General features: G+C 54.3%; 12 protein-coding genes, 1 long non-coding RNA gene, 1 other non-coding gene and 1 pseudogene across 28 annotated transcripts; 6 read left to right on the top strand and 9 right to left on the bottom strand.

Moving 5' to 3' along the window:
• Positions 1-8,030: 8,030 nt before the first annotated feature.
• On the bottom strand, positions 8,031-8,138 carry LOC116880625. The gene has a single exon (XR_004385224.1). It is a non-coding gene; the product is annotated as a U6 spliceosomal RNA (small nuclear RNA).
• Positions 8,139-15,176: 7,038 nt separating this feature from the next.
• On the bottom strand, positions 15,177-30,504 carry SART1 (spliceosome associated factor 1, recruiter of U4/U6.U5 tri-snRNP). The gene is made up of 20 exons (XM_032879507.1): positions 30,127-30,504; positions 28,262-28,319; positions 27,815-27,870; positions 27,093-27,219; positions 26,869-26,974; positions 26,530-26,607; positions 26,310-26,409; positions 26,077-26,219; positions 25,787-25,993; positions 24,731-24,855; positions 24,517-24,650; positions 24,285-24,418; positions 17,630-17,803; positions 17,305-17,415; positions 16,936-17,023; positions 16,531-16,621; positions 16,280-16,415; positions 15,594-15,683; positions 15,365-15,486; positions 15,177-15,261 (listed from the first exon to the last, which is right to left on the bottom strand). The coding sequence occupies exons 1-20, from the start codon at positions 30,437-30,439 to the stop codon at positions 15,243-15,245; spliced, it is 2,412 nt and encodes an 803-aa protein (XP_032735398.1). The 5' UTR covers positions 30,440-30,504; the 3' UTR covers positions 15,177-15,242.
• Positions 30,505-31,651: 1,147 nt separating this feature from the next.
• Positions 31,652-39,959, bottom strand: TSGA10IP (testis specific 10 interacting protein). 2 transcript variants are annotated; one of them, XM_032879508.1, is made up of 8 exons: positions 39,786-39,959; positions 38,905-39,038; positions 38,085-38,806; positions 37,777-37,924; positions 35,680-35,850; positions 32,822-32,921; positions 32,487-32,611; positions 31,652-31,796 (listed from the first exon to the last, which is right to left on the bottom strand). In XM_032879508.1, the coding sequence occupies exons 1-8, from the start codon at positions 39,912-39,914 to the stop codon at positions 31,673-31,675; spliced, it is 1,653 nt and encodes a 550-aa protein (XP_032735399.1). In that variant the 5' UTR covers positions 39,915-39,959; the 3' UTR covers positions 31,652-31,672. The 2 variants fall into 2 exon arrangements, with proteins under 2 accessions (XP_032735399.1, XP_032735401.1); XM_032879510.1 differs by lacking the exon at positions 35,680-35,850.
• An 18,619-nt stretch (positions 39,960-58,578) lies between these two features.
• On the bottom strand, positions 58,579-60,939 carry LOC116880205. The gene is made up of 2 exons (XR_004385184.1): positions 60,257-60,939; positions 58,579-58,981 (listed from the first exon to the last, which is right to left on the bottom strand). It is a non-coding gene; the product is annotated as an uncharacterized LOC116880205 (long non-coding RNA).
• A 1,580-nt stretch (positions 60,940-62,519) lies between these two features.
• Positions 62,520-64,856, bottom strand: DRAP1 (DR1 associated protein 1). Of its 3 annotated transcripts, none has more exons than XM_032879503.1 (7): positions 64,545-64,856; positions 64,225-64,297; positions 64,020-64,113; positions 63,610-63,729; positions 63,396-63,510; positions 63,069-63,157; positions 62,520-62,738 (listed from the first exon to the last, which is right to left on the bottom strand). In XM_032879503.1, the coding sequence occupies exons 1-7, from the start codon at positions 64,584-64,586 to the stop codon at positions 62,633-62,635; spliced, it is 639 nt and encodes a 212-aa protein (XP_032735394.1). In that variant the 5' UTR covers positions 64,587-64,856; the 3' UTR covers positions 62,520-62,632. The 3 variants fall into 3 exon arrangements, with proteins under 3 accessions (XP_032735394.1, XP_032735395.1, XP_032735396.1); XM_032879504.1 differs by having other exon boundaries at positions 63,396-63,489; positions 64,545-64,853; XM_032879505.1 differs by lacking the exon at positions 62,520-62,738 and adding an exon at positions 62,868-62,992.
• A 133-nt stretch (positions 64,857-64,989) lies between these two features.
• Positions 64,990-67,272, top strand: CUNH11orf68 (chromosome unknown C11orf68 homolog). Of its 3 annotated transcripts, none has more exons than XM_032879499.1 (2): positions 64,990-65,156; positions 65,851-67,272. In XM_032879499.1, exons 1-2 carry the CDS (start codon positions 65,005-65,007, stop codon positions 66,605-66,607), a joined length of 909 nt encoding a protein of 302 aa, XP_032735390.1. In that variant the 5' UTR covers positions 64,990-65,004; the 3' UTR covers positions 66,608-67,272. The 3 variants fall into 3 exon arrangements, with proteins under 3 accessions (XP_032735390.1, XP_032735389.1, XP_032735391.1); XM_032879498.1 differs by having other exon boundaries at positions 65,848-67,272; XM_032879500.1 differs by lacking the exon at positions 64,990-65,156 and adding an exon at positions 65,217-65,564 and having other exon boundaries at positions 65,848-67,272.
• Positions 67,273-76,546: 9,274 nt separating this feature from the next.
• On the top strand, positions 76,547-77,138 carry LOC116880425 (annotated as a pseudogene).
• Positions 77,139-80,053: 2,915 nt separating this feature from the next.
• FOSL1 (FOS like 1, AP-1 transcription factor subunit) lies at positions 80,054-86,046 on the top strand. Its single transcript, XM_032879502.1, has 4 exons — positions 80,054-80,554; positions 82,527-82,724; positions 84,453-84,560; positions 84,975-86,046. The coding sequence occupies exons 1-4, from the start codon at positions 80,465-80,467 to the stop codon at positions 85,392-85,394; spliced, it is 816 nt and encodes a 271-aa protein (XP_032735393.1). The 5' UTR covers positions 80,054-80,464; the 3' UTR covers positions 85,395-86,046.
• A 606-nt stretch (positions 86,047-86,652) lies between these two features.
• On the bottom strand, positions 86,653-87,669 carry CCDC85B (coiled-coil domain containing 85B). The gene has a single exon (XM_032879506.1). It carries the CDS (start codon positions 87,502-87,504, stop codon positions 86,896-86,898), a length of 609 nt encoding a protein of 202 aa, XP_032735397.1. The 5' UTR covers positions 87,505-87,669; the 3' UTR covers positions 86,653-86,895.
• A 2,111-nt stretch (positions 87,670-89,780) lies between these two features.
• On the top strand, positions 89,781-94,020 carry FIBP (FGF1 intracellular binding protein). The gene is made up of 10 exons (XM_032879497.1): positions 89,781-89,950; positions 90,140-90,338; positions 90,535-90,661; positions 91,748-91,848; positions 92,316-92,449; positions 92,778-92,886; positions 92,963-93,026; positions 93,291-93,377; positions 93,466-93,563; positions 93,895-94,020. The coding sequence occupies exons 1-10, from the start codon at positions 89,866-89,868 to the stop codon at positions 93,962-93,964; spliced, it is 1,074 nt and encodes a 357-aa protein (XP_032735388.1). The 5' UTR covers positions 89,781-89,865; the 3' UTR covers positions 93,965-94,020.
• Positions 94,021-94,194: 174 nt separating this feature from the next.
• CTSW (cathepsin W) lies at positions 94,195-97,702 on the bottom strand. The gene is made up of 10 exons (XM_032879496.1): positions 97,552-97,702; positions 97,170-97,254; positions 96,191-96,304; positions 95,643-95,800; positions 95,436-95,532; positions 95,275-95,355; positions 95,050-95,175; positions 94,787-94,851; positions 94,510-94,713; positions 94,195-94,429 (listed from the first exon to the last, which is right to left on the bottom strand). The coding sequence occupies exons 1-10, from the start codon at positions 97,648-97,650 to the stop codon at positions 94,319-94,321; spliced, it is 1,140 nt and encodes a 379-aa protein (XP_032735387.1). The 5' UTR covers positions 97,651-97,702; the 3' UTR covers positions 94,195-94,318.
• Positions 97,703-101,302: 3,600 nt separating this feature from the next.
• On the top strand, positions 101,303-107,449 carry EFEMP2 (EGF containing fibulin extracellular matrix protein 2). The gene is made up of 11 exons (XM_032879493.1): positions 101,303-101,456; positions 101,788-101,905; positions 102,135-102,183; positions 102,789-102,995; positions 103,463-103,585; positions 103,799-103,915; positions 104,068-104,187; positions 105,455-105,574; positions 105,663-105,789; positions 106,043-106,238; positions 107,145-107,449. The coding sequence occupies exons 2-11, from the start codon at positions 101,795-101,797 to the stop codon at positions 107,304-107,306; spliced, it is 1,332 nt and encodes a 443-aa protein (XP_032735384.1). The 5' UTR covers positions 101,303-101,456; positions 101,788-101,794; the 3' UTR covers positions 107,307-107,449.
• On the bottom strand, positions 105,506-113,670 carry MUS81 (MUS81 structure-specific endonuclease subunit). Of its 4 annotated transcripts, XM_032879485.1 has the most exons (16): positions 113,261-113,664; positions 113,033-113,162; positions 112,721-112,803; positions 112,073-112,171; positions 111,887-111,955; positions 111,637-111,722; positions 110,974-111,114; positions 110,685-110,780; positions 110,465-110,586; positions 110,266-110,363; positions 109,646-109,762; positions 109,452-109,547; positions 109,139-109,267; positions 108,961-109,064; positions 108,395-108,478; positions 108,125-108,307 (listed from the first exon to the last, which is right to left on the bottom strand). In XM_032879485.1, exons 1-16 carry the CDS (start codon positions 113,393-113,395, stop codon positions 108,241-108,243), a joined length of 1,656 nt encoding a protein of 551 aa, XP_032735376.1. In that variant the 5' UTR covers positions 113,396-113,664; the 3' UTR covers positions 108,125-108,240. The 4 variants fall into 4 exon arrangements, 2 of the variants coding, with proteins under 2 accessions (XP_032735376.1, XP_032735377.1); XR_004385201.1 differs by lacking the exons at positions 108,125-108,307; positions 108,395-108,478 and adding an exon at positions 105,506-105,586 and having other exon boundaries at positions 109,139-109,155; positions 113,261-113,670; XM_032879486.1 differs by lacking the exon at positions 110,685-110,780.
• Positions 113,671-113,968: 298 nt separating this feature from the next.
• CFL1 (cofilin 1) lies at positions 113,969-119,619 on the top strand. Of its 2 annotated transcripts, none has more exons than XM_032879495.1 (5): positions 113,969-113,997; positions 115,785-115,995; positions 118,136-118,443; positions 118,669-118,745; positions 118,962-119,619. In XM_032879495.1, exons 1-5 carry the CDS (start codon positions 113,984-113,986, stop codon positions 119,072-119,074), a joined length of 723 nt encoding a protein of 240 aa, XP_032735386.1. In that variant the 5' UTR covers positions 113,969-113,983; the 3' UTR covers positions 119,075-119,619. The 2 variants fall into 2 exon arrangements, with proteins under 2 accessions (XP_032735386.1, XP_032735385.1); XM_032879494.1 differs by lacking the exon at positions 113,969-113,997 and adding an exon at positions 115,531-115,574.
• A 235-nt stretch (positions 119,620-119,854) lies between these two features.
• Positions 119,855-132,948, bottom strand: SNX32 (sorting nexin 32). 6 transcript variants are annotated; one of them, XM_032879487.1, is made up of 13 exons: positions 132,782-132,948; positions 124,810-124,917; positions 124,303-124,413; positions 124,036-124,157; positions 123,736-123,859; positions 123,468-123,572; positions 123,169-123,274; positions 122,920-122,995; positions 122,634-122,673; positions 121,764-121,850; positions 121,486-121,645; positions 121,320-121,405; positions 119,855-120,091 (listed from the first exon to the last, which is right to left on the bottom strand). In XM_032879487.1, exons 1-13 carry the CDS (start codon positions 132,815-132,817, stop codon positions 119,876-119,878), a joined length of 1,377 nt encoding a protein of 458 aa, XP_032735378.1. In that variant the 5' UTR covers positions 132,818-132,948; the 3' UTR covers positions 119,855-119,875. The 6 variants fall into 6 exon arrangements, 5 of the variants coding, with proteins under 5 accessions (XP_032735378.1, XP_032735379.1, XP_032735383.1 ...); XM_032879488.1 differs by having other exon boundaries at positions 119,856-120,091; positions 124,810-124,914; XM_032879490.1 differs by lacking the exon at positions 119,855-120,091 and adding an exon at positions 120,856-121,002 and having other exon boundaries at positions 132,782-132,946.
• Positions 132,949-133,492: the final 544 nt, after the last annotated feature.

Here is a 133,492-nt window from a genome sequence, read left to right as displayed (position 1 = left end):
TGTGGGACTGTATCCCAGTTTATCCACTTGCTCTTCTGCTGATGGCTCTTGAGTTCCCCCCACCGCCCCCCCTTGTAAACATTCTTGTAGATGTGTCTGTTCAGGTGTGAAAGTCCTCCTGGGACAGTTCTTAGGCACGGAATGTCTCAGTTGGAATTTAGGCGATGCCGCCAAATGTTTTCCAAAGTGGCTACGTATATTGACATTTGCCAGCGGTGGATCCCTGGGTGGATTTAATGATTTCTTCCTGTAGCCTCTTGAGTTTTGCTTAATGTATTTTGAGTTAATGTTATCAAGTACAACATATTTAAAGTTGCTGTTTTTGTGACTCAAACCCTCCCTTACGGAGTGACGCTTTCCATCCCTACAGATCCTATCTTGGGTTATCTGATGGTAGCACAGCTCCCCTAGATTTCTTCTGCTTAGTATTTTTATTTCTGCCTGAGAAGTTATCTTCCATCCTGTTACTTTCCATCTATACACATCCCCAGGCTTTACCAGTCTCTAGGACATGTATCTGGATCCTTAAAACCTGAGTCACTCTTCTTCTTTCAACTGCTACATTCAGCTCATTTAACTTATTACAATTGGTATATGGGGCCCATCTGTCATATTTGAATGACAATTTGGATGGCTATAAATTTCTAGGTTCTAAATTCTTTTCCTTCAATACTTTGAAAATATTACTTCGTTGTCTTCTTTATTCTCGTTGACTCGCATGTCATATGCTCTTTCCTCTCTCCGTAATCTCTGAGAGTCTTAAAATTCGAGATGGTGTATGTAGATGTGAGTTATTTCTTTTCTTTTCTTTCTTTCTTTCTTTCTTTCTTTCTTTCTTTCTTTCTTTCTTCTTGAGCATGTGTGCGTGTGTGTGAGTGTGTGCATGTGTGTGCGTGTGTGTGTGTGTGTGTGTTTTAAAGGCAGACGGCCACGTGCAGCACCTTGTTTGGCCGTGTCTGGAGTCTTAGAAGCCTGGCTACCCCATACTCTCCTACATATGGGTCTTGAGAGCTCGTCTGGAGGTTCTACCAAGGACCATTCATTTACCCTTGACCGAAGACCAGTCCTTCTCGATCAGGGAAGCTTGTTCTCTTCAACCAAGCGTGCAGCTTTGGGAAGGACGCACACGGAGGGAGCAGTGAGGGAGGAAGGGGACACGTACCTAGCCATTCAGATCAGCCAACTCAACCATGGTGACTAATGGGGTGACAGATGTCACAGCCAGATCGACCTCACACCCTCCTTTTTCTCCTTTAGGCACTCTTTGGGCTTTATTTTGTATGACTCCAGGAGATTTATCTCCATTATTTCTTCAAGTATTTTCTCCCTCCATGTTTATGTTCCTCTCTAGAATCCCTGTTATTCAGATTTTAGCACCTTTACTTCTACTTTCCATATCGCCTTGCTTTTCTTGTGTGATTTTTCTTTAGTCTTTCCTCTTAGAAAATTGTTTTCAGTCTGGTCTTCTGATTTCCCTGTTTTGTTTTGTTTTTTAAAGAAAATTTTATTTACTTATTTATTTGAGAAAGAGCAAACAAGGGAGAGCATGAGTGAGGGGAGGGAGAGGGAGAAACAGATGCCCCTGCAGAGTTCGATCCCAGCACCCTGGGATCAGGACCTGGGCTGAGGGCAGACCCTTAACTGGCTGAGCCACCCAGGTGCCCCATGATTTCCCTGTTTCATACCTAAGACATATCCCTTCTGTTTGCTATCCCATCCGTTGTGTTCATTACTTCAACTCAGGCTGACTTCTCCAGAAGGCTGAAAGTGCAGCTGACTGTACCAGAAACTTCCTTCTTAGAGGACTCTGGGAAGCCAGTGGCTAACACTTCAGCAATAGCCCCCAAGGCCATGGCAGCGAGGGTATTTTCCCACCAGTGCACAGTGTCATTGTTGGAGGAGGCCGCTCCTGGGGGCGTTAGCTCCCCACCTGCCTGTGTGAGTGGGTAGAGCAGGCTTCGGTGGCCAGGGAAGTCCTCTGGCAGAGAATCGCAGGTGGTGGCCACTGAAATCTTGCCAGCATGCACGGATCTGTGGTGAGCCGAGGGGATATGTGTGGAGTTTGCAGAGTGCACGTCTCGGCAACAGGAAGAAGACCGTGAATGCAAAGCCCTAAGTGCGGGTGGAAGATACTTTCCGAAGCTGAGGCTAATTCCATGGGATCTGAAGGAGAGACAGCTCAGTGGGCACATTTGGTTCACAGCTTCCCGATCTCCCAAAGCCCCTCATTGCACAGGCCCCTCAGGCATGGCCTTTTGTCTGCTGGCCCCTTTACTAAAAGGCTTTAGTAAAATTTTTAAATATGACCTCTGCTGCCTTCAATATACGAAGAAGCTGAGCTGGCATCGGGCTTCTTACTTTGTAGTTGGAGGCATCAGGCCAGCAACTGACCCTTAGTCGTTGCCCAGATGTCCCCCAGGGAAGTGACCTGGCTTGCAGGACTCTGGATTTTCCCTTCACTCAAAGCCCAACCACCTCCCCTGCCCTGTATTTGAAGAACATGCGAGGGAAGGTGGACATTGGCTCGGTGGGAGCCAGGGTCCATATCCGCGATGTAACGGCAAGTCAGGCCAGTGGCCGTTCGAGCCATGGTGGACACACTGCCAGAGTCCACCGTCCCCACGGAAGGAGCAAATTCGCTGTCCCAGGCTGTCCCTTGAGGGCCAGGAGTGGCAGCAGCTTTTTTTCAGTTATTGCTGTGATGGAGTCTGCTGCTGCTAAAATGTGTCTGGTCTGCAACCCTGGCTGGCTCCCAGTGAGGGGCCAAGCATCAGCAACCTTTTCCTTACCAGTCCCGGGTGTTCAGCATGGACGTAGTCCCAGCTCTCACTCTGCTCTCATTAATTCTTGCGTGAGAACAGCGCTCCCTTTCCTCCTACGGGGGATGCACTGTGGTTCCATCTGCAACCTGGGCCCGGAGCCCACAGGAGGTGGCTGACTCCATATTCCGTCGACATTTCTAGAAGCTACCAGCAGAGGTCACAATCAGCACGTTCACCCGGCAAGTCAGCGCCTACCCCTGTCCTGCAGCACCCAAGCCATCCGCTCCAACTATGACCCACCAAGGGCAACAGCAGTGCAAGTCCCCCACCCAGCAGGGAGTCACCTACCAAGGCATTATCCGTCCCCTCCCCTCCAGCACATACAAAATGGAGGATATGCTTGGAGAAAGTGGGGAGCTGCCCTCGTCTTTGAGTTTTCAAGTACCCTATCAGGGTGCTGGGCGACTCGGAGCAGTATCTGTCCCCCCAGGAACCCTATTTTAGAAAATGGCATGGGATTCAGGAGGCTACGGGACCACGTGGAACAGGTGGAGGGGCGACACCTCAGAACTCTAAAGGCGTATTCTCCCCAGAGGCCTCCTCTGCCTGCTCTTTCAAATGTTTCCCTGCTAGATATTGCTGCAGCTTTCAGACTCTTACTTCCCTTGCCTCCCGCCCTTGGCTTGTCTCCAAAGCTTCCGAGTGCTTTCCTCTCCCATAATTAAGCATTTTGGTAATCAAGGTCTGCCTTATCAAACCATTTGTGGCCACACGTAGCTTTGTGAGAGGGCCTGTGCAGAGAGGTCCTCTGCTTTCTTGGTTCTCTGTGTTCCAGACACTTTTTGGGAACCTCCCGCCCTACCCCCAGCTGTCTCCTCCCCAATCTCCAAAGCAGAGCATGTGTTGGCTTGGAAGCAATTTTACTTTTCCTAGTGTCTTCCAGAGCAGAAGCACAGAGAAGGGAAAGGCCAGTGGTCTGAGGAAAGGGAGGTAATGCGGTGTGTCCATGCTGGGCAGGGACACATTAAATCTAGAAGGTACAGGGCTTGGGATGCCAGGCTAAAGGATTTTGACAAGACTCTCTCTCTTTCTTCAAGATTTATTTTATTTATTTGAGAAAGAGAGAGAGTACGAGTGGGAGGGGCAGAGGGACAGGGAGAAAGAATCTCAAACAAACTACATGTTGAATACGGAGCCCCACGCAGGGCTCAATCCCAGGACCCTGAGATCATGACCCAAGCCAAAGGCAGACGCTTAACCAATGGAGCCATCCAGGCTCCCCCAAAGGGAATCTCTTGAGATGGCAGAATCTGGTAATTCAGGTCTGAGATGGGGAGACAGGTGTTGCAGGAAGGGTTGGGACCCAGCTTAGCCTGCGGACAGGCCCTTAGCAAGGCTGACTGTCTTTCCAGGGTGTTGCAACTTCAGAGAAACGGCCATTGAGGAAGGACTTGGACTCACCCCAACCCGGTGAGTGAGGACGGCCATCCCATCCTATGCCAGGGCAAGGACATGTAGACCAAAAGAATATGAGTTTATCACCAACAGAAAGAAGGAATTTCCAGATGAATGTCAGGAAGAATGAAAGTGACTCCAGAAAAGAGAACTACAAGGCAAGAAGGAATAGTGGTGATGTGAGACTTAGGGAGAGGGGGTTGCGGAGGCTCTTAGAAAGTTAGAGTACTGGAGAACAGGACCCTTAAGAACAGAGAGGGGTAGTAATACGGTGTTCTAAAGGCTCTGTATAGTTTGAGGGGAGACAGATCCTCAAGTAAGCTTTGACTTTGTTAATGCACTTGTTGAAGTGTTAAGGGTAATCTCCAAAAAAGTAGAAAATGCGTGTGTAACTCCCAAGCCAGGAGAAAGAAAAGGCATTAAAAGGCCAATCATGAAAAAGGAAAGCAAGGAAGGAGGGAAACAATAGGAAGCAGGACAAATAGAAGGTATTAGCTGTAGAGAATAGAAACTGCTCTGTTTTTTTTTTTTTTTTTTTTTTTTTTTTTTAAGGAGAAAAGGAATTTTGTAGACCATTTTAGGCGGCACATTTGGATGTTAATTGTATGTGTCAGCTTGACCGGGCTAAGGGATGCACAGAGAGGTTTTATTTCTGGGTGAGTCTTTTTCTGGAAGAGATTAGCATGTAGATCTGCAGCCTGAGTAAAGAAGTTCCCCCTGCCTGAAGATATTTGCCAATGTCTTATCAGATCAAGGGCTAGGATCCAAAATCTATAAAGAACTTACCAAACTAACATTCAAAAAACAAAAAATCCGGTCAAGAAATGGGCAGAAGACATGAACAGACACTTCTCCAAAGAAGACATACAAATGGCCATTAGACACATGAAAAAATGCTCCACATCAATGGGCATCAGGGAGACTCAAATCAAAACCATGGTGAGATTCCAGCTCACACCATTCAGAATGGCTAAAATGAACAAGTCAGGAAATGACAGGTGCTGGCGAGGATGGGGAAGAAGGGGAGCCTCCTGCACTGTTGGCGGGAATGTGGCTGGTGCAGCCACTCTGGAAAACAGCATGGAGGTTCCTCAAAAAGTTGAAAATAGAGCTGCCGTATGACCCAGCAATCACACTACTGGGTATTTACCCCAAAGACACAAATGGAGTGATCCAAAGGGGCATGTGCACCCCAGTGTTTATAGCAGCGATGGCCACAATAGCCAAACTATGGAAAGAGCCCAGAAGTCCATCAGCAGACTAATGGATAAAGAAGATGTGGTATATACATACAATGGAATATTACTCAGCTGTCAAAAAGAATGAAATCTTGCCATTTGCAGCAATGTGGGTGGAACTAGAGGGTATTATGCTGAGCAAAGTAAGTCTGTCAGAGAAAGACAGATATCACATGATTTCACTCATTTGTGGAATTTAAGAAACAAAATCAATGAACACAGGAAAGGGGAAGGAAAAATAAGATGAAAATTGGAAGGAGGCAAACTGTAAGAGATGCTGAGCTCTGGGAAACAAACTGAAGGTTTCTGGAGGGCCAGAGGGTGGGAGAAGGGATAACTGGGGGATGGGCATTAAGGAGGGCACGTGAGGTAATGTGCACTACGAGTGACATGCAACTGATAAATCACTAAATTCTACCGATGAAATTAATTTTAAAAATTAAAAATTCAAAAAAAACTTTTTTAATTAAAAAAAGGAGGTTCCCCTCCCCAGCCAATCTGTTGAGGACCTGAAGAGAGAAGAAGGTGGAGGAAGGGTGAATTTGCTCTCTGAGCTGGGACATCCATCTTCTCCTGCCTTGGACATCGGCTCTCCTCAGGCCTTCAGACCTGGATTGGGACTTACACTGTCAGTTCCCCGGTTCTTGGGCTTCAGACTTCGACCGAGTCACACCATGGACTCTGCGGGGTCTCCAGCTCGCAGATGGTAGACTGGGGAACTTTTCAGCCTCCATAATCGTGTACACCAGTTCCTATAACAAAACTCCTCTTACCTGTGTGTAGATGCTGTTGGTTCTGTTTCCCCGAAGAAGCCTGACTAATACGCTCATGGAATGGCAGGAGGGTCAGAGAATCAGTCTCCCAGGTGCCACAGCCAGGAGAAGTACCAGCTTGAAGCTTCCAAGTGGGCTCCGTTGGGGAAGCACTGCTCCTGGGGGTGTCTTGCAGGGCTGGCCCAAGACCTCAGGATCCACACCCGACCTCTCTCTCTTCTGGAAGGTCACCAAATGTTAGCACTTGCACTCGACATCATTGCTTCTAGTTTCCTTAGAGCTTTTGTTTTCCTTTGAAATAGATGATCCATTTTTATCAGATGTAATCGGTGTGATTACACGGTTTTCTTCGTTGTGTGTGTGATGAATTATGTCAATAGGCTCTCCGCCTGTATTATTCTTTTGATATGCTACCAGATTTGATTTGATTTGTTTGTTTGTATTTTAAGTCATCTCCATGCCCAGCATGGAGCCCAACGTGGGGCTTGAACTCATGACGATGAGATCAAGACCTGAGCTGAGATCACAAGTCAGATGCTTAAACTGACTGAGCCCCCCAAGCACCCTGATTTGGCACTTTATTTAGAGGGTCTGCAATTATATTATTTATAGCCAAGATTTATTTTTGCAGCATCTTTATCGGATTTGGTCATTACCATTTTATTAACATCGTAGAACAAGTCGGAGTGCTTACATCTTTCCCTCTGATCTGGAAGAGTGTAAACAGCGTTTGAATGATCTGCTATTTAAAGGTGAGTTAGAACCATCCGGGTCTGGTGCCTTTTTTGATGGTTCAAAGAATAACCACAACAAAGATTTATATTGTGTTTATTTTTGTTAGAGATTTTATTTATTTATTTATTTATTTATTTTGGTGGGAGAGAACGTGAGAAAGAGAGAGCACGAGAGGGGGAGAGGAACAGAGGGAGAGGGAGAAGCAGACAACCCCCTGAGCAGGGAGCCCAACATGGGGCTCAGTCCCAGGACATTGGGATCATGACCAGAGCAGAAGGCAGACGCTTAACTGACTGAGCCACCCGGGCGCCCCTACACTGTTTAGATTCGGAAAACTAATAGTAGCTCTTCGAAGCAACTCTAAGAGGAAGACAGCAGGTTCCTGGCCTGGGAAACGGCAGACCCTTCAAGAAAAGAGAAGAAAGTGAGCTTTTTACTAGTTCCTCAAGCGAGTGAAAGAGTTTCTAGACTTGCCTCAGTTCTCATGCTGGACATTTTGGTTACTTGTGTAATCATTGTACCCAATGTTTGACCTATCTTAACATGAACTTAGTGTGTATTTCATAAGAGAAGAAGATAAACTTCCTGGGATACAAGAACCAGCTTATAGGATAACACGGTGAGCAACAGGAATTTGTTTTAGTTTTAACAAGTTTAGTTAGTGAAGCAATTTACAATCTTATAAATGGAGCCAAAATTTCTTTGACTTTTTTTTTTTTTTTGCTCCTTCATAACGAGGGACCTTCTATTATTTTTTTTTTTTTTTGCCTTCACCATCTTTGATCATCTTTTCAATCTCTTATTTGGTTGTTAATCTATTCACGAACTCAAATTGTTTCAAGGTCAATCTTGGTATTTCACACTATCCTAGGAAGCTATTAATTTCCTCTGAATTTTTCAGCTGGTTGTCCTAATTTTTCTGAAAACAGTCTCTAGTGATTACTTTGATTTCTTCTGGATCTGTGATAATGTACCTGTACCCATCCTCTTTCTCAAGCCTATTTATCTTTAAGGGGTTTTGTTTTTGTTTTTTACTGTGAATGTTTTACTTAATCATTTTTGTTTACAAAAATATGGAACACTTCACCAATTTGCTGTGTCATCCTTGCGTGGGAGCCACGCTAATCTTCTCTGTATCCTTCCAGTTTTAGTATATGCGTTGCTGAAGAGAACACTTTAACTTTTTTTTTTTTTAAGATTTATTTGTTTATTTTGGGGGGGTAGGGCAGAGAGAGAGGGAGAGAGAGAATTTTTTTTTTAAGATTTTATTTATTTATTTGACAGAGAGAGAGAGAAAGAGCAAGCACAAGCAGGCAGAGCAGCAGGTAGAGGGAGAGGGAGAAGCAGGCTCTCTGCCGAGCAGGGAGCCGGATGCTGGGCTTGATCCCAGGGACCTGAGCCCAACGCAGCCCATTGCCCATTTACCCGACTGAGCCACCAAGGTGCCCTAGAGAGAGAGAATCTTAAGCAGACTCTGCGCCAAGTGCAGAGCCCAACGTGAGGCTTGATCTCACGACCCTGAGATCACCGCCCAAGCTAAAACCAAGAGCCCGCGCTCAGCCAGCTGTCCCACCGAGGTGCCCTGCGCTTTAAGTTTCTTACTGAAGACGATTCATATGATGGAGCACACAAGTAGTAGGTACACAGCTCAATATATTTTCACAATGTGAGCAAACACTCCTGTATCCAGCACCCAGATGAAGAAATAAAACATTCCCAGCCAAGCTCCCCTCATTGCCCCGCCTTGATCCTTTTCAGTCTCTACCTCCAGAAACACGTTGATTTTGGATGGCATAAATTACTTAAAAAAAAAATTTCATTTATTTATCTGACAAAGAGAGAAAGAGTGAGAGATCACAAGTAGGCAGAGGCAGGCAGAGAGAGGGGGGGAAGCAGGCTCCCCGCTGAGCAGAGGGCCTGAGGCGGGGCTCGATCCCAGGACCCTGAGATCATGACCTGAGCCAAAGGCAGAGGCTTAACCCACTGAGCCACCCAGGGGACCCGGGCATAAATTACTTTTGCCTGTTTTTGTAGTAAAGGAAGCAATGTGTGCGGTTTTATGTGTGACTTCTGTGCTGGGCCTCCAGGAGTCATCTGTGGTTTTCACTCCCTCCTGTGAATATCCACCACTTACCCGTTCGGCTGTTGATGGACATTTGGACTAGTCCCGGTTTGGGGCGGCTATAAATATTGCTGCTCTGAACATTCTTGTTCATGGTTTTGGCTGAACATACGTACATTTTTCTGTTGCTAAGCTGACATATTTTTGCTCTCTCTTTTTAAACAAAATTTTATAATAGGCATTTTCAAACATCCTCAAGAGTAGAGGGCATAGGGAGCTCCCTAAAACCCATCCCCCAACTTCGATAACCATCGTGTTGGGAGCCCTGCCTTGTAAGTCCCCACTCCCCACAGTTTTCTTTTCTCCTCTTTCTTTTTTTTTTTTTTTAAGATTTTATTTATTTATTTGACAGAGAGAGAGAGCACAAGCAGAGGGAGCAGAGGCAAAGGGAGAGGGAGAAGCAGACTCTTTGCTGAGCAGGGAGCAGGACACAGGGCTCGGTCCCAGGACCCTGGGATCGTGACCTGAGCAGAAGGCAGATGCTTAACTGACTGAGCCCCCACCAGGTGCTCCTTTCCTTTCTTTATTTTTCAGTGTTGGAGGAACTTAAACCAAATCCCAGATCTCATCCCATCTTCCCAATTGTACCCACCAGAATGCATACACCCTGTGCATAATGTATGTACGTGCATACTGCATGTTTCTCTAGCAGATAAGGGTATTTTTTTTCTTAATGTAACCATCATGCCCGTATCATTGTGTCTTGATTTTCTCATCCAATAGTCTGTGTTCAGATTGCTCTGATGCTCTTGTGTATGTTTTTCTAATCCTGCTCGCATGAGGGTCCGAACAGGGTTTACACTGGTTCCTGTGAACGTCTCTGTGTCTCTTTCATCCACCACAGCCCCTTCTCACCTCTTCGTGTGCCTTTTATTTTTGGCCAACGCAGCTGGCCCGCCTGCGGACCGCCCACCCCGGATCTAGCTGATTTCGCCCTCGCCGCGAGGTCTAAGGTGGGCTGCGGCCACCGGTTTCTCACGGAGGCTGCTAGGGACAGGCAGAAACTATCATTTTGGAAAGAACACCTCGCAGGTGATGCTTCGGCTTCACATCACGGGGCGGTTCTGTGTTTCATGATGTGAAAACTGACCCGTGGGTTCAGGAGTTGTTGGCAAGGTGCATGGGGGTAAGGTCCCCTACCAAGCTTCACGGGATGGTTTTAGCGCTGTTTGTGGATGGTGTCGCCTACATCCTTCATGAATGAGGCATTGCACCATGATGGTTTTTCAAATGAGATCATTCGTTCTGTATTCTTAGCTGGAATTTCTCTAAAATGAAAAGCTTTTCATTATCTGCTATTTGAGTACCTGAAATATAAGTACAGGAGTGGCAAGAAAAATCTTTTTTTTTCTTTTCTTTTCTCTTCTTCTTTCTTCTTCTTCCTCCTCCTCCTCTTCTTCTTCTCCTTCTCTTTCTTCTTCTTCTTCTTTTTGCACCGATTTCGGCATAAATATTTGGTGCCCGTGCCAGCCAGGTCCCTGTCAGGAGAGGGAAACAGTCCCAGCTACTTTAACAGGGAGAATATCATCTGAAGAAACGTTAAGCAAGGTCTGTAAGCATCGAGGAGGCAAAAAAGTGACCACTGAGCTATCACCGGGCAGCCGGGGAAGGGGCTGGCTCCCCTATAGCTCAGGAAACTAGGGGAAGAGGCTGAGATGATTAGACTTCAGAAGCAGGTGGGAGGGGCCCCCAGGAGCGCTGCCCTGCTGAGCCCCAAGTTTGGGGGAAACCCACCAGCAGCCTCTCAAGGCAGAGACTAGAGGCTGGGATCCCGACCCTGCATTGCCAGCACCGGGTCCAAGCAACTTACTCTGACGTGATCAATTTTTAAAAGTATTATTATGGACTCATGATTTTTTTAAAATGCATTTGAACCCATGGATATTTGTGATGCTAAAATCCGTCCTGTCTCTGGCTGGTGGCAGTCCCTTAAAGGTGGCTCCTCTGCCAATCTGACAAGACCCCACCGTGTTTCAGTCCCTGCTACCGAGTCTGACAAGAGATTTCAGGCTTATTTTGCATATTTCCTGTCCCAGACCCAGAGTTAGCCTTTCTCCAAAGAGCCCTGGTTCCTTTTAGCAGTGAGTGTCATCTTAAGACTGTAGTCTGAGTGTCGCTCATTTCTATTGGGTTGTCTCTGCTTCGAGGTCTTTGCAGTGGACAGAACTAAGAAGAATGTATTTCTTTCGAAATAAAAAATGGATTATGGGGGCGCCTGGCTGGCAAGCCTGTAGAGGGTGCCACTCTTGATCTTGGAGTCATGAGTTCAAGCCCCACATAGGGCGAAGAGCCTACTGAAACAAATACTCAAAATTATGACTTCATACTGATATTTGTAATTCAAAAGTAAGATTACAGGATTGTACATAATTTTAAGATTTATATCTGTTGTGCAAAAAAATTTTGGCTTCAGATAACATTAACATAATTACTTATTAGCAACGTAAACATATATGTTAAAATAGCTACACCACTCTCAGTGCTAACGATAAGACTATTGAATGTATTTAAGATTTCTTAAATTTAGTTAATTTCTTTTTTTTTTCCTAAGATTTCATCTATCTATTAGAGAGAGAGACAAAGCAGGGGGAGCAGCAGGCAGAAGGAGAGGGGAAAACAGGCTGCCTGTCGTGCAGGGAGCCCGATATGGGGCTCGATCCCAGGACCCCAGGATCATGACCTGAGCCAAAGGAAGATGATTAACCGACTGAGCCACCCAGATTTAATTAATTTCTTGATGGTTATTTTTATTCTCAGTAAATACTCCAGTAGGAGTGCAAGGTAAAATGATGTATTGATGAATGAGTCTAGATAGGAACGGGAGCGGCTCGTTTCCTAGCTCCGAGAGGGCTGGAGAGCAGGGACACCCCTGTAGCAGTGAGCACACAGCACCCGGAGTTCGGGTTTTAATACTGCCTTCGCCCAAAGGAGCCGTTGCTTTGGGGAAATGACTGATCCCAGGACTAGGGCAGAGCACATGCGGCCGGGCCTGGAGGACTTGCTGTACCAGAGAGTAAGGACAGGCTTAAAGAAGGATGGACACGTCAAAAGGACACCAAAACCAGCTTCCAGGGGCTCCTGCTGGCAAAACCTGGGAAATCTGAGGTGGGAGCTTTTCTCCCCAGCTGGGAGCTGGGGAGGTGGGCTTGGTGGGGGGTTTGGGAACACGCCCAGGAGCTGTAGACGATGAGCTGGGGGAGACCTGGCCCAGTGACGCAGGAGAGAAAGGGAATTTGAATGTTCCTCCTGCTGCCACACACCCCACCCTCCTCTGGGAAACAGTCCCCTCTGGGCCCTTGACTCTGATACCCCAGAGGCTTGACAGCTCAGAGCCAGCCCCTCTCCCTGCTCTGTCAGCTCCTTCTGCCTCCAGAGCCGAGCCCTTCCTGAGGATGCCCGCTGGGACAGGTGGGAGCCTAGATTCTTGGCACAGTGGTGGGCTTGGCGCTGAGGGGCACCAGGATGGTATCTCGGGGGCAGACAGGTGAGAACTCTGCCCTCCCGGCTGCGCTCGGAGGGCAGTCCGGAGGGGCACGTTTTCCCATTGCGCTGTGATCCCTGGTTAGCAAGGACCTGCCTGAGCCCCCAGGATATGAAGTGCGGTGAAGGTTTCTGAGTTCAGCAAGCCCCCTTCCGAAGCGGGCAGGTCCTGGTCCTGTGGGCTTGGCAGACGTTCCCGCAAAATTGGGGAAACACAGAAACAGGCCATTAACTGCCAGGGGTAGCCACAGGCTGGGTATGGCTGCTGGGACTTCACAGGGTTGGGAGGACCTGGGAAGAGTGTGGGCCCAACCCAGAGTGAGACCACTAGAGCAAGGAGGGGAGCCAGCCTGCCCCGGCCAGCGCCCAGCTCAAGCCTGCTTTGGCACCATGACCAGAAGGGCCACCCCAAGAGCTGAGCTGGGCAGGGAGTGGAGAAGGGGTCCTGGGCAGCCCCTGGGGCTTCTTAGTGAGGGTGCCGTGTGCACCAGTGGCAGGGAGATGCTGGCAAGGGGCTGAACGGGCTTCTGTGAATGAAGGCTGGGGTCTCTGGAGCCCTTGAGGGGCCAGGCACCACGTGGACGGGCACTGGCTAGTCCCCCCTCCCCAGTCCTGCTCATGTCGGGTGTTGCCCTAGCTACAAGGCTGCACAACCCATCAGATGCCCAAGGGCCCAGGCCAGCTGTCTGCTCTGTTCCTTATCCTCGGGCCCGCCACCAGCTGATGCTCAGGAAATTCGTGTCGAAGTAACAGAAGGGTGAATGTCAAGTGTGCTTTACACCAGTCCTGGAAGCCTGAGATCATGTCCCGTTTTGCAAGGAACGCGGAGACTCCGTGGGAAGTTGCCGAAGGTCAGACAGTTCGTCAGTGGAAAAGCAGCCCTGATGGTTCCTGCCCAGCTGGCTGGCTCCCCGGCCTGGCTAAGAGCTCACCGACCCTCACCCCGGCTGGCGAGGGTCTGGGCAAGTATTGCTGGTGGGGCCCCATGATGAGCCGTAGAGCCGGGATGCGCCCTTTCCTGGGTTCTGCCCACCTCCGGGCTCAGGCCTTAAAGGACTCGGTGGTCCCCAGCCTCTACCTCCTGGGGGCCAAGCTGACTCCTTGCTGCCTTCCGGCCCCAGCCAGGTGGGCGGACAGCCTGGGAGGGGGCTGGCGAACATCAGGCCTGGGAAGGCGCCAGGAGCTGGGACGAGGAGGGGAGGCAGACAGCACCAACCTGGGGGGCTTCCTAGAGGGGCCCCAGGGTGCCACTGGAAGTCTTTCCCATTCCCTGGTTCACCACATACTAAGTCAGTTACTGGGGTCAGAGTTAGAAGACATTGTGGGCTAAACCTGATCAGTGTGACCCCGGTCCACTGTGCTCCACTCAAAGCCTCGTTTCTGGGTCTGACAGTGGCGATGACCTCCCCAGGGACGTCTGCCCGCAGAGGGTGAGGCTTAGCTCTGACACAGTCCAGCCGGGGCTGGAGCCGCACCAGCCAGACCACACACCCCACCAGACGGGCCTCATAGGCTTCTGGGAGGATGGCAGGGCAGGGCAGGTGGGAGGGGTCCGGAATGCTGCTCCCTGCGTGGTGCTCCAAGCCTGTGGGCACCTCCGAGGGACCAGAGAAGCAGCCAAGCTGAAGGTTAAATCAGAGTGAGACCTCATGAGGGAGACGACGAGCTCAAGGAAGCATGGTGTGACCACTTGTTGGCTTGTCCTGAAACTGTCACCAATAGCCTTCTGCTAAGGCAACTGTTGGCCTTTTCCAAGACGACTTAAACTATCCTTCTCTTCTACTTAGTGTTTGCTTTCGTTAAACACAAACCCACGAACCACCCGTGAGCCTGGCGTGCACCTGGGCCTCAGTGGGGGCAGGACACCGGGTCTGACTCCATGGGAGCCACCGGTCGCCCTGCCCTCAATTCGGGACTCCAGCACATCCCGGCATCCTTGGGAGCTCACCTCCCTGGGAAACGGTACATGGGACAAGTCTCCATGCAGACCGAGCGCAGGGCGGCACCCCCACGCAGTCCTGGGCCCAGGGCGGTCATGTGTGTAGCAACGGAGGCTGGGAGAGACCAGGGTGACTGAGGCGCTAACAACACCTCCACTTCTCACCTGAAAGCCAGCCATGCAGGAGACAACGTATGACCGACCTCTCACAACCCGCCAGGACCCGTATGACAAAGCCAGGGGTGGTGAGGAGAGGGGGCAGGGAAAATAAACCGACTGGCTTCTTTGGCTGGCTGGGGCTCAGGGCGGGTGGAGGGCTGTCCTAGAGGATCTGGAGGGTTCTCTCCCTCTTTTAGTTATCCGTGTCCTCTGATGGCCGGGTCGTACTGAGCAGATGCCAGACTCGAAGCCACCTCGAGGGGTCCGGCTCGCCTCTGAATGACAGGAGGATGAACGAATGAACGAACTCATTTAATCTTCACGGGACTTTCTATGAAACAGACGTATTTTGACTGTACGAACACAGAATTAAGGCTCAGAGAGGTTCGGTGACTTGCTTGAGGTCACACAGCAAGCAGGGCCCACCTGAGGGCAGTGTGTAGGTGCTCCTCCCAGCACCGCCTGCCCCTCCCTCCTGGGTCTAACCCTGGAATCTGCACCAGGACGAAGGAGGAAAAAATAAGGAGGGAACTTTATTTAATATTAAAGTCAGGGAGGGGATCAGAAGGAAGATCGGCTTCACTTGGTGATGGTGTTCCTGCAGAGAGAAGAGGGGCATGAGGCTGGAAACCGTGCAGGCCTTCCCACCCGTCAGGCCCTGTGCTGTCCCCTGTCCCTGCCCGCTGCGCCTCGCCACTCACGCATTCATGCTCTTGCCGCTGCCACTGAGCACGATATACGGCGTCTTCTGGGCCTTCTGCTTCTCCTGGAGCAAAGCCACCGTGCCCAGGGGGGTGTCGCTGGAGCTCATCTTCTTCAGGAGCTGCAGGAGGAGGGCCGGTCAGCACAGGGCAGGAGCAGGCCCCAGGCCACCAGCCACTCCAATGTCAGCAGGTGTGGAAGCCACCCCCCGTGTCCCTGGGCACCCACCGCCTCCTCGTCCAGCTTCTTCATCCGCCGCTCTGTCTTCATCTTGCCCGAGCCTTTCCCATGGAAGCGGTGGGACAGCTGCCGGAAAGCCTAGGGACATGGGCGGGACCTATGTTAGAGCCACCTGTGTCCAGGGGGCAGGGAAGGGGAAGGGACTCACCCAACCCGTGCTGGGCTGAGGGGTGGTGGGAAGGCTCTGGGAGAAGGCCCATGACCTTGGCACCTTCTAGGGGCTCCCCAGAGTCAGGGAGACAGGTTCTGAGGCTGGATGTGCTGTGACAGGGGCGCTTGGGATCCTGAGTGGGACCTGCACATGGACACTAAGGCAGCCAGTGGGCTGGGGTGGGGGGGGGAGCACACCCAGCTGGGGACAGTGCCAGAAGCACGTGGGGCAGGGATGCGGGACAGCGAGCATGACTCAGCCCATGGCCTGGACGTCACCCCCAGAAAGGCGGCCCCAAGGGTAGGTCAGGCCATAGGGGGGCAAGTGGGCAAAGGAACCGGGCCTGTGACGGGGCCCACTGAGCCCACCAGAGATGGAAACCGGGGCACCGAGGTGCTGACACCTTGCCAGTCCCCCAGCGCCAGCGGTGGGTGGAACCAAGGACCCACGGCGCAGCTCTGAGTCACCTGGGAAGGCTGGGGCCCCGTGTCTCTGTGACTCGGTCACCCCCAGCCCCGCTCACCTCCTTGGGTGTGAGCTTCCGGCCTGTCTCGTCCACGTACTCGATCTTCACGTCGGGCTTGTAGCCGTCCTTCTCCTTGAAGTCCTGGGTGAAGCCGCGGTACTCCTCCCGCCGGCTATACTTGTCGTCGATGGCCCTGGGCCAAGAGATGGGGCGCTCAGGGCCGGCAGCTGCCCATGCTGCCCCCGGGGGCTCCCCCAGCAGCCCCTCCCGCCGCCCGCAGCCTCCCCCGCCCACCCCGCCACACTCACATCTTGTCCTCGATGCAGTACACGGCCGACGGCAGGGACTTGTTGGGTGCCTTTACCCGGGCCACCTTCTGCACCGTGGTCTCCAGCAGCCCTGGGGACAGGCGGCAGTCAGACTCCGGCCGCCACCCTCAGCGGGGGCTCTCGCCAGCCTCACTTCCAGCCACAGCCCCTGCCGCTTCCATGACCCAGTTCCCACCCCCCTACCCCCCCCCCGACCCGGCCACACCGCGACCTGAAGAGCAAAGCCGTCACCAACGGGGTGACACGGAGCACAAAGGTCAGATGCGGCTAGGACCACCCCAGGGCTGGGTGCAGAGCTCAGCTCCTGGCCCCCGGGGCAGCAGGTTCTGGGGGAGCGGCGGGAGCTGCCTAGCCCCTGCCGCGCCGACGCCCGCAGCCCCTCACCTTTGTTCTGACACAGCAGCAGGGCGGCGGCCAGCCCTCTGTTCACGATGGGCTCCTCGTCCAGGATGGTGGTGGACGAGGCAGAGAACTGGGGTGCAGCACACAGGGAGGAAGGTGGTCAGCGGCCCCGCATGGGCTCATCTCACCCCCTCCGCCCCCTCGTCCCCAGCACACACAGCCCCAGTCCTTCCCAGGACCGGGCGCTGGGCTAGACTCGTCGCCGCCACACCGAGTTCTGCAGACCCCAGCCCAGCGTGGGCCAGCCAGCCCCGCGGTCACGGTCCCCCGGCAAGGAAGGGGCAGGGCTGGGCGGGAGCGCGGTGGGCAGCCGAGCGGTCCTGCTCTCCCCCCCGCCGCCGCGCCCCTCACATCCTGCTGCTGCTTCTCCTCGTCTAGGTTGACGGTGCTCCAGCCGATGTTCTCCTCCCCGTCCGACTCCGAGCCCCCGTTGGCGGAGCGCTCCTCGTCCCGTTCAAAGTCCTGGGGGTCAGAGACCAGGGTCAGCCCAGGGAGCCTCAGCGCCCCCCGCAGCCAGCCTAACCCGCCGGAGCACCGAGGCTTGTGACCAGTTATGGAGAAGCTGGCCTGGAGCTGACGGGCAGGGGGGACCCCAAGCAAGACCAGAGGGGAGCTGGAGAGGAGGGGAAGGTGGGGAGGGGCGGGGCGGGGAGAGGCAGGCTGTCCGAGGACCCACCATGAGCTCCTCCTGCTCCTCCCGGTTGCCCGCCAGCCCGTAGGTGGGGATCTCGCCCAAGGTGCGGCAGAACTCCGACGTGGCATTGAACACGATGGCCCCCTTCCGCTCCGGGTCCTCGTCCTCCTCCCAGCCCCGCTGGCGGGACTCCAGCTTCTTCACAATCTCCACCACCTGGGGGAGGGAGCAGCTGTGGGCAAACCCAGAAGTTTCTGGGGAGGTGCCACCGAGACCCAGAAACCCCAAGTCCTCCCCCGACGGCAGGAAGACAAGCCCTCCGGACCACGGTCCACAGAGCTCCTCCGACGGCTCCCCGCTTCCCAGCTGCTCTCACTCTGCACCTACACCCGCTGCAGTCCTCGGCTCCAAAGCCGTCCATGGCTTCCTGCCGCCCTTTAAATTAATCTCCAAATTCCACCTGGCCCTTCTCCAAAGCCCCAAAGCCTCACGTCTTCCTCCGGGACCGAAGCACACTGGGGCCTCTTGTCGCCCAGAGGCCACCCTCCCTTCACCCCCACAAACACCTGTTTCAGGACTCAAGGTAAGCTGCTTCCAGAACCCTGCCCTGAGGCCACAGGGCGGGAAGAATCTGCCTGTGCAGCTCCCACAGGCTTCCAGCACCCGCCACACCTCTGCCTTGCTCCTCCTGTGGGCCACCCTCCTGCCTGGCAGCGTGGCTCCACACGACTGTCCCCGCTGTCCCCTCGACTGCACCCTTCCCAGAAGCGCGCAGGACTGCCCAGGCTCTCCGCTCCCTCCGCCCCGCTGTCTCACTGCCGTCTGGACAGCAAGCTCCTCAGAGAAGTTTCCAGTCACCACAGCCGCTCAGCGCCCCTTCCTTCCATGTTATTACATTATGTGCATGTATTTAGCGAGCGGCATCATAAACATAAAACGGTTCTACGTAGCGCACGTGTGTTATTAAAGACGGTGACAGCCACACACACCCAGGCACCCATCGCCCAGTCCGAGGAACGTGGTCCATACTCGTTCAAGCCTCACAATCTCCTCGCCCCTTATCTGTGGTCATGATTCACTGGCTTCTCTTCTGTTTTTTCCACGTAAAGTCCTATTATTTTGTGCATTTTAAAAACATTATATATCTGAACCTGAATCCCCTACAATGTGATGTAAATATAAATAAATATATACGTATATGCATATATATAAAACACACACACACACACACACACACGTGTGGCTGGGTGGCTCGGTTGGTTAAGCGTCTGCCTTCAGCTCAGGTCACGATCCCCGGGTCCCAGGGTCGAGTCCCATACGGTTGGTGGGGGGGGGAGGGTCCCTGCTCAGCAGGGAGCCTGCTTCTCCCTCTGCCTCTCCCCCCTGCTCATGCTCTCTCTCTAGCTGGCTTGCTCCCTCAAATAAATTAAATCTTTCAAAAAAAGAGAAAAATCTATTTTCTAAAATCCACCTCGACCCTTGGCCGCACTTCTCAGCTTTTCACTACGGAACCACATTCCACGACAGGAACGTGTCCTCATCAAGTTCCCCTGCACGCCGCGGACAAGCCTTCCCGCCATCACAGCCAAGGCGAACACAAGCCATCGGATGCCTGTCTCCCCCAGCACGCGGGCGGGTGTGTGTCCGCAGTACCCACGCGGGAGTGGGCGTGCTGGGCCGGAGGGCACGCGCACTTGCCGCTCCAAGAATACTTCCAACGCTTCCCGAGCTTGTCGGAGTCCTCCGTGCTGCAAAGTGCACGTAAGAATTCTGGCCGCTCCGAATCCTGACACTTGTTATCGCCAGACTTTGATGTTCTTGTCCAGTGACGCGGGTATGACCTGGTCCGTCACTGACCTGGCTGGCTCTTCCTTGACCATTCACGAAGCCGGGCCTCACTGGGTGGTGGTCTGTTCTGTTTTGTTGTTTGTTTTAAAGATTTTATTTATTTATTTGACAGAGATCACAAGCAGGCAGAGAGGCAGGCAGAGAGAGGTGGGGAAGCAGGCTCTCCACTGAGCAGAGAACCCGATGCGGAGCTTGATCCCAGGACCCTGAGACCATGACCTGAGCGAAAGCAGAGGCTCAACCCACTGAGCCACCCAGGCGCCCCTGTTTTGCTTTTTAAAGAGTGCGTGTGCATGAGAGGGCCTGTGGCGGGTGGGGGAGGGTAAAGCAGAGGGAGAGAGGATCTCGAGCAGATTCCACGCCCAGCATGGAGCCAGACTCAGGGCTCCTTCTCACAGCACTGAAATCACGACCTGAGCTGAAATCAAGAGTCAGACACAACCACTGAGCCACCCCGGCACCCCCTCACGGGGTATTTTATCGACCATCTACCCTGCCACTTCTGTGAACGGCCCATCGAGGTCTACTGCCCCTTTTTCTGTTTTGCCAATTTTGGTTGTTTGGATATTCTTGGTACCAACCCATTGATAATTATATACACATAGGCAAATGTCTTCTTATGGTGACTTTTTAAAAAAACTTAAGTTCTTAATTTCTCAGTAGTTATTGGTTTTCTTCCTCATGGTTTATGCTTTACTTTCAGAATTTAAAAAGTTTTCACTTGAAATAATCCAGTCACAAAAAAACCTTCTGTGATTGCCCTTATAGGCTGTCCCTAGAGGGGACTTCCTGTCCCAGGGACAGAAGTAGGACAGTGGTGGCCAGGGGCAGGGGGGATGGGAGCCAGTGTTTAACGGGGACGGAGTTTCAGCAATTTCAGCTTTTCGAGATGAGGAGAGCTCTGGGGGTGGCTGTGGGGATGGGTGCACAGCACCAGGGGCGCATTTAACCCTTCAGGGGAATCAGACGTCTAAAAATGGTGAAGATGGTCAATTCTTTGTTCTGTGTATTGTAATGAAATTTGCAAAGAGAAAAAAATCTTTCTCTGCCACAAAATCACAAACATCATTTCCTTAACTTTGTTCTGGAACATTAATTTGTGACTTTTCAGTTCTTAATCTATCTGTAAGTACATCTTGTGTGAAGTACAAACCCAATTTCACTTTTTTCCAAATGGCTAAGTGACTGTCCAGAAAGCACTTGCTGAACCGAGTGCCCATTCCCACCAGCGCAGCAACTCTCCTACTCAGGAGTCCGTGCCTGGGCCTTCTACTCGGTCTCGGCCCTGTCAGTCCACCCTTAGGCCACTATTTTATCACCTCAATTACCACAACGACCTAAAGTGAGATCTGTCAGAGCAAAGCCCACCACTTTGTTATTGAAAGCATCTTGGATTTTTTTGGCTCTTTGGTCTTCCAAATAAATTCAAGAATTAGCTTTTCAGGTTCCATAAAAATCTTTTTGGGAATTTTCATTGGAATTGCATATAATCTCTTTATGGAGTCCTAGCCACAGACACGGCCATTATGGACTGAGCTGTGTCCTCCCAAAATCTGTATGTTGAAACGCTGCCTCCAGTGTGACTGTATTTGGAGACGAGCCTTTAAGAAGATGATGAAGATCAAAGGCGGTCATAAGGGCAGGCCCTAATCCAGCAGGTTGGTGTCCTCATAAGAGAAAGGGACACTGAAGGCTGCAGGCACCCAAGGGAAAGGCCGAAGAGAGAACAGAGCAAGAAGACGGCCCCCCGCAAGCCTCAGGAGAAACCAAACCTACCGACGCCTTGATCTTGAACTTCCAGACTCCAGAACTTTGAGAACTAAACTTCTGTTGCTTAAGCCACCCAGTCTGTGCCATTGTGTCACGGCGGCCCTAGCCACCCAGTCTGTTTCTTTATGTCTTCTTCGCGGTCTTTGAAAGATGGACTGCAATTCTCCCCATACGGATCTCGCACGTCACATACTCCTTTTAATTTTGCTGCAATCCTTAGTTTAATCCTTTAACTTTGTAGCAAGCTTATCTCCATCCTGTTTTGCTTTGATAGCTTTACCCATAAGACTTCCCCATCCCTACTGCTTTCGTGAAAGTGATCTTTTTCAAAATTATACTTTCTACCTCTTCCTGGTGTATGGAACCACCACCGGTTCCTGCCTGGTAATCCTGTCCCCAGTGGCCCTGCTAGAGCCGGCGTGGTCTGATCGTCACTTCCCACCACGCTCCAGAGGCCACTTCAGACGAGGGCATTAGTGACCGCCATGCTGCCCGATCCAAATTCTCCGCGACACGTGTCACAAATGCTTACTTGCTTCCTCGAAAGAGCTTCTTGTCATGGGACTCCCAGGGTGACATCCTGTCCTCTGCTGTCCTCACACGCTCTCCTTCTCCAGCTCTTTTCCTCTGTCCATACTCACTGTCCCAGTGACTCCAGCCCATCCCGTGGCTTTAACTCCCGTCTACGCGCTTACTGACGTCCGCCAGTACCTCCAATCTCAGCCTCTCCTTTAAAGTTCAAACTCACACATCCAACTGCCTGTTCCGTATCATCACCGCTATTAAAAAAGCACCTTAAGGGGCGCCTGGGTGGCTCAGTGGGTTAAAGCCTCTGCCTTTGGCTCAGGTCATGATCCCAGGGTCCTGGGATCGAGCCCCGCATCAGGCTCTCTGCTCAGCAGGGAGCCTGCTTCCCTTCCTCTCTCTCTGCCTGCTTCTCTACTTGTGATCTCTTGCAAATAAATAAAATCTTAAAAAAAAAAAAAAAAAAGGCACCTTGAACTTAATCAAAACCGAATGCTTGGTTAGCTCCCCCAACCTGCTCCTCCCCGAGCTCATCCCATCTCAGGAGCGGCCTTGCCTGTTCCTCATCTCAGCAAACAGACCGCTATTCAAGTCGGAACTTTCGGGAGTCATCCTGAACGTCTGGTACCCACGCACGACCTCACATGTGACCCACTGACAAACACTGTTGGTTCTACGCTCAAAATGCATTCCAGACACGGCCACTTCCCTGTCTCCACGCCTATCACCGCAATCGACCGTCACTCCAACTGGAGGACGACAACAGCCTTCCCTGGCCTTCCTCAGAGACCAAACTCCACCTGCCAAGTCCACTGCAACAGCAAGCGTCTGCCCGACGTGGCCTATGACCGGCTCCTTCCCTGTCACTCTCCCCACAGCTCCTGCCACGTCAGCCATGCAGGCCTCTGCCAACTTCCTGAGCCAGCGCGGTGGCTCCCGCCTTGGGGCCTCGGGGGCCGGCGCTCCCTCATCTCGGAACTGGGCCCTTAACGTGGCTCTGAGGCTCACTTCATCTGATCTCAACTGTCACCTCTTCGGGGAGGCCCACCCTGACCGGCTGACTTAAAACGAGCGCGCTCCTTCGCTCTTCCTCTCCCCACTACCCTCTTCCTGTTTCTGCTCCCAGTGGTTCTCCCACCGGACTTTGTCTTTGTCTTTCACATTCCCTCAGTAGAACGAAAGTTCCATGAGGAAGGACTTCTGCGCTCTCGACTACGGCCACCCGACTCTGACCCGCTTTACAGCAGGGGCAGATGGTGGGTCGCCCGGCACCAGCTCTTCTGATTCCCGCTGTCCTGGCTCACAGCCGGGCCCGCTCACCGAGTGACCCCACTGCTGCTGCTGCTGCTGCTGCGACGGTAGAGCGGCCGAGACCCGGGGGGGGCCGACTCCGACGCCCTGGCTGTCTGCCCGCGCCCGCCCCGAGGGACCATCCCAAGTGGCTGCCCCAGTGTCCTCATGGCCTCGGTCTTGCGGACTCCACCGTGCCAAATCGGACCCGCCTCTCAGGAGCTCGAGGACTCCCTACCCCCCTCCTTACAAGCCCTTCTCGGCTTCTGTGCCGCCTTGACCTTGGGGACTGCTGCTTCTCCGCCACCTCTGTACAAGCCCCCACCACTCGACCCCACGGGCTGCCCCTGCTCCCACCTCTCGCTCTCCCAGTGTTGCGGGGTGGGATGACAAGCATGGACCATGGGGTCAGGCTGTTCAATCCCCAGCTCTGCCCCTTACCAGCCACATAACCCTGGTCCCACTTGCCTAAGGCCTCTGTGCCTCAGTTTCCTCGTCTGTAAAACGGAGAGAGCAGAACCTTCCTCACAGGTGCTGCTCTGAGCATGAACGAGGTGGCCCACAGGCACGCAGGCAGGGCCCGGCTCCGGCTGGCACCCGCCGCAAGAATCATGACCACAAGGCCCCAGCGGCCTGTGTTCACCTCACACCACCAGGCCACCCCTCCCAGGACACCTGCTGTCTCCACTGCCCAAGTGCCTGGGCTGCCTGTCCACCTGCACCCCGAATCTCTGCAAGGTCAGCTCCTCGGTGTTATTTAAGTCTCAGCTCAAAGGTCGTCTGCCACAAGGTCTCCCCGGGATGGCGGACGCAGGCCAGCCCTCCAGCCACCTGCTCAGCCTTCCCACGGCCGGGCTTCAGGCTCCAGGCGCCATCGGGAGTGTGGTGTGTGCACGTGTGCACCTGTCACCCACTGTCCAGCTGTCCTGCCCTCTGGCCGCAGCTAGAGAGGAGCACAGGGCGCCTCGCCGGCCGGCTCATCACGGACTCCCCTGGCCGTGGGACAGCGCACTCTCACAGCAGGCGTGCCACACCCAGCCACGGAAAAAAAGAAGACAGCGAAGGCTCCAACCCTGAAATATCTTAGAGCAAAAATACTGCCTGAACTTAAACGGATCCACTAACAGCACGACGTTAAACAAAAAAGATGATCCAGACTAGAAAGCGGGCGCCACGCTCGGGGGACAGGTCACCAGACACGCGCCTGTCCCGAAGGCCCCGGGGAGGCCCGCACGCACCCGGCCCGGCCCGCCGCGGCCCTCACCTTCTCACCGCTGTCTCGCAGCTGCTGCAGCTGCCGCAGGCGGCGCCCCTTCTCTAGCTGCTTCTGCAGCTCCAGCTCCGCCTCATCCTCCTCCAGTACCTCCGGGGACCCAGACTGCGGCGCTCCAGCCTCCTCTGGAGGAAACACAGGAGACCCCTGCTCGGATCACCTCCTCGCCCTGGGGCACTCGGCCCTGCCCCTGCCGCCCACCCGCGGCTGCCCGGGCCCCCACCGTCATCACTGATGTCCATGTTCTCCACGCGGGTGTCATCGGACTGCGGGGGCTGAGGGGCCGGCTCCTTCTCCTCTTCCTCGGGGGCCTCCTCGTCTGCCTCGGGCACTCGGCGCCGGCCTCGGCCCCGCAGTCTGTGGAAAGGGGCCTCTCCCATGAGCGCGGGCCCCTAGGCCAGTCCATCCCCGCACCGCAACCCTGTTTCCAAGCCCACCTGGAACCGAAGTCCCCATCCTGAGTCTGGTCTCCCAGAGGCAGCAAGTCATCGGCCCGCACGACCACCTCCTTCTCTTTCTTGCGGATCTTCTTCACTCTCCGTTTGGTCTTTTTAAAGGTCACCTGAGGGGAGGAGAGGAGAGATGAGACTTGAACCGGGGAAGTAGGCCCCCATGAGCCCCCAAGAATGAAGCTTAAAAAAAATTTTTTTTCACTAGAGGTGGGGGAGGGAGGGACGGATGGAGGAGTGGGGGAGAGGAAGAGGGAGAGAGAGTCTCTTAGGCAGGCTCCACGCCCAGCACGGAGCCCCATGCAGGTCTCCATCCCACAGCCTTGAAATCAAGACCTGAGCCGAAATTAAGAGCTGGACGCTTAATCAACTGAGCCACCCGGGGACACCAAGAACAAACGCTTCTCTAGCATTCCTCCAGGCCAGCCTCCAGCCACTTCGCACACATACACAATGTGCGCAACCCGCGTGATCTCATCCCACTTGCAAGATGAGAAAAACCCTGGCACAGAGAGACCAAGTTCCTTGCCTGAGGTCACCAGCTCCTAAATGGGAGAACCAGGATTGTGAACCTTCTCCTCGGGCTCCAGAGTCCTGCTCTTAATCACAATGCCCAGCAATCTAGCCATGGGTCTACCTCTGTGTTCATAATCATCCCAAATACGAAATCCACACCCAGCCGTAACATTACCAGCCAGCCACACTGTCACTAGTCCTCGCACCGGCCCTCAAGAGATGGCTCCTGCCACCCCCATTCCAAATCAGGTGCCTCAGGCTCACAGGTAAGGGACTCCCCGGGGCGCAAGCTGGCGATGTTGCAGAGCTCAACTCGAGCTCAGAACCATCCGTCCCCGCAGTCCCTGTTCAGCGTATGGTCACTGTCCCCCCACAGCACCTCCCCACAGCTGCCATACACCACTGACCACGAGGACCAAGCCCCCACACTCGCCCTTCCTCCGTAGCGCCCCCGAGCTGCACATGACCCCAGAGAGGGAGGAATCCCCACCCCAATTACGAGGTGCGGGTGCAGGCCACGGGTCTCACCATCTCCTCAGGTGTGAGGTACTCGGAGGCCAGCCGGGGCCCCACGGTGCTCAGGGACTGGGCCTGCAGCCGCAACTTGGCCCGGATCTCCTCTAGCTCGCGCTCCCGCAGGCCATCAGCAGTGCCGCCCTGCTCCAAGCGGAAGGAGTGTGGCCGCTCGCCCTCGAGCTCCTCGTCATACTTGGACAGGATAGAGCGGGGTTTTTGCTGCAAAACAAGAGGTACTGGTTGGGACCCAGCCTGGCTCCTGAAAAGCCATAACAGAGCCCCCATCTCACGGCCCTGCCTGCCTGTGCCAAGTCATCCACGCTCTCGTCCTCCGCGTAGGGCAGGTAGTCGGGCTTCTTCTTCCGCAGCTCCACGTTCTTCTCTGCCCGCTCTTTGTCTAAGAGGTTCACGTTCACCAGCACATCCTCCTCCTCCTGCAGCACACCTGCGGACAGGGCAGGAGCGGCAGCCCTTCAAGCTTGCCCTTGACGCAGCAGCGCCCACGCCCCCCACGGGAGCCTGGAGCTCAACCCACCTTTGTCCTTGAGGGTGAGGATCAGAGTCTCCCCTTCTCGGAAGGAATCAATAGCATGTTCCACGGTGAGGCCCTGTAGGTCCCGGGCACTGTACAGGTCCTACAAGGGAGGGGAACCGTCCAGCCAAGTCAGGAGCCCTGACCCGCCCAGCCCTGGGATCCCAGCACCCAGGACAGCAGCGCTCCCGTCCCCCGCCCCGAGCTGCCGCAGGAGCCTCACCTGCCGCCTCTGCCCAAACTCCTCCTCCACCAGGGTGCTGACACCGAACTCCTGGTCCATCTCCTCCAGCAGTTTGGCCTGTGGGATGGGAAGGGGGTGACCTATGACCTCAGGCCATTCAGCATCACTGGAAGACACATGGGGCTTTACCAAGTGGGAGTGCAAAAAAGGGAAGGAAGGCCCTATGCGCCAGCTGCTAAGAATCCAGAGCAGACGCCAATGACCACGGACCTCCGACCTCTCTGAGCCCGGTCCCCTCCCAAGGACAGGTCTCCAGCCCCACCAGCCAGCCAGGTTAAGAGGCACTAAGCGACCACCCCCAGGTGCCCAGGCGCTCACCCTCTTCTCTGCCAAGTCCTTCTCCTTCTGCAGCTGCCGGCTCCGCTCGATCCAGGCTGCGGTGTCATCCAGCCAGGGGTCGTCCTCCCCCAGTGTCTTTATCTTTCTGAAGAGAGGAGAAAGCTGTCTTCTGGGAGCCCCACTCCTGTTCCCTGCACCCGACTCCAGAGCTCCTGGGCGGCTTCCTCGGGGCCTTCCCTTGCCCACCCTGCCGACCCCCTTACCCCAGCTTTTGGTTCAGGAGACGCTTTTCTTTGGCGGCCGCCAGCTTCTCCCGTAGCTCTTCTCGCTGTCTCAAGGCCATGGGGTTGATGACATCGGCTGCCACGGGCTCCTCCTTGGTGCCCGCCTCTGGAAGGGGGGCCCAGACGTGAGGCTATGCCTGCCCATGGCTGGTGGGGAGAGGAGGGAGCCACTCACTCTGCCCCTTTCCAGCTCAGGGGGGCAAGAGGGGGCGGGGGGGGGGGGGGGGCATTGGGTGGAGCGAATCCTTCACATCCCTCCTCCCACTTCAGCCCACATTTCCATGTCACCCCACAGAGCATGATGGGATCCTCCACCGCTTACAAGCCTCACCCCCCCGCCACAATCATGCTTTAAGAAACAAACATACCCAACACCTACACAGCCCAGATCGGTCTGCGGCACCTGTGCACATGTCTCGGCCTGGCTAACTCGGAGCAAGCACACGGCACCAGCCACCTGAACTTAAGAGAATCCCTATTCCCAGACCCCCATCACGACTGCAAGGAAAGGCCTCTGCCTACCAGCAAGTACGTACGTATGTACGTACATACGTACGTGTACACACACACACACACGCACACAACGACTAAATGGTGCTAAACCTGAGCCATAACCCCACCCTCCTCAAAGATCCCTTCAGATGGTCTTTTGCCTCCACCCAAAGGCCCTCCCTCAGCCCCATCCACCGCCCCACACTCACCCTTCTTGACGGCATTGACCTCCAAGGGTTTCAGCCCCAACTTTGCCCGGAGTTTACTGAGGACAAGAAATAAGAGTGTTAAGAGCTGTCAACAAAATAGGGACATCAAAGGCATTTCTGGACAGACAGGGGGTGAAACCAGGATGGAACTGAGAGGTCCTAAGGGTCCCCAAAGCAGGGACTGACCCAGGCAGCCTAGGACGTTGGGATAGATACTGGCCTCCAAATCAGGGAACATGGGTGCCAACCCGGCCCGCCCCTCACCAGCAGAAGGCCAGCTTTCCGCTTGGCTCTTGGCGTCCTCTTCTGTAACTCAAATGGTAATGCTCCAATTCCAATGAGAATACTTTGGTGGGTGAAAGACACCCACCCCGCCCCCCGGAAAGCTGCCCCAGAAGCCCTCTGTCTTAGAATATAAAGGCAGAACATGAGCGAGACCCAACTTACTTGGTCTCCTCGATGCTGAGTGACGAGGCATCTCCCGAGCTAGGTTTGGAGCTGGCGGCTGGAACAAGAAGCAGGACTCAGGAGCCGCACTGAGGGCCAGCGGGCCGCATCTCTGGCTCCGGCTGCAGGCGCCCCCTCACCAGCTCCTGGGCCTTACTAGGACACCTGAACACAGCAGTCCTCCCCCACCCAAGCAGCTCCTCCTACCTCAGGCCTAGTCTCTTGAGACCCCGACTCTCTACGTAACCTTCCTCTCCTGAGCCAAAAGGTCCAACCTCGCTGCATCCTTCACCTCGGCCTCCGCTCCACTTCCGTACACTCCATTTTCAGCCTGCACTGCCCTCCTTGGCCTAGCTCTGATCGACAAGATCCTGTCCGAACGCAGAGACCAAATGCCACCTCCTTCTTGAACTCCCGCACAATTACCGGTCAGAATGAATGGCTCTCCCCTGAGTGCCACAGCCCCATCACTCCCTTCCGGGTCTGCTCCCCCCACAGGTCGGCGACCATGTTAGGAGCATGACTGTGTCCTCTGTGCAGTTCATCCAGTCAAGAAATACGTTTACTGGTCCCTGATTTGTGATGGATGTTGAGGATGCTGAGATAAAGAAGCATTCCACACCTCCGCTACCCACATCATGATCAGCAAATATTTCACGAAATGCCACAGAGGCAGAACACCATCAGCTGGGGCTCCCCGACCCAGCTGCCACCACAGGTTCATCCTTCCTGCTTCCCCGCCCCACAACCCACCTCCTCCCCTAGAGCTCATGTGGACGCTGTATCCCAGCCTCTCCAGGCTCTCTCCAAGGTCACCAGCCTTACTTCTAAATCCAGTGGATTCTTTTCTGTCTGATTTTCCTTCATTTTCTGTCGCGCGTGACACCATGAATTACTCCTTCTTTATCTCTGTTCCCATAGACCCCATGATACAAGATTCTGCGATTCCCTGCCTTTCTGGGTACTGAACCACCAAGCATTTTTGTAGCATCGTGCTCCAACTACTACTAAAATGTTGGCATTTCTTAGGTTCTACTGGCCACTCCTCACTCTCTCGGTGGGCTTCATTTGCCACCTAAATGCCCACGACTTCCACACGGCTCTATCCAGCCCCAACCCTGTACATCAAACGCAACATTCTCCAAAACTGAATTCTTTCCCCTCAAAAGTCTGCTTCTTTCCCAAAGTCCTCAAGGCCAACAGACAACACAACCACCCACCCAGTTGCTCAACCCAAAATTCAAGGAGTCCTCCTCATTTCCTTCTTCCCACCCTTATCCAAGTGTTAAGCTCTCTTAATTCCCCCTTCAAAACAGTTCAGTCTGTTTAGGTCTCCCCACCCTACTGCTACTGCCGGGCTGCAAGCCACTATCAGCCCTCATGCGACCTCGAGTCTTGACTCCTCTTGAGCCGGTTCTCAATACAGTGATTTTTGCACAATACAATCGACTCATTCCTTAGTTCAAATCTATGGCTCCCGGCTACCCTCGAGACAAAATTCCAATTTCTATAGGGTCCTTTGTGGTCGGAACTGTTTCATAACTCTCCTACGAACCCTACACGATCTGCCCAATACCAGGTTCCTTTTTGGTTCTGCACATGCTAGTACAACTTCATTCATTCATTCATTCACTCAATATTGAGGGCCCGCGATGTGCCAATTTTGAGAAAACAGAAAATCTCTGCCCTCGCAAAGTTTAGTAGACGAAGACAACCTTTAATCCCAAATAACCGCAGAAACACTCTTTAATAAGGGCTGACTTTAATAAGGGTGTCTCGGCGGGCTGAACACCCAGGCCAGCCCGCCCCCTCTGGGACCCCCTCCCCACCGCAGCCCGTCCCGCCCCCCAGGCCCCGCCCCTCACCGGCCTCGTAGCCGTCATCGCGCTTCTCTCTCTTCACGCGCCGCTCAGAAGGTTCTGCTTGGCTGCGCTCCCGCCCGTGCGCGCCGCTGCGGGCCTCAACTTCGGCCCCGCGCCGCCCGCCCCCGCGCTCGCCCCCACGCTCCCGGCTCCGCTTTCGACGTTCGCCGCCGCTGCTGCCGCCGCCGCCGCTCCGGTGCTTGTGTTTTTTGTGCTCCCGGTGCCGCGGCGGCTGCTCGGTGGCGCCTCCAGTGCTGGCCGCCGCCGTCGTCCCGGACGCCTCCTTCTCCCCGCGGTGCTTCTTTGACGACCCCATGGTGGTACGTCCGCCCCGAGCCCGGCCGCCGCCGAGCCCCGACGACGCAAAATGAGAACACTTCCGGGTCGCCCGGCAGCGGCTGTCGTGTTGCCGGAAACCAAGAGTGGCTGCTTCCGTCGTTCGCCTCGGAGCCTGCCCCAAAGGTTCATGGGAAAGCCGGGATGGGGCCCAACTGCGCAGTTGCGGCCGTCTTGGTCTGGGCGGCGGTCTTTAAGCGGGTAGCATGACTGCGCATGCGTCCCTGGGGGTGTGGACGCCGTCTCAGAGCTGCAGGTCACTCAATTATAAGCCTTTAAAGCCAGCAACCTGGAAGCTGGAAGCACTTCCTGGCGGCGGGATGCTCCGTACTCATGGTTTTGCCGTAGACGGCACCTGCCGCTCTCGTAGGCGTCCTCCTAGTGGTCTCCCCCGGGTCGTGGCTCCATCGGGTGTGCGGCGACACTTATGTTTTGAGACCCTCCCCCCAGACTGCCGCTCTGCAGGCCAGCCTCCGAGCCCCTACAACCAGTACTGTCAGCAAATGCTGCCCTCCCTCCTTTATTGGATTTTTTTTTGGGGGGGGGGCTATTTATTTGAGAGAGTGCACAAGCCGGAGGGGCAGGGAGAGGGAGAGAAGCCCGGAGCTGGACCCTGACATCATGACCGGAGCCAAAACCAAGAGTGGGAGTTTTAACTGACTGCCACACCCAGGCACCCCCCGCCCTGCATTAGGTTTTTTAATCTGTACTCTGCATGTCCTGAAACTGAGTAGAAAATTCAGCATATCTGTGTATGTGAGCTGCCTACCTCCCTGGGGGGGGGGGTCCAACTTGAAGTTACTTGAAAGTTAAAATCCCAATTCACATAATCCCTCCTCATACCCCCACCCCACAGTTGCTAGGTCTGGAGGCCCCTGTGCAACCCATCTGTTACAGTGTGAGGTATGCACCCCTTTAAAGGTCCAAACTCCACCACCCACCCGCCCCAGTTCTCAAAGACAGAGGCCATTAGGTCCTGTGTTCACTCTCCAATTCCTAGGACCCAGCCTATATGTGGGAAAAGGGGGTAGAGGAGTTGTGGCTGTTGCTGTGTGAGATGACCCCTCAGGAGCAGCTCCGGAACCTCGCTCCTGGGTGATGGGACAAGCTAAGCCCGCTGCCCACCTGCTACCTCCCCCTCCCAACATGCAGCCTCTCCCAGCAGCACCAGAAATTACACGTGGTATTTTCCATAAAGCATTTAATTGTTTTCTTAGGGGCTGGACTCTTGGTTTGGGCCTGGAGTGGAGTGCCTGTCAGGCTGGCTTCCAGTGTGCTCTGTCTTTGGGGGACTCTCAGAAGAGTGCTCCATTCTCGCCCCCGTTGACCTTTGGCTCCTTAAAGACGGAGACACAGATAGAGACCATGAGCTCTAGCTCCCCACGCCCATGCCCAAGGACACTAGGCTTTGGGAGAGGAAAGGCCATTATTGCCCATGTGGGCTCAAATTTGCCTGCTATGCTGTGTGGACTCTGAGCAAGTGATTTCCCCTCCTCAAGCCTCAGTGTCCTTACGAATGAGCCTCAAAATCACTGCTGTGCACCAGGTTGTCCTAAAGCATAAGGGACACTATTTGCGGGGTGATTAGTGTGCCACTCATAACTGAGCCTTGGTGTGTGGTCACTCCGCTGGCCACTCTGTGGCTTACTTGCTCCTGTGTCTTCCAGGAAGCCCCTGCCCCTCGGGTCCTTAGTTTTTTTGTTGGGATCTGGAGAACATACCCTGATCCTGCCTTCCTGGGGGGACATGAAGGACAGGGCCTGGGGAAGGACTTGCTGGCTGCTAGAGCTAGGCAGAGTCCTTCAGGCCGAGTGGGGCAGACCAGGCCAGGACTGAGGCTTACATTTAAGGCGGATCAGTGTGGTTGCCCACGAGCTTTCTCAGCATTTTCCTGGGTGTCCAGCCCAGGCTGGAGGTAGGTAGGGAGACAGCTCGGGGAGACCCTATAGGGCCCAGGGTACTGGCAGTGGCATCCCTTCCCCTTGTAGTGGGCACAGCTGGCTCTTTGGCTAGCTAGGTGGCCTCACCTGGGTTTCCTGGAGGTGCCCTCTGTGTCCCCCTTTCTTGCCTCAGCCAGCAGCTGCTCCTCATCCAGTCCCAGTGCTGACAGCACCTGGGAGAAGCGCCGGGTGACCGTGAGCCGGGCGTTGACCTGAGTGGAGAGAAGGGTTCCTGCTCTGCACCAAGGCTGCTGAGGACAAACGGTGCTGGGATACTGAGAGGGTCTCGGGGTCTCTAGATGGACAGTGGCCCAGGGCCCCGTCAGAGAGGAGCCACTCTCATCTTACAACCCTACCCGCTCATCCCACGAAAAGCGCCGTTCCCAGGAAGGGAGCATGCTTGTCCGGGTGCTAGCCCTCACCTGCATGGCCTGCTGGAACAGGTAGGGCCGGGCCTGCACTCTGTGCTGGATGCCTCGAAGCTCTGCCTGATACTGAGCACAGCGCTGTCGCTCCTGCCGCCTGCGGGGAGGGAGACGGGCCTCTGGGCAGCTAACCATGAGCACAAGCCATCCCACCCTTAAGTGCATCCATCCTCACTGAGGATACCTCATCCTCCCCACCCTTACCTTGCAAAGCGATTTCACTCCCCTCCTTGCCCTGGATTCCTCCTGAGGTCAGTGGGGTGGAAATTATATGCTCCATTTTACCCATGATGAGCCCGAGGCCCAGCAGGGTTGAGGGACTTGGCCAAGGTCACACAGCTGGGAAGTGAGAGACTGAGCCCAAGTCCACAGGCCGTCCAGCCAGGGCTCATCCAGGCTCCCAGCCACCCCCAAGGGAGAGGGGCCAACACTGTCTTCGAAGCAAATGGGCATCTGCTTGCACAGCCCCTCCTCTCCCTGCGTTGACACCCTGAACTCTCTCACACTGCTCCTGTGAGCGAGAAACGGGGGCCGGGGACCGTGGGCCTTGGCTCAGGGCAAGACCCCGCTCTGGGCTCTGGGGTCAGTTTTTTCTGCACTGTGGCAGGGTTTAGACAAGTTTGTCACCATTCTCTGTGGTTCTTTTAAGCACACAGCTTAGAAAATGGGGTGGAGGAACAACAGAATTATGTTGCAAAGGAAAGAACACTTCCTGAGAAGATCAGGGTTCCCCAGGGGAGGCACACATCCATTTACAAAAACCTGGTTTGTGTGCTTGTCTGCCACACGTCTGTTCATCAAGCCTGGTATCAGGGCAGCAAGAGGGACCTTCTGGCCACACTCCACACGGGGCCAGGAATCCTGTGAAGCACGGGAGAGAGGTCTTGGGGTGTGGTGGCAGCACCCACACACAGAGAGGGAAGGGAGAAGCAGGCAAGGCTCCAAGACCTCAAGCAAACGTGCAGGGGCCCCGTGGAAAAACACTGCCTTACTGGGCCAGGACCCTTGGCTCTGTGCCAGGGAAGGAACCCTCCTCCACTTCAAAAAATAGATGAACTTGAAAACCCATGGCCAGGAACAGAAGTTATTGCAAAACGGAGTCTTCAGCGTTCAAGAAGTAATCTCAGCGGTTACAAAAGGCGGGGGTGGGGAGCGAGCTGGCATTCAGCCTCCATCTTGCCTATGATGTCATGCATATTTTTCCTTCTTGATTCTTGATGCTGTTTGTTAGCATTGAGAGGAAGTCCATGTCTTGGAGCCCCAAGCAGAAAGGAAGCCTGTGACTGGATTTCAGCCCTGTCCAACATCTGGGAGGAAAAGGAAGGCACATAGCCTCCCTACCACAGGGCAACCTCTCTTGAGCCTGCCCCTGCCGGGCAGGGCAGAGGCTTTGCAGCTCAGAGAGAGCAAAAGTCACAGGATGTAAGGGCTGAGAGCCCCGTGGAAAACATCTGCGCTCAAATAGAAAATAAAAAAGGTGTGTGTGAAACACTCCGCCTACTGACATCTGTCTCTTGGAGTTCTGAACCTTAGGCTTCCTGCCTTATTGAAAAAATAAACACACAAACCATGAACTTGAGGTCTGGCAAGGATTCCTTTAAAACACTCCTGACTTCTTAAGAGCCCTGGTTTTCTCATCTTCAAAGTTGGAGACGATAAGACTGAGCCTCAAAGAGGAGGTGATCAGAACCCTGTTGAGTCCTTGGTGGCCCGGCTGCAGGGCAGGGACCCTCTGGTCTCTTCGCAGTGCTCCACTCAACCTTGACCTAGCCCTTCTCCCAGGATGAAAAGCGATGAGAAGTGGAAAGGGCTACCCTGCTGCCAGCTGCCTCCAGTAGGTACTTAATGTCTGTGGCACTGGCGATCGTATTTGTGTTATCTGTCTCACTAGGTGGGGCTTTTGGACGAAGACGCTGGCACACTTTCTCTACAGTCCGGCCATTCGAGCACTTGGAGACAGGGTAGAGGGTGGCTAAGTGGCTGTCCAAGTTGGAATCCTAGTTTTGCAGCTCATTTGTGAACTTTGGTAAATTATTTGAGCTTTCTGAGCTCCATTTCCTCCTCTGTCGAATTATGGGACTGATGGTAATGCCCACTTTGTGGGCCTGTTTTATGAGTCTAAAAAAGGTTTGCTTTTAAATACACATTTACCTGATTCTTTTTTTTAATTTATTTTTATTTTTTATAAACATATAATATATTTTTATCCCCAGGGGTACAGGTCTGTGAATCGCCAGGTTTACACACTTCACAGCACTCACCATAGCACATACCCTCCCCAATGTCCATAACCCCACCCCCCCTCCCAATACCCCTCCCCCCAGCAACCCTCAGTTTGTTTTGTGAGATTAAGAGTCACTTATGGTTTGCCTGGTTCTTTTTAATGGTCAATATATAGGAGGAGAATAAGAGAGGACCCCACCTGATGGCAAATTACGCCTATTGCCAAGAGTGAGATCAGAGGCACTGTTCCTGTGCTCTGTGAATGATTTCAGTAATATCTGCATTTTTTTTAGTAATATCTGCATTTTGATAATAAGCTTTTGAAATCGGAAGAACAGGATTTGAACACATGGCAACACCTATAAGGCATTTTAACCGTGAGCTTCTGACAGCTGCAGGATTGGTACTGTTCATGGGATGAGTGACCTTGTCTCTGCCCCTTGTCCTCCCCTGCTTCAGTGTCTTCATCAGTGGCCCCGCCCACCTGCCAGGGCTGGAGGATGGTTGTGGGGACTCAGCCCCAAGGAAAGTGAGAGCTAGGTCTCTCCTTCGTCCTTCCTCCCGCATCTGATATCTTGCAGTGGCCTCACTGCCCTCTCCCCATCAGGCCCTCCCAAGCCCCGGCTTCCTACCTCAGCTCCTCCAGCTTGCGCTGGGTGGCCCCCGGCCCCCGGCTCCCTCTGGGCGCATAGGCCGCCAGGCAGCGAGCCACCTGCTGCTGGACCTGCTGCTCCCGGGCCCTCCGCAGCTCGGCCTGCTGCCGCTCCTCCTGCTGCTGCCGCTCCCAGGCCTGCAGCAGGCTTCTTGGGTAGGGAGAGGGAAAGAAGAGGGTGGGAGAAATCTGGGGGAGCAGTGGTCTCGTGGAGGCCAGGGGCAGGGAGAGGAGTATGGGGGCCTGAGGGAGGGATGGCAGGCCTGGGGGTTGGAGTTTGTCGTGGAAGTCTGACATGATGAGAGCTGCATCGGGGGCTCAACCCTCAGGCCCACCTCAAGGCCTTTCCTTACTCTTCTGGAAGCCTCCTCCCACTCCAGCCAGCTGTGTGCCCCAAACTGAACATCCTCAGCCCCGTGGGGCTTGGTGCCCCTGTGTCCTCACCCATACGGCTGACTTCTCCTGGCAAAGCAACTCTCCTGAGGACGGGGCCAGATCTTGTTCTTTCCTCTGACCCCCCATCTCTGGTAGGAGCTAGGTTCATGAGTTTTGGTTTGAGGGACAGACAGACAGATGAATGGGTGGGAAACAGAAACAAAGTCGTGATGGGTCAGTGGATGGATGAATGGTTGAGTAGACACGTGGCTCCACCTGGAACATTCTGCCCCTAGCTCTGGTGTCCGGTTCTTGTCTATGAGGTCCTTGCTCAGATGTCAGAGAGAGACTCCCTGACCACCCTTTCTACCTCCCAGATATTTTCCATTTCTAGCTATACATTTTGTTCATTTCTTTATTAATTACCCTTCATTGCACATAAGGTGTATGTGAGAGCAGGGTTCCTTGCCCTGCTCTTTGCCACCAGTGTCTCCCCAGCCCCTAGGGCAGTGCTTCACATAAAGAGAAATTCAGTGTTGGTGAATTCACGCGTGATCCAATCACAGTTGGACAAATTGGAGGGTAGATGCACTCATTCACTTGGCACGTATTTCTTGAGCACCAACTAGGTGCCATGTCCCATGTAGGGTGCCAGGGAGGCTATAACTGATAAGATCTGACACCTGTCCTCTCAGAGAGCTCTAAACCTGTACACAAGGAGAGACAGACACCCTGGCACCCCAGTGCAAGGCTGTGTGGCAAGAGCTGTGGCAGAGGCAAGAACAGGGGAGAGCTTCCTGGAGGGCGCCTGACTTGGAAGTTGAAAGATGCATTGAGTTAGCTGGGTGAATGAGGGAGAGGGGCAGTCCTGAGAGAGGAGGGAGGGAGAGCTGACTGGCTGATGTTGGAGACAGGAGCCTCCTTACCGAGAACTCTGGGCTTTGTTCTGAGTGCACTGGGAAGCATGGGAAGCAAGCAGGGGTGACAGAGTAAGAACTGAGGGGTGCTATAGAATGCAGCAATGGATTCTCACCTGCCACTTCTAGCCAGTCACCAAGACCTGCTGAGCCAGCCTCCAGATATCTCGTACATGGATCCCCTCTCCATTCATGTGGCCCGTTGGTTCAGGCCCTTATCATCCCTCACCTAGACAACATAACAGTGCCCCTTCCCAGGCTTCCCCCTCTGCTTTCATTGTCTTTTGTCCAAGCCCCAAGTACAGCCGTTGTCTAACTCTGCTGCCCTCATGGCTGTCTTGCCCATCTGTCTCTTTTCCCAGCAGACTTTGACTTTCTTAGGGCTGAGACCAAGTCTTTTTGTCTTTACCTCCTAAGCACCCATGAGTAGATATTCAACATATGTTGCATTAATCACTTAGTGAATAGGCTAATGGATGGATAGAAGATGGGAAATGGATGAAAAGTGGTTTATGTCAATAGACACCTGGCCAAGCAGACAGATGTGGATGATGGATGGATGGATGATGGATGGATGGATGGATGGATGGATGGATGGATGGATGGATAGGTGGATGGTTGAATGGATGAGTGGGTAGATGCATGGACATATCCACAGAAGATTGGATCACTAGAAGATTGGAGAATGGATAAATGAAGGAGTGAATGATTCAGTGTCTCTGGAGAACTGGCTTCTCCACTACTCCCAGCCCTTTCTTCCCATCCTCCTTTTTCTTCCACCTTACCTTGTGGCCTCCTGTCGTTTGTGGAAGGTACGGTTAGGAAAGTTGGCACACAGGAAAGTCTCCTCATCTTCCAAGGCATAGGTCTTCCCACTCCGATTGGAGGCCTGGACAGCAGTCCGCAGAGCCTTCCAGGGCTGCTTTTCAGGGCCTATCCACAGTGGGACAAGTCAGAGAGTGGCCTCCCTCCCAAGCTACCGGGCAATCCCACCCAGAAGCTGGAGCACAGCACAACCCTCTCTTCCCAACTCAACCTCTCTTCCCAACTGTGTGGTTCCCTTGGGACCCAGGCATTGAGAGCCCATACTCACCACAGTCCAAGTCTTGCTGTAACTGCCTCTGCAGCTTCTCCAGGTCCCACGGCCCCTCCAGGTCCTTGGCCCTTGACTTCCTCCTCTGTGATCCTCTGAGGTTGAAGCTCAAACTGTTCCCCTTGCCCTGCAGGTCACCGTCACTGGAGGCCTCCTTGCAAACGTTGGGCCCCTTTCTCTGAGAACCAGCCCTCCTTCTGTAGGGGGCCCTGTGCTCCCCCTCCTCGGCCTCCTCTGTCACCTCTGCAAACTGCTCCTCTTCTAAGATCGACCCCCTCCTGAGGAAGTAGGGCAGTTCCCCAAGGCTCAAGCCCCTCTCTGCCTCCTCAGCACCCAGGGCTTCCAGCTCAGTGCCTTCCTCAGACTCGGATCCTGACCCTGACCTCTTCCCAGATGGCTGGAGGTCCCACTCACTGAGCCCCTCCAGTTCTTGGCTCTTCCCTTTGCCAGGAGAGTTGGGGCTGCCACCGCGGGCCCTGAGCTGCTGGCTCCTCTCCAGGTCTGGCACTTCTGTCTTCCCGCAGAAGCCTTGGGCCTCTGGGAGGGTGGCCGTGGACTTGCACCTGGTCTTATACTTGAGAAGTGCTTGGGGCAAGGATGTCACTTGGTAGCCAGGGACCGAGGAGGAGCTAGGCTGATGCAGAGCCCGGCTGTCAGTGGTGCAGATCTCCCAGGCCCATTGGAAGGGGAAGGAGGGTTTCCGAGGAGAAGAAGGGATGAGACTGAGGAAGGAGAGGACAGGGAGCAGAGGTCAAGGTCAAGGCGCTGGCCCCCCATGGGGGACCCAGCATCCCACCCAGCCTGTCGCGCAGCTGCTTACTCCTCAGCCTCAGCAGAGCCATGCCCTTTCTCGTTCCGGGGCTGTGGCCTCCGGTCCTTCTTTGTCGTCTGCCCTGCGCTCCGAGACCTTGGCTGCTGGCCCAGAATCACACCATCGCCACTCCCAGTCCTCCCCTAGGTGAAGACAGGAGAGAAGGCCCAGCTCCGAGCAGCCTCCTGGATGGCTTCGCACCTTCCCCAGGGGACCCTCCTCACCTGTGCCCCCTGGCTGGCCCGCCGGGCTCTTGTTACCCCTAAAACTGACTGACCATTACGACTTCCAGTATGCAAAGATGCTACTTACTGAGTACCTGTTGGGTGCGTGGCATTTTCATGGATCACCTCGCTTAACTTCCCCAAGGACCCTCTGTTCCACTGTTATCCCTGTGAGATCTCATCTCATCCCAGATGAGAACACTGAAGCTCAGAGAGGTGACATCACTTGACCAAGGTCACCTGGCCAGTAAGTGGAGTCAGGATCGGAATACGTTGAGTCTGTCCCCAGAGCCCAGATTTGTCACCATCGTACAATGCTGCCTCTGGGTCTGGGACGGCTCCTCCGAATGCCCCGTGGGGACATGTCCCCATGAGACTGTCTAAGTCCAGGCGGCAGAAACTCATTATCTTTCCTGAAACCCTCCTCCTCCTGCAGGGATCCCCACGTCGCTCCACTGGGAGCCTGGGAGCCTGGGAGTCACCCCTGGGTGTCTTCCTCGTCTTCACCCTGAACCCTTGAGGCGTCCCTATGGTCCCTTCCTGCCTTGGGCCTGGCTGTCTCTCACCCGGACTCAGCTCCAGTCTCCCTCAGCCCTGGCCTCCATGCCCCCAGGCAGCCAACCTGCCTCCAGGCAGTTGGAAGTGACCCCATGGGGCCTCCCTCACCTGCTCAGCCTGGGGGGTGTCTGACAGAAACTTGAGCAGCCCTACGGTTGTCCCTGGAGCCTGGAGCCGCGCGTCCTGCCCTGGTCTCGCCGAAGTGGTCCTGCTCAGCTGCTGGCGGGTGTTTCGCATATTGGTGTCCTGCCCCGTCCCCCACCCGCACCTGCCAGCCTTGGAACTGCCCGCCCCACCATCTCTATGGCAACCAGTTCTCGGCCTGTCTCAAGGGCGCTGGCAAAAAGCAGGCCAGGGAGGGCCAGCCAGGGTAGATGAGGCCAAAAATGTACGTGGGGCCAATTCCTTCTGGGGTGGGGGAAAGTTCAGCAGGAGGCTAAGGAGTAGTCTAGGCTGGGAGTCCGAGGCTTGGGACCAAGCTTGGCCTCTACGGCACTTTTCACGCACCTGGTGTGAGTCCCCTGTCCTCACTCGGACTGTGTTTCCCCACCTCTCTGTGCAAGCGACCTCTAGACTTGACCATCTGGAAGGGTCCTCACACCCTAAGAAGGTGGCCAGGTGGTGCCTAGGTGGGCCCTCTCCCTCCACCTACCTCCTGGGCTGCCACCCACCCCAGCCCTGATGGAGGCCTTACAGTAGCCAAACCGAACTCTCGCTTGGCCTCCGAGGTTCTGACTGGGCAAAAAAGGCCCGGAAGTTGAACACCACGCCCAGGGGGAAGCAGCAGGCAACCAGTGCCCAGAGAAAGGCCCTGGAGGGTGTCAGAACTTTTTTTAAAAATTTTTTTGAAGATTGTATTTATTTATTTGAGAGAGAGAGCAAGGGAGAGTGAGCATGAGCAGGGGAGAGGTAGAGGGAGAAGGAGAAGCAGACTTGCCAACGAGGAGCCCAACATGGGGTTCAATCCCAGGACCCCAGTCTCACAACCTGAGCCGAAGGCAGACGCTTCACTGACTGAGCCACCCAGGCGCCCCAAGGGAGTCAGAGCATTTAAATCTTATCCCAAACTTCTAAGCATCACCAAAAGGCCTTGACATGATAAATCCCCACGGGACGCCTAGGGCTGACCCGTGTGACCAGCAGCTTAGTGATGTAGGGCCAAGCTGAGGCCCTAGAGACGGAGCAGCAGGGCTGGAGGCCTGGCGTGGCCGCTCACCAGCTCTGTGACCTTGGCAAGTCACCTCTCCCTGCTGCAAACCTGGCAATCACAGGTCCATGCCATAGGGTTGTTGCAAGGATTAAATGAAATCATCAAGGCAGTGCACTGAGCAAATATTTGTAATGATTATTGTAATGATTACTTCTAACAATAATGGACCATTACTGGGAGGCAGCAGCCCACAGTGGTTAAGAAAACAGAGGAGGCACTGGTGTTCAGATCCCAGCCCAACTTGTGCCTCTGTGTCCTCTAGGACAGTGTGGGGCTGGGTATAATGGCGCCTACCTCCTGGGGTCACGTTCACAGATACATCTATAGACAGATGCACGTACATAGATACATTCATTCATAGATGCAGATCCACAGAGAACATTCCCACAGCTCGTCTTAACTGCTATGAAGAGCTGTTGCTTCTTAGGCAATGGTGCAGCCCCAGTGAGACCAGTAAAGGAAGCAGATCCCACCAGATGCCCTACCTACAGGCATGTTCTTCCCCGAGCTTTGTTTCTGTGAACTCTCCTCTGCTCTTAGACCCCAGCCCAGCTGACTTCCCAGATGAATTCTGGGCCACTCCTTCCCAGGCAGGGAGCAAGTATGGGACTGTAAGGTCGGTATTTTCATGAGATGTGTGCAGACCTCTTCCCTTCTCTAGACACTCTCACTTGTCAAGGGAGCTCCTTCGGTCTGACACAAGCCATCCTTCACCTTGCATCCGCCCCCAAGTTTATACATGTCAGCCCTGACTTGTCTCACAAGGTCCAGACGCCTGTCCACCAGCCGTTTGACCTGCCACTTGGATGATGAGTGAGCATCTTGGCTTGGCATGTTGAAAGTAAGGCTTTCCCCATCTCGGCCAACGTCATATTCATCTTTCCTGTCACTCAGACCAAAGCCCCAGCAGCATCCTGGATTCGTCTCTCACTCCACACGCCATGTGCTAGCAAACCCTGCTGGTACCGCCTTCAGAATTCAAGCAGAATCCAACCACTTCCCCCCACCGCCTCCAGGAACACATTCCCCCAGACCCCCACTGGCTCTCATCTGGATCACTACAATGGTCCCTTCACTTGGCTTCTCCTCTTACCCAATTCTATTCTTTACTCAGCAGCTGGAATGATCCTGTTAACACCAAAGCCTGTCACGCCTTTGTTCAAAACTTTCAAATGGATCCGGTCTCTGATAGAGTAAAAGCCGAAGTCCCATGGCCGCCTAGGTCCTGCTTGATTGTCTGCCCCACTGTCTCCATCACTCGCTCTGGTCCAACCACACTGCTCCTTGAGCATACCAGCTGGTGCCACCTCAGGGCCTTTGCGCTTGCTGTTGCTGCTTCCTGAAATGCTCTCTCTCCAGAATCCCTGTGGCTCACTCTCCCACTTCCTTCAGGTTTCTGCTAATATGTTCCCTGCCAAAGACTGCCTAAGTGGCACTCTGCCCTTACTCTCCTTCACTTCAAATATATTCATATATTGCCTTCATATATATTCACTTATTGGCTGCCCAAGGATGGTTCCAGCAGTTGGCCCCCTCTGTCCTCGGCCACCTTCCACACTCTTCAGAATCACTTCTGTCAGAGCAAATGTGCTATCATTTTTCTCTTGACCTCACTTCTCCTTCCCCAGCACTGCCCCCATTTCTCCATTCCCCTTTGCAGCAAAACCTCCTGACAGGGTTGACCCGAGCCCTCTCCATCTTAGCCAAGTGGTTATCTATCCTCCCAGTTCTCGAGCCAAACCCTGGCTCTTCTCCATCCTATCCGGCACTTAATCCTCCTCCAAGTGGATTCAGGATTGGAAGACTTGCCCCCATCTGAGCTCACACCACTCTCAACCCTTATCCAAACTTACCATTTTACTATTTTTAAGTGTACCATTCGGTGGTATGATTATATTTACGAAATGTTGCCCAACCCTCACCACTATCAATCTCTGGAACACTTTTTATGAAAAGAATGAAACTCAGGGTCGCCTGGGTGGCTCAGATAGTTAAGCGTCTGCTTCCAGCTCAGGTCATGATCTCCAGGGTTCTGGGATCGAGCCCCACATCTCCCAGCTCAGCGGGGAGAGCCTGCTTCTCCCTCTCCCTCTGTCTCTCCCCCTGCTTGTACTGTATCTCTCTCTCTCTCTCTCTCTCTCTCTCAAATGAATAAACAAAATCTTTAAAATAAAATGAGGGGCACCTGGGTGGCTCAGTGAGTTAAAGCCTCTGCCTTCGGCTCAGGTCATGGTCTCAGGGTCCTGGGATCAAGCCCTGCATTGGGCTGTCTGCTCAGCAGGAAGCCTACTTCCTCCTCTCTCTCTCTCTCTGCCTGCCTCTCTGCCTACTTGTAATCTCTGTCTGTCAAATAAATAAATAAATAAATAAATAAATAAATAAATCTTTAAAAAGAAAAAGAAACTCTATACCCATTAAATAATAACTCCCCATCTCCCCGGTCCCTGGCAGCCACCATTCTATTTTCTGTCTCTCTATCTTTGGCTATTCTAGGGACCTCCTATAAGTGGGATCATAGAACATTTGTCCTTTTCAAACTGGCTTCTTCCACTTAGTATAAAATCCTCAGGATTCACCCATGTTGTAGCATATGTCAGAATTTCCTTTTTAAGGCCGAATAATATTCCACGAAAGTATTTTTAAAAAAGATTTTATTTATTTATTTGACAGAGAGAGAGAGAGTGAGAGAGGGAACACAAGCAGGGGGAGTGGGAGAGGGAGAAGCAGGCTGATGTGGGGCTCGAAGTTCTGGGCTCGATCTCAGGACCCTGGGACCATGACCTGAGCCAAAGGCAGATGCGTAACGACTGAGCCACCAGGCACCCCATCCACGAGTGTATTTACCACTCATGGGTTTACCCATTCACCTGCTGATGGGCGTTTGGGTTGCTTCCAGCTTTCGGCTGCTGTGAACAGTGCTCCCGTGACAAGGATGTAGAGACATCTCTCCGGGTGCCTGCTCCCCATTCTCCCGGGGAGGGACTCAGACGTGGAAATGCTGGGTTAGACGGAAATTCTATGTTTAATTTTTTGAGGGATCATCATACTGTTTTCCATAGTTGATCCTGCCGTTTCCTGCATTCCCACCAGCAGTGCCCAAGGGGACCAATTTTTCTATATCCTTGCCAACACTTGGTACATTCTTTTTGTGTCGGTGTTTTTGTTTGGGGTTTTTTTTGGTGGATTTTTTTTGTTTGTTTTCTTGTTTTTTGTTGATAGAAGCCTCCGTGTCAATGCGACCTGTGGTGGTCTTGAAAACTCAAGCCCCAAGTCCTACAGTGGCCTGTGGGGCCTACGCACATGGCCCCACTCCCCTGCCTCTCCTGCTTCATTCTCCAGTGCTCACCCCACCCACCCCCTTTGCTTCTCCCACGGTCTCACCTCTGCCCTGGCCCTTCCCTCTCCCTGGATGCCCTCCCCGAAGATACCTGTGTGGCTCAGTCCTTCACCTTCTTGCAAGGTAGTGCTCAAATGTCAACTTTTCAGAGACCCTGCTCGGACCACCCTATTTAGGACCATAGCCTGCCCTGTAAATGCACACTCGCCCCTTCTCCCTCGGCTTTTTCCCACTGTACTAGTCACTTTCTCATCTTCCCCGCCCCCTGCTTTGGGCTGGTGTCCCCCCACCCCCAGATTCAGACTTTGACATTCCAACCCTCAGCACCTCAGAATCTGACTGTATTGGGGGATAGGGCTCTTAAAGAGGCAATTACGGTAAAATGAGGTCCTGATTAGCATGACTGATGTCTTTATAAGAGGAGAGCAGGGCGCCTGGGGGCTCAGGTGATTAAGTGTCTGCCTTCGGCTCAGGTAATGATCCCAGCATCCTGGGATCGAGTCCTGTGTCAGGCTCCTTGCTCTGCGGGGAGCCTCCTCCTCCTCCTCTTTCTGTCAATCTCTCTCTCTCTCTCTCTCAAATAAATAAATAAAATCTTAAAATGGAAAAAAAGAAAAGAGGAGATCAGGACACAGACACACCCAGAGGAAAGCCCGTGTGAGGACACAGAGGACAGTGGCCACCCACCAGCCAAGGAGAGAAGACTTAGAAGACACCAAACCTGCCAGTATCTGGACCTTGGACTTCTGGCCTCCAGATTTGTGAGAAAATAGATTCCTACCGGTTAAGCTTCTGCCGTCTCTAGTGCTTTGTCATGGCAGCCCCAGCAAGTGAATACACCTTCGACTGAATCAGCTTCCTTGCTTGTCCATCCTTCCCAGCAGCTCTCGGCTCCCTAAGGGTCCTCGTGTTTGTTCACGGCTGTATCCTCGGCACCTGGCGCAGAGCCCACACATCCTGGACCCTCCATAACCGGTTTGTGAGCGACAGGATGAACAAAAACATGCTGCGGGGTGCGGGCCTCTCAGAAACCTTGCGGGAAGAATTTACAAATGTTTTCAGGTCCTTGCCTCTCATGAACCTTCCTTTGGCTTCCAGATTGGGCTCTAAGAGCTGCTTATTAGGTGATGTGAATGCAACGTAATCTTTCAGTAACTGACAGACACGGACACCAGCATCTTTTTTTTTTTTAATTAAAAATTTTTAAAATTTCATTTATTTATTTTTTTGTGATCACTATATACACAGTCTGGGGCTCACACTCATGACCCTGAGATCAAGACTTGCCTGCTCTCCTGACTGAACCAGCCAGGGGCCCCACACATTTCCTTTATTTTATTTTATTTTTTAAAAGGCTTTATTTATTTGTCAGAGAAAGAGAGAGAGAGTGTGTAGAAGCAGGCAGAGTGGCAGGCATAGGCCGAGAGAGAAGCAGGCTCCCTGCTGAGCAAGGGGCCTGATGCGGGACTTGATCCCAGGACGCTGGGATCATGACCTGAGCCAAAGGTAGCGGCTTAACCAACTGAGCCACCCAGGTGTCCCTTATTTTATTTTTAAAGTAGATTCTATGTCCAGCGTGGAGCCCAAACTCACAGCCTCGAGATCAAGAGTCACATGTTGTGGGCTCCATCCCAGGCCCCTGGGATCATGACCTGAGCCGAAGGCAGACATTTAACCGACTGAGCCACCCAGACGCCCTTAGGAAATTTCACCCAAAGCTGTCCCCCCAACCCTGACTTCGGCCACAACCTCTGGCACGGGGAGCTTCCCTGCTCTGCACCCAGAATGCCTTTCTCCACATAGTCTCCATCACCCCCATTACCATCGGGCACTCCCTCCCGCCAAGCTGGCCCTGGCCTGGCTCCCTACCCCCAGCGTCTTCTGCCCCTTGAGACTGGAGGGCTTGCTTCACTCTTGGATCATGAGCAGCCCTGTGCAGCCCTCCCTGTGCAGCCCTGTCACCAAGACAGCAGTGGCTGCCCCATGCGTCACCTTTCCACTTCCATTTCCCTGGGCACAGTTGGACTCCAACCCTTGGATCTTTCCAAATTTCTGGGAACCAAGTTTTCTGAGCCCCTCTCAAAGTCTGAGGAGGGAGGAAGCCCAGCCCACCAGCACAGGCTTCTCAGGCTCCTCATCCCTGCCTCTCTGTCCTCTCATCCACCCCCAGGGCTGGGGTGGGTGCTGGGGGTTAGCGGCGCCCTCTCCGTTCTCCTCCTGTTCTGCCGCAAGAGGGGTCTGGAGCCTGCTTAGGAATGCTTGACTTTCAGTGCAGAAACTGAGACCTGAGACAGTGGGTCATTTTAATATCTTCTGTGTGAATGTGAGAGAGAGAGAGAGAGAGAGAGTGTGTGTGTGTGTGTGTGTGTAATTTTTCAACAAAAACAAGATCAAACTTTTTTTTTGCTTTGTAGTACGTTATGCTCACGGTTCCGGGTCAGCACATGCAGACAGCCCCCTCCGTGTTCGTCATCATCACAGGGTGTCACAGCACAACCGACATAATGTACTAAACTTGTCTCCTGTCAAACCGCACGTGGCCCCCACTAGCTTCCCTGCTACAGACATTGCAGCAGCAACAGCCTTGCAAATGCACCGTTGCACCTTGGGTATTTCCGCAAGATAAGTTCCTATAAGCACACTTGCTGGCTCTAAGCAATTTACATTTTGACAACGCCTAATCACTCCCCCAAACGTTCAAGGTAGATTTCCACCAACCGTGTTTACACTCCCACCAGCAAGGTGTATTACAATTTTTTAAAAAATCGTTAATCTGATAGATGAAAAAAATGGGATCTCATTGTTGCTAAAACTTGCATTCCCTTTATTATCTGTGAGATTAGTGCATTTTCATAACTTTATGAGCCATTTGTGCTTATTCTGTGAACCGCCTGCTCATGCCCTTCACATGTTTCTCTTCTTGCAGCCCTCGGGAGCATCGAGCAGAGTTTACGGGCTCCTGATTTCACAATGACCAAGGATCATCAATGGATACAAGGCCACTTCATTGTTTTGATTTTGTTTTTGTTCTCCTTTATCTTTAATTCCCATTCCCATCCCATTTAAATACGAATGGATCCTTGGGAATGATCTATTATCATTTTTATGCATTTGTGGGTTTAGTGTATATAAATAGTATTATGCTGTCGATCTCATTTTTGTTCCTTATTCTTTGAACACTATGGTTTTTTTTTTTTTTAAGATTTTATTTATCTATTTGACAGAGACCACAAGTAGGCAGAGAAGCAGACAGAGAGAGGAGGAGGAAGCAGGCTCACTGCTGAGCAGGGAGCACGATGTGGCACTCAAATCCCAGGACCCTGAGATCATGACCTAGGCCGAAGGCAGAGGCTTTAACCTATTGAGCCACTCAGGCGCCCCTGAACACTATGTTTTTAAAAGCTATGTGCTGATTCTGACTGTCACCTGGTGTTCCATAGTTTGCGTCCATTCCACATCACTAATCCATTCTCCTGAGGATGGATGCCAAGGTTGCCCCCGACTCCTGTTTCCATGAAGGACACTGCAGCCAACGCCCTCGTACATTTCTCTTTGAACACCTGCACACAAATTTCTGTGGCTTATTTGCCAAGGATCGAAAGTGTAGAGTCTTGGAAGAACTGTATACCTCATTTCACAGTGCTCTCAAGAGACTCTACCAACTTACAGGCCTATGGAAATGACCAAAGATTTCTGTCTGCCCATACCCTCACCAAACATTGGTATGATTCATTTTTTGAATTTCCACTCACCTGGTGGTCATAAAATGGTACCTCATCGTAATTTTAATTGAATCACACGATTACTTCTTAGACCACATCGTCTTCAGTTTCTTGCCATTTTCAGCCAAACCTTCGGTGAGTTGCCTGTTCACATGGATCGCCTATTTCTCTATTGCGTTTCTTGTCTTTTCCTTATTGACCGGCGGGCATTCTTTATTCGATAGATTGCAACTACCTATCTGTCAATGTTAGCTCTGACGGTCTTTGTGGAATAGAAATCCTTAATTCTGATGTAGTTGGATCCATAAATGTCTGAATAGAGGTTTGTATTTTGCATGAAGCCATGGCAGTCCGGGGGTCAGTGTCATGTGAGACTTCAGGGAGGCTGTGGAACCACAGAGGGACCTGGCCTGCGGCCAGGGAGCAGGAGTCCTATCCAGAGGGCTTCTGTCATCTGACAGGGGCACCCGATGGAGCTGGGTGTGTGCCAGGCAGAAGAAAACCGGCACCAGCCAAAGGAGAGTCCCTGCCCACTTTCCAGGTGTTACAATCGCCGAGGTGGCCTGGAAAGGAGCTGTGAAGGACTTGCAGGGCGAGAGCCCATTTCCAAGAGCTGCCATGCATGCGGCAATGGGCAACCGGCTGTCTTACCCAGAACCAACCAGGGAAGAGCTCTCTGCAATTCTCGTCTCTCTCTCCTCTCTGTGCTCCAGCTACAGCTGGTTCTCAAGCTGGGGGAGCGGGAGGGAAGGGAGAGGGGCTGACCTGACTTCTCCCCAGCCTCATCGGCTCAGCAGGGGGCCATAACGGCTGGGGAGGGGGAAACTACATCACCAAGGTTGGAGACTTGGCTACCGCACAAAGCTGGGCCGTCTAACAGAACTTTCTGAATGACTTCAGGGGGTCATAAGACTGTAAGCAAACAAGGCACAGAAAGTCATGACTTCATTTGTGGGCAGAGAGAGAAGTGCTCTTATGAGCTTTAGAGGGACAGTGGGAAACAGAAATAATCTTTAATTATATCCCATGAATCTTGTTTGGTGAAAGTAGCCCTCAAGTAGAGGGTTTTGAGAGGGGAACTGATGTGAGCTGATTCACGTTTTTTTTTTTTAAGATTTTATTTATTTATTTGACAGACAGAGATCACAAGTAGGCAGGGGGGTGGGGAGTGCGGAGAAGCAGGCTCACTGCTGAGCAGAGAGCCTGATGCAGGGCTCGATCCCAGAACCCTGGGATCATGACCTGAGCAAAAGGCAGAGGCTTTAACCCACTGAGCCACCCAGGCGCCCCGTGATTCACGTTTTTAAAACGTCCCTCTGACTGCTGGAGAGGTTGGGCAAGGGGGCCAGGGTGGAACAAGGGACTGTCATCCAGGAAAGGTACTGGAAGGCTTGTGCCTGGAGAGGCATGGGAAGAGAGGAGAGGTCTGGAGACTACACCTGGGTCGGGATTTAGAGGTCGGGAGAGGTCAGGGAGACACGGCCACAGAGCCCAGACAAGAGCCCAGTGGGGAAGAAGTGGAGGGAGTGAGGGCTCTTAGCCAAGTGAAGAAAGTGTTTCAAAGAGCAGGGAGTGACTAACTGTGACTAGAGCCACTGAAAGTTCAAGGCAAGGCTAACAGAATTAATGACTAAACTTGGCAACCTTACTTGTTCCCTAGGACCCTACTCTGAGAACCAGACACAGGAGGTTCATTACAGACTTTGCCTGCTGGAATGTGGTTGGGGTCGGCCTCGGCCACACCACCCAGTACCCCCAGTACCTCGTCACAGAGCCCCATCTGAAACTTTTCCTTTAGTCTAGGACAAACTTTCTTTTCCCTGAAGAACTTAAAGGTGCTCCCCTCTCTTCTCCTTGGGGTTGAGGGGGCTGGGGAAGCTAAGTGACTATACCTCCCATCTTGCTCTGGCTGCCAGGAAGCTCAGAGATGAACATGATATGCAGTTAATAGGGCCAAGAGCATTTTATGAGCTTCATCTTTATTTGTTTATATTCTTTTTTTTTTAAAGATTTTATTTATTTGACAGAGAGAGAGAGAGAGAGCAAGAGAGGGAACACAACTGGGGGAATGGGAGAGGGAGAAGCAGGCTTCCCGCCGAGCAGGGAGCCAGACATGGGGCTCGATCCCAGGACCCTAGGATGATGACCTGAGCTGAAGGCAGACACTTAACGACTGAGCCACCCAGGAGCCCCTATTTATTTATATTCTTCATCTTGATCTTCATGTTCTCTTTTATATTCTGTTTTCACATTTTTTACTTTCCATGTCTACTTTTCTCTTATCTTCCTGCTTCTTGTTGGAAACTACCTCACATGCTTTGAGTATGAGGCAAGTGTGTGAATTAATTCCGCTCACTCAGCAAGTGTCTAGAGCTGATTTTACTTGTCAGGTCCCTTTGATTTGCGACTGACAGAACTATATTAAGACAAAAAAATAAATAAAATAAATGACTGCCTTATTTTACTAACTCATAAAAAGGGCAAGGGTAAGCCTGAGCTTACTCAGTTTTGTCTGAATGGTGGGACTCAGGTCCCCTTGCCTCTTTGTGTGTGTGTGTGTGTGTGTGTGACTCTCCCCATTTCTTTTCCATTTCTCTCTCTCTGTCACCTTTATTCTCTCTGATGGGAATGTAGGATTCAGAGAGTGCCAGGTTGCTGTCTTTGGACCTTTGCCCAGTGTGAAAAGAAGACTCTTCCTGGGTAGAAAAATCCCAGGGATGGGGCGCCTGGGTGGCTCAGTCATTAAGCAACTGCCTTCCACTCAGGTTGTGATTCCAGGGTCCTGGGATCAAGCCCCACATCAGGCTCCCCGCTCAGCAGGAAGCCTGCTTTCCCCTCTCCCTCTGATGCTCCCCCCACTTGTATTTCCTCTCTCGCTGTCTCTCTCTCTCTCTCTTTCTGTTAAAGAATAAATAAAATATTTAAAAAGAGAGAGAGAAAGAGAAAGAAAAATCCCAGAGAAAGGCTCTGATATGTCCTGCATCGAGTCTCATGGCAATCTTTGCACCAATCACAGGAACCCAGTGGGAAGGGGAGACTGACCAGCGTTTCTGTCATTACCCCCAGGTTGGAGTGTGGGGAGGAATTCTCTGAGGTGGGGATGTGATCTGAGGTCGCCTGAAGGAAGACAGACAGGACAAATCAAACACCCACCACATGTGTACCATATGCCAGGCAACTAGGAGGGATGCAGACATGAATAAAACAAGCCCTCTGCTCTTGAGATGGTCCCAGTCCAACAGCGGAGGTTAAACTCGCACTGACAATTATGATAAGATCAGAAATGGGAAGAACCTTGGAAGAGCAACAGACAAAGGACTTGGGGTATTCCAAGGAGGGCGAGGGACTGCTGATTCTGGCCATGAGGAAGTAAGTTGGAGCAAAATGATCTTTTTGCCACAGACAACTAAGAAACTGGACAAACATAAGAAACAACTACTTTCAGATATTAGAAACCCGGTAACACACAGGACTGTAATCCATGAGACAAGGGAAGCAGGTGAGCCTTACCATTACCTGGGTCATCGACATGTGCTGTCTGCCTAGAGGGGAACCCCCACTGCGTGCGGGGAGGGGACCCCAAACAGGGTCCATCAGTCTCACTGATTAAGGAGTCAGAGGCCAGACTTTGGACAGGCAAAAGGCAGCTAGAATTTCTGAGGTAGAACATTTAAGAGGAGGTACCTACGTAGAAAAAGAGCCCCAGACCCTGTCAAGGGATCTCCTGAAGCTTTAGGAAGGATTCTAGTCTGCACATGGCACAAGGTGAAACCCCACAAAACTGGACCAGAACACATTTCAAGAGAAAAACAATTACTGCAGAGCTGAAGACAAATAATTCCCAGAGCTCACATAGAACTAGAAAGCTTGGTAAGAAGATTCTTGCCAGTCACAGTAAAGAAATCTCACTGAATACATAGAATTCAGTAAAGAACCAGATGGGCCATGCCTTAGAGGTAGACTTAAATCAACCCTTAATGAAAGCTACCCTAGACCCACTATAAAAGAGCTTGAAATCAATCTTGAAACGATCAAACCTAACCTTCAAGTAACTCATTTACCAGAAAAAGTCCAATACTCTTCAAAGGGATTCAATAAAGTCCAGATTAATAATGTAAAGTTCACAATGTTTGGCATCCAATAAAAAATTAATATACGTACAAAGAAGGGGGGGAAATGTGATTAAGAGCCAGGAGAAAATCTGACCACAAAAACAAACCCAGAAGATGGCAATACCATGTAAATTGATTCAACTCAGTCCCCATCAGGATCTCAGCTACCTTTGGCAGATATTGACAAGCTGATCCTAAAGTTTTGTGGAAAGTCAAGGGGCCCAGAAGAGCCAAACAATCTTGGAAAAGAATAACAAAGGTGTTAAGACTCACCTTCTCCAATTTAAATTCTACTATGATCAAGACAGCATGGTACTAGCATTAGGACAGACACAGAGATCAATGGAGTAGAATTGAAAATTCAGAAATAAGAGCTCTTACACTGATGGTCAGTTGATTTTCAACAAGGGTGCCAAGACCATTCAATGGGAAGAGAAGAGTTTTTTCAAGAGATGATACTAGGATTGCCAGATTTTCACATGAAAAAGAGTGAAGTTGGACCCCTACCTCACACCATATATGAAAATTAACTCAAAATGAATCCCAAACTTAAATGTAAAAGCTAAAACTATAAAATTCTTGGGGGAAAAAAAACCCACATGAATGACCTTGGATTAGGCAATTGTTTATAACTTAACAGCATTAAAAGCACAAGTAATAAAAAGAAAAAAATAAATTAGATTTCATCAAAATTAAAAACTTCTGTGCTTCAAAGAACACCATCAAGGAAGTGAAAAGGGAACCCGCAAGATGGGAGAAAATATTTGCAAATCATGTATTTGATAGAGGACTCGTGCTCAAAATATATAAAGAACTTTTAAAATCCAGCAATAAATAGGCAAACAACCCGATATAAAAATGGGCAAAACAAGCACACAAACAAAGGAAAAACAGAAACAGACTCGTGAAAACAGAGAACAAACTGGTGGTTGCCAGAGGGGAAGGAGTAGAGGAATGAACGAAATGGGCAAAGGGGATTCAGAGGTACCAAGTTCTGATTATAAAATAAGTAAGTCACAGGGATGAAAATTATAGCACAGGGAGTATCATCAATAATACTGTAATAACGCCGTATGGTGACAGATGGTAACTACGCAGACCATGGTGAGCATTGCGTAAAATACAGACTCGTCAATTCACTGTGTTGTAAACTAATGTACACCTGAAACTCATATAACACTGTATATCTATTATACTTCAAGGGGGAAAAACACATTAAAAAATGGGTAAAGGTTTTGAATTGCCATTTCTCCAAAGAATATAGACAAATAGCCAATGAGCCCATGCAAAGATGTCCAGCATCATTGGCTACAAGAGAAAAGAAAAAACAAATGCAGAAAGTAACAGGTGTGGATTTGGAGAAACCGACACCTTGTGCTTGGTTGGTGGGAAGGTGAGAGGGTGCGGCTGCCATGGCAGAGAGTACGGTGCTGCCTTGGAAACTCACAGAGCTACCATGTGACTCAGAAATACCCCGTCGGCTCTTATAACCCAAAGAATTGAAAGAAGGGACTGGAATAGATATTTGTACGCCCGTGTTTGTGACACCATTATTCACAGTAACCAAAAGCTAGGAACAACCCAAATGCCCCTCCATGAATGAATGCATAAATAAAATGTGGTGTATAGATTAATGGGATATTATTCAACCTTTAAAAAAAGAAATTCTGACCCATGCCGCAGTATGGATGAACTGTGAAGATATTGTGCTAAGTGAAATAAACCAGACACATAAGGGTAAATGTCGTGTGATCCCACATGTGAGCTAAGATACCTAGAAGAGTCAAAGCCAGAGACAGTGAAGAGAACACTGGTCACCAGGGCCTGGGGATAAGCAGAAATGGGGAGCTGGTGCTGAATGGGGCCTGAGTTCCAATTTGGAAAGATGACGTGATTCTGGAGCTCGAGGGTGGTGATGGTCACACAGCACCGTGGAAGAGGAAGTACATAATGTCACTGCACTGTACCCTTAAAAGTGTGGTAAATTGTACGTGTATTTTGGTACAATAAAAAAAAAGCACATAAATTGTGTACACATGCCAACTAAAAAGAAGAGATGATCAGATTGCATTAAAAATGCAAGATTCAATCTTATTCTGCCTGCCAGAAACCCACTCTAAATGTCAAGACACAGATGGGTTCAAGTGGAAAAGGATGGGAGAAGGTAGATCATGCAAACACTAACCCAAGACTGAAAGGAAGGAGAGACTGCTTTCAGCCAGCCCCCCAGGAAGGCCTCCCGGAGGAGGTGACATTTGAGCTGAGCTTTAAAAGCTATGTAGTTTAGGGACTGAGAAGGCTGAGTTGAGTGTGTGTGTGTGTGTGTGTGTGTGTGTGTGTGTGGCGCGCGTGTGTGGTGAGATGAGGGGCAAACAAGGAGTTAATTATACTGGCGGAAGGAGGTGAGCTGGGTTTGACAGTTTAGTGTGGTTAGATAATTATTTTGGGAGGAGAGGAAGAATTTTCCAGTCATGAGTGCAGTAGTATTCAAACCCAGGGAGACAGGCAGCCAGAAGATTAAAACCAAGCTTACAAAGGTGAACCTGGACTCACAGTGGAGAAAAACACAGCACTGGGGGTTCTCAACCCTGAAGGCCCGTTAGAACCATCTGGGAAGCTTTTATTTATTTTTTTAAAGATTGTATTTATTTACTTATTAGAGAGAACACAAGCAGGGGAAGCAGCAAGTAGAGGGAGAAGTAGCCTCTCTGCTCAGCAGGGAGCCTGATGTGGGGCTCGATCCCAGGACCCTGGGATCATGACCTGAGCTGAAGGCAGACACTCAGCTGACTGAGCCACCCAGGCATCAAATGTACCAACGCCTGGGGCCTCCCAGCCAGTTAGATCAGAATCTCCGCAGATGGGCCCCAGGCATGGGTCGCCTTCAGAGCTCTCCAGCAATTCCAAGAGCAATAAGGGGTGAGACCCCCTGCACCACCAAAGGTTAAGTACACTGGGCTTGCTCCCCACCGAATGCTAGTGCCTAGAACTGAGCCTGGCACAGAACAGACGGTCAGCGGATCTCTATACATGTCAGTTAATCCTAACGACAACATAGGGAAAATGATGATGCCGTTCATAATAAGGAAACTGAGGCACAGAGATGTCAGGTTATGGGCTACAAGGTAATGTGACTACAAGGCTGATGAACATTGTGCTATGAAATACAGGTAGCGTCACAGAGCCCAAACTCTTATGGGGTGTTCTACTCCCTTAGGGGTGTGGATCCCAAGAGACGTCCTATGGAGGCCCCTACCACCAACATCATCTTCTCCCCCACCTGCCCCCCAAGTGACCGGCTTCCCTGCAAGGGCAGATGTGGCTCGGGGTGGGGAGGGGACAGGCAGGGGCAGAGAACCCAGGAGGCAGAAATCGAACTTGAAGCACTTAGGGGAAGGGGAAAGTGAACCCTGCCTGGGTACCAGAGCCACAGCAGAGACTTGGCGGCTGGAAACCCGCAGGGCGCCCTTCACAGGAACAAGGAAGGGGGAAGGACCCAGTGGCCAGGGCCACCACACCTCTGAGTGCGGAGCCGTGAGCCCACTCACACCCCATCTGTCTCCCTTCCCTTCTCCCCGCTTTCTTCCCCTTCCCGGCACCTACCACCCAGCCCTTAGATATCGTACTTTTGTTTTTGGTGGGCAATTACACCATCCCCACCTGGAGCAGAAGTCCCCCTGGGAACAGGTTGCCTATTTTTGGTGGTGGGGTATAGAGGTGGTGGTCGATTTAGTAACATTAAACAAAACAAAACATAAAAAACAATCACCCGGAAGCCCCTCTTCCTGGTGGACGTACTCATTCCACCCCTATAGCGTCTTGCCCGATCATCTAGCTGTTGACACAGACACAGCCTTACACGTTTCCAATGAGTGTTATTATTTACATCATGATTCAGGATCCCGGGGTGGGGGGTCACCATGTACCCAGGCCCCCCATCGCCACCCTGGGAGAAGGATGGAGGACAGAGGAGGGGTGGGCGGAGCCCGTTGAGATGTCCCCAGGACACGTGCCTTCTGCTGGAGGTTGTCCCAGGTTGACACCCAGGATTCGGGGAGGGGACTTGCTTGAACACGGAGACATCACCCCCTTTCTCAGTCACTGCGGTGGACACCCGGGTAGTCCCGCCAGCAGTTCCTGGTCTGGTTCTACTTGGGGAAGCGGCTTCCCCAAAAGGGCAAGTTGAGTAGTTCTTGATTTTGGTCTTGATGTCTTCTGATGCTGAGTCCCAAAGATACCCCTGAAGCAGCTCGCAGCTCAATGTGACCCTCGGCAAAGACTCCGGAGTCAGGCCCGAAACCAGAGGCCGTCAAAGTTTTTGTGTGTTTGGGGCCCCTGGGTGGCTCAGTCAGTTGAGCCTCTGCCTTCGGCTCAGGTCATGATCCCGAGGGTCCTGGCTCCTTGTTCAGCGGTTTCTCCCTCCCCCTCTGCCCCTCCACTCTGCTTGTGCGATCTCTCTCTCTCTAATAAGTAAATAAAACAAAATTTAAAAAATAATAAAATGGTTTTAAAAAAATATTTTGTGTGTTTCTCTCCAGAGCCCAGAACAGGGTTTGGCACAGAACAGGGGTTCAGAAATACTAGTTGAGTGAATGAATGATAAAAACATACATGATCCCAGAAACACGCAGGGCCACTGTTTTCCTGTCCTTATGAGACCCTGTCTAGGGAGATAAGTGGGGTTTGGCCCATTTTGGAAAATGACAACTGGCAATATCTTCTGTTTTCATTTAAACTTGGGAACATTGACTGGAGCCGACCATGCTCCTTGGTTTCGGGCACTCAGCGCATCACCAGCGTCCCAAAAAAGCCTCCCTTTGAAATAAACTTTCCTTTCAACCCATCCCCAATCCTATCCCAGCATCCCACAGCCACTCCTCCACCTTGTGTTTGACACTCGCCCTTCCAATCTGCTTTCTCGGTGTCGACCTCCAAATGCATCAGAGATGGGAGGCACCATTTACTTCGTGCTCACTGTGTGCTGGGCACTTTGCTAAGCACTTAATCTATCAAATCTCACATCATCATCACGTGTCCCTGAAGGAGTTGCTGCTGTGGTCTCCACTTTACAGATGGGGAAGCTGAAGCACAGAGACCTTCCGCCTGCTGCCGCAGGTCACAGTGTGATTGACAGAAATATACAAGACCGTCCTGCTCCTGTGTTTTCAGTTTCTGTAAACAAGGCTCTGCTGAGGATCTTGTCCTGTGTTTTTCTGTTTTTCACCAGCAACACTCTGTGTGTAAGCCTTGTCCACACTGCTGACACTTAGCCTCTGGCTCTTTGCCACCTCAAACCGTCCCGAGAACACATCAGTTTGCGAGAGATTTTACCCAGGAGTGGACCTGCTGGACAGGGGGTGGGGGTGGGGGGCGCACAGGTGTCAAAATGCCCTTTCGAACATCCTGACTCCCACCAAAAGCACCAGACTTCCATTTACCAGCTCCCCACCAGCATCCCTGTTCATGAGGCTTCCTATTCTCGCTGGTCTGGCAGGTGCCTTGTGGGATCTCGCGTTTTCCTTTGCAGCTTTCGGATTACCAGGGCAGGTGCAGAGATCCTTGTCCTTATTCCTTTTTTTTTTTTTTTTTTAAATGACATTTGAACATACACATGCACACAAAATAGCAATGAACATGATTTCAGAATAGAGTTCACTCTGATGAAAGAAGTGAGGTCCACCCAACTCCCGCCCCACTCCCCAGTTACAAGGAGTCCCCCAAGGGAGTCCAGAGCCCCCCACCACTCTCCCAAAGGCTCTGCCCAGGGAGAGGAGGGACCAAGCCCCTGGTAGAGCATCTGGGTCACAGGTGTCATCCCCCTGCCATTGTGCCCACAGCCTGGGGGCCTGGGACGGTAGGAACTTGGTTCCCTTCATGTCCTGGAGACAAACCTATTGTACTTGAGAAAGGATGGCCCTCGGGTAAGAGAAGGAGGCAGGCCATTAACTCCCACTTCCCCACTCACCAGGCCCCTGAGCCCTGCACAGGGCGGGTGTGGCTAAGTGCTCCTACTGTGCCCACACCACTACCTTCTTCCCCTTCAGGAAACTTCTGAGGCATCCTAACAGGCTGCCACAAAAACACCCCTCAGCCAAGGCAGCCCAAATACTGGGCTGGTGGCTCCTAAGTCAGGCTCCTGGGCAGTGGGCAAGGTCGTGGGAGCCGGGGGAAGCCCATAGGGACACCGGACCCAATCAAATCACAGTCCCCCAGGGCTTTGCCCTCGCTGTCCCTCCACCTGGAGCCCTCTCCTTGGTTTTCTACTCTAATCTCACCTTGTCAGAGCCTCCCCTAAAACCTATATGGGATGGCTGGGGCCACCCTTCCTGCCCCCGGACTCCCACCTCCTCCCTTACTGTGCTTCCTTCTCCCCAGGGCGCGCCCCACCATCTGACATACTCTATGTCTTCCTCATTGTCTCTCCCCACCCCATCAGAAATAAACCCAGAGAACATACATAATCATCACTACCTAGCAGGCCACGGGCTCCCAAGAGATAGATGAAATTGATATGAGGTCATCCTACAAACACACATCTGAAATGTGTGGCTTTAATGTACTTTTACATACAAACACCACCCAGTTCGAGCAGTGAAACATTTCCAGAGGGCTGCTTTGCACCCCCTCCCAGCCCCTCTCCTCCCCCCAAATGGTAGCATCACGCTGAATCCCACTGTCTGCCCCGGAACGTCATTTAAATGAACGATCATCACATGGAATCCTGTGTTTGGCTTCTTTGGCTCAACAGAACGTCCACGCGATCGGCCCATGCTGTTGCGTGTGATGGTGGTTAGGGCTTTTCTGTGGCTCTTCTATTGCCCAATATTCCATCATTTCCTTAGTCACACTCTTGCTGCTGGGCCTGTGGGTTGTCTTGGCCGGGAGCTACAAACATTCCTGTATGTCTGTTGGTGGACACCTGCCTAGGAACGGAACCATGCGTGCGGGGAAGTGTAGGTCAGTGGACTCGAGGAGGAGCCGCCCAACCGTTTTCTAAGGTGGTCGCACCATCTGAGATCCCCACCAGCAGTGTGAGCTCTGGGGCCACTAGCTTCCACGCCAGCCCCCAGCGACAGCACGCTCTTTGTTTCCTGCTCCCGGTGGGTGACTACGGCCTCTCCTGTCCCTGCTGCATGAGGATGTGGGGTGATCAAGGAACCTCTGCTGAACGTTTGGCTCCTCAGGTGCACTCTAGAGGGGGCCTCTCTGTTTGGCAAGGGGGGTGGGTCTGTACCTTGCACCTGAGGGGGGACAGCCCCTGGTGGCCGTGCTGTCTCAGGAGCAGCTGCCCGTTTCACACCCTGGTCACACTTAATACCCCAGGGTGGGGCCAAGGCTGGGCTGACGCATTCAGATAGCACTTGGCCCAATGCCCAAGGCCCCCCCCAGTGGAAAGAGAGAATGAAGGGAGAAGATCATCTGGACCCAGACAGAGCCCTGCAGGTGGAATGTCAGCAAGCTGCTGGCCCCTGGTGCCCAGGGTTGCCCGCCGGGCACAGCCATCTTTCCCCTTCCCAGGATGCACCAAGGGGCCAGGCCCAGTCAAGGATATCATCTCCTCGGGGCCCCTGCCCTCACTCAGGAGGCTGCACTCCTAACACATTGCGAACACTGGGTTAGGCCCTTCCCAAAGACCTGTGAGCAGAACCAGCCAGTTGGACACACCGGGTGGCTAGACCACTTTTCCTAGCTCCCCTCAGGTGGGACCTTGTGACAGTTCCCGTAGAAAGAGGCAATGGGGCCACTTCCAACCCTGGCGCAAAACACCTCTGTGGGCTACGAGCTTGTCCTTTGAAACTCATGGGTTGAGAACGGTGGGGCCCCAAGATGGAAGGGGCCTGGGCCCTGAAGTCCCTCTTAAAGAAACACTGCCGTTGATCAGATCAATCTCCTTAAGAGTCTCATGTGAGCCAGCAATAAAGTTCACTGCCTTTGAGCCTATGTATTTTAAGTCAGCCGCTTGCCCTAATAACTAGTGTATGTAGTATAGCATGATAACTAACATAGGTAACCCAGAGCCCCACTTTACAGAGAAAACTGACATACAGAAAAGCTATAGAACTCGCTTGAGGCTAGCACATGGAGAAGTCAGGATTCGAACCCACAGCCTGGCTCCAGAGGTTATGCCCCTCAGCTCACCGCCCCGGCTGAAGCAGCAGGGCCGACAACACAGAGGCTCCTGGGCGTCTCCCCCTCACCTGGGCCTCCTTAAGTCTTTTGCCTGGAAGGCTGCTCCCAGCGTCCTGGGCTTCTTGCCTTCTCCAGTCGTTCCCAGCCTCTCCGCTCTGGAACCTTCTCAGTTCAGAAGCTCATCTCCAGCCGTGGCCCAGCCACCAGTTCCAAAGGCGTCTTCCTCTCCCACCTACATGCGTCACACCTGCATGGCATGCCCTCGGCTCTGCAGACCCCGGTGTCCAGCTTGCCGGGACTGGGCCCAGCTGGCTGCCAGGAAGACTGCTTCCGCTCCCGGGCCGCTGGAAACCGCTTCCCATTCGTGGTCCCTGCCACCAGAGCTCTTGCAGTCACAAGTGACGGAAAGCCAACTGTCTTTGAGGGAGAACAATGTTTATTGGCTCACGTGACTAGGAAGTCTAAGATAGACGGGGTTCAGGCAAGACTGGGTCCTGGTGTCATCACAAACGGGTCTCTCTGAGGCTCCTGGGTCTCCAGCGCTGGCTTCCTTCTCAGTCAGAATCACCCGCCGGCAGCGCCCAACCTACGTTCTGTCAGCTTTGCTACCCCAGCGTGGCCACTGTCACCCTCACCAGGACTCCGGAAAGGGCTCCCTGCTGTCTCCCGCTGCCATGGCAAAGCTGACCGTCTTGTCAAGACCCTTCCCCAACAGTCCCACCTTGAGTCCCAAGGGTCAGGGCCGCTAACTGGCCTGTTAGGGCCACGACCCAGCCTCCACCCCTCACAGGGGCCAGAGTGTGTGTTGCAATGTTCCCACCCCTCCACCTCAGGGAGAGGGGACAGCTGCACTCACTATAGAGTGAGCACGAGAGAGATACTCCCCAAAAGATGGCAGGACAGGACCAGGGTGACCCCCTGGCCCCGGGCGCCCGGGCCCATCCACGCCTGCCACTCAGCCTCCTGCGCCCCAAAGAAGTCAGACCCTGTAGCACCAAAACTGAATACCTCAGTGTCCCTGCCAAACCCACTCAGTGTCCTCCCCCTCGCCCTGGTCAGGCGGGGGTCAGCCTTAGGCAAGCTCGCCTCACTGCCTCAGTCTCCCTCCCATCCTTCAGTCCCCTCCCTCACGACGGCCTGTGTTTCCGCTAACTTAGAAAACAAAACCCAAAACCATTTCTCTGTCCTTGTTCTGAGCCATGGCTCTGGCCTCTGCTTCTCAGCCCTGAGCCCGCTTCCCCTCGCCTTGGCTTCTCACCTCCTGCTCCCGGCCATCAGCCACGACCAAGTGTTCCCTAAAACCTGCGAGCGGCTGTGACAGCTGACCTCTCCCTTCTCCCAGACACACCTGGACGGGCACCACCTGTGGCTCCCAAAGGCGCTGGGTGTGGCTGCTCTTCCGTCTCCTTTGGTGGCCTGCCCAGGCCCTCCCCTCTCTCCCTGGGGTGGGGTCGCCTCCTCTTAAGGCTCACACGTCTGTCTCCAGGCCCCCAATATTCCACAGCCCATTGATGTCTCCCCTTGGCAGCTTCACAGGTGCCCAAAACTCACCACAGCCCAACTTGTGATCCTGACCCTAATCTCGCTCTTTCTCTGTGTCCTCCAGCTGGAAAAGGGCCCCTGCCCAAGTCGCTGCAGAAAGCAAGCTGGCAGTCCCTAAGGGTTCCCTCCCTCTCAGCCCCACAGCCAGTGAGCTCGTGGCACCCGTGAGTCTACGGACGACACACACCTCGAGTCTGCCCTTTGGCCGCCGTGTCTCCCAACGGCCTCACCAGCCCTGGCTCCCTGAAGGCACACGTCTGCCTTGGGGACCCCACGGTCCCAGGGTCTGCTCAGAAATGGGGGTGGACTGACTACCTGGGTCACTGTCCTGCTTGAAAGGGGATCTTTGAGCCCTCGACAGTCCGACCTACCTCTGCTCCCACGGCCCTTCCCACGTGCCCTTCATTGCACCAGGCACCGAGCTCTGTAGTCTGCAAGGCCTTTTTCCGTTATTTGTCCAATCTGTCCCTCTGCAGCAGTCCAGAAGGGGCAGAAGAGGCTCAGAGAAAGACAGGAACCTCGCCAGGGTCCCACGGCACAACGGAACAGGTCGTCCCCCAGAGTAACCAGCACCCCCGGCTCCGGCCCTACACCACCACTCTGCCCACCTTCCTTCCGCCAGCACCCCTGCTCCCGCCCTGGCCGAACCGTGGCCTCTGGACCCTCCTTTCACTCAGCGGCTGCCCTGCCCGCCACCGCTCTTAGCCTCAGCTCAGCACAGAGAAAGCAGGTGGATGGACAGGAAGGTGGCCACGGAGCCCTGGACGCAGGCTGGGACAGACACGGGTGTTCCCTTTTATTATTAATTTTTTAATAAATTTAAGAACAGCTCTATCTTCTCTCCTCCCCCCAGAGCAACTAAAACCAACTAAAAGGGGGCATGGCCTGGGGGGCAGAGGGCGCTAGGAGTCATAGTCCTCTTCGTCCTCTGCGTCAGGTGCCGAGGGGCCCGGGGGGGCTGGGGGCAGAGGCAGAGTCGAGGTGAAGGGCATGAAAGGTGCCGGGGGGCTGCAGGGCAGAAAGCAGGAGAGAACGATCAGGCCCCTCTCCGGTACCCATTTCTGCCCGCTGAGCCCTGCCTCACCCCCGCCAGCATGGAGCCCGTGGCCCTGTGTACTGGGGGTGGCCAAGCCCAGAGAAGGGAAGGACCTAGAACAAGTCACATGTTCAGTGGGGCTGGGTGCGGGTCAGGGAGGAGACCTTCTGAGAGCAGTCTCCTGCATTTAAGCCCTCCTCAGTTCCTCCCCTCCTGTCCTCCAGATCTGCCACGAGGACGAAAAGGACATGTCAGCCTTGTGGAGTCTGCTAGCCCCCCTCTCTTGCCACTGAGGGGCTTACCTCTGAAAGTGGGCAGGGGGATGGCTGGCCTGGGCTGGAGCCTGTGATGTCTCCTCTTCCCCATCAGTGTCTGTGTCATCAGAGTCATCCTGGGAGCAAGGCAAGGAGCAGAGATGACAAGAAAAGCATGAGCTCATCACTGGAGAGCCTAGACCCTCAGGAGTGGCAAGGACAGAAGACTAAGCTCTACAGCCTAACCTTTACGGGCCCAATTTACAAAAAAGCATAGGTGAGGACGGGACCAGGTATCCAGCCAACAAGGCCTGACAGAAGTCTGCCCTCTCCACACCACAGGGTAGGGCAAGGGGCTGGGGGGGCCTCACTTACCTCCTGCTCCGAGTCCGTCCCTGACAGCTTCTTGTCCTTGCTTTTGCTTCCCATCCCACCATTCTTCCGGCCACCGCTGCCAGGCTTCCGGCCCCTTCGGGAAGGGACAGTCCATCTGCCCAGAGATCTCAGCACTCCCTGACCAACCCCCAACCACCCCCAACCCGGGTGGCCTTGGCCTTCCTTGCCTGGACACCTGGCCCTGGCTCCCCACCTGCGGGTACCCTTGTCCCCGTCCATGTGGTTGTCTTCCCCGTCTCCCTGCATGTCAGGCACAGAAGCCACCAGGTCCTTCAAGAAGTCAAACTGCTGCTCCAGCTCAATGCACTGCTTCCTGGAAGTGGTGGAGAGAAGACGGCATTCAGGTGGGGCCCAGATGTCTGGGCCCTCAGCAAGGGACAGTAAGGGTCTTTGGATGTCAGGAGAACGGAGCCTGGAAAACCTCCACCCCATCTCCACTAAGGGATCTACCCATTAGGCTAGACCACCCAGCCCCTCCTCCCCCAGTTCAAACCCACCAGTGTCTGAGGCACTGCTGGTCTCCCAGCAGCCTCCCACCTCCCCTAAGTGTGTGAACTCCTGGGGCAGGGTCCCACTGGGCCAGACCGGCTCCGGGCCACTCACAGGTGTGATGTGGTCATGGTCTTGGCATTTCGAGACTGGGTCACCTGGCAAGCCTTCTTCAACAGGGACTCCAGGAACAGCTCAAGCGCCCGCGCTGAGGAGCGTCAAGGAGAATACGGGTGGGGGATCCCCAGCCTAAAGAAGGCGACCCCGGGCTTCCTCCCTACCCCACGTCCCTCAACCTGGCCAGGCCCCGACAGGATACAGATGATGACAGGCACCGCCGCTGCCACCTTTCCGATCTCTTCGTCAGTTTGCATGATCTTCTTGATCCGCGCCTGGGAAGGGGGCAGAAAACTCGGACCCTGTCACCTCCGTCCCAGAAAGGGGTGCTGGGGCGTGGGGATGAGAGAGGGTATCCGGGAGAAAGGGGGCGGGGGGCCCCGACGCCAAGAGAGCACGGAAGGGGGCGGGGCGTCCGTGCCCCCGAACATCGCGACGCGCCCACCCCCCCCACCCAGCCGGGCTTGGGCCCGAGCCTCCCGGGAGCCCGGCCTGCTCCTCCGGGCCCGGCCACGTGCTCACCGGCGGGAACCGCGCGTTATACTTTTTCTTCTTGCTCGGCATCTCAGGGCCTCTCTCGCCGCACCGGGCCCAGCGCCGCCGCCCGCAGCTTCCCGGCCCCCGGGCCTGCTCGCCGCCCGCCTGCCGCGGTTCCCCCGGGTCCTGGTGCCGCCTGCTCCGCCCCCGCCGCTCCCCACGAGGTCCTAGCGCCGCCGGTCAGCACGCCGCTCTCAAGGCCGGAGAGCCCTCCCCTTGGAGCCTCCCCGGCGGTGCGCGTCGATCCCGGACCGGACCGCCACTCCCGCCGGCCCCCCAAGCTTAGGAGAACGAACGTTAGCCCCGCCCCCGGATCCCGGCCCCGCCCCCGGGGTCAGCCCCTCCCCCTCTCAGGCCCCGCCCCGCGGCGCGGCAGACTGGCCCGGTGGCCCCGCCCCGTGCTGCGCTTGTCTATAAAGTTGTTGTTGAGACGGCGGGCGCTAAGATGGCGGCGGCGGCAGCCGTGGCGGGGGCGGGGCGCGGCGGTGGTGGCGGCGGCGGCAGCGGAGGTGGCGGCGGCGGCGGCGGTGCAGAGCCCCGGCAGGAGCGGAACCGGGCGCGGGGCTGGGCCGGCGCCGAGCGCGGCGAAGGCCGGAGGTGACGGCGGGGCTGCGGGACGGGGCAGGGCTGGGCGGGGGCGCGGCTCGGGCTGTGGGCGCTAATGGCGGCGGGCGCGGCTGGCCCGAGGCTGGCGCATTCCTAGGCTCTAACAAGCCTGGGTTCCAGTCCGGCTGCCGCCCCATTGGCCTTGGACCGGGCACTGCTCTTTCTGGGCCTCAGCGTGCTTGTCTTCAGGTGGACCTGACAGCGCCATCCTCGAGGGTCTGGCCCTACTGGGCCTGCCTCGATGCTGCGCGAACGTGCGCTTCTTTGCTTCCCTCGTTAAATCCCGGCGCTCCGGATTCCTGCCAGTTATTGGCAGGGCCAGGAGGTGTAGCTGGGCTGTTTGCTCCCCAACCTGAATTCACATTTCGGCTCTGTCACTCATTGCAGGTGTGACCTTGGGTAAGTCACTTCTCTCTGAGCCTCAGTTTTGGGTCTGTGCATTAGGGAGAGTGATAATGAGCTGAGCAACAGCCTTTATGGAGCCCTTATTCCACCTGGGGCGTTTAAGGCTCGACAGCTCTAGGGAACAGGAACAGTTGTCAGCTGTAGAGATGAGGCAACTGAGGCATGGGACCTTAAGTCTCACCCAAGGCCACAGAGTTTAGCTCATTGGCCGCACCTGCTAGGGCCCAGCCAAGATGTAGATGTGTCCTGGACCTGCGCTAACTCGGTTCCTCCACAGCAGGATGGAGCCCGGTGAAGAGATGGAGGAGGAAGATTCTCCAGGCGGCCGTGAGGATGGCTTCACTGCCGAGCACCTGGCCGCGGAGGCCATGGCAGCGGACATGGACCCCTGGCTGGTGTTTGATGCCCGCACCACACCTGCCGCCGAGCTGGATGCCTGGTTGGCCAAGTACCCACCCTCGCAAGTTACTCGCTATGGGGACCCTGGCTCGCCCAACTCTGAGCCTGTGGGCTGGATTGCGGCATATGGGCAGGGCTACGTCCCCAACTCGGGTGATGTGCAGGGCCTGCAGGCAGCCTGGGAAGCTCTGCAGACCAGTGGGCGGCCCATCACACCGAGTACCCTGCGCCAGCTGGCCATCACCCATCATGTGCTCTCTGGCAAGTGGCTGATACACCTGGCACCTGGCTTCAAGCTGGACCACGCCTGGGCCGGCATTGCTCGGGCTGTGGTCGAGGGCCGGCTTCAGGTGGCCAAGGTGAGCCCACGGGCCAGGGAGGGGGGGCGCCAAGTCATCTGTGTTTACACAGATGACTTCACGGACCGCTTGGGTGTGCTAGAGGCGGATGCAGCCATCCGTGCGGCAGGCATCAAGTGTCTGCTCACCTACAAGCCTGACGTCTACACCTACCTGGGCATCTACCGGGCCAACCGCTGGCACCTCTGCCCCACTCTCTACGAGAGTCGTTTTCAGCTGGGGGGCAGTACCCGTGGCTCCCGTGTGCTGGACCGCGCCAACAATGTGGAACTGACCTAATTCGGCTAGTCAGGGGAGACCACCTTTTGCCCCCCTCGCCACCCCCCCCTGCTAGGGATGGATTCTCCCGTCTTCCTCCTCTTTGTCCCACGGAATTTGAGCCCCCCAGCTCTGAGGACTGCGTCAGTCAGTCGGTCAACCGGGAACTGCCTGCATCTTCGATCCCCTTGAACTCTTGCCCTCTGTTCAGGGCTGACTCAAGTCCCCACCAGCTGGAGGCTCTGGCTCCCTGAGGGCCGGACCCTCAGCCTCTCTTTTCACTGCTGCTCCCCTCTGTCATCCAGGACCACAGACTGGGTACAGATTCCCAGGAGGAGAGCCTGCCCCGGCCACCCTCATCCCCAGCTGTACCTCTCCTGAAACCTTTCCTTCTCCTCCCTCACAAGAGACAAAAATGAGTGCTTCCGGTCCCTCTTGGAGCCTTCACAGTCCAGGGGGCAAAGGCCCTGCAGGCTTAAGCATGCTATTTCGTGGGGGGGAGGGTAATTGTACCCACTCAGCCCTTGGCAGAGAGAGGGGATGTCAGGGCCATGGACATGGGGCCTGCCCCTCCCCTGTCACCTCAAACAGCCTGCACCACCTTCCTTCCTTCCTTCCTTCCTTCCTTTACTATTTTGACATGTGCCTGCTCCTGGCATTTCAATAAAACCCAGTTTGGGTCCGTGTCTTGAGTGTTTTTTAAAATACTGGTTGCCTGCTTTGGTTTCTGAGGAGAGGCCCAGCCAAGTGAGACTTCTTCTCTGCCCTACCTGGGAACCCCTAACTGCTCCCCAGTAATAAGATTCATCTCCCTGCCAAGGCTGGGAACCTCCCTGAGAGCCTCTGCAAAACCAGTCCTGCTTCTCCTCCATCCCAAGAATCAGAATCGGTTTCTTAGTGGTTTCCCATAAATCTAGGGGCTTGACCCAGCAAAGTCTGAGGGGCTACTACTGGGCCCTACTGGGTGTATTTGTGTCAGAGAAGGGTACCCTCTTGGTCCTAGCATTTCTAGGTTAGGGAATACAGCCCAGTGAGTGGAGGATGGGCTAGATTTCGACAGCCTAGGTTGGACTTCTTAGGCAGTAAGCAGCCTGCACAGCTGTAAGGAACTCTGGACATTCTCACGTTTTGCCTCACTTCTCCAACCCTGACTATCCTGGGCCACTGGGCAGTTTGCAAAGCACTTCATATGTCTTATTTAAGTATCATAAGCTGCTTAGGAGATGTGGGTCCCACTGTGTGGTCAAGAAAATAGAGGCCAAGAGGGAAAAGGAATTCTCCCAGGGTCGTGTGGTGAGCTGAGCAGAGGAGGACTTAGCCCCCGGCCATTGCCTCCTCCTTGGACTGTTACCCAGGGCCTCACCCACTGTGAGTTCTTCACAACCCACAAGGCACAGTCACTCACATGATCGTGGGCAGCACCACTCGGCTCAGGCTACTGTAGTCTGGGAGCCTGGCCTTGGCCTTGGTTGGGGGCCGAGGTTTCTGGCAAGGAGCCCCTTGGGACGCTGCTCTCGTGCCGTGCCGGAGCTGACTCAGCCTCCAGCAGCCTCACCAAATTGGAATTTGGAGCAGGGGAGCGGAGATGCCACCGGGCTGACTGGATGGAAGTGGGTGAGTCATGAGATGCTGCCTCAGCCCCCTCCCCAGCTTCCTCCTCACCCCGAGTTTCCCCAGCCCTGAGTTGCCTCAGCCCAGCCCTGGGGAGTCCCAGGTGGTCTGATTTGGAGCCCCGTTACCCTGCCTCCCTCAGACAAGCAATGCTTTGCGCTTGACCAAATTGGGCCAAGGCTCCGAGGGGTCCTGCCAGGCCCTGATGGGTCCCACAAAGCAGCCCAGGTGGTATCAACAGCATCTGATGGTCCTTTCCTAACATTTCCTAAGCATTTCACAAACTCTCCCTCTCTCTTCCATCCTCATGGCCTTGCCTTAGCCCAGTCCTCACTCTCCCTCCCACACCACCGCAGTTTGCCTCCGCTGCCCCATTCTCTCCGACTGACCCCGTCTATCCCCCTGCAGCCAGCTCCCCTGCAGAGCTACCTGTGTCCCTCTCCTACTCAAAGCCCTTCCATGGTTCCCCATAGCCTGCAATCTGGAGTCCACTCTCCCGAGGCAGCCATGACCCTAGACCCCTGCCGAGCCCCAGCTCTCCTCAGGTGCCCCTTCCCGCCTGTGCTCACCCCACTGAAACCAACTGGCACTTCCTTCACCCCTTGGCACGCAGCCCTGGGTCTCAGGCTGTTCCTTCTGCTTGAACACCTGTCGTTCAGCAAGGATCGGGAGGTTACTTATGTAATCACTCATTTGATGCCTATCTTCCACTGGTCCCCAAGCCGCGTGCCCAGACTGGGGGTCTTAGTGAAAGCAAGAACAGCATCTAAAATCTCAGCCCTGTCCCAAGAGCCTAGCACAGTGCTTGACCAGAGCAACCTCTCCATAAATCAACTAAAATCCGAATCCAGATTTCAATCTGAATCCAGCCCTGCCTGTTCCCCCGGACTCCTCCACTCTCTGCTTCACCCTTCTCACTCCAGAAGCAAACAGCTACCCGTTTTCTTGCAGTCATGCTGGGCATTCTCGCTTCGGTGCCTTGCTCATGCCCTCCATTTGGTGTGCCTGACCCTCCCATGCTTTCCTGACTAAACACACCTCACACCTACCAGCCCCTCCTCCCAGAGACTTCTCCTTCCTCATTCACCCACACCTCAGGCTCCCATAACACCCACCCCACTGCGATTCTCATCTGTGTGTGGGGCGACCCCCCCACAAGGACAATGGCTCCACTTTGTCCCACAGGGTGTCTGCAGGGTCCAGCACAGGACCTGGCCGAGCCCAAGTGCCAGATACACATCGAATAAGTGAATGAGTGAATGAAAGTCACTCTCTGTCTCCGGGCCTGTTTCCTCATTCCGTTCATTACGAGAGCCAGGCACCGTGCTGAATGTTTTCCTCCATCCTCTCCTCAAAGTCTCACGTGGCTCTGTTATTATTGCTGTTTTGCCGTCGAGGAAACCGAGGCCCAAAGTGGTTCAGTGATTGGTTCCAGGTTACAAAGCCGTAAGGGGCAGAGCTAAGGTCTGAATCCAGGCCTTTCTACCCTGACGGCATGGCAGAGCCGCCACTGCAGGAAAGCTCCACCGGAATGAGGGGCTGCTAAGGCAAACAAGCCCCAGCCAGGACTTAGGATCTGACTTGTAAAGCACACGAAGTGGGTTCTCAGAACTGCCGGGGAGAACAGGCTGGGCCAAGACTTAATATTCCTATTTGACTGATGGAGAAACTGAGACCCAGAGAGTACAATGACTAAGCCTACCTGAGCAGGAAGGCTCTCCCATCTCCCAGGCCTAGGGGAAGGACCGCTTCCCTACCAGGCCAGGAGCTCCCCAAGATCCCCCGCTCAGGCTGGCAGGGGATTCTGCCCTGTTTGGAGCAAAGAAACAGCCCAGGCCCAGGGTGGGCTAGGCTGAGTAAACTTGGACAAACCCCTATGCTCAGCCCTCTTTTATAAAACCACATAAAGGATGACTGAGGCCCGGGAAAGGAGACCCCACACACACACACACAATCTACCTCCTCCCACTCACAAGTCCTGTGTACGCCAAACACCAGGTAGGAGGCTCTAGTGGGGCTGGCCGGGGGATGGGGAGACTATCTACCCGACCCCTGATTTCAGTTGGGGTAGGGGCTGAGCCAGGAAAGACCGGAAACAACTGAGTTGGGAGAAAGTTTCAGCCCAGGTTTTGGTGAGGTCTGGGGGATTTTCCCAGCAGGGCAACTGGACCCCACTCCCGCCTGCTGGGAGGGGCCCTGGCAGGGACGAGGCTTGGGTCACAAAGCTGATTCATCCAGGGAGGGAAACTCCCCACTTCTCTGACGCGCATCCCCCAGACACTGAGGGGGTAACCTGAGGGCACACAGCCCAGCAACCCACTGAACCCATTCTCCCTTGTGACCCCCCCGCCCCCCTGCCAGACAGAGGGACAGGGTCAGCAGGCAGTGGGGTAGGGGACGAGGGTCAGCTTCCCAAGAAATGACCTCAGAGACTGGAACCAAAGCAATGGCCAGACAAGGGGTGCCTCTCACCCCCTTCCCTCCCCCATTTGTTTAGTTGAGGGCGCTGGGGCTCAGATAGTAAGAACAAACGGGCACATGACCTAGTCGGTACCTGGCGTTCCTCCAAGCAGTTTGCACACATTAATGCATTTTGGTCCTCACAGCCCTCGTTTTACTGAGGAGGGAACTGCAGCCAGAAGAGGTAAAGTAACTTGGCCACGGTCAAGGTTAGAAACGCTCTAGCAGCCTCCACAACTCCCCAAAGTGCTCCTACATACCCCTGCGGCAGGGAGCTCAGTGACTGAGATGTCACTGAGCAGCTCTGGCTCCTGGGGACTCTAGAGGACAGACATGTCACCCACTGGGCCCTGGCTCCTCCCAGGCTAAAAAGAGAAAGCTTGTCCTGCAGCGGGGAAAAAAAATCAGCCAAACCCCCAGAGGCCAGGAGAGGGCAGAGAAGAATTCCCGCCAAAATCTTCCTCTCTTAGGGCTTTGACTCCTTTCCAAACCCCCATCCTTTCCTCCAGAGCCAGAGCCTCCCTTTCCGGTCTGCCAGCCTCACTCCCCTCCCCACCAGCCTCACTCCCCTCCCCGCGGCCGCACAGACACGCTCACGCACAGACACGCTCACGCTCACACAGGAACACACAGGCGCTGGCTTGTGTGCTTGGAGCCCAACCTCTAGACCCCTGCCTCTCAGCCCCAGCAGGCTGGGGTCCTGCTGGGTGTCAGAGGGGCCCTGAGAGTTGTGGCTTTATGAGGCATGGCCAAAGGCCCTCCATAGGCAAGTTCTGCCCCATCTGGCTCCCACTCACGGGCCACATGACTCACCCCCCTTACCCCCCATGACTCAGTTTACATGGGTGCCCAGAGGTCCTCCCAGCGAGGGTGGGGTGGTTTATTGGCCCAGCCTAGGTCTGCCAGCCTTTTATCCCAGGATGAGTGTTTCATCCCCCTCCTGGCCTGGAGCAGGGACTGGCACCCTGGAGACCAGGGGTGGGGGTAAGCCCCAGGTCCCAGAGGGTGAGGAGAGCCCAAGAACTTGGTGACAGGTCCTAACTACCCGGGGCTTAGGTCTGCAGGGAGCAGGAGCTGCTCCAAGAAACCTAAGGGGCTAGGCTGAGCAGGCAGAGCAGTTCTGAGTACTGACAGCAGGACCCTTGATGCCCCCCATGCAGACGGAATGGTCCACGTGGCGCAAAACTTGACAGCAAGAAATTGCGAACACGCCCTGAACCCTTCTACAAGAAACCAGTCCTCTGCTAAGTGCCATCCACACCTAATCTCATTTACTCTCCAACAACCCTGAAAAGCAGGTACAATCATTATATTATTTTCACAAAGAGGAAAGTGAGGGCATAGGGAAATTAAGAGAATGGCCTGGATCACACAGCCAGAAAGTGGGCTGGGGCTCAAACCCAGGCCACCTGACTCCAGAGCTCTTGTGGTTGTCCTCTGCTGCTTCCCCAAGCTGTGCGGGTTGGAACAGGGGTGAGGGACCCGGGGGTCTGTCCTGCCCTCCCCCTCCCCCAGGTGGATCTCAACAGAAACTTCTGGTTCCAGGGACCACAGGGTGTCAATTACTCATCTGTAAGAAGAGAAAACTGAGGGTCCCAGAGGAAAAGGAGCTGGTCTGAGGTTGCAGAACAGATCGTAGATGCAGGCGGTGGGGACCAGGTCTTTGATGCTCTCCAGGATGCCCTGGGCTGGAGAGGTAGCTGGTGGGGGAAGGAACCCCAAGACAAGAGTGGGGACATGGTAGCCCTGTCCCTGACTCCTGCTTAATCCAGCCCTTTCCTTCTCTGGAGCCTCAGGGTCCTCCTCTGCTTCATGGGGATGAGTCTGTGGCAAGGTAGCATGAGCCTCAAAGGACAGCAGAGGGACAGGCACTTGTGTGTGCTCCATGGGCCCCTGGGGAATGGATAGGGTGATACCCAGGCCCTGGACACAGCTGCCCAGCCCTCCTCATACCTCATCCTCTTCCTGGCCCGGGGCCCACTGCATGATCGGCTCTGACCTTGAGAGTCTAGAGGGCCAGGCCCAGAAGACCTCCCCAGAAGGGACTCCAGCACCCTCTACCCTGGATTCCAGCTTCAGAGAACAGGGCACAATTCACTTCCCTGTTCAAATACCACTCAGTTGTCCCCCGTCTCCCAGCCCAAGTCGAATTCCTCGGGCAGGCGGGCATTCAAGGACCCTGGCTTTGGCCTCGCTCTGCCCACCCTTCCCGCTCACAGCCCAACACAGATTCCACCACGCGCTCTGGACTTCAGAGTCCTCCGCCCCCCACCCAGGCCTTTGGGCCCACCGACTCCAACCCCAGGAACAGCTGCCCCAGCTTCAAATACACCTCTGCTGGGAAACCTGCCCTCCCCCAGTGGGAAAGAATCCTTTGTTCCTGGGGGTTCCTCTCCGGCCCCTGGTGCTCTCCCGCTCCTGCCCCCAGCATTGCCCACCTACTGCCCAAGTGTAAACAGCCCAGGCTGTTTTCCAGCTGTTTTCCTCAGTGTCTGATCACCTCTTGAAGCTGTCGGTGCCCTGGGGCCAAGACCAAGTCTTTAATCATCTCTACCTCCCCCACAGCCAGCTCCACTTGACTTTATATTCAGTTCATTCAGGAGAATGGATACAGAAACTGGTCCATCACGCAATGGGCTCGGACCCAGCCATCAAAAGGAGTGAACTACTGCGCCACGCATCCGGGGGAGTCTCGGCATAATGGTGCAAGACGGACGGCGGCCAGGAAAGAGCTCACATGAGGAATTCAACCTAGGTTAGGGACTCACCGAAGGCCTCCTGAGGAAGCGGTGGAGAAACGGAGACCTGCAGAATGCAAGAGGCTTGGCCGGCTTGGGGTGGGGGGGGTGAGGAAGGGCATCTTGGGCCCAGGGGACGGCCTGTGTGACGGCAAGAGGCTCTGTTCAGCAGCAAGTTTGGGGCACAGCGGGTAAGTGGGTAGAGCCTAGGCAGGCAGCCTACGTCTGGAAGGACCTGGAATGCCACGTTAAGAGTTCTGCCCAGTTTCAAAGGGCGGACTAACAAGGCAGTGAAGAGAGTGAGGAGAGCAATGTGGGAAGGACTAACAGGCACTAGAGATTGACTATTTGGGTTCAAATCCTGGTTGCACCATTTCCTCACTGCGTGGCTTTTAGCAAGTTGCTTAATTTCCCCTGGGCCTCCATTCTCTAATCTGTAAAATGGGTATAACATCATTAGCTATCTCTACAGGATGGTTGTGAGGATTAATACATTACTTTAAACAGTTCGTAAGAACTCAATGAGTGTGAGCCACTAGTGTTATCCTCATGGCCCTACAAACCCCACAATCAACCTAAAAGAACAGCAGGCTTCTTTCCAGGCCTCAGTCCTCCTGCATAGAATTCAAAAGGTGCCAGTGTTCAGAAGGGTCCAAGTCTGAGAGCGAAATGGTCAGAATATTAAAAGAGTCCCTCAGGTTGCCGGGGTGGGAAATGGAGAGGAAGGAGCCTGGCTGGAGGCTGTGGAGAGTGTCCAGGAGAGAGAGAGGATGGGGCCAGAACCAAGGGAAAGAAATGTCAAAGTGAACTAAAATGTCACCTCCAGGTGGGGGGCGGCTGCAACTCTTATCCACTGCTGGTGGTGGGTAAAATGGTCCAACCACTCTGGAAAGACTGTTGGAGAAAATCAAAGGCAAATGTCCATGTACCCTGTGACCCAATAATTCCACCCCTGGGCACTTATCCTGGAGAACAGAGTGTGATCGGCCACCAAAGGACACATCCATTTATACGAAGAACAGGCAAAAGTCATCGATGATGCTAGAAGTCAGAATAACGGTATCCATGGGTGGGGAGTGGAGACTGAGGGGGGTGGGGTGGGCACAAGGAGCTTGGAAGCTGCTAGAAATGTCCTCTATCGTGATGAGGGCAGTAGCTACAACGGGGTTACATACATGAGCTGAACATATTGGATAAGCACACTTCACTAGATGTGTATCAAACCTCAGTTCAGCCAGGAACCTAAATATAAGAACAGAATTATAAAACAATTAGAAAAAAACATAGGGATACATGTTCAAATTTGGCAGTGGATTCATAGCTCTGACCCTGGAAGAATGAGCAACAAAAGAAAAAACAATTGAATTTCATAAAAAATTTAAAAACTTCTGTGCAGGGGCACCTGGGTGGCTCAGTGAGTTAAAGCCTCTGCCTTCGGCTCAGGTCATGGTCTCAGGGTCCTGGGATCGAGCCCCGCATCGGGCTCTCTGCTCATCAGGGAGCCTGCTTCCTTCTCTCTCCCTGCCTTCCTCTCTGACTACTTGTAATCTCTGTCTATCAAATAAATAAATAAAATCTTAAAGAAAAACTTTTGTGCATTAAAAGACATTATGAAAAATGTGAAAAGACAACCTACAGACTGGGAGAAAATAGCTACAGATCATATTTTTGGTAAGGGTTTGCTAGCCAGAATAGAGGAAGAACTCTTATAATGCAACAACCACAAAAAAAAAAAAAAAAAAAAAAAAAAAAACTAGGGGTGTCTGGCTGGCTCAGTTCAGTTAGTAGAACATGGGATTCTTCATCTTGGGGTTATGACTTTGAGCCCCACATTGGGCATGGAGCCAACTTAAAAAAAATAGAAATGGACAAAGGATTCGAATAGACATTTGTTCCTAAAATGTATATAAATAGCAAAAAAGCACATGAAAAAATATTTATCATTAAGGGACATGATCTGTTATTAAGGAAATGCAAATTAAAACACAAGACACCAGGGGCGCCTGGGTGGCTCATTTAGCCTCTGCCTTTGGCTCAGGTCATGATCCTTGTCCTGGGATCGAGCCCCGCATCAGGCTCTCTGCTCAGTGGGGAGTCTGCTTCCCTCTCTCACTCTGCCTGCCTCTCTGCCTACTTGTGATCTCTGTTTGTTAAATAAATAAATAAAATCTTAAAAAAAAAATACCATGTCACACCCTCTAGGATGTCTTTCATTTCAAAAACGGAAATAATAAATGTTGGCAAGGATGTGGGCAAATTAGAAGCTTCATATACCCGCCAGTATGAATGTAAAATGGTGCAACCACTTTGTCAAACAGTCTGGCAGTTTTTCACGAGGTGAAACAGAGAATTACCATATGAGCCAGCGGTTCTACTCTTAGGTACATTCCCAAGATCAATGAGACATCTGTCCACACAAAAACTTGTACACAAATGTCTATAGCACCATTAGTCATAATATCCAAAAAGGAGAAACATTCAAATATCCATCAACTTATGAATAAATAAATAGCAGTATATCCATACAATAGAATATTATTCAGCAATAAACAAAAGAACAGTGTATTGACACATACTACAACATAAATGAGCCTGAAATGAGCCTGGAAAACATGCTAAATGAAAGAAACCAGATGCAGAAGGTCACATATTGTACGATTCCATTTATATGAAATGTACAAAATGGGCAAATCCACAGAGACAGAAAGAGGATTTGTGGTTCCCAGGAGATGGGGATTGGGAGTGATTTCTTTTTTTTTTTTTAAAGGATTTCATTTAATTATTTAACAAAGAGGGAGATCACAAGGAAGCAGAGAGGTAGGCAGAGAGAGAGAAGGGGAGGCAGGCTCCTCACTGAGCAGAGAGCCCGATGCGGGGTTCAATCCTAGTCCTTGAGACCATCACCTGAGCTGAAGGCAGAGGCTCAACCCACTGAGCCACCCAGACACCCTGGGACTGATTTCTTCACGGGGATGGGATGATTTTCGGGATAATAAAATAAGTTTGAAAACTACGAAGAAGTGGTGGTTGCACAACATTGTGAGTGCACAGAATTCTATTCAAGTCTACACTCAAAATGGTTAATTGTATGTTATGTAAATTTCAACCCCGTTTAAATAAACTTCGCTTTAAAAAGTGAATGGAGGGCTCTTCCTCTCAGCGGCCTGGGGTGACCTCTGAACATGGTTCGCTATTCGCTTGACCTGGAAAACCCTACGAAATCATGCAAGTCAAGAGGTTCAAATCTCCGTGTTCACTTTAAGAACACACGTGAGACTGCCCAGGCCATCCAGGGTATGCATATCCGAAAAGCCACCAAGTATCTGAAAGACGTCACTTTGCAGAAGCAATGTGTGCCATTCCGTCGCTACAATGGTGGAGTTGGTAAGTGTGCACAGGCCAAACAGTGGGGCTGGACACAAGGTCGGTGGCCCAAGAAGAGTGCTGAATTTTTACTGCACATGCTTAAAAACGCAGAGAGTAATGCTGAACTTAAGGGTTTAGATGTTGATTCTCTGGTCATTGAGCACATTCAGGTGAACAAAGCCCCCAAGATGCGGTGTAGGACTTACAGGGCTTATGGTCGGATTAACCCATACATGAGCTCTCCCTGCCACATTGAGATGATCCTTACTGAAAAAGCAGATTGTTCCTAAACCAGAAAAGGAGGTTGCACAGAAGAAAAAGATATCCCAGAAGAAACTGAAGAAACAAAAACTTATGGCCTGGGAGTAAATTTGCACAGAATAAATGCAAATTAAAAAAAAAAGTGAATGGAGGGGCACAGGGTGGCTCAGTTGGTTAAGCAGCTGCCTTCAGCTCAGGTCATGATCCCAGGGTCCTAGGATCGAGTCCCACATTGGGCTCCCTGCTTAGCGAGGAGCCCGTTTCTCCCTCTCCCTCTATCCTCCTCCCTGCTTGTTTTTTCTCTCTCTCTCTTTGAAATAAATAAAATCTTGAAGAAAAAAAGTGAATGGAGGGGCGCCTGGGTGACAGTGGGTTAAGTGTCCAACTCTTGATTTCAGTTCAGGTCATGATCTCAGGGTCCTGGGATTGAGCCCGAGCTGGGCTCCATGCTCAGTGGGAAGTCAGCTGGAGGATTTCTCTCTCTCTCCCCCTGCCCCACCCCCACAATCTCTCTTCCTCCCCCTCAAATAAATAAACACATCTTTAAAAAAATAATAAGTGAGTGGAAAATGAAACACATAAACATCACCTCCTACAGCCTGGGGGCACTGACAGAGCTTGCTGGGTGCCAAGCACACTCATCCATTAGCTCCTTTTCCTCACTACAGCCCCAAGAGATGGGCATTCTCTGGGGCTCAGAGAAGGAGGTGACTGAGCCAGGCTCGCACAGGGTGCCAGGGGACAGTGCCCTGGTGTCTCAGACCTCCGGGCCCCCAGACTCCTGCAATCACAGTGGCCCCTTGGGAATCACGCCTGGCCTCCCTGGGTGGGAGCTGGTGAGGTCAGGGGCCAGGAACGTTACTGCAGCCACGAAGCAGGAGTTAATGACTGAGGAGCTTGGAATGTGCTGCCTCTGAAAGGACCTCCTTGTGGCTCCACCAACGGTTAGAGCAGGAAGGGACTTTCAGAAAACCATGTAATCACACACACACACACACACACACACACACACACACACACACACACACTGATTTGAGATCGGAGGCCTTGCTCTGTCCCTGCCCCCAGGATGCTGGGCAAGTGGGACAGGGTGGTGTTTCTGGATCAGGCAGATGTATGCCATCAAGGCTGACCTGCGTCAGTCCTCACATGTGCCACCACCTGGCCGCCTTTGTCACCTTGGCCCATCCAACCTGGGCTCAGCCAAAGAGTTCAAACATCAGTTAGTGTGTGTGTGTGCTGTGTGATTGCCTTAGCCTATGATCAGAACCCCAAGGGCTCCTGCTTCTGGAACTTTGTATTAACACGTGTATTTGTTTTTGCTATTCGTCAAGTTCTTACTATATGCAGGGCTAAACATGTGATATTATTTTATTTCTCTTCTTGAACAACCCTGAGATGTAGTCATCATTATGTTTCCATTTTACAGAGGCTCTGAGAGATGGTGTGTCTCATCGAGGTCATATAGCTGGTGAGCAGCCAAACCAGAATTCAAACTCCAGAACCTGGAACTGTCTGATTCCAGCAGGCATGTTCTTTTCCATGGATCACACTGGCTCAAATCTCTCTCTCTCTCTCCCTCTGTCTCCCTCACCTCTATATTTCTCAGTCTGGTAAACTGCTGTTGGCTTTTCTTTTTAGAGAAAGACAAGCCTTGAGTAGAACAAGGGCAAGGGAGAGGCACCAAGCTGGGAACCACCTTCTGAGTGCACAGCACGTTACAGCTTACAAAGCACTTTCACATTTATGATCTCATTTGATCCTATAGCAACCCCATGAGGTCAGCAAGAGGCTCAATTATTCCCACTGGGACTGGGACTCAAAGGGAAGGTGACCCACCCAGGGTCGTAGAGACAGAAAATGGTAGCTCTGGGACTGGAAGCCCAGGGCCAAGCTGGCTTTGTGTCTCTGCAGTCAAATGCTCTACCACTGAGCTACACCCCCTAGCTTTGTGTCTCTGAGTCCTGAGTGCACCCACAGACCCCTGGCCTCAGTCCCCAAGGAAGGGCAGCCCAGGACCCTGTTTTTCTCCAAACTCTTCCTTCCTTGATGACAAAACTAGAGCTGGCCAAACGGAGGTAGCCGTGGAAAGCAGGAGAGCCCAGCTCTCTTTCTGTAGTTGTGGGACACTGGCAGCCCCTTACTCCCGCTGGGCCTTAGTTTTCCCATCTGTAGAATGGGAGGAAGCCCAGAAACTTTGGGGTGGTCCTCTCAGCACTGACATTCTGCACTGGTGAAAAAAGTGTCTGGGAGGACTTGGAGAAATCTTGCCTGAGCGTGGGCTTGGAGCTCCCACGGCCCTGATTTGGCAACCTGCTTCAGCCCCTCGCTTTATGACATTAGGCACTTCTTTTCAACATACCTCAGCCTTAGTTCCCCCATCTGTAAAATGGGGAGGACCATGGTACCTACTCCCCACGGTGTTGGCTTTAGTTGTTGAAATTTGGCACATCTCCAAATAAGGCTGATGACCACAGAGCCCCCAAGGAGTGGTGACAGTATTTAAAGAAGATGGCATTTAACAGACCATAGGACAAATGCGTCCTATGCCCGACTCTGCAGCCTCTTAACCTCTTATGGAGGCTCTGAATCAAAACTTGTTATAACTTCTGAAATTATCCCAGGAGTAGCACAATCGAGTCACCTTGTATTTGTGGGTAGTTCAAACCATTAACTTGTCCATCATAAACGTTTAAAATAGACCACCCTTTTGGTAACCCTGGTTTATCAGTTACCCACTTTTTAGTATACCTGAACCTTAAAACAATGCCAGCAGGTGTGAAGCCTTGGACGGCAGTTAAGTACGAAGTAAGCACCCCGTAAATAAAATAATAACCAGCACAATCACATTTATAATCCACTTTACTGTTTGCAGACCCCTTTCTCATTCATCATTCCAACCTCCCACCCGCCACAAGGTGTGATTCTTTCGTGCCATCTGACGAATGCCAACACTAAGGCCGGATCCGGCGCTGAGTGGGCTCCGCGGCGCGCGCCTGGGCACGGGAAGGCGGACCCAAAGCCTGGGCTCGCGGGCGGGGTGCGGCGCCCAGCCGCTTACAGGTGCGTAAATCCGCGGGGGAATCCTCGGCTCCACCTGGGCGCGGCGAGGAAATTGCACCATGTATGGGCAACTACGTCAGAAGGGGCTGACCCGCCGCTGTCCTGGGGGACTCCAGGTCCGTCCCTTTCCCCACGACAAGGCGGTCACTGGACTGTAGGAGGCGTAGACAAATTCAGTGCGGACTGGCAAAAGGCGGAGCGTCTGGGGAGGTGGAGCCCTGAGGTGTCCAGCGCCGTTGAAAATCGCCCGCTCCCCCCTCCCAATCGAAGTAGTTCAGCCCGAGAACTTTTCATTCATAAAAAGAAAAGACTCCGCGAGGAGCAAGTGAGTCAGAACCGAAGCCGGCGACGCGGACCCCACAAAGCAGCCAGCCAGGGCATGTTCCGAGACTTCGGGGAACCCGGACCGAGCTCCGGGGCCGGCGGTGCGTACGGCGGCCCTGCGCAGCCCCCCACTTCAGGCCAGCAGGTGAGAGGGACCCGACGCCTGGGGTTCCCGGGTGGACAGCGCCTGGGACACTGCGGTCGACTCCGCACACTCTGGGATTGGGGCCGCGAACAGGAGTAGGGACTGGATCTGGGGCCGTTGGCCGTGGCCACGGATTCTCCCGCGTCTAAAGACACGTTTCCCCCACAGCCCAGGGGAACGCGCGCGGCAGGCGCGACAAAGATCTGCGAACGTCCCCTCTGTCTTGCCCCCTTTTCCTTCGCTGTCTACTGTCTATCTGTCCTGTTGTCTCTGTTACCTTCTTTCTTTCCTCCCGTCCACGACTGATTTCTTCGTCCTGTCCGCGTCAGAAAGGCGCCCCTTAGTCCGGGATTAGTCCCAGCTCGGACAGGAGCAGAGGGTCTGATCCATCGCGGACTAAATCCCCCGGGATCCGGGGTCTGAGCTGACGCCGATAAGTCCCCACGGAGGAGGGGGGCGACATCCAGCGGCAGGCTACCTCCGACAGACCGGGAATCCTCGACACTGTCTGTGACCGTCTCTGTGTCCGTTTGTCTGTCTGTACCCTGTCGCCAAGTCCCTATTCCTTTCTCGGAGCAGTGGAGCCTGCTGGGCTCCGGGAGACTGGTTCTCCGCCCCTAATTTACAGGCTGGGGCCGGAGGAGGCTGCGAGACGCCGGGAAGTGCGCAGGGTCTTGCAGCGGGCAGCTCCCGCGTCTGCCGACTCTCGACACCAAACGGCGCCCCGCTGCAGGCTGGGGGGACTTGGGTGGCTGCAGGTGCCCACTTCCTGTCGAGGGGCAGCGCGCACGTGTCGCTAGGGGAGGGAAGGAGCGGCGTCCGTTCCGCCGAGTCACAGCGGCCCAGTCACGGTGGCTGACTCACCCGGGGCGCCCCTCCCTTCCTGGCCCGCAGCAGCCCGGGGCCCGACTACCTCGGGCGCGGGAGATGCCGCGGGCAGTGCCTCAGTCCCGGAACTGGGGTCACCGGGCCGCTGGGCCCGAAGCGCTGGGCAGGGGACACCACTGTCTGGACTTGCCTGGGCTTGTGGCGCGCTTCCCGGAGGCCTGGGTGCCAAGGCCCAGACCCAAGTCCTCCCCAACACTGAATCCCCATCTCAACGCTTTTCTCAGATTTCTGGCTGAAGGAAAATCTTGGCAGGTAATACACGGAACGCTTACAGTGCAGCCCACATGGTTCGGGGAGGTTTCATTGAGTCTAAGAATTCACTGAGTTGAGAGCCCACCATTATTTTGTGCAAGTAAATTTTCCTAAAGCTGCCAAGTGAACTGTGATTTCAGAGCTACTAAAGGGCATTTCTTAGCATCAATGAGATGCCATAATCCTCACCTACAACCATATTAAAAACAAGGCACATGGAGGTTAAATAGCTTGCCCCGAGTCATGGCCAGTAAGGGGCTGAGCTAAGAGCTAACTGGGACAGCCTCAACCTAGGCCAGTGGTTCTTGCACACCACAGCCCCATGCACAGGGCACCGGCCACTTCCCAGGCCCTGTCACGCCCATTCTCTCACCCAGCCAGCCTTGGAGATAGGAGCTAGAATTCTCCTCTTTGTACAGATGGGATTCAGGCAGAATACAGGAGTACACCTGGGCCCAAACTCCACTTCCCACTTACTGGCTATGTGTCTGTGGACAACTGTCTTCCTGTCTGAAAATGAAGACACTGTTGTGCAAATTAGATGAGTCAGTAATTTGTCAAGTTGGTTGGGATGGTGCCTGGAATCCATACTTTATAAGTATTGGTTCTGATAGGGAAATGAAAGCACAGTAAGGTTATGAGACGTGCCGAAGTCACACAGCTCATAAGCAGAGACTTGTCACCAAGTCAGTCTCTCTGTCAGGCTGTGCTCTTTCCAGTCTCTCAGAACCAACAGCTGCACTGAGGGTGGACGGCGGTGTGGTTTCTGTCCAGCAGCGGTACCTCACTCTGCACAGACCTCATCCCTGGCTTTCCATCTTCCATCCCTCAGAAGTTCCACCTCGTGCCAAGCGTCAATGCTGTGAGTGGCAGCCAGGAGCTGCAGTGGATGGTGCAGCCTCATTTCCTCGGACCCAGCAGCTACCCCAGGCCTCTGGCCTACCCCCCGTACAGCCCCCCACAGCCCCGGCCAGGAGTCATCCGGGCACTAGGGCCACCTCCAGGGGTGCGACGCCGGCCCTGTGAACAGGTACGTAGCAGAGGCATTGCGCTGGTGCTAATGCCCACAGGGGTGCTGAGGGGCAGAGGACAAGTTCTTGGCAGAAGGGACACAGGCGTAGAAAGGGGGGAGGTGGGGAGGTTAAGTCCACTGGTGACTCCTGGTCAAGGCAGAAAGTAATAGGAGCCCCTGGGGTGATCCAGAGGGCAAAGAGGTCACTTCTAGATCAGGGAAAGCTTTCTGGAGCCTAGAAGGATGGGTAGGATTTGCATAGATAGAGATGAAGGAAAAGACATTCCGGGTAGAGAGGTTGGCAGGAGCAAGAACAGGGATGAAGATGAAAATGTAAGGTGTACGCGTGGAGCAACAGATGGAGAAGCGGGTGGACGGGAGAGGGTCTCTACCCACTGACATGGATGGTGATGGTGAGCGCATGCTGTCTACAGAGCTGGGGAGAGAACAGAAAGGGGAGGGTTCCCTGCAGCTACTCTCTGGGTGTAAGTCTCCCTGTCTCATTTAATCTTTGCAAAAAGCCTCTGGGGAATGCACTCTGGTTTTCTCCATTTTACAGCTGGGAAATGAAGGCACACCGAGGTAGTCACTTGTCCAGATCATGCAAGTAGTGAGCAATGAGACAGGTCTTTCCAATTCTAAAGTGAGATCTTAACCATCAAGCCACACTGTCTCATCCAGAGCTAACAGGCTCGAAGCAGAGTGAGCTAGGGACTCTTGGCTTCTCAACCAGGGCTCCTGCCTTCACAGTCCTAAAAAAATAAAATAAAATACAGTTCCTTGCCAAAATAAATAAGAGATAGAGGGTCTTTAAGGGAGTGGCTCCTCCTTCATTTTGGTATATGAGACTGTAGTGGAGTGAGGCTTGTGCATTAAGGAGCTTGACCTGAGGTCAGGATCTTGGAAAGATGTGCAGTTAAGACAGACCTTTTTGACCAACTGGAGAAGAGGGCCACGCTGTGAGCCCAAAGCAGGCTCCTGGACTTCTTCAGCCCTGTGCTTATGGGGCTTTTAGTTTCTGGGACTCCTAGACGGGGGCTGTGAGCTCTAAGTGGGGTTCTTTTGGGGGAGGTGGTCTCCATCAGCCGCCCTCTCAATGTGGAACAGAGTGAGTGGGTTTTAATTTCTGCTCTGGGACCATAAACGAGTTATTCATCCTCTCCAGGCTTCAGTTCCTTACATGGAAAGTTTGGTTAAGAAACTGTGTAAAGCTCTTCACCGGCGTATAATAGGTTCCTAATAAAAGACAACTTACTCAGTGGCAACACTCACCAACCTCTCCTAGTGCTCACAGCCTCTGGGGAAGAGGACACTTGGTTATCTAGAGACTGAAAAGAATGAGGGTCCTTTGAAAAAGAGCGGCTGGGCCCCAGGGGCTCAGAATAAGAAAGGCCACTTTTGGGTGGGAAATGAGAGAGAAAGCTTCTTGGAAGAGTGGGGGCATCTCAGTTGAGTCCTGAGAGATGGAGAGGGGTAAAGGTTTGTGGAGTGTGTGGGTGTGAGGGGGTGGGCATTCTGAGAGTAATCAGAGGAGGCAAAAAGCTGGGTGCGAGGAGGAAATCTGATTAATTCAATCTCACTAAAGCGCGAGTGTGGGGAACCTGTCCCGGTGCTGTGTGGTCCCTGAAGCGCGGTGGGGGAGGGGGACTGCACTGCCATACCGTCGGCCAGGGTCCTAGCCCTGGGCCACCCCACAAGGCGACCAGTGGCCCAGGGTCTACCTCACTACTCCCTCTACCCATCCAGATCAGCCCGGAGGAGGAGGAGCGCCGTCGAGTGAGGCGCGAGCGCAATAAGCTGGCGGCGGCCAAGTGCAGGAACCGGAGGAAGGAACTGACCGACTTCCTGCAGGCGGTGAGGACCGGCCGGCGAGGAGGGTGTCCAGGCCCCGGTCTACCGAACCTCAGAGGGGAGCGGCTCCCCAGAGCCTGAGGGGTCCCAGAGGGCACCGGGATATGAAGGCCCCTTCCCCCAGGCTCCCGTCGGAGCAGTCCTTCGGAGAAAACCATGAGGAAAAAGCGATTAAAAATTAGTTACAGCCCATCTCACTCCCATCAGAGGGAGAGGAGGGTTAAAGCTTCGGCAGACAACCTCCTTCTAAGATGCTCCCGGGCCTGATGGGAGCCGAGCCCATTTTTCTCCCAAGGACTCATGGGACTTGTAGTCCAGACTCGCTGGAGACCCATCCCCACCCCCAATTACCACCACCTCCCGAGGCTACTCGGTATTCAGCCCTTATCTTCTAACTCCTCTCCTAACCCTCCACAGGAGACCGATAAACTGGAGGACGAGAAGTCCGGTCTGCAGCGAGAGATTGAGGAGCTGCAGAAGCAGAAGGAGCGCCTGGAGCTGGTGCTCGAAGCCCACCGCCCTATCTGCAAAATCCCGGAAGGGGCCACGGAGTGCGACACTGGCGGCGCGGGCGGTACCGGCGGCACCAGCAGCCCCCCAGCACCTTCCCGCCCTGTACCTTGTATCTCTCTTTCCTCGGGGCCCGTGCTTGAACCCGAAGCATTGCACACCCCCACGCTCATGACCACACCCTCCCTGACTCCTTTCACCCCTAGTCCGGTCTTCACCTACCCCAGCACCCCTGAGCCCTGCGCCTCAGCCCATCGCAGGAGTAGCAGCAGCAGCGGGGACCCATCCTCTGACCCTCTGGGCTCCCCCACCCTCCTTGCCTTATGAGGCACCCCAGCCCCCCTACCGGCGGGTGCCACTCTAGCCAATGTCTCCCCACCCACTGGTCCAGCTGGTCTGGACTGTATCTCATGCCCATTCCCAGCAGGCTCTTCTCCATCCCTCCAGATGACACCGGGCATATTCTGCGTCCTCGTAGAGCCAGCTTGGGGCCACCAAAGCTACCCACTGTTTTTCCAGAGCTGGCTTCTCTACCACAATTTGCACTAAATCAGAAACAAAATATTTCTCATTAGTGCGAGGGAACTCCTGGCAACCAAAAAGGACTTTGTAGAGCCCTCGAGGTCCTCTAGAGCCCCAAGCCCTTCCAGACAACACCTACAGTCATCACCCTCTTCCTCTAGTCCACCCAATCCTGCTCTTCACAGGTGATACTCTACCAGCCTAGAACACTAACGAACACCCAGCCCCACACTGCCAGCAGCATCAAGTGATCAAACGAGGGCATTCTGCTGGCCCCTCCTGAATGGCAGGAGAGTGCCAGAGTCTTCTGTGATGAGCCAACCTGCAGCCCCCCAGCTCTGAGAAGACTTCAGCTCCAGGGAATCCAAGCCTCCACAAGGAAGGCAGCTGCTATTTATTTTCCTACATAGAGTATTTTTATACAAACCTACCAAAATGGAATAAAAGGCTTGAAGTTCTGGCCTGGTCTCATTGAACCCAGAGGCAAAAAGGAAAACATTTGGAATCAGAAGCCCTAGGCTCCCGTCTCACCTCTACGGACTTACTGCATGAGTTTGGACAAATTATTTGATATTTCTGGACCTCAGTTGTCTTATCTGACGAATGAGATTACATCTGCGCTGCCTCATCTCCAGGACTGAGGGGAGAAAGAGTGCTGTTGGGTGCAAGCCAAAAGGATTATCTTCTTCCTCCTGATGGAAGCCCACAGCGCTCCTGCGCGGACCATAGGAGGGCGCTGTTACGCCCCTTCCAGCCTCGGGGGAGGCTGCCGACTGGGTTCTAGGCCCCCAACACCTGCTTCCTGCCCCATTGTCTTGGACAGGAAGGAGCCGGGAAGGGAGCTGGAGCCACTTCAGGGGCCGGATCACGGCCTGTCCCGAGGCCTAATGGGGGGAGCCAGGGGCTTACCACGGTCCCACATCCCGCCCTAGGCTTGAAGTCCTGGGGGAGTCAGCCGCCTTAGTTCTGCAGCCCCTCCAGATGGCAATGGTACCCTGTCTCAACGTCCCCGCCCTCGTTCCCACCCCGGCGAGTCCCAAACAGACGCTGCCCAGGCCACGGGCTCTGCTTCCGTTCCAGTTTATTAGCCCCCACCCCGCCCCCAGCAAGTCCCTCCGCTCCAGCCTCCAGTTCCCCTGCTGCCCCACCAGCGAAAGCCAGGGGCCTCCTTAGTGCCAGAGTTTCCAAATCCATGCCAGCGGCCCCTCGTACTCAGGCGGCACGGCGTCCAGGTCTCGAGGTCCACCGCAGTCCCGGCGCTTGGGAAGCAGTCTGGTCGGGCGTCGACGTGAAGGAAGCGGAACGCTCAGTCATCTGGGGAGCAGGCGAGGGGCAACTGGTCGGGACTGCCCACGCTGCCGGTGCTGGAGCTTCCATCGCCCAGGTCGCGGGGCCCGCAGGGAGGCAAGGCGAGCTCGGGTGTCGGCCCGGCGCTTGAGCCCCCAGCGCCGCCGGGGCCGCCTCGGGGGCCCCACTCCTCGCCGAGAGCCAGGCAGAGCTCCTTAAGCGCCAGGTTCTCCCGCAGCAGCTCCTCCTGGCGGCCCTCCAGCTCCGCCAGCTTCTGCCAACAACCGCCCAAGTCCTCGCGCACAGCTCGGGATGCTTGGGTCCCGAAGAGCTGCCACTGGCGCGCGGCACGCCGCCCGCGCTGGCGCTCGGAGTCCAGGAAGCAGCAGAGGTCGCGCAGCTCACGGTTCTCAGCCTGTAAGCGCCGGTTGAGCTGCTTGAGCTCGCGGATCTCGCCCAGGTGACCCTGCAGCTGCCGATTCACCTCCTGCATGAGGCGGCCGCGCTGCACTAGAGCCGCCAGACGCGCCGCCTCCTCCCGCCGCAGGCGCCGCACCAGCTCTTCCTTGCCCAGCGCCGCCATCTCCTCGTCCGTCAGCTCCTCCAGGCCGCCCGCCTCGGCCTCCATGGCTGCTCAGGCCTCTGGAGCATCGCCTGCCCGCCGCCGCGGCCCAGGAGCCCACGTCGAGCTCTGCGCTCTCGCGGTTGAGCTCCGGCTCCGCGGGCGGCAGGCTGTGCCTGTGTAGCGTAGGCTGCAGCAGCCGCCCGGGGGTGGGCACGCGGCGGGGCGCGCGCTGGGGCGGGGCCGTGTGACGTTAAGGAAGGACAGCCAATCCACGGAAGGCTCCCCGGAAAGGGGCGGGATTTGAGCGCAGAATACAGAGAAAGAGAGATCCCCTTCCCCGCCCACTCCAGACCGCTGTGTTACAGACCCCTTTGCGCCGTGGGTCTGAGCGCCACTACCCTCCGCGACAGGTAACCCCAAACTAGGCGCTTGGTACTTCCCAGTTCCAAACTGCCTCAAGTTCTCGCCTAGGCCTCTCAGCTGCTTCTGAGAACCAAGACTCCGACGTTGGCCACAGACTCATGCCCACTCCCCGACGGAACCCAGACGGTTCTCGTTACCAACTTTCCTAACTTAGTTCATACTGGAGATTCTCCGCTCAATGAACATCGCTCCCAGACCTTCGGAACCCTGAGCCCAAACGTGCCTGAGTCATCATCAGCCTACACGCTATTGGAACGTTTCCTGCCCTGGGGGGAGGTGCATATAGGGATTCATTTATTCAATAAACTTTTATTGTGTGCAAAGCCCAGACAGAAATAAACTTGACTAAGATTCTGATCCTGTCCTCAAGGGATCTTAACTTATTTTTTAAAGATATTATTTATTTATTTATTTATTTATTTGAGAAAGGGTGAGAGACAAAGAGAACACGAGCAGGGGAGGGGGAGAGGGAGAGAGAGAAGCAGACTCCCCGCTAAGCAGGGAGCCTGATCCAGGACTCAATCCCAGGACCTCTGGGATCATGACCTAAGCCGAAGGCAGAGGTTTAACCGACTGAGCCACCCAGGCCCAAATGGGGTCGTAATTTACTGGGGGAGATAGGCTGTGTAAAACCAGATGTAAATGGGGGATGGGCATGGTCTGAGGGATCTCCACCCCCCCCAAAAAAAGGTTTCCCCAAAGGGGTGGTAATCTGAGGGGCCCCGAAAGACATATAGGGCATTGCCAAGTAAAGAGAAAGCTAGTTCAGGGAGCAGGAATAGCATGGTGAAAGATGCTGGGGGCCTAGCTCCTCTAGGGACGGTGAAAGTAGCTGGATGTTTTCGAAAGGTAGCTGTGTGGAGAAAATGCTAAAGGGAGGGAGAGAAGCTAAAAAGGTAGTTGGCTGGAGTGTTGCCACAGGCCAATAGGATTTTAAGCAGAGGAGTACCATTTTAAAACGTGCATTAAAAAAATTATTCAGGCTGCTCTGTGTGGGATGGATCATGGGGAAGAGATGTAGGCAGAGAGATAAGTAAGAACACTGTGTCAATGGGCAAGGTAGAACTCTGCAGGAGGACTGGGCTGGGACAGTGCCAGTAGGGGTGGAGAGGACAAAACATCGTAGAAATATTCAGGAGGCAAATCAGTAGAACTGAACGTGAAGAATGAGGACTCCGGGAGAAAGTCCACGGTTCTGGCCTGAGAACTGGGTGAATGTTGGGACTGTCACTGAGATAGGAACGCAGGAAAGAAACAGATTGGAAAGAGGGCGGTCTAGCTTTTGAGGAGCCTGTAGGGTAGACAGTGTAGAAAGAGGAGCATATAGGCAGTCCTCCTGACTTGGACTCCAGCCAGAGCTCTGAGCTGCAGAGTAAGAGAAGTCATTATTAGTGCGGGGAGGGTGGAGGGAGGTGTTAGGGAGTGTTAGGGAGTGAGGGAGTTAAAACCATGGGAGCAGGTGCCCCACGCCCAGATGAGGTTCTCAGCCGCAGAATGGAGTGAGAGGCTTCCAGCAAGGGCCCTTGGAGATTAAGTCAAACATATTTTTTGCAGAGAAAAGATTTAGGACAGAAACCTGTGAAACCCCTACATTTAAGATACACATCAAAGTAGGGAGGAGAAAGTGGGAGAAAAGCCAGAAGGAAGTGTGGGGGAAGGTTGCCGGCGCAGGGGAGACTGTCCGTCGACCTCGACTCCCGAAGTCTTCCTGCAAACTGGGCCAGGACGAGAGTGAGGGTTGGTAGGGCGGCGTGGAGGCGGGGGGGGGGGGGGGGTAGGGACAAGGAGCCTGGGATTGCCCCTCCCGCTAGGAGGAGGTGCTACTCTTCTTGGCCGCTTCTGCCCCTACCCTCCCTGTCCCGGAAGTGGTCCATCTCTGGCTCCGGGTGCCCGGAGCCGAATCTCGGCGCTCCCGGAAGTAGCCTGCAGGCGGCGCGCCCGGCCCGGGCCGTGCTCGCTCCGAACGGGGTGCTGCGGCTGCGCCCGGGTCCGGGCGTCGCCATGACCAGCGAGCTGGACATCTTCGTGGGGAACACGACCCTCATCGACGAGGACGTGTATCGCCTCTGGCTGGATGGTTACTCGGGTGTGTGGGGGGCCGTCTGCGGGGCGGGTCAGGAGAAGCGGTTGTTTGGGATGGGAGGTGGGGGGCCAGGACTCGGGTCGTTTGGGGAAGTGGGCTGGAGTGAGGGATGTTTAGTAGGAGTCGGACTTGGGATCCCCCGAGGGCCTGGGGGTTCACGGAGCGGGCTTAAAGCTAGCGCCCACTCCCCAGTGAGCGACGCGGTGGCCCTGAGGGTGCGCTCGGGAATCCTGGAGCAGACGGGCGCCACGGCAGCGGTGCTGCAGAGCGACACCATGGACCACTACCGTACTTTCCACATGCTCGAGCGCCTGCTGCACGCACCGCCTAAGCTGTTGCACCAGCTCATCTTCCAGATCCCGCCCTCCCGACAGGCGCTGCTCATCGAGAGGTGGGACGCCAACCTGTCTGACCATATACGCATTTTGCAGGGCGAAACCGAGGCCCGGGTTGGGACGGGACGTAATTACACACGGTCTGAGAAAGTTGTGACTGGGAGGAGCCAAACCTAGGTCCTGCCGGCCCCCCCCCCCCCCCCCGTTTCCCTCCTATGTGGAAAGTCAGTGGTGTCCTCTGCCTCCACGCAGGTACTATGCTTTTGACGAGGCCTTTGTGCGGGAGGTCCTGGGCAAGAAGCTGTCTAAGGGCACCAAGAAAGACCTGGACGACATCAGCACCAAAACAGGCATCACCCTCAAGAGCTGCAGGAGACAAGTGGGCGCCGCAACCCCGTCCCCCAACACAACATCCCATGTCTTCACTCCAACCCTTTGGTCGTTGCCCCAGCTCCATTTTCCTTTCCCACCTCTGACTGTGGCAGGGGCTTCATACCCAGTCTCTTGTCCCTTGTTTTGCTCTTCCAAAGCATCTCCTACTCCCTGGCGGGAGCTGCTCTTTCAGAAGCTCAAATCTGACCACAGCTTTCCCCTCCTCGTGAACTTTAATTGGCTTTCCCACTCCATCCTGGGTAGTAGCCACACCTCCTGGCCTTGACCTTCATGCTCTTCTGTGATCTGGTCTCTTGCCAGCCTTCTCAGCTTATATTTCTCCAGCACCTGGCTTTCTTTTTGTTCCTGCCACTCCTCCCTGGAGGGTGTACTATTCTTGGTCTCATCTGCCCTCTTGAAATACAAAGCAGAGGGTCAGATTGGACATTCTCCACAAGGCTCTTTGGTGGCCCAGAAGGGAGAAGCAACCTTTCTGGGCCTTTAGTATTTCTTCTCTCTGTCTTTTGTGTACTCCTTCTGTACAGCTTAGCATTTGCTCTTTTTTTTTTTTTTTTTTTTACTTCCTGGATCTTAGCCAGGAGGGTCAGTTCCAGCATGAACTCATGAAGGGCTGGAAAGCATGATATAAAATAAGGGGAATTCAGAGGTAGGAGTGAGTAAACATTTATCCAGGGCAAGATGCTTGAATCGATAACAGGTATTAGCAGTTAATAGTTTACTGAAGAATACCACATGCTGGGGCGCCTGGGCGGCTCAGTGGGTTAAGCCTCTCCTTTTGGCTCAGGTCATGATCCTGGGGTCCTGGGATCGAGTCCTGCATTGTGCTCTCTCTCTGCTCGGGAGGGAGCCTGCTTCCCTTCCCCTCTCTCTGCCTGCCTCTCTGCCTACTTGTGATCTTGTCTGTCAAATGGATAAATAAAATCTTTAAAAAAAAAAAAAGAATACTACATGCTAAGTTAGCATCTGTTGACTGGTTAGATGCATAGGTGAGGGAGGGATGTTCAGTAATCGCTTTATCAGATGACCAGCCTCTGATCAGTCCTCCCTCCCTCCTCCCCTAACTGCCCTGCAGTTTGACAACTTTAAGCGAGTCTTCAAGGTGGTGGAGGAGATGCGGGGCTCCCTGGTGGACAACATTCAGCAACACTTCCTCCTGTCTGACCGGTTGGCCAGGTGAGGGGCCAGCCAAGGAGCCAGCCATCTCCCCTTCCTGCTCGCTCCTTCCTTGGGCCATGAGGCAGGTCCACCTTCCCCACTCCCACCCACTTGACCCCCTGGCTGTATTGGGCAGTGGCTCTCCTATTCCCGGTCTGTGCTTTGGATCAGACTGGCTGTTTACCAGGGGGGGGGGGCTGTCGCATGTAAAGCCTGTGGTGCAGCCCCTGGGGCTTAGGAAGGGCTCAGTAAATGGTAACTGTTATCCTCAGGTCTCCCCCCCCCCCCCCCTTAGGAGACCTGGGCTGAATCCTTCTCTTTACACATACAGGGAGGCCCAGAGAGAAGTGGCTTGAAGCATGTCACATAGTGAGCTGGGGCAGAGACAGGCCAGAAATCAGATGCCCCAGCCAATGTCACAGGTGGGAGTTGCTCCCTAAAAAGGAATTTGAAACCCTGACAGGCCCACTCTCCCATCTTTGCAGGGACTACGCGGCCATCGTCTTCTTTGCCAACAACCGCTTCGAGACAGGGAAGAAAAAACTGCAGTATCTGAGCTTTGGCGACTTTGCCTACTGTGCTGAGCTCATGATCCAGAACTGGACCCTCGGAGCCGTCGGTGAGGCCCCCACTCACCCAGCTGCCCAGACACCTCCCCACCCTCCCAGGGCCTGTGTCCCCACCAGCAGTTTCTCCTGCAGGCCCCGGTTTCCAGCGACCTTTCTTCACGCAGCCATTGCTACTCATAGTCCTGTGTCCCCCTGCACAGCTCATCTGCAGACAGAGTGCCCGCCACTGATTTGTGGCCTGGGGCAAGTGACTCTGCCTTTCTGACACTTCCTTTTCTGTCTCACGGGGGTGTGCTGAGGGGGCAGGTGAGGAAGGCTTGGGATATCACTGGAGGCGTTTTTACCCCTATCACAATTCCCTTGCTGGGCCTTCCCCAGACTCCCAGGTGGATGATATGGACGTGGATCTAGACAAGGAGTTTCTCCAGGACTTGAAGGAGCTCAAAATGCTTGTGGCTGACAAGGACCTTCTGGACCTACACAAGAGGTGACCCTGGGGGGTCCTCGGGCCGGGGCGCGAGAGGGGGCCCAGGCACCTCCAGACTTACCCTGTCTCCCTGCAGCCTGGTGTGTACTGCCCTTCGGGGAAAGCTTGGTGTCTTCTCTGAGATGGAAGCCAACTTCAAGGTCTGTGGCCCAATCCGGCCTCTGTCCCTTGGACATCTTCAGCCTCACTGCACTGTCCCCAGCTCTGCTCATTCCGGAGATTGACCGGCGGGTAGCCCTGCTCCTCTCCCTACCCACCTCGGGCAGCAGGGAACACACTGGGGAGTTGTTGGCTTGAGGGAGGGAGGTAGATTTGGGGAGGGGCCTGCCCCCTCCTCCAGCCTCTGGGCTCAGCCTGCAGCCTCTGGGACAGAAGGCAGAACTCCCAGGCTATCTGCCCCACAGAATCTGTCCCGGGGACTGGTGAATGTGGCTGCCAAGCTGACCCATAATAAGGATGTCCGAGACCTGTTTGTGGACCTCGTGGAGAAGGTGAGCTGTCCTGCCCTGCTGCCCTCTGATCCCCAGCCTGGCCTGTCCCTGGGCTGTACTGGTACTAGATATTTCCTTGGGCCCACAGTTCGTGGAACCCTGCCGTTCTGACCACTGGCCACTGAGTGATGTGCGGCTCTTCTTGAATCAGTATTCGGCGTCCGTCCACTCCCTGGATGGCTTCCGGTGAGAGAGCCCAGGCTTCCTTTCCAGCTTGGCCTTGCTGTAGCCAGCCTCCTGCCAGGGCCTAGCCCTCCTACAGACTCAGGGTTCTGTCTTTTGCCCTAGGGGTGGAAGTCTCTGTGTGGGCCACCCCACCTAGAGACTGGGACCTGACCTTGGGCAGGGTCCTGAACCTCTCCACACCTCAGTTTCCCTCGTAGAATGGGAGGATGATGATGATAATGAGCATAAGAGCAGTGTGAGGAGGGAGGGAGCGCTTAGGTGTATGAAGCTCTTGGAGCAGCATCCATGGTGGAGACTCAGGCGATGGCCACTGTCACTGTTTCCGTTGCAGGCACCAGGCCCTCTGGGACCGCTACATGGGCACCCTCCGTGGCTGCCTCCTGCGCCTCTATCATGACTGAGGTCCCCTCCCGCCGCCCTGCCCGAACTGACAATAAAGCTGCCACGACTTTGGAGGAGGCTGTGCACAGGAGTGTGCGTGGGTACGCGCACACCTGTCTCAGCATCCCGGTGACTGTGCATAGGGATGTTTGGGGACAGGGGGCCCCACAGAGCCTAGGATGTGTCAGAGTGTGGGGTGTCTGTGCTCTGCTGACCCATTTCCCCACCCCAGCTGAGTTCACATGGAAGGCAAGGAGCTCATCTTGGTTTATTCAAGCCATAGCAAGATCAGGAGGATGGGCAAAAGCCTTTGGTGGGGCCAACGAGGAGGCAGCGGGCATAGTGGGAGAGGGCTGAAGCTCGGCGGCACAGGCTCAGCGAGGGCAGGACACTGGGGCCTTCTTCCCCTGTAGGTCCACGCGGGCTGTGAGCGGGAACTTGGTGATGCCGCACGTATTACTCCCACGATGCAGCCGGAAATAGCCCTAGGAAGTCAAGGGGACATGGGGCCAGAAGTAGGGGAGAGGCCTGACCTGCCCTGTCCCCTCGGGAAGATCACACTCACCTCCTCACCCCATTCAGCACCCCAGGAGTTCTTCAGGATCCAGTATGGGATTGGGCGGTGAGGATGAAGCCGGGAATGGCCTCCCTTTGCCCTCCTCCTCTCCGTTGAGTTGGTCTTCCCAAAACCCACAAGCAGGACAGAATGGTTCACAAGGTAGGGGTCACAGGTGGCAGGTGTGGCCTTGATCACACCCTTCTTGTATTGCTGCAGAGGCAGAGGAGCTCAGTCTGGGGCCACCCCGCCTAGGTGCCCCTCCCCCTTCCTGACCCTCTCCCACCTGCAGTAGCTTCATGTTGATGGTCACGGTGATGGGGCCATGGGCGGCCAGGTACTGGGCGATCGCTGAGGGGCAGAAGGTGCCATTAGGCCCTGCTTCCCGTGTGCCCCCTGCTCTTGGCTCTTGGTCCCCCCCCCCACGACCCCCACCACTCTGTGCCTCCATCTCTGTCTCTAGCCCAGTCTTTTTGCCTCTATCCTGGTCTGTCTGTCCGTCCCTGTCATCCTTTCCCCAGGCCTGCCCACGTCCCCCCTCTGCCGCACTCTGCTCATTGTTCTGTAGCATGATGAAGTCCTGGATCCAGGCCACCTTCTTGTAGTTACTGGCCAGACACTTATGGCGTTTGAGGCTCCCCCGGAATGGGTAGTCCTTTTCGCTGGCCAGCCCACCTGGAGATAAGTAAGGCCAGGGCGGAGGCTCAGGGCCTGAACATCCCTCCCCCGCCAGCCCCACCCCTGCCCCCCAAAGCTGACTAGAGAGGCACTCACTGTTGTTGAGGACAGTTACGAATGCGTCCCAGACGAAGCCACCCTTGCAGCCGTCCCCGCAGCGGTTGCAGTCGAGCAGCTCTGGCACAAGAAAGGATGGCGTGGGCTGACTGCACCCCCCATTCTCTCCCCCATCACATGCCCCCCTCTTTCAGCCATACCCTGCACGGAGACTTGCACAGACCGGTTGTATCTGATGCGCCACAGTGCCTCGATGTTGCCCGCGGCAGCCATGGCCCAGCAGCAGTTGCAGTTTCCCTGGCCGGGAGGGGGGCAGTGGGAAGGTGTCCGGGCCTCACCCCTCACCCCCCCCCCACCCCCCGCTCCCGTGCCACTGAGGCTGGACTGGGCCAGATGGGGGTGGATACCTGCTGCTTGATGGGTGACTTGACGCCCTTCAACTTGCGCCAGTCGCAGCTAGGGGGCACTGACTCCACCACCACTTCAGACCCCACCTTTCTGCCCACACCAGGAGTCTCTCCAGGTGTTATCTTCTGGTGCCCATGGAGCTGCTCAAACTCCTCCTCTGGGGGATGGACAGGGCCACCAGGGTCACAGTGTTGACCCCTTTCCCCCATACTGTGCCTTTCCCGCTCCAGCCATCCACACTCGGGGTTGAGTCCCCATAACACCCAGGGAGGCAGGCGCCTAAGAGGGTATCAAGGCCCAGAGAGAAGCCAAGTTACTTCCTGGGACACATTCCCCTGCACTTGCTGCCTCCACCCTGAGCTGGACTAGGACTCAGACCCGGCCCTGCTTTTGTGATTTGGGGCAAGCCAGCAGGCCTCTGGTCCTCAGAGTCCCTCTCTCTGGGAGGTGAAAGCTGTAGTTCAGCCCTGTGCATCGGCCAGTATCCCCGGAGAAGTCTCGGCCTCCCCACCTACCACCTAGGTAGGGTCCAGGAAGCATCCAGTACCTGTGAGGTCACTGAATGGAGTCATCCCGAACTCGGCCGTGCCCAAGTCTTCTGCTTCCATCTTCCGAGCCTGGGCTAGGTTGTGTGCAAAGATCTCCAGGCGACGAGCATACTCTGGAGCAAAAGGTGGTGGTTCTCGGCAGCCTCCCAAGCCCCCAGAGGCAGGAAGTGGCTGCTGGCTGAGCACCCTCCCACTCACACCACCCAGGTGAACACTGGCTCCTTTCTTGTGGCCACTGCAGGCCCCATTGCAGACAACTGGGCCAAGGAAGTGGCTCCCCAGCCCCTCTAGGGTTGGGTTTTCCCCAGAGGCAGTAAAGGGGACATCTTTGCCCACCCACAGGGAAGACAAGTAAAGGGTCTGAAGGCAGAGTGACTCAGAACGGAAAGGTGGTCAGAGACTGGCTTCCTGCCAGGTCGTTCTCTGCCCCCTCCCACACCTGCCCCACACCTCTGACGGCAGGGTCTGAGCTGGAACTTGATGAAGGTGGGGAAGGATAGGGGCTTATGGGTCCATGACATGGGCAGCCTGGGCTGGAACTTAAGCCCAGACATCCCCCGCCCACCCCGTGAAGATGAGACCCAGAGGACAGGAGCAGGGCTGGGACCTCATGGACATGGAGAGCGAGTCCCCAGCTTGGGGACAAGATGAGTATCTTTGGTGTTTCTGAATGAACTCATGAGTAGATGGTAATTGGCCTGCTGCGTGGAGTGACAAGAAAATGGCTGTGGAAGTGGCAGATTCTCTGGGACTGGGGTGGACCCCAGTAGCTGCTTCCTGCCCTCCAACTTCATAGCAAAGAATGATCATGGCCCTCTTTGTGCATTTAGGAAACCAGGGAGGATACCCCTAGCCCTACCAGTTGTCTTGCTGAATGGCTTTGGCCCAGCCCATTCCCCACCCTGAATCTTGGTTTCCTCATCTATTAAATGGGAGAAGGGGAGGGGGTAAACTGGGGATGTACATGCCCTGTGATACCTTTGGGGTTTGAGTAACTCCGGTCGTATTGGGCGCGGAACAACTCGAAGACCTGTTTCAGCTTCAGGAAGTCGGGATCTAGGTCCTGAGAAGGAACCAAGGGGATGGGGGGGGGGGGGTTGGTAGAGAGCAGGTGAGGAGTCATTGCTGGGACCAGACCTCGCCTTCCAGCCTTTCAGGGCTCGGGCTAGGGGACCAGTTGCTTAGCCTGCTCTGTCCCCCTGTGTTAGCTTGGGCCGCATGGCATCATGTCAGTCCCCTCTCCAGCCTCAGTTGCTCTCTCTGAGAAATGGGAATAAAGCCAGTTGTTTCTGAGAGGATGAGCCCCAGGTAGGAGCCTTGCAGAGGGAGGAGCATAGGAAGCAAGGAGAGCGGCACTTACCTTCTCCCAGAGGGAGTCCTTGATGTCTTGAGTCAGGCCTGCCACCAACAGGGCCAGGAGACAGGAGAGGTAGACGGTTGGTGCCATGGTGTAGGCCATAGTGCTGTAGGCGAGAGAGAGCAGGGAGCAGGAAGCTGTGCTAACCAAGCTGGAGGGGCTGAGAGGGCGGAGCTGGAGAAACCACCACGGAGAAACCCGGTTGTGAGAGGGAGGTGGACCCCTGGATCACAAGAGCTGCCTCCGGCCTTCAGGCTTTTGTCCTCTACAGCCCTCAGCCCACCTGTTGCCCACTATGCCTTGTTCTTCAGTCAGCAGAGCCCGTCTGCCCACCCTGTCCTGGGCAAGTCTAGGGATACAGATGAATCAGTCAGTCCTTAAGGAAACAGGAATAGACAGATCCAAAGTGAGCAGTTGCCATGTGTGGCCGTCAGTGTCATGAAGTCCAGGGGCTACAGGGGCCCTCAGGCCTCTAACCCTGGGTGCGGCTGAAGGGTAGTCATTGCCCCCTGGGGGAAGCACTCTTACTCATCCTGGGAAACGAAGTCAGCTCAAGGGTCATCCTCCAAGAAGCCTACCCTGCTCCCTGTCCTCTGGTGGAACCTGTGGCCCCTCGAGCCTCTGTTGTGCCTCTGCCCACTTGGTTTCTGCGTCTCAGCCACACTAGAAGCATCTGATGCACCTGCGTCCTCAGCACCCAGGCCAGCACTGGGCCCGGAGCAGCCTTGATGTGTGTCTGTAGACCTCACAATTGGTTGTCATGGTTGTTTTGTTTTGTTTAGTATTTTTTTATGATTTTTTTATTTATTTGACAGCACAAGTAGGGGGAGCCGGGGGCAGAGGGAAAAGGAGAAGCAGGCTCCCCGCTGAGCTAGGAGCCAGCATGGGGCTGGATCCCGGGATCCTGACCTGAGCCAAAGGCAGATGCTTAACTATCTGAACCAGCCAAAGGCAGATGCTTAACTATCTGAACCACCCAGGTGCCCGGGTTGTCACGGGTTTTCAACAGTAAAGTTCAGAGGCTGGGGCACAGTAAGCGGCAGCTACTGCCGCTTCCTGTTCCTCGTTCTTCTCACAGTATGGCAGTGGGGGTGAGGGGGTTGGGTGGACCTGAGGGGCCAGACTGAGTGCAAAAGGGATGAGGACAGGGAAAGTCAGGGTACTGGAGGTCAAGAGAAGCACTGCAAGGAGGCAATGCCAAGTGGTGGGCGTACGCATGCCTAACAGTGCCAAGACTCAAAAATGGAGTTGCCAACTGTGTACCCAGTCATTCCCCTCCGGGCCTCACGCCCTCATCTCTAAGTGGCAACAATTCCTTTGCGAGGAACGACTGTGGGCACCTTTGACCCCGGCTGACACAGAAGAGGTATTCAAATGGTGGGTCCTGGGCAGAGAGCCCGGGGACTCTTGGAAGCAGAGTGACTTGAGTTCAGATCCTGTCCTTAGCACTTTGGCTGTTCCTGGACAAATCTCAGCCTCTTTCACCCGTGAAACAGGGTGATAACAGCACCCCTTCACTGGCTTGGCAGGAGGATTTCATGAAATGCATGCTGGTACCTGGGAAGGTTACACCTTGACAACCAAGAACTATTATTTTTATTATTTTTTTAAAATAACAGCTTTATTGAAACATAATTTACAGGACATAAAATTCAGCCTTTTAAAAGTATACAGTTCAGGCACCTGGGTGGCTCAGCTGGTAAAGCAACTGCTTTCAGCTCAGGTCATGATCCTGGAGTCCCAGGATTGAGTCCCACATCAGGATCCCTGCTCAGCGGGGAGTCTGCTTCTCCCTCTGACCCTCTCCCCTCTCTCTCTCAAGTAAATAAATAAAATCTCTTAAAAAAACAAAAGTATAGAATTCACTGGAGTTCAGTCAAAGAGCACGTGATTGTGGTCTTGAGGTTGTGAGTTTGAGCCCCATGTGAGATAACTTAAGTAAATTAAAAAAAAAAACAAAAACAAAAAAACCCTTGATACAATTCAGTAGTTTTAGTGTATTTGCACGACTGGACAATCCACACCGCCATCTGATTTCGGAGTATTTTCATCACTCCAAAAGAAACCCCATGTCCATTGGGAGCCGCCCTCTAGTCCCCCGCCTTCCCCTGGCAAACACTAATCTAATTGGTCTCCTAGGTTTGTCTATTCTAGATGTGTCCTATAAATGGAATATGACGATGTTTGTGTCTGGCTTCTTCCACCTAGGGTAATATTTTCAAGATCCATCCCCATTTAGGCACACATCAGTATTTCATTCCTTTTTATGGCTGAATAATATTCCATCACATTACCATATTTTGTTTATCCATTCATCAATTAATGGACATTAGATTGTTTCTACATTTTGGTTCTTACCAACAGTGTTGCTATGAATGATGTATATGGATTTTTCCAGTGGACATATGTTTTCAATTCCCTTGAGTATATAAAAAAGAGTGAAGTTTCTGGGTCATGTACGGTAACATTTTGAGGTCCTGCCAAACTGTTTCAAAGAGGACCATTCCCACCCACAGTGTATGAGGGCTCCAATTTCGCCATATCCTCGCCAACACTTGTTATTGACTATCTTTTTGGTTTTAAAGAGCTATTATTTTTTAGCACCCTAGCCCCTGTGGCCCCCAGGATCTGGGGAGGGAGGGGCGTGCACTCTCCGATTTACCTTGAACCCCAAGGGCTAGACCTTAGGACCCATGTGCCCCCTCAGTACACCCTCTCCCTGGGTGGAGCTGCACTGGGGGCGACCGTGAAGATAAACAAGGGTGGGAAACGGAAGAGACCGCTCAGCAGTTCCCGCACTTCGTCTGCCCCCAGGCAGGAGATCCCGGGACACGCGGCTCTTTCCCGTCTGGCCCCGCCCTGAGACGTGGGCAGAAGAGGCCCCGCCCCTTCCTGGGAGCCAACTCCGCCCAAACTCCTCCCAGAAAGGCGCGCCTTCTGCTCGAGAGAGAAGGCAGACACCCCGAGGTTGGGGGGTGGGGGTGGGGACCCGTTTGGGAGGAGGGCGGGTAAGGCACTGGCACCGGACCCTGGCGTCCTGTACGCGCAAGCTCAGCCCTGCCTGCCTTCTCCGGGGCTTCCATTCATTCTGGGCCAAAAGGCAACTGCGGACCCCGTTCCCAAACTGTTGTAGTTTCGCGGACCGACTGTTGGGAGGAAGCCCATCTTCCAGTGAAGGGACCACCTGGCTGACAACCCTAGGGATGGAGGCGAGAAGGGACAGAGTTGGACAGTTTTGGGCCTGGGAGCGTCTTATCCTCTGGCGAGGGTGTGGGGACCGTGAATGAAATTTTGATAGTCCCAGAGTGACCGTCCGGGTGCACAGAATAAGATTCTGGGGGGCGGAGGGCGAGGATCTAGAAGCCCCAGGATTAGATGGGGTCCAGGTGCCCAGGATGACATTCTGGGAGGCGCAGAGTGTGGAGGCCCCAGCATTAACATGTGGTTGCCCAGGGTGGAATTCTAGGAGCCCAGATTAGATTGGGTCCAGGTGCGCAGGATGACATACTGGGGTGCGCAAAGTGAGGGCCTAGGGGCTCCCGGATGAGTCTGGGGCCCTGGCATCAAGGCCATACCCCCAGGATGGGGAGCTAGGGGGACCCTGGCCCTGCGCCGGGAGGCGGCTCCCGGCAGCGCCGCGGGGGACCGGGTGGGGGCCTGCGGCTGGCCGGGGGCGGAGAAGCGGGGGGTCGGGGTCCCTCCCCCTGGCGCGGGCTCAGGAATCCGCCGAGGGGCGGGCGGAGGCGCCGGGGTGGGCCGCGCCGCGGCGGGCGGGCGGACGGGCGGGGGGCGCTTCCTGGGGCCGCGCGTCCAGGGAGCTGCGCCGTCCGCCCGTCCGTCTGTCCGCAGGCACTGCCCGAACCACCGAGCCGCCGGAGACGCGGGCCGCGGGGGCGTCGCGGGCTCAAGTGAGTGGCGGTCCGTGGGGGGAGGGCGCGAGCCGGAGTCTCGGCGGAGTCGGCGTCAGCGCAGAGCCGAGAGGCCCGCGCTCCTCGGCCCGCGCCACTGGGGGACCGGGCGGGGGCGGGGCGGCTCGGGACGGGTGGGCCCAGAATCCCGGCCTGCGGGAGGAGTGGGCCCTCGGCCCTGGGAAGCTCCGGGACCCCAAGCCCGGTCCCGAGCGGGAGGCGGCTGGGGCCGGGGTTCTGAGTCCTGGTAGGGGGAATGGGGGGAGGTGCGTGGCAGAAGCGTCCTGACCCCCCCTTCCCCCACTATCCCTCCACCACCACCACCTCCCAGCCCCAGGATGCTCCCCTTCGCCTCCTGCCTCCCCGGGTCTCTACTGCTCTGGGCGCTGTTGCTGCTGCTTTTGGGGGCAGCGTCTCCCCAGGATTCGGAGGAGCCGGACAGCTACACGGTGGGGACAGTGGGGCCGCTGGCCTGGGATGGGCTGGGTAGGGACACAGAGACCAGGATCCTGGGGTGGCTGCTGCGGGGGAAGACTCTCCCCTCCCCTGCTTGGTGAAGCGGCTGAGGGCCATTGTTTGGAGCAGGCTGGGAGGGTGTCCAGGCTCAGGCCCTGATCCTGGCCCGATCATTTGAAGGGGACTGGGGATGACTGCTAGTCATCTCTGGTCCCTTTGTAGGAATGCACAGATGGCTATGAGTGGGACCCCGACAGCCAGCACTGCCGGGGTGAGTGTGCTTGGGGGACTGACCCACCCCCAGGAACTGGGAAAGGGATTGGCACCTTAGTTCCAAGAACAGCATTGGGGAGCCCTGACCTGTCCTCTGCGCAGCTTGGCTTGGCAGAGGCCAGCTCTGATTCTCTGGGGGCCAGCTCAGCCAGGGGTGGAGAAGCCATGCAGGCCCCTCCCTCTCCGAGAAACCCAGGACACCCTGCCCCCACCCCTCAGTAGGCCGGAGAGCAACAGGGCACTGCCCAGAGACGCTGGGTCTTGGATACCTCTGACTACTTTCCTATCAAGCTTTGTCCCATCATGTCCTGGGAGGGCAGTGTCTGTGGGGTGGGGGAAAAGAGGCCTGTACGTCACTCTTGGGCTGAGCCAGGGCCAGGGCTTTGGGGAGGAGTAGAGACCCTCTTAGGGACAAGAGTATGGGGGTGCCTATGTGAGCAAGCAGGCCTCGGGGAGGGGTCCTGAGCAGGCTACCTTAGCTGAGAGAGGAAAGGCCTTGCCTGGGCCACACAGCTTATAGAAGGCCGAGCTGGGCTCCTGCCTGCCACCCACTTCCCGGCCAGCCCGAGAGACTGGCTGTGCCCAGCAGGCCCCTCTCTGCAGATGTCAACGAGTGCCTGACCATCCCTGAGGCCTGCAAGGGGGAGATGAAATGCATCAACCACTATGGGGGCTACTTGTGCCTGCCCCGCTCAGCTGCCGTCATCAATGACCTGCATGGCGAGGGACCGCCACCACCAGTGCCTCCCGCTGAACACCCCAACCCCTGCATACCAGGCTACGAACCTGACGAGCAAGAGCGCTGTGTGGGTGAGTGAGGATCCCCTTGGCTCCAGGGTTTTCAGTCCTCCCACCAGGCGTCACTGCATCTTAACGACTCAGACCACAGTTGCTCCCTTGCTCAAAGGCAGGGGCTAGCCGGATTGCCCTCCAGATCCTCACTTTGTGTGGGGCCTGCCACCGGTGGTCCCAGCTCGTCCCACTGCTCCAGCCAGCACCTGGAGCCCCCTTCTCAGTTGCTGGAGACCCACTGCCAGAGCTCTCCTTCTCAGCTTCTGCCCCCTTCCCTCTTCCTGATCTGGACCCCACCCCCGGCTGCCATGAGCCTTGGAGGAAGGCCCTGGAGTCAGCACTCCTGGGAGTCTGGGCAAGGTCCTCTCCTGGTGGCTCCCAGGCTGACGGACAGCCCCCGATCTGTGTCCTCCCCGTGAGGAGGTGTCAGTCACGTTGGGTGGTGCGTGGGCTCCTGGGCGGGGGCTGAGTGGTGTCTCCTACAGACGTGGACGAGTGTGCCCAGGCCTTGCACGACTGCCGCCCCAGCCAGGATTGCCATAACCTGCCCGGCTCCTACCAGTGCACCTGCCCTGATGGCTACCGCAAGATTGGGCCTGAATGTGTCGGTGAGTCCAGAAAGAGCGTCTCTAGTCCCTGCCCCATGCCCTTGGCCCGGCTCTCACCCTAGCACCAGACCCCCTGTGCCGGCCCACCGTCAGGCTCGGCCCTCGTCCCCTGCCACCTCTGCCTTCCCGTCACTGGTCATGGGACTGCGAGGGTCTGTGAGTGAGTACCCGCCGACCAGTGCCCTCTGCCCCCTCCCCCGACCTCCCTCCTAGATATAGACGAGTGCCGCTACCGCTACTGCCAGCACCGCTGCGTCAACCTGCCCGGCTCCTTTCGCTGCCAGTGCGAGCCAGGCTTCCAGCTGGGGCCCAACAACCGCTCCTGTGTAGGTGAGGCTGGGCCAGGCTAGGCTCCTCGGTCCCTGGGCGGGGCGGGATGGGGGCGCCGGAGCTCTCTTTCTGACCAGCCTGGGGAAAGTGGGCGCTCTGGGCAGCTCTTTGGCTTCCACCCCTCCTGTTTTTTTTTGCCCCTGAACCCCCAGATGTGAATGAGTGTGACATGGGGGCTCCATGTGAGCAACGCTGCTTCAATTCCTATGGGACCTTCCTGTGTCGCTGCAACCAGGGCTATGAGCTACATCGGGACGGCTTCTCCTGCAATGGTGAGAGCTCCCCGCACCATCCTCCGTGGGGCTTCTCCAAGGGGCTCCCAGGCCCCATGTCGTGCTGGGTTTCTTTCCTGCCACACAGCCCTCCATTTGATGTCTCCCGCACCCACATACCTCCTCTGTATTCTGTGCCTGGCTGATTCCCGGTACCTGCACACCAGCCTACCAGAACTCCCAGCCTGGGGTGGGGTTGGGGGGAAGGCATGGGGTGGGAGGAACACGAGGGAGCACGGAAGCTCATTGGGGAGGCTGACAAAGGATGTGGGTGCTCCCCTCTTTGGGAGTCAAGTGGACGCGCATTCAAATTCTGGACTAGGGCCCGCCACTCTTTTGAGCCCATTTTTTTCTGTAAAGTGGATTGTCTTGAGGATGAGGCGGGACATAACAAGACAGGCTTCATCAGGCCCCAAGCCACAATGTTTTAAAGTGAACTAGTGTTTGTTGAGAACCTTCCCTGTGTGGCCCATTTCCCTTACATACTTGGCCTTGTTTAATCCTGCCAGCAATCCTATGATGAAAGTATGAGTTTTTCCTTCCTCGGCAAAACGAGGATGGTAGTATCTCTCCCGAGGTTTGGGGGGAGGGTTGCTAAAAAAAAAAAAGTCATAAGCATAAAGTCCTTTAATGAAGAGAAGTTAAGTGACTCGGCCAAGGTCACACAGCTAGGGTGAGGTGGCACCAGGAGTCCACTCTGGACTTCTCACTCCTTGTCAGCCAGCCAGGAACTCTGTTTATGTTATGTTTTGCTGCTGTACGGGCCCCACTGGTGCCTGGCTCGGTGCTAGGCTGCATGAGGGGACCCAGAACGGGACCCGTGGCTCTTGCCTGTGAGCTCGTGGTTGGTGGGAGGGGACTGTGTGCTTAGGCTGGTTGTGGGTTGCAGGAATTTGGCAAGTTACTGGAAACTGTAACAGGCTGGGTCCTCAAGGCACATCTAGTCTAACCCACTCATTTTATTGACAGGGACTTTGAGGTTCCCCAGACTCGGTCAGGACTTAAAGCCAAGCCTCTAGATTCGCAGTGCTTCCATTCAGGACTGTCCGGCGGTGCTGGGGCAAAGAGCTCTGGGAGCTGGGTGGTCTGGGCAGAGCCTCCTTTGACTCCTCTGTCCCCGTACTGAGCTTTGAAGGTTTTGTCTCACCACCCCTCCGTCTTTCCATACCGAGCCCAACACAGGGCCGGGCTCTCTGTATAAACCTTTGTGGGACTGAACTGGGAGGACTGCCCTTGGTCCAGAGCCCTCATCCACACTGTCCCTCAGATATCGATGAGTGCAGCTACTCCAGTTACCTCTGCCAGTACCGCTGTGTCAATGAACCTGGCCGCTTCTCCTGCCACTGCCCGCAGGGCTATCAGCTGCTGGCCACGCGCCTCTGCCAAGGTATGGGTGGCCCCAGTGGGGCGGGTAGGGTGGTATCAGGGCCTAGTGGCCTGACATCTAGGTTCCAGCCCCTTTTCCCCTGACACAGACATTGATGAGTGTGAGTCGGGCGCACACCAGTGCTCTGAGGCCCAAACCTGTGTCAACTTCCACGGGGGCTACCGCTGCGTGGACACCAACCGCTGCGTGGAGCCCTATGTCCAGGTGTCTGACAAGTGAGTCATCGAGATGCCAGACCCCCCCCTTTGAAAACTGCAACTCCCAGAGGGCTCTGCGGCTGACGGGCCACCGTTTGGCCTGGCCAGTGCCTCAAGGGTCTATGGGAATTGTAGTCCTTCATGAGTAAACCATGCAAACTGTTCTGACAAGAGTGGGAGGATCCTTTGGGGGGATCCCTGTTTGTAGGGTGGGACCAGGTTCGGGATATGGGCTGGGACCTCATTTGTGTCTCCATTTCGGGGTCTCCAGTCGCTGCCTCTGTCCGGCCTCCAACCCTCTGTGCCGTGAGCAGCCCTCCTCCATCGTGCATCGCTACATGAGCATCACCTCAGAGCGCAGTGTGCCCGCGGATGTGTTCCAGATCCAAGCGACCTCTGTCTACCCTGGCGCCTACAATGCCTTTCAGATCCGTGCAGGAAACTCGCAGGGGGACTTCTACATTAGGGTAAGGCTTTCCCCTAACTGCACCCATCAACTAATATGCGTAATCCAAAACTGAATTCCAGGCAACCTTAAGTGAAAGAGTCCGCTATACCACCATGCCCCGCCTCTTCTCTCAAACCCCCCCCCCCCCCCCGGGAGGTGGAATTTCTGTAGAAAGGTAGGGGTATTCTAAATTCCCTCTGTACAAACTACAGGTTGTTAAATGCAATTCTGACCAGGCACTTGGACACTGGGGTTTGAGTCCCTGCACTGGTTTCCGTATGTGACCTCAATTTCTTCACCCTTAGAACAAGGCACTGGCATGGGACATGCCACTGGGACAAGGCACATGCCTGTCCAGGTAACAGACACAGCAGAGTCTGGGGAAGGCAAGCAAATGGAGCTGGGCCTTGGAGAGAGAGGCAGCAGGGGTTGGTGTGGGGTTTGGGGTCCAAGAACCCAGCTGGCTGCTGGTGGAGCTATTAGGAAGGAGGGGTCCAGGCCTGATTCACAATGAGAGGGGTCCGAGGGTTTATCTGATATCAGTCCTTGTTTTCTCTTTCTGAAATTGGATGCTCTGAAGGGAAGTCTGCCTGCTCCAGGTCACCAAAGGCCCCATCACTCCCAAGTCTTTCTTCTGGCCTTGAAGCGTCAGTTGGCTTTGGTCAGACAAAAGAACTAGATGGAAAGTGTGGGAAGAGCACCAGTGGGAGATTTCTGAGGGCGGGAGCCTAAGTGCACCAGAGGCAAGATGTCATGGGTATCACAGAGTCGGATGGGAGCCTGAGATCACGGCCTGACCGGCTCTCTACTTCACAGCCATCTGCTTGTGGGTTCAAGATATGGGACAGGGAGGTGATGCCAGGACAGGGTCCTGGCGTGTAGGTTGACGTGATCTACGTGTCCCCCCACCCACTGTGCCCTGCAGCAAATCAACAATGTCAGCGCCATGCTGGTCCTCGCCCGGCCCGTGACGGGCCCCCGGGAGTACGTGCTGGACCTCGAGATGGTCACCATGAACTCCCTCATGAGCTACCGGGCCAGCTCTGTACTGAGACTCACCGTCTTCGTGGGGGCCTACACTTTCTGAGGAGTGGGTGGGGGGACCCTCAGGGAGGGAGAGGCTTCCCGCAGCCAGAGAGCCTGGGGCTCAGGGATGTCTGTGCTCGCTGCAAGGGCAGATGCTGTTGTGAAGAGTAGAAAGAGAAAGGCAATAAAGGGAGAAAGAAGGAGTCCTGGTGGCTGAGGTGGGTGGGGAACACCGTAGTGAACCCCGGATGGGGGAAGGGGCCCGGCTGTGGGAGGTGGGCCAGTCACCCAAAATGGGGGGGATGTCTCTGTTCAGGCTCAGGGGGCCTACAGATAGGAGCTGGGAACTGCATCCCCAAGGCTGGGATTGGCCGACCATGCACATTAGAACCACTATGAGAAGGGAGGTAATAAGGCTGCAGACTTCAGGACCCAGCCCAGGAATTGGGGTTTGACTGGTTTGCGGGGGACCTGGGAAACCCCACTGTAGACAATGGAGGCCTTGGGTTTTACTCCCAGCTTGGCCTCAAACTATCAATTTGGCTAAACCCTAGTAGCTTCCGGTGCCTCAGTTTTCCAATCCATAAAAGGAGGCAGTTAGACCATGAGCACTTTCTAGACATTTCTTTTCCAAAATACAGAACCTGTTACTGAAGGAAATGTTACTTGATCGGGGAACTCTGAGGACATAAACTAGATTCAAAGTTGCAACGCCTCACTGACTCCATCTCCCTGGTAGTCTCAATGCTCCCCTAGGGAACCCCAGGGTCCTGAAGAGCTCAGTTTAAAAACCAGTGGACCTGCTGGTCTCCCCAGTTCCTGCCTGGATACTTCACAAGGCCCGTGGGGCCCAGCATCATCCCCATAAATACAGAAAGCTGCAAATACTTATATTTTTATTGTGGCCAACTAGATTCGGATTAAAAAGCTGGCTAGCCTGTGAAGGTGGGGGGTGGGGGTGTGTGGGCAGGCAGAGTCGGCCCTCGTGGCATAGCTCAGGTCAGGGGGCCGTAGCAGCAGTAGAGCTGGGACAAGGTCCTGCTCAGAGCGGGCCCCAGATTCCTGCACAAAGAGGCAGGGGAGGGTCAGGCCATGGGCCAGAGCGCCCCAGCCCTAACCCCTCCCCCCGGTTCTTTTCCTTGCTGTCACCTCTGCAGTTGGCCACACTTGATGGTGCTCAGCAGCATCTCCTGTTCCTTGGGGGTGGCACAGGCGTCATAGGCGGCCAGTAGGCTGGGGGTGGTGTGGGGGTGTTTGAGTTTCTAAAGCTTGACAATAGGGGATAGCTGGCCTGCTCCGGGCAGCTAGGCCACCATCGTGGGAGCCAGACAGAAGGAGTCAGGACTGTTGCCATACTTCCTGAGTCTGGAATTCAAGGCCCTCTTCCATCCAGCTCACCCTCCCTTCTTGGAGCTGCAAATGTTCTCACTTGGCCCCATCTTTATGGCCCAACCCCCTCCTCTAGAAGCCGCCTCTGCTGCACCCGGCGGAAGGTGTCCATCCCTCCTGGAGCCTCCCCTAGGTGCCTGAGATACCATCTGGTCCTAGCGGGCTCGGTCTGCCTTACTACCTGATCTCCGGGAACTCAGTCGGGTCTGTCCATCTCTGGGTCTGTCCAGCCCTGGCACAGCCAGACCCCGCCACAAGGCACTGGTAGAGCCAGGTAGGGCAGGGGCGGAGGACCCCCACCCCCCAAGAGCTCTGCGGGGGCCTACCTGGCGGGGGTGCTGTACTTGTCTACTATGGCGGCTGCCTTCTCCCCACTCACTCCGCGCACCTGCATCAGCTGCCGGGCGAAGACCTCGCGCACGGACTGGGCCTAGGCAGGGGGAGGACAGGGTCAGGAGTGGCCCAGGGCTGGGCCACATGAGGAGGAGTGGGCCGAGGCAGTACCTTGTTCTTGATGGCACCTGCGTTGAAGTCACTGAAGGTGAGGAGTGAGCACAGAGGATTTGGGGAGGGCCCCGGCCTTGATTCAGAGGCCTCGGAGGCTCCCCAGGGGCGACTGCTGAGGGTACGGCCCTGAGGGGAGAGGGAATTGAGGCCCGGACAGAGCTCTAGGGGACCACCCCCGGCCAGTCCTTGCCCAATCCTAGGCCTCAATGGGCCAGCCCGAACACCAGGCATCTTGCTCACTTCATTTCCTCAGGGGAGCCCAGGGCCCAGGGACTGGGGGGGGGGGACAGGGACAGGGGCACCCGCTCACCTGGTACAGTCTCTGGAGGCCCCGTGTCAACAGGGCCAGGTAGGCAGCTGACTCCTTGAGGTCTGCCGTGCGCTTCACAAAGAAGCCATCGATGACCTGGGAGAGAGGAGCCCACGCAGGAGAGGAAGGGGCTTCCCGGCTGGAGCCGCGGACTACGGAGTCCCCGCCAGCCTGGCCTGGCCCTCCGGGCTCACCTGAGTGTTGGTGACAGCCTGCAGCAGCGTGCTCTCAGGAAGGCTGAGGTGGTCCGCTGAGCCGTGCTCCTCTACCAGGTACACTCGGTGGCCCAGGCCACAGCGCTTTAACCGGAACTGGGGAGGGACACAAGGTTGGGGGGGGTCAGGTGCCAGCTGTCAATCTTGTCACACTCAAAATTGTCACCAGTCCACCTCTTCGTCTTCCCTAGCTTTTCTGCCTGTCTCGGGGCCTCCACCTTTGCTCACGCTGTTACCGTTGTCGGGAAGAGCCTCCCATCATCTCTGAATGACGGGCATTCTCCCACGCACTCGGCCCACACGGCCTCTCTGTGCGACCAGCCCAGCAGCCAGTACCCAGACTGAGCCGCTTTGCTTCCACTCCTGGAGGTCTGGGTCTTGTTTATCCTGGACCGTGGGCACTGGCCGCCTGTGCGCCTACTGTGCGCCCTACTGTGCGCCCAGAGGGGCCCAAGAGCTCTGATCTTGGAGCTGGCTGTGTGCAGCTTTAATGGGGGTATGAGTATGGGAACTCTGCCTTGAAGCCAAACACCCCTGGGCTTCAGAGGGGCCCTAGAGCCGATAGGGAATGGGGAGCACGGGGAGGCCATTCTAGGAACCTTCTGCTCACGGAAGCGGCCATCTATGATGCTGCTACACAGGTCATCCAGCCGCTTGCGTTCCACGATGTGGTCCAGGACGAGCTCCCCGGGTCTTGCTGCCAGGAGACCAAGAAGGGTTCTGTTGGCTCCTATCCCCGTACCCCCCAACCCCCCAGGGCCCTGCCTCGGATACCTGCTCTTCGGTCCACACCCCTACCTGGGTCTCTGGGCCTGGTCTCTTGAGCCACCCACACGAAGTCCCCGACGTGCAGCTTGCGCACCATGTGGGGCACACGCAGACGCTGTAGCTCGAGGAGCAGCTCTGGCCTGTGCCCCGCCCTGGAGTTGTGAGACAGTTGGCCTAGATCAGGGCAGGCCCCTGCCACCCACCCCTGCCAGCATTGCCTCCTTTGCTCCTCCCCCTCCAGCCCCCTCACCCCTTGGCTTCGCTGGTATCCACACACAACAGCACCCTGTACTCTCCAGGCTCAAGCTCCAGGGGCGGCTGCTGGACACTCCCTTCACTGGCGCCACTACAAGGGGGAGGGGGACGTCGGCATGTCTGAGGCCAGGACACCGGAGCCAGGCAGCCCCCCCACACTGCCGCCCCTTGCAACCCAAGTGAGTGCGACAGCTCAGCTGGAGATGATGGAGAGAGGGCTGGCCTTGTTTCTGGGAGACCTCTGCCCCCCCCGACCCATGGCCCCCCTTCTCCCTCCTCCTCACAGTTTAGCAGAGGCCGCTCCTGGCACTTCTGGCTCCTCCCCAGGGGGCTCCTCTGACCTGATATCTATGTCCAGTGAGCTCAGGCCCTCTGACTCAGCCAGCTTCCGAGCGAGCTCCAGACCCTCCGCCGTCAGCGAGTACCTGATGAACACAGATCTCCCTTCTTCATTCACACCTGGCACGCCCTCCTGCCTGGCCCCAAACAAGTCACCCTGGCGACCCCTGCCCAAATAAGTCACCCGCGGGCTGTGTTCTCATTCCTCAGATAGCCTTCTTGGGACCTGCCCAGGGACGTGTCTCGGTCTGCAATAAGCACATCTCAGACACCCTGTCCCTCCTCTCCAGAGTGCTGCTCTTGCGTCTCTCCCCCACTAAATTCTAAGACGTGTCCAAATGCTGGGTCCTCAGCAAAGGCATTCTGCTCTTCCAGTAAAACCTGTGGCACCTCTCCTTGCCCCTGCCTAGTGCCTGGTCTCTCGGGTCCTCTCGGTACTCCCACGATATGGGCTCCTGCAAGTAAGGTCCTCCTTTCCCACACCCAATTCAACAGCACAAGGCCTGCAATTTGCTGGGTGACGGCAGGGCCCCACTCAGAACGTCATGCACGTTCTCCCCCCCAATGCCCAACACACACCTCCTGTCTCCCCCTGTAGTTGACCCCACCTGGCTGGCCGGTGTGACCTGAGAACAAGGTTTCTGTGCAGGAGGGAGCGGAGGGCTGGCCAGGGTCGAGTACTCCCAGGGGCCACCTGTCCATAGGGGAAGAGAGACCCTTAGAAAGCCCCTGGTGGTACCATAAGTCCAACTCTCTGGGCTCTAAGCCACCGCCTGCTCCCAAGAAGGGAAGTCCCTGGTGGGCTTAAGGTCTGACCCGCCACCACTCGGCTCCATCCTTTCCCTGCTCAGAGCTCACCCTGGGGGCTTTCTGGGCACACCCCTGCAGCAGCTCCTCCTTGGCTAGGAAGCCATGGCCACTAGGATTCTGTAACCAAGGCAGAAATGTAACTCAGATAGGGTCAGTGCTAGGGCCGACCTCCTCCAGGAGCCTCAGGCCCCAGTGCCTGGGTGCTCCTGCCTCCCAGGCTGGCCACGGGCTCACCAGGTGCTCCCTGTAGAGTAGCAGCAGGATCTCGCGGGCACCTGAGTGCCGAGCCGGCCAGTAGCTGCCTGAGCCCCCTGCTTTGGGCTGGGCTGGAAGCTGAAAGAATCACTGTGGCTTTGAACATGGAAACCAATCAGCCATTGTGGACTGAATCCCTGGCAGGGCCGAGGTTCAGGTCCTGTCTCAGCAGGCTACACGGCCCTGAATGAGTCCCTCAGCCGCCCCTCAGTTTCCCTGTCTAGAAATTGGGTCAGATGATGGTACAACTTGTAAGGCTGGGATGAGATGGTGGGAAGGTTGGAGGGGGGGTGGGCGTGGGGTGAGGGGTGTAATCTGCCTGACCTAGCCTCAGTTTTACCATTGGTTGGGGAACAGAGGTGGTAAGGCAAAAAAAGCCAATAATAGCAATCGTCATGACTTACTGGGCTTGGCCTAAATAGTCTGATTCTGGAACTCTCACCTGACTCTATTATCATTCAGTATCTCCATCTACAGAGAAGAGAACTAAGCACCAGAGTAAGTCATTTGCCCAAGGCCAGGCATCACTGGTGGCAGAAGTGGACCCAGGCCTGAAGTTCCCCCAGCCAGAAAATCTTACTCCTGGTGCTCCCACTTTCCTTTTCACTCCCCTTGCCCACGTCTCACTGGCATGGAAGCATCCTGGACTGTGGCAAAGGGTCCTTCCCGGGCTGGACTCTTCCCTCCAGATGAAGTTGGGGCATGGTCACCTGCGGCAACGGAAGAGAGTCAATGCCATGGAACCCAGCAGGAGGGAAGGTCTGGGACGCTGCCAGCTCATGTAGTAGGCGAGAGGGGTGAGGTTCTACTAGCCAGCCACTAACCTGAGGTCAAACAGCAACTTGGACATGAGTGGGGAACCTGAAGCTAACCCAGGTGGTTACGGAGGCTACGCCTGGGGAGAGGCTCAGGGCCACCGACCCTGACTCTAGCGCTCACCGCCTGATGCTTCGTGCTGCTGCAGCCGCTGGTCCAGCATATGGCAGAGTCTGTCTCCGAAGTGCTGAAGGATCTTAGCTTCCTTGCCGCTGCGCAGAGGCAGAGGGTACCGCCGGAGGGAGCGCAGCGCCTGGCGGGGGTAGGGGTACCGTACCAGGTCAGGGCGGGCCTGGCTGTCTGGCTCCGCCCGCACCTGCCCGCACCTGTCCGCCTCGAGCCCGGACGCACCTTCTGAAACACGAATTGCGTGCGGCGGCCCCTACTGGCTGCCTCGTCCCGCCATTCGGTTAGCCAGCGTACGAAGAGCGGGTTGGGGCAAACCGGCAGCGGGCGTTTCCGGCCCAGGCGGACCGGCGCTGCCATGAGCCTCAGGCAGGGTCCTCTGGCGCCTCGCGCCGACCCAACTGGGACGCCTCCAGTTCTGAAGACGGGATTCGAACACCTGACTCGGGAGGGTGAGGGCGGGACCTCTCCAATCACGTGGCCCCACGCAGGGCACTAACTAGAGAAGAGCCTCCTGCTGCCCTCCCCGCCCCCGCACTACTCTAAGCGGTTGGTGCCGAGCGCTTTCTCTGCGGCCTTTCACCCTCTCGCCCCTCCCGTCCCAAACCAGTCAAAAGGACGGGCCCCACCCATACCCTCCCGCCCCCAGCCTTGTCCCGCCCCTTCCTCCCAACCCAGTTCCGAGAGCCGGGGTGGCGGGGTGGGGGGGGGGGTGTCCTCTTTGTGCGGAGACAGAAAGGCCGACAGCGCCTCGGTGTGGCTGGGAGGGCTGGCTGGGGGTGGTGCTTAACACCGAGGAACCTGAGGCTGTCAGTTTCAGTCTCACCTTTGCCGGGGATGCTGGAAAGGGACTGAGCTTCTGAAAAGCCCAAGAGGTGGGGGCCGGGGCGGGGTGCAAATGAGTGCAGGTATATTTATAGGACGGACATCTAGAAAGCAGTACTGGGGATGAAGATACAAAGGTAATGTAGGAGGAGCTAAGGACCCTCCGAAGAAAACGAGATCCCCAGCTGGGGTGGGGGGAGCGAGGCGTGGAGATCTAGCAGTGGAGGAGGGGAGCGAAGTCGGGGATATTCAGGGAAAGCCAAAGCTAGGAGGACGGAGGGGAACAGAGGACAAGTAGAAGGGGGACATATAGGAGGTGCTGGGCCTCACGGCGGGGGGAGGGGGCGGCCTGAGATGGGTACGTGGTTGGGAGCAGACTGGAGGTAAGAGCCAGAACGAAGGTTGAAAGGGAGAACACATAGTCATTTTTGTGACTCGTTGGAGGTGGGAGACCCTCAAGGAGGTTTAGGTTTAGGATTATGCGGAAGGGTCCCAAGTTGAGGGACAGGTGCGGCTCGAGGATCTCTCCAGGGAGTGAAGTTCTCCCCCAGCTGTTTTACGAAGTCTCGAGGAGCTGCGGTCGGGCCTTCGAGGAGTGGAGAGGCGGGTACCACAGCCCCAGGCCCGCCCCTTCAGACTCCGCCCAACCGCGAACCCGGCTCCCCCCACCCTCCCAGCCAGCTCCGAACTCTCGCCTCCCTCCCGAGGCTGCCTTATAAGGAGCCTCCGTCGGGCGTTCGGGTTGGCCCCACCCCCTCGAGTCTCTTGTCCTAATAAGGACATCTAGGGCAACCCGTGGCTAGGGGCGGGCGGGAGCATGTCTCCAGGGTAACTCCGAAGTCTGTCTCCCCCTTCTCGTTACTCTCGGAAACTCCGAGGCTTGAAAAAAGTGGAGACAGTCTCCTTTTCTGGCAGGGTCGCTTACCGGGCTGGAGATCGGGCGGCGGTCTCCACCTGGGGCTCCCGGGAACTCGGTTGGTGGGCGGTGCAGCGGGATGTCCCTGACTACAATCCCCGGCATGCCCTGCGAGGTGCCCCACTCCCGGTCTTGAAGACCAGGCTTCCAGCTCTTCATTAACACTCTTTATTCTGCTGATGGGATCAATACTCTTAGTTCCCTTGTTTGCCACTCTGTAGTCTTTCCGCAGAGCCTAAGACTAAGGCCTAAGGTCGTCGTTCGAGGCCAACGAAAACTTCCCGTAGTCCCCACCCGTTTCTTTTTTTTGAAACTCAGGCTAACACAGAGCTGTGTCTTAATTTTTCCGGGTTTTAAATTAACTGTATACCTGGCTTACCACGCGAGAACGTGATTCAAATCTGGTTTAATATATATGTTTTCTTTTCACTCTCTCTAGTAAAAGGCACACGAATTTTGAATTGATCGCACGACCCCCTGCCCTTCTCCCTTTGTTTCGTGAACTTGCCAGACGTCTTTAAAACAAGGACAAAGCTCTATTTTCAAAGACTTCCTTGTAGCCTTTCTCTTGTGTGCTTTCTCTTATTTTAATTTTATTTACGTTGCATATGGCCTTTTCTCAGGAGACGAGTGGGTTTGTATATAAAAGGTGCATACGAAGGTTGAAGACGCTTTGAACTTGCGATTCTCCTTGCTCTATCTAGGACAGGATTCCAGGCCAATAAACAGTTGCTTCAATTCAGAAATTTTCAGACCATAACCTGCCAAGATGGATTTTAAGAAACAGTTCCGCCGCGGGTGACCAGCGGCGGGGTCGAGGGCTCATTTTCGGTTCACATTACCTAGCGCGGGGGGCCTCTGCTCAGCGGAGCGTTTCCTGGAAAATTCGACCAATGGGCGCGCTCTCCGTGCCATAGCCACAGTCCCTCTCGGCTGTCTCGGACTACGTTTCCCAGCATGTAATGTGGCGCTGGGAGGCCGGCTGGCGAAAAAGACTCTGTTACCCAGTGAGCCCGGGGACGGCGCAGGACCCTCGGACTTCATTTCCCGTCGGCCCGTGGGGGGAGCGCCGGAAGCCCGCCCCGCCCCTCATTGTGCGGCTCGTACTAAACGGAAGGGGCCGGGAGAGGCCGCGTTCAGTCGGATCCCGGCAGCAGCTGCAGCGGCTCTCACCTCTCCTGACTCTCCTTGCTATCTCCTTTTCGCTTCCGGAAACATGGTGAGCAGCAGGCCATGGCGACTGAGGGGAGGCGGCTGCGAATCGGTCGTCCACGCGCGGGGGAGGGAACGGTGGAGCGACGTCGGCACCCCCTCCCCCAGCGCCCCGGGCGGGATGAGGGTCTCGGGCTGAGGGGCGGGCGATGTTGGGACGCGCGTGCGCGCCTGCGGACGCTGGGGAGGGCTGGCTCGGCCGTCGCTCGCGCGCCCCCTGGACTCCCTTCCCCTCCCCCACCGCGCTGCTGCGCCCGCGCGGACACCGGCTGTGGGGGAGGGGGTCCGCGGCGCGCGCGCGCGCCCGCCCGCCCCTCGCGGAGCAGCCGCTGGCGCGCGCTGAACCAAGTCGATTCACGGGGGCGCGCGTTCGACGGGAGCACGCGACGTCGGAACCCGGCCCGGGGGCGGCGAAGGAAAAGCGCGCGAGCGGTCTCGGCGCGCGCGCCCCACCCAAGGGCTGTTCCTGTCTCCGCGTTACCCTCCCTCGGCTGGCGGGTCTGTAGAGCAGGTGGCAGGGATGTCTGCGCCCAGGAGGGGCGGGGGCGGAGGGCCAAGGAGATGCGGGGGCGGAGGGGTCCGGGTGCTGACGCTGGGCGTTAGGGGCTTGCACCGCGCGACCCGGAGCCACGGGTTTGCACCGCGGAGATCACGGCCCTGCGATGAGCCCACAAAGCCATCTGGGTTCTCCGCTCTGTACATCCGGCAGAGGCTGGAACGGCACGGTCCGCCGGCGCGTGCGCACACGCTCAGGCCCTCGCCGCTGGGCCCGAAGCCCTGGACAAGCGGGGCCTTCGGCTTTCCCGGATGGGGCCTGAGGGTGGAGCCGAGTTTAGGGAAGTGACCCAGGCAGGCACCGCCCGGAAACCACCCCGCCCCCTGTGTTCGGCCCCAGGGCTATGAGAACTGAAGGTTGTGTAACTTGTCCAGGCTCCGGCCGGCTGCGGAGGGGGCTGATAGGCCGGTCGGAAAAGGCGATTCCTCGGGGTTGAGGCCCTGGGGTTGCTCCTGCCTTCGGGTACTGCTTTCTCCCGAGGGGGCCTGGCCGGGAGAGCGCTTTTCCCCGCCTACTCCGGAAGCGGCTGGTCACGTGGCCGGCTTCCTCTGCAGTTCCGGGCGCGGGGGGCGCCGCAGATTTCACTGTGGGCAGTAGCCCCCCTCCAGGCTAGGGTGCCCCTCCTCCAACACGACCAAGAGTAGACGTTTAAAGAGCTCTCGAGGACCGCGGTATTTGGTTTTGACCTGCTAACTTATGTCAGCGGTCTTCGGGTCCTACATTTTCCTCGGAGGACGGGGAGTTAATGGGTTAGGGTTTTAATTAGGGTCTGTGATTCTTGCTTTGGTTGAAGATGATTCCAGCAAAGAGGATGGTTTGTGAACAACTACACTGACTAGTCCTGATGGACTTAACGAGAACTGTTAAACTCCTTGGTGTCCTGTCTACCATTGTTGGGTCCTCGTTCTACCTCCAGAAGAGGTGGCTCTAACCTGGGTGCCTGGGTCTCCCTTTACTATCTGTGAAGTTTTGAGTCAGCACTATTATCCAGAAGCTGAGATGGAGTACTGTGAGTAAGAAAGGAGCCTGTGGATTCTTTTAATTCTGGGTTGACCTCAAAGCCAAGGTTCTGCTTCTTACATGTTCTCGGTTTCTGGATTGTAAGATGTCGGGTGAGGAGGAATGATGTTGAATTAGATGATAAGAGGTTTCCTGTATGGCTGCCGTTCTGGGGTTGTGTCTCATTTGGTCCTTGGATGGTGGCTTTGTGGGGTGGCAAAATAATGACACTTGTCTTGGGAAGGAGTAATGATCTCTTGGTTGAGGACTTGTTGGCATCCGAGATGGATCTCTTACGATTGCAGAGGAGATCGTAAGATCTTTTTAGGGGGGGAGTCCCAAAGTCTTTCCTTTTTTTTTTTTTTTTAATTTTTATTTATTTACTTGACAGAGATCACAAGTAGGCAGAGAGGCAGGTAGAGAGAGAGGAAGGGAAGCAGGCTCCCTGCTGAGCAGGAAGCGGGATGCGGGGGCTCCATCCCAGGACCCTGGGATCATGACCTGAGCTGAAGGCAGAGGCTTTAACCCACTGAGCCACCCAAGTGCCCCCCAAAGTCTTTCCTTTCTGAAGTATATGTGGCTCGTCCCCTAGGCCTCCGGTGTGGCGGTCTCCGATGGTGTCATCAAAGTGTTCAATGACATGAAGGTGCGCAAGTCCTCGACACCAGAGGAGGTGAAGAAGCGCAAGAAGGCGGTGCTCTTCTGCCTGAGCGAGGACAAGAAGAACATCATCTTGGAGGAGGGCAAGGAGATCCTGGTGGGTGATGTGGGCCAGACTGTAGACGACCCCTACGCCACCTTTGTCAAGATGCTGCCAGACAAGGACTGCCGCTATGCCCTCTACGACGCAACCTATGAGACCAAGGAGAGCAAGAAGGAGGACCTGGTGTTTATCTTCTGGTGAGCTTCCCTGCGGGCGCTTCTTTCTGTAACCTCCCTAGCTCTGCCTCACCCTGCTTTCTCAGCCTGGGACCTCTGTGTGTTTGGCGGGGAGGACGTTGTAACAAACACTCGTCAGTAGGGAACTTGAGCAAAGCCCGAGTGCTTGAAGTCCTCTCTCACTTGAGGGCACTTCCAGACTTGGAGAGAGAAGTTTGTTGCATATTCTCTGTCGTTTCCCTCCAGGGCACCTGAGTCTGCACCCCTCAAGAGCAAAATGATTTATGCCAGCTCCAAGGATGCCATCAAGAAAAAGCTGACGGGTAAGGGCCAGCATGGGTGCCCCGTACCTTTTCATTCAGGCTTTGGCTGCAGAGCAGGGTGAAAGGCATGGTATATGAGATGCCTCCCCCCTCCTCTTCCCTGCCTGCTGGAAGGTAACCTTGTCCCTTCCATCTGTTCTGATTGGCTCCTTCCCAGCCCCAACTTCCCCTCCCCCAACGCATCCTGCTCACAGATGCTCCCTTTCTTCCTCACAGGGATCAAACATGAATTACAGGCAAACTGCTACGAGGAGGTCAAGGACCGCTGCACCCTGGCAGAGAAACTGGGGGGCAGTGCCGTCATCTCCCTGGAGGGCAAGCCTTTGTGAGCCCCCTCCAGCCCCCTGCCTGGAGCATCTGGCAGCCCCAGACCCTGCCCATGGGGGTTGCAGGCTGCCCCCTTCCTGCCAGACCGGAGGGGCTGGGGGGATCCCAGCAGGGGGAGGGCAATCCCTTCACCCCAGTTGCCAAACAGCCCCCCTCACCCCCTGGACCTTCCTCTTCCCTCTATCCCTGACGGTTCTGGCCTTCCCAAACCGCTTCTGATCTTCTGATTCCTCTTGGGTTGAAGCAGACCAAGTTCCCCCCAGGCACCCCAGTTTGGGGGGGGCCTGTATTTTTTTTAACGACACCCCAATTCCCCACCTGTTCCTCCCTTTTCCCATGCTGCCAACTTCTAACCGCAATAGTGACTCCGTGCTTGTCTGTTTAGTTCTGTGTATAAATGGAATGTTGTGGAGATGACCCCTCCTTGCGCCGCCTGGTTCCCCTCCCCTTTTCCCCTGGTCTTGGCCACCCGTGGAAGCAGGACCAGTAAGGGACCTTCAATTAAAAAAAAAACCAACACACACACAACAATAAAAAGGCTCACTAATGGGATGTTTGTTTCAGGGTTGGGGCCCAAGGGACCTTGCAGGGGAAGGTATGCTGAAATAATGAGCAGTGTCTCTTCTCTATACGCGGCCTCCATCCACCCCCTTCATTTGGTCACAGCACCTGGCTGAGCTGTCCTCTGACAGTTGTCACTCACAGGTGGTATCACTGGTTGGGCCCAAATTGACTGTTGGGGACTTAGCTGAACTGGGGTGTGTGTGCTGCCGTCTGCAGGAGCCCTTCGGGCAGAATGGGCTTCATACCTGAACACTCTCCTGTAGCCTCTTCCCTGGGTGGGCAGCTGGGCAGTGAGGCCTGTTCAACCCCAGGCTCAGGCCTGCCCAGTGTGGGCTGTGAGACTGGGAGTTACAAAGTGCCTCTTGAGCTGTTCTGTCTTCAGGGTTCTCTCTGGTTTTCCTCTGACTTCTTTCATGGATGGCTGACTCATCTATGAGGGCTGGGTCCAGTGGCTGCTGTGAGTCAGAAGCCAAGTTGAGCATTTGGCCTTCTAGAGATGTGACTGGAGTCCGGGGTGGGGCCAGGCCAGGTGGAGCCCGGGACTTCAGACCCAAGTCTCCTGGGCCCTACCTCCCTGTGTTGAACCAAGAGGGTGTTGGCTGGAGCCCCAAGCCTTTTGCTAGCATTGCTGCAGGCTCTCTGTACTTTGGGTTTTCACCAGCCTGGGAGGTAAAGGTATCCTATAAATGTCACCCTAAGGGTGGGAATGCAGGCTTATTACATGGACACATGCACACCCAAACTGGGGGGAAAAGAAAAAAGCCTGTAAAAGCTGGTTCCTTAGTTCTCTGGAGTTTGCCAGTGTCTCTTTAAGTGGGAAGCAGGAAGGGTAGTTACTTTTGGCACTGGTTGGGGGCGTGGGGTGCCCAGGGTCTGGTGTCCATAGTGCCCTGGTTACATTCCTGGTGGGCCCTGGAGCTGTGGGAAGTAAGGACTAAGCAGGCTTCCTTGCTAGAAAAAGCAGGCTTTTATTTGTGAACAGGCTGGGGACAAATGAACTCAGGAGGCTTGGGGGGAGGGGGAGATTGGAGACTGGGTGGGCGGGGGCTGTCCCCCAGACTCCAGGAGTGGAGGGAGGTCCAGACCCCTGGCCTCCCTGAGGTCGGGGTTCTTACCTTTGGCCAAGTACAGTACCCATGATGCCCTAGCTTCCTCTTGCAGGACCTGGCCCTCTTGGGTGGGAGTGGGGCTTGGGCTTGCCCTGGGAGATCTAGGGGCCTGGCTAGTGGCTGCTGTGGTGGGGGAGGTGGTATATTGGGGGAAATCTGGAGGACTCTTGCCACTAAAGGCCCTGAAGTAGGCTGTAGCTGCTCTAAGGCTCTCCCTTGAGGGCGATAAGGGTGTTCCGGAGAAGCAGGGTGCTGGCCTGCATAGGAGAGAGGACCTTGATGTCCCCCACTACTGCCACCCTGCTTCATGATAGAAGGGGCTGTTCTTCCCACACTCAAAAGTCATGCCCCCTCCCTCTTGCGTTCCTGTCCTCAGCAACAACGGCGGCCGTTTACTGAGGGCACATTAATGATAGGAAGGGAAGGGTCCTGGTCCAAGGTGAAACATGACCCCGAAAGTCCATGGGGGGCTCCCAGACCACCTCCCCCCAATACATGCTTGCCAGTACTTGGTAAGAACCTAGAGGTCTGGGAGGGAGGTGGCAAGAGGGCACAGTGAGGGTGGAGGGCTCACCTTGGCGTGTTTGAGCTCCAGCTCTGCCAGCTCTATAAGGTTCTTGCGGAAGGAGGAGACGCGGCGGGACTTGAAATCCATTAGCTCTGGAGGGGAGGGAGGAAAAATGGGGACCCTGGGAGAGTAGGAAGCCCAGTGGCAGGGGCTCTGGGGCCATGGGGCTTACCCTGCTTGGCTGAGTCAGAGAGGCGTTCAAAACGTTGGCAACACAGCTGCTGGTGGCTCTCGGCAATCCGCACCTCCCGGTTCCTAGTGCGCGCCTTGTCCAGTGCCTTGTTGGCGTTCTCGTAGTCAGCCAGGGCTCGCAGCCGCCGGTACAGCAGGTCCTGGGGCCAGCAGGAGCATAGGCTCGCCGATGCCCACGGCCTTGTCTGCCTGCCCTCCCCTGTTGGTCCAGGCCTGCTGTCCTCCAGCCCCAAGGTTTGTGCTGGGGACCTATCTTACCTTGGCTGCCTGTGAGTCTCGCATGTAGTATCTCAGCATGTCTGATAGCTTGAGGTCCTCATCAGATGCCACTCGGCCCTCCAGCTTCTGTATCAGGAAGTTTGGAGGCTGGGGAGGGAGCTTGCAGAGGGGCAGCTAAGGGCTGGGGTGCTGCTGCTCCTCTCAACAGCCCACAGAATCACTTGATGACCACTCCAGGTCAAACCCTGATGTTCAGGGGAGCAAGCCAGGGAAAACTTGACTGAGGAGTGGCATCTGATCCGGATCTTGGGGGCTGAGTAGGAATCAGACAACAGCCAAAGGCTCTGCAGGTGTGCAAGCCTCGTACGTGTTCAGGGAACCATGAGGTCAGTGGGAGTGCTCAGATGGCAGTGGCTGGGTCCCAAAAGGCCTAAAGAGCAAACTAAGGACTTTGGACTTTGTGTTTGGGGCAGTTTCTGGGAAGGGCAGGGTCCCCGAAGGTCCCTGAGCAGGGAGGAGATATGATCCAGCAGACAGTCTTAGAAAGATTGGCACACTGCCATTGACTCTTGGAGGAGAGTTCAGGAAGTGTGTGTCTGGGGCAGGATGCTGGCAATGCAGGGCAACCTCCCAGAGGCACGTGGCCCATCCTTGTACACGGCTTGCCAGGCCTGCTTCCCACCCCCACCCCCATCACCACACACACACTTCAGACTGGATCCCTGTCTCCTCTCCTGCTCATTAAACTAGGGTTTGACTGAGGGTGAGTCCAGGGTATCACTGGGCCCAAGTTATCACCAAATGTTCCGAAATGATCCTCGAGCTTTGTCCTTTTCTAGGAAGAGGCTATTGAGTCCCCGCAAAGGATCATTGATTGGGTGCCCTTCCAATACACAAGGCAGGACTCACCCTTAGTCGTTCAAAGAGCTCTGCCAATTTGAGGAAGCTCCTAGGAGGCAGTGGGGAAGAGTTAGGGCAGGAGTCTTGAGAGGGTGTTGCTTAAAGCCTCCCTGCCCTTAGCGCTATCCTTGCTGATACCCTGCAGTGGGGAAATCTCCCTGGCGTGTTTCCCAAATCCCAGCAGTAACTTCACCTCCCACCTACGCTGATAGGACGTTTCCACAGTGACCCCTCGCGGGCAGCCACGGTATTACAGGCATAGACAGGGGTAGGAAGGGCTAGAGGGAGTCCTCACGTCTTTAGCTGGTTGACTTCCTGTGTTCCCAGACTGTTCAGTGCAGCAGAGATAGGGATAAAATCGTCTGCCAGGCCTGTTGGGGAACAGCCCTCCATCAGACCCCCTCGGTCTGCACATCAAGCCCCAGCACCAGTGTTTGTGTCTTGGAGAGACACAGGATGTTTCCTGTTCTCTTCTCTCCCCATAGGGAGTAGGCATGCCAGGGGGAAGGGGCAGGGAACCCAGGGCCCCTTGGGCCCTGCGTACACTTGTGGGAGTGCATGACACGGTCTGCCCGCAGGCAGGCGTCCCGGATGCGGGTGTGGTACTCCAGCAGGAAGGTCCTCTCGTGCTCAAAGAAGTCATCCACCTCCTAAGAGAGCCAGACAGGAGCCTCTTACACTGAGTCAGCAGGAACATGGTGGCCATGGACTCGAAGGGGCAGCATGATTTCCCTCTAGGCCGTGCCCCACCGGTGGTTTCCCTCCCGCAGCCACCCTGGGCCTCAGTGTTTGCTGTGGACTTGAAGCCCTGGGTTGAATCCACAGAGGGGTCCCAGGGGTCACCTTGAGCCCTGACATGCTGGTGATGAGGGCTTCATCTGCAGACTTCACGATATTCCTCAGAAATCCCCCAAGAAGCTCCTTCCTATTCTTTCCTCGGACACTCAGCTGAGGCACACAGGGGAGAGTATGATGCTGGGGTGGCGCTCGCACCTCCCACCCCAGGCTCATGTCACTCTTGGAGCTGATGAGAATGAGGCTTGAGCCCACCTAACACCCTCCCCGCCCAACCCCCAAGGGTGACCCAAGGGTGTGCTCTGGCTCAGCTCACATCCTGGCCATATTCCAAAAAGACAAAGAAGTTGTGGTCTCGACGCAGGGTCGGGTGGGCCGCAAGGCGTTGCAGAAAGACCTCGTGCATTGCAACTGTCTTCTTAAAGAGAGCTAGGTACTCCCTGCGGAAATCAGCAGGCAGCTCAAGGGCCCTCCTCGGCTCTGATCATCCCTCCCCCTTCCCCTCAGGAGCCCTGGGGTCAGAGGTCAGGGTCTCTAACTAACCACAGGGGATGAAATCTGGGGACTCTCAGGACAGGGCTGGGCCTGGAGCTCAAGGAAAGGAAGTAGCACTCACGCTTCTAGCTCCTGCTTCATTTTGGCAAATTCTTCCCGCGTGATGGAGCTGTCCCCCTCACCCAACTTCTGCAGCTTTTCCCTTGAAGCCTCGAAGTCTGGCCTTGGAGGGGCTGGGGGGATCTGCTCAAAGGAGGGACAGAGCAGGCAGGTCTCTCATGGCTGAGAAGGCCATCACCCACCCCCAGAAGCGTCGCTCAGTCTTCCAGGCCCACCCAAGCACCCAGACCTGCCCCTCACGGCCCCAGCCTGCCCGGCCCTTCCTCACGATGAGGCCGGCGTACTCCTCGTTTTCCACATAGGCGTCGTGTAGCCAGATGAACTCCTCATGCTGTCGCACGACTGAGAACTCCGTCTGGGCGAAGTGAGGGAGGCAGCTCTGGAAGCCGGGAAGCATGTCTGAGGTGTCTCTCCTCCCCTCCCAAACCCTGCACCCGCCAGGCATCCTGGGCACCCACTCTCGGGCTTCCCCAATCCCACATCCCAGGTGAGGCCCAAGGTGGGCCTCAGTGGCTCAGCCGTCCATGATTTCTGTCGGGATGACAGACAGGGGATGATTAGGACTCGGGGCCAGAGGCAAAAGGCAACTGGAGAGGAGACAAGATGCCTGCTTTCTCAGAGAGGCAGGGGGCAGGAGCCAGGTTGAGGAACAGGGCCCAAAGTCGACGTTGGCATCTGCCCCTCACCCCCAAGGCAAGCGAAACCGGGGTAAGCGGGCTCCTCGAGCTCCCGAGGCCGCTGCCTCAAATCCCTCTCGCTCCTCTGGCAGCCTCACCTTGGTCTGAACGGTGAATTTCACCTTGTCCCGCTCGCTCACGGCATCAGAGATCTCCACCTGCAAGGTACTGTCTCCCTGCAGGTCCACTGATACAGAGGAGGGCTGCCGGGGAGGGGAGGTCTCTGACACGACTGACCACAGCCCCTGACCGCATTCTCACGGCGGACTCCGGGTCCTCCTGCATAGCCCGCCTCAGCAGCATTGCCTCTTCAATGCCCTGGGGTCACCAGCTAGAGGGATCCCAGGGAGTCACTGCTCGGGGCTCTACAATCACTACAACACTTTCCCACACTTCCTTCCTCAGAAGCAGGCCGGCTTCTTCCTGCTCTGCAGATACGGAAACTGAGAGCACCAGAGAGGTGAAATAAGTTGTCCCAAATCACCAGTGGCCGGGCCAGATTTGAACCCAGTTTCTCAAATCCCAAACCCCAAGTACTTTCTCAGCTACCAGCTCACCTCTTCCCCCACTGGTTACTGAATTCAGGCACCCCGACCAGTGAGCCCCCGGACTACGAGTTCATTTTTGCATTGAGCTTTTCCACACAGTTATTAAACACCTACTCGGTCTACACCACTGTGCCCAGTGAAGGAAGAAGCCACTGTACCTTCAAGCGCGGCTCACCAGTACATAGACTGTCACCAGCCCACCGCTCACGTCCCCTCGCTCTCTACTGTTGGTAGTCATTTAGATTATTTCAAGGCTGGCCTATTATGGATAAAGCTGCCTTGAACTTTCTTCCATGTGTCTTCTATGGGGCAGGCATGTGTTTAAATCTTTCGCAGACACTACTAGTTTCTCAAGGTGATTGTTCAAATTTATATTCCTGCCAGCATTGTATGAAAATTCCAGTGGCACCACACCCTTGCCAGTACTGAGAATTGTTAGTCTTTTTCGTGTTAGCCATACTGGTGGGGGCAGGGTATTTGCAGATTGTGGCTTTAACTTGTATTCCCTGGTGAGGAATGATGTTGAATACCATTTTATGTATCCATCACCTGTTTGGAGATCTTTTTGTAAAGAGCCTATTCAAGTCTTTTGCTCCTCCCCTCCCTCCTCTTAAAAATTGGATTGTCTTTTTCTTATTGATTTGTAGGGACTCTTTATATACCCTGGAGACAAGTCCTTTGTTAGTTACATGTGTTGTCAATATCTCCTCTTCTTTGGGTTGCCTTTTCTCTCTTAATGACCTATAATTTTACTAGCTCCAATATGTCAGTCTTTTCTTTTATGATGAAGGATTTTTGCGTACCCTTGAAGAAAATTTTGCCTACCCCCAGGTCATGAAGATATTCTCCTATTTTTTTTTCTTTTAGAAATTAATAGTGTAAGCTTTTATATTTAGGTCTATGATCCACCTTCACGTCATTTTGTATACAATGTAAGGTATGGGTTATGACTCATTTTTGTCATATAACAGCCAGTCATTTTAGCACTATTTGTTAAAACAACAACAACAACAACAACTATCTTTTGAGTATTGATTTGCTCTGGTACAAATCTTTTTTTGGTAGAAAATAAATTGACTTCATAAGTGTTATAGGTTCTGTACTATCTGTTCTGTTTCTCTGATCCATACATCTGTACTTTTGATATTTTCACACTGTCTTGATTACTGTAATTGACAAATTTGAAATCAGATAGCATTAACAAACCTGTTCTTTTTCAAAATCATTCTGGCTATTACAGATCTTTGCATTTCTGTTTAAGTTGTAGACTCAGCTTGTTAATTTACACCCAAAAAATTTGCCAGGATTTTGATTGAGATTAAATTGAATCTATAGGTCAGTTTGGGAAGGATAGGCATTTTTATAATTTTGAATCTTCCAATCCATCAACATGAAATATATTTCCAATTATTTAAATCTTCTTTAATGTTTCTCAGTAATGTTTTGTAGTGTTCTCTGTAAAGGGTTTGCACACCTTTGTTAGATTTATTCCTAGGTATTTTATGATGTTTTTTATTGTTGTTGCTATTTGAAATATTTTACTTTTTTTTAATAGACTTTTTTTAAAAAAGATTTTATTTATTTATTTATTTATTTGACAGACAGAGATCACAAGGAGGCAGAGAGGCAGGCAGAGAGAGGAAGGGAAGCAGGCTCCCTGCCAAGCAGAGAACCCAATGCGGGGCTCGATCCCAGGACCCTGGCATCATGACCTGAGCCGAAGGCAGGGGCTTTAACCCATTGAGCCACCCAGGTGCCCCTATTTGAAATATTTTTAAAAGATTCATTCCCTAGTTATTTATTGCTAGTATGTAGAAACACACAATTGATTTTTCTATATTTACTTTATGTCCAAGAACCTCGCTATATTTACTTACTACTTTTAATAGTTTGTAGATTATTTTGGATTTCCTCCAGATAAAATCCTATAATATAAAATAATGACAGTTTTAGTTTTTCCTTTCCAAACTTTATACCTTTTATTTCTTTTTCTTGCCTTATTGCACTTGCTAGGACCTCTAGTACAATGCAGAAGTGGTGATATGTGAAAAAGGAAATCCTTGACTTGTTCCTGATCTCAGAGGGAATGCATTTAAAATGTAATCCTGGGGGCACCTGGGTGGCTCAGTGGGTTAAGCCTCTGCCTTTGGCTCAGGTCATGATCTCAGGGTCCTGGAATCGAGCCCTGCATTGGGCTCTCTGCTCAGCAGGGAGCTTGCTTCCCCCTCTCTCTCTGCCTGCCTCTCTGCCTACTTGTAATCTCTCTCTCTCTCTCTCTCTCTCTCAAAAATAAATAAATAAATAAATAAATAAATAAATAAAATTAAAAAATATATATATAATCCTGAAGATGATTAATCCTGAATCAGATTAATGAGACTCCCTTCTATGCCTAGTTTGGTAAGATTTTTATCTATGTTTCCTCCCTTTATTGAGATATCAAATGGGTTTTCCTGTCATTCTATAATGTCCTGAATTTCATTGATTGATCATCATATATTGTACCGCCCTGCATTCCTGGAACAAGGCCTTCATCATGAAGTATTACCTTTTTGTTTTTTAGTTTCTTTTTTTTTTAAGATTTTATTTATTTATCAGAGAGAGAGCGAGCGAGAGCAAGCACATGCAGACAGAGTGGCAGGCAGAGACAGAGGAAGAAGCAGACTCCCTGCTGAGCAAGGAGCCCAATGTGGGACTCGATCCCAGGACGCTGGGATCATGACCTGAGCCAAAGGCAGCCGCTTAACCAACTGAGCCACCCAGGCGTCCCTCTTTTTTTTTTTTTTTAAGATTTTATTTACTTATTTGAGAGAGAGAGAGAGAGCCCATGCAAGCAAGTGATTGGGGGGAGAGGCAAAGGGAGGGGGACAAAACAAGCAGACTCTGTGCTGAGTGTGAGGTCCAATGCAGGGCTCAACCCCATGACCCTGAGATCATGACTTAAGCTGAAATCAAGAGCTGGATGCTTAACCAACTGAGCTCCCCAGGTGCCCTGAAGTATCATATTTTTATATACTGCTTATTCAACTTGATGATATTTTGTTTGTGATTTTTCCATTTATGTTCACAAGACAGATTAAACTGTATTATTCCTCTCTTTTAATGTTTTTGATAGGATTTTTTGTGGTAAAACATACATAACACAAAATTTACCATTTTAACCATTTTAAAGTGTACAGTTTATTAATATTAAGGATATTCATGGTGTTGTTCAATTACCACTATCATCTACCTCTTCCTGACAGGTTTTTGTATTGAGGTTATGTTGTCCTCCTAAAGTAAGTTGAATTGTGCTTTCTATTTCTGTTTTTGGAATAACTTACATGAGAATGTTACTAGCTTTCCTTTAAGGCTTCAAGCAATTCACACATGGAATTTTATTGCTTAGAGAGGTATTTTTGGAAAAGTTTTTAATTATAAATTTACTTCCTATAATAAATATAGGACTATTGAAATTCTCTACTTCTTGTTTCAGGTCTGGTAAGTTGCATTTTTCAAGTAGTTTGTCCATTTTGTTTAAATTCTCTAATTTGTTGGCATAAGCTTGTTCTTAAATACTTTATTTATTTATGAAAATTTTATTTATTTGAGAGAGAGAGAGATAAGTGGGGGGAGGGGCAGAGGCTGATGGAGAAGCAGACTCCCCATTGAGCAGGGAGCCCCATGCGGGTCTCAATCCCAGGACCCTGGGATCAAGACCTGAGCCAAAGGCAGACACTTAACCTTAACTGACTGAGCCACCCAGGTGGTGCCCCTCTTACTGTCTTTTTAATGACTGAAACTTCTTTATCAATATATACTTTATCATTCCTGATATTGGTAATTAATATTTTCTCCCTTCCTCCCTCTCGGTCTCACTCTTTCTCTCATCAGTCTTGCTAGTCTTTTTATTTTTTAAATATTTTCAAAAAACTATTTTTGGCATTGTTGTATTTCTGTATATTTATATTTATATTCTATTAACTGATTTCTGCTCTTTATTATTTCCTTCCTTTTACTTTCTTGGAGTTTAACTTGTTCTTCTTTTTCTAGTTTCTTAAGATTGAAATGTAGATCATTGTGATGCCTGGGTGCCTCAGTTGGTTAAGTCTCTACCTTTGGATCAGATCATGATCCCATGGTCCTTCCTCGGATGGAGTCTCACCTTGGGCTCCTTGCTCAGCAGGGAGCCTGCTTCTCCCTCTGCCTGCCACTCCCCCTGCTTGTGCTCTCTCTCTCTGACCAATAAAATCTTTCAAAAACAAAACAAGGGGTGCCTGGGTGGCTCAGTGGGTTAAGCCTCTGCCTTTGGTTCAGGTCATGATCTCAGGGTCCTGGGATTGAGCCCCACATAGGACTCTCTGCTCAGCAGGGAACCTGCTTCCCTCTCTCTCTCTGCCTGCATCTCTGCCTACTTGTGATCTCTTCTGTCAAATAAATAAATAAAATCTTTTTAAAAAAAACAAAAAAAGAAATGTAGATAACTGACTTTTTTCAATCTTTCTTTTTTTCTAAAATATGCATTTGGAGGTATAAGTTCCTCCCCGGGTACTTCTTCAGCTGTATCTCCAGTTTTGATTATCATATTTTCAAAACCATTTCTTTAAAAATTTTTCTAATTTTCATTGTAATTTCTTCTTTGACCTATGAGTTACTTAGAAGCATGTTGCTTACTTTCCAAGTATTTTGGAATCTAGTTATCTTTTTGTTTTGATTCCCCGTTAATTCTACCAGGACAGAGATCTCATTCTATGATTTCAAAGTTTCAAAACTTGGTACTTGCAATATAGCCCAACACATAATGTATTTTGGTGAATGTTTCGAGTGCACTCAAAAAGAATGTGTTTCCTGCAGTTGTTGGGTATAGAGCTCTAATTAAACCAATTAGATCAAGTTGATTAATCATGGTATTTTATTATTTTATTTATTTATTTGACAGAGAGAGAGAGAGAGAGCACAAGCAGGGGGAGTGGCAGGGAGAGGGAGATGGAGAAGCAGGCTCCCCACTGGACAAGGAGCCCCATGTGGACTGGATCCCAGGATCCTGGTATCATGACCTGAGCCGAAGGTAGACGCTTAACTGACGGAGCCACCCAGGCGCCCCAATCATGGTATTTTTTTTTTAATTATGATATTTTAAATCTTCAAAATCCTTACTGATTTTTTTTTTTTTTGGTCTGCTTGTTCTACAGTTGAGAGAGTTGTGTTAAACCTCTAGTTGTAATTGTGAGTTTGTCTATTTCTCTTTCTAATTCTGTCATCTTTTCTTTTGCACATTTTGAAATGATGCTATTAGTTGCGTATAAATTTAGGACTTTTTTTTTTAGAAAGTCATTTTTTTTTCCTTTTAAAGATTTTATTTATTTATTTGACAGACAGAGATCACAAGTAGACAGAGAGGCGGGCAGAGAGAGAGGAGGAAGCAGGCTCCCTGCTGAGCAGAGAGCCCGATGCGGGGCTCGATCCCAGGACCCTGGGATCATGACCTGAGCCGAAGGCAGAGGCTTTAACCCACCGAGCCACCCAGGCGCCCCAATTTAGGACTGTTTTATCTTCCTGTTGAATTGACACTTTAACTATTAAAAAATGTCCCTCTTTATTTCTAATACTTCTTATCTCACAGTCTACTTTGTCTGAAATTAATATAGCTATACCAGCATTCTTTTGGGTCCTTACAATTAAAGTATGTCTCTTTAAAAAAAAAAGAGAGAGAGAGAGCTATTTATTTATTTATTTTAGAGAGAGTATACATGTTGTGGGGGAGTATAGAGGGAGAGGAGAGAGAATCTTAAGCAGATTCCCTGCTGAGCATGGAGCCCAGGGCCATCCCACCATCCCTGAAATCAGGACCAGAGCTGAAATCAAGAGTCAGACACTTAACCGACTAAGACACCGAGGCACCCCTAAAAGTATGTGTCATTTGACAGAATATAGTTGTTTTTAAAAAATCCAATCTGAGGGGTGCCTGGGTGGTGTCAGAATCTTGGTCTCAGCTCTGGTCTTGATCTGGGGTTGTGAGTTCAAGTCCCATGCTGGGCTCCATGCTGAGCATGAAGCCTATTTTTAAAAAATCCAATCTGAAAAAAAGTCCACTCTCAATATATTTTTTAAGTAACCTTACACTCCAGGTGGGGCTCCAAGTCTCAACCCTGAGATCAAAAGTTGTATGTTCTACCAACTGAACCAGCCAGGCACCCCCTGAATATGTTTTTAATTGGAGTGTTTGGTCTGTTCATAATTACTGTAATTATTAACATAAACTATAAACCCACCATCTTGCTTTTTGTTTTTTTTTTCTTTTTCTCATCTGTTTTTTTGTTGCTTTATTCTTTTTTCCTTGTCTTCTGTTAGATTAGTCAAGTATTTTTATATTATTTCATTTTCTCTTCTATTGTATTTTTATTTACATCTTCATTTAGTATTCTTTCCATTTCTTTCTATTTAAAGGAGACTCTTAGAGAAAGCAATGCTTATTCTAGAGGACAGGATCTAATACTGGACTTTCAGAGAGTCTGGTACCTACAAAGTTTGGGGATGGACCCATCGGTTTGATAGCCTAGTAAACATCCCATATGATAACAGTAACAACAACAAAACAACACCAACAACATAATAGCTAACACTTACACTTGAGCTTCCTATAGGCCAGGTACTGATCTAAGCATTTTACGTATATTAATTAATTTAGCCATGAATATGAACATAAACATGGAAACGGGTATTTTTTGCTCTATACTTTGTGTCTCTCAGCCCCCTCACCTCTCCAAACTCCCTTGAACCCCACTCCTCACTCGGCTTCTCTGATATCCCCAGGGCAGCCTTCCCCTTTGTCCAACTGCAACCCGCCCCCTCCACATACGTGCACACACACACACAATCTGACTCATTGGTACAATGGGGCCCTAAGTCTCCTGTCTCCCTCCTGCTGCCTTAGTATCTCTGCTCTAACCTGTACGGTTTGGTAACTGCTTGAGGGAGATGGGATTTCAAGGATGGACCACAGCTACTCCATCCTTATCCTCGGCCACCGCCCACTATGTACACGCATCCAGTTCTGGAAAGTGTGCACCTCTGTGAGCCCAATGATGCTCAATAACTATTTGTTGAATGAAGTCAAGAGGGAAAAATGAATTAATGATCTTACGATTATATGAACACAGGTACACAAATGAAGCCGTTAGTGCTGAACTGGATCCCTCCCCCACTTGGCAAAGGAGAAGGGTACTCTTCCCAATCCCTAACATCCCTCCTTCCTCTTCTTCCCTATTAAGCCATAATCGTGAGCTGGTCCGGGGGAGGGGAGGAATGGCAGTGACAGGTCCCTTTCCATCTGTCATGACAAAGGTAAACCCTGCCCCCTTTGGCATCCTCACCAGGCCCCATGCAGGTGCCACAGTGGCGCCCCACCCCCCTCACCCGTTGCTCAGGTCTCTCTAGCTCACGCGTGCGCGCGAACACATGCACACACGTCCCACTCCCTGATTGGGCATCACTGGGTATCATGGAGTGAGGTGGGGGTAGGGGATTCGCATCCTTTCTTTACCTTGCTCTCCTTTCCAGCCTCTTGCCGCCCTTCCATCACCCTTCTTCTTGGCCGCAGCACACAAGTATTCCGCGGCCGGCCACTGCCCGCGCGCTCCCGCAGCTTCGTCCCCCGGTAGCTCGCCCGAGGCACCCGACCCTATCAGCTGACGGAGACACGCTCCCCTCCCTGCTAGGAGTCACCTGGAATCGGGCGTGGTTTCCACCCGCTCCTCCGCAGCTCCACCTTTTGATTGGCTACCAGGTTCACCGTGAGCGACCCCATTGGCTACAACGCCTGTCGTTCCCTTGCTTGGCTCCAGCTTTTAAGGGGAAGCACGTAACCCAGGGCCGGGAACAGGCGACAGCATGGGGCCTGGGGTCGGGGGTTCTGGGGTTACAGTGGTGTCGAGCCACGTCACCATCCCCCCCCCCTCGCCCCCAGGCTGGCAGTCTGTCGCCTGCCGCAGCTCCGGGCCGTGCCTTCCAACCGCCTCGCGCGCTCTGCGCGTGCGCACTAGCCTCGTCGCGCGCCCTCCGGGCGGTGGGCGAAGCGACGAGCCAGTGGGCAGGGTGGGAGGCTGGGAGGGTGGGGTAGGGGGGATGGGGAGGAGGGGTGGTATGGTGGACCAGGGATAAGGATGTGGGTTAGTGTCTTTGTGGAAAGGGGGTCCGTTAGAATTTCCGCTCTGGGGCATGAGGGGTCTGCGGGGCAAGCCGCGCAGAGTCGTGA

Source organism: Lontra canadensis, unplaced genomic scaffold (assembly GCF_010015895.1).
Source record: "Lontra canadensis isolate GAN:19392208 unplaced genomic scaffold, GSC_riverotter_1.0 scaffold66, whole genome shotgun sequence".
In the NCBI taxonomy this organism is placed as follows: Eukaryota; Metazoa; Chordata; class Mammalia; order Carnivora; family Mustelidae; genus Lontra; species Lontra canadensis.
The sequence above is the reverse complement of the archived record's forward strand: the minus strand, read 5'-3'. Positions and strand labels throughout refer to the sequence as shown.

Bases quoted from the DNA above. Each gene is read 5' to 3' on its own strand.
- TSGA10IP (XM_032879508.1), bottom strand. From the start codon at position 39,914: ATGCGAAACACCCGCCAGCAGCTGAGCAGGACCACTTCGGCGAGACCA. The intron at 39,039-39,785 runs GTGAGGGAGGCC...GTCTTCACCTAG, and splicing joins ACACCCCCCAGGCTGAGCAG to GGGAGGACTGGGAGTGGCGA. The intron at 38,807-38,904 runs GTAAGCAGCTGC...CTCCTTCCTCAG, and splicing joins GGCTCTGCTGAGGCTGAGGA to TCTCATCCCTTCTTCTCCTC.
- EFEMP2 (XM_032879493.1), top strand. From the start codon at position 101,795: ATGCTCCCCTTCGCCTCCTGCCTCCCCGGGTCTCTACTGCTCTGGGCG. The intron at 102,996-103,462 runs GTGAGTGAGGAT...TGTCTCCTACAG, and splicing joins CGAGCAAGAGCGCTGTGTGG to ACGTGGACGAGTGTGCCCAG. The intron at 104,188-105,454 runs GTGAGAGCTCCC...ACTGTCCCTCAG, and splicing joins GGACGGCTTCTCCTGCAATG to ATATCGATGAGTGCAGCTAC.
- FOSL1 (XM_032879502.1), top strand. From the start codon at position 80,465: ATGTTCCGAGACTTCGGGGAACCCGGACCGAGCTCCGGGGCCGGCGGT. The intron at 80,555-82,526 runs GTGAGAGGGACC...TCCATCCCTCAG, and splicing joins CCCCCACTTCAGGCCAGCAG to AAGTTCCACCTCGTGCCAAG. The intron at 84,561-84,974 runs GTGAGGACCGGC...AACCCTCCACAG, and splicing joins TGACCGACTTCCTGCAGGCG to GAGACCGATAAACTGGAGGA.
- DRAP1 (XM_032879503.1), bottom strand. From the start codon at position 64,586: ATGCCGAGCAAGAAGAAAAAGTATAACGCGCGGTTCCCGCCG. The intron at 63,511-63,609 runs GTGGGGAGCCAG...ATCTCTGGGCAG, and splicing joins GGGGACAAGGGTACCCGCAG to ATGGACTGTCCCTTCCCGAA. The intron at 62,739-63,068 runs GTAAGCCCCTCA...TCTGCCCTGCAG, and splicing joins CCCCCTGCCCACTTTCAGAG to CCCCCCGGCACCTTTCATGC.
- CFL1 (XM_032879494.1), top strand. From the start codon at position 115,546: ATGGATTTTAAGAAACAGTTCCGCCGCGG. The intron at 115,575-115,784 runs GTGACCAGCGGC...TCTGTTACCCAG, and splicing joins AAGAAACAGTTCCGCCGCGG to TGAGCCCGGGGACGGCGCAG. The intron at 118,746-118,961 runs GTAAGGGCCAGC...TCTTCCTCACAG, and splicing joins CATCAAGAAAAAGCTGACGG to GGATCAAACATGAATTACAG.
- MUS81 (XM_032879485.1), bottom strand. From the start codon at position 113,395: ATGGCAGCGCCGGTCCGCCTGGGCCGGAAACGCCCGCTGCCGGTTTGC. The intron at 108,479-108,960 runs GTAGGCCCCCGC...CACCACCCCCAG, and splicing joins AAGTACAGCACCCCCGCCAG to CCTACTGGCCGCCTATGACG. The intron at 108,308-108,394 runs GTGACAGCAAGG...CTCTTTGTGCAG, and splicing joins AAGTGTGGCCAACTGCAGAG to GAATCTGGGGCCCGCTCTGA.
- SNX32 (XM_032879487.1), bottom strand. From the start codon at position 132,817: ATGGAAGGGCGGCAAGAGGCTGGAAAGGAGAGCAAG. The intron at 124,414-124,809 runs GTGAGGCTGCCA...CCCGGCTTCCAG, and splicing joins AATTCACCGTTCAGACCAAG to AGCTGCCTCCCTCACTTCGC. The intron at 122,674-122,919 runs GTGAGGACTCCC...ACTGCCTCCTAG, and splicing joins GAAGTCAACCAGCTAAAGAC to GAGCTTCCTCAAATTGGCAG.
- CCDC85B (XM_032879506.1), bottom strand. From the start codon at position 87,504: ATGGAGGCCGAGGCGGGCGGCCTGGAGGAGCTGACGGACGAGGAGATG.
- FIBP (XM_032879497.1), top strand. From the start codon at position 89,866: ATGACCAGCGAGCTGGACATCTTCGTGGGGAACACGACCCTCATCGAC. The intron at 92,450-92,777 runs GTGAGGCCCCCA...GGCCTTCCCCAG, and splicing joins CTGGACCCTCGGAGCCGTCG to ACTCCCAGGTGGATGATATG. The intron at 93,027-93,290 runs GTCTGTGGCCCA...TCTGCCCCACAG, and splicing joins AGATGGAAGCCAACTTCAAG to AATCTGTCCCGGGGACTGGT.
- CTSW (XM_032879496.1), bottom strand. From the start codon at position 97,650: ATGGCCTACACCATGGCACCAACCGTCTACCTCTCCTGTCTCCTGGCC. The intron at 95,176-95,274 runs GTGAGTGCCTCT...ACTTATCTCCAG, and splicing joins CGTAACTGTCCTCAACAACA to GTGGGCTGGCCAGCGAAAAG. The intron at 94,714-94,786 runs GTGGGAGAGGGT...CTGCCTCTGCAG, and splicing joins TCAACATGAAGCTACTGCAG to CAATACAAGAAGGGTGTGAT.
- SART1 (XM_032879507.1), bottom strand. From the start codon at position 30,439: ATGGGGTCGTCAAAGAAGCACCGCGGGGAGAAGGAGGCGTCCGGGACG. The intron at 27,871-28,261 runs GTAAGTTGGGTC...TCTTGTCCTCAG, and splicing joins CTCAGCATCGAGGAGACCAA to TAAACTCCGGGCAAAGTTGG. The intron at 26,220-26,309 runs GTGGGTTGAGCT...CCCTGTCCGCAG, and splicing joins CCTCACCCTCAAGGACAAAG to GTGTGCTGCAGGAGGAGGAG.
- CUNH11orf68 (XM_032879498.1), top strand. From the start codon at position 65,005: ATGGCGGCGGCGGCAGCCGTGGCGGGGGCGGGGCGCGGCGGTGGTGGC. The intron at 65,157-65,847 runs GTGACGGCGGGG...GTTCCTCCACAG, and splicing joins GAGCGCGGCGAAGGCCGGAG to CAGGATGGAGCCCGGTGAAG.